The sequence below is a fragment of the Aquarana catesbeiana genome, linkage group LG07 (assembly GCF_042186555.1).
Source record: "Aquarana catesbeiana isolate 2022-GZ linkage group LG07, ASM4218655v1, whole genome shotgun sequence".
NCBI lineage: Eukaryota > Metazoa > Chordata > Amphibia > Anura > Ranidae > Aquarana > Aquarana catesbeiana.
Window position 1 is genome coordinate 342,052,175 of NC_133330.1, and position 144,179 is coordinate 342,196,353.

General features: G+C 46.9%; 4 protein-coding genes across 4 annotated transcripts in view; 1 reads left to right on the forward strand and 3 right to left on the reverse strand.

Moving 5' to 3' along the window:
- Positions 1-10,872: 10,872 nt before the first annotated feature.
- Positions 10,873-47,614, reverse strand: LOC141103886 (vitamin D3 hydroxylase-associated protein-like). Its single transcript, XM_073593946.1, is given in 17 exon segments — positions 10,873-11,251; positions 14,164-14,309; positions 15,190-15,298; positions 15,768-15,807; positions 16,114-16,157; positions 24,791-24,890; positions 25,262-25,359; positions 25,459-25,584; positions 26,083-26,097; positions 26,100-26,209; positions 29,031-29,071; positions 29,644-29,850; positions 35,994-36,127; positions 36,334-36,477; positions 38,627-38,740; positions 40,223-40,518; positions 47,480-47,614. Coding segments are annotated over 16 exon segments (1,788 nt in total). The 5' UTR covers positions 40,457-40,518; positions 47,480-47,614; the 3' UTR covers positions 10,873-11,125.
- Positions 34,256-35,912, forward strand: LOC141103885 (uncharacterized). Its single transcript, XM_073593945.1, has one exon. The coding sequence runs from the start codon at positions 34,477-34,479 to the stop codon at positions 35,842-35,844; it is 1,368 nt and encodes a 455-aa protein (XP_073450046.1). The 5' UTR covers positions 34,256-34,476; the 3' UTR covers positions 35,845-35,912.
- On the reverse strand, positions 47,389-96,487 carry LOC141103884 (vitamin D3 hydroxylase-associated protein-like). Its single transcript, XM_073593944.1, has 15 exons — positions 96,242-96,487; positions 90,063-90,176; positions 88,033-88,176; positions 80,234-80,367; positions 79,926-80,132; positions 79,803-79,843; positions 66,393-66,517; positions 66,094-66,219; positions 65,793-65,887; positions 63,066-63,165; positions 62,482-62,525; positions 62,062-62,101; positions 61,844-61,952; positions 59,950-60,095; positions 47,389-47,639 (listed from the first exon to the last, which is right to left on the reverse strand). Exons 1-15 carry the CDS (start codon positions 96,446-96,448, stop codon positions 47,514-47,516), a joined length of 1,758 nt encoding a protein of 585 aa, XP_073450045.1. The 5' UTR covers positions 96,449-96,487; the 3' UTR covers positions 47,389-47,513.
- Positions 96,488-119,278: 22,791 nt separating this feature from the next.
- LOC141103887 (vitamin D3 hydroxylase-associated protein-like) overlaps positions 119,279-144,179 on the reverse strand; it is a 63,683-nt gene continuing 38,782 nt past the window's right edge. The window contains 5 exon segments of the mRNA XM_073593947.1: positions 119,279-119,518; positions 120,747-120,892; positions 126,661-126,769; positions 126,845-126,887; positions 142,511-142,554. Of these exon segments, the coding sequence (XP_073450048.1) occupies positions 119,393-119,518; positions 120,747-120,892; positions 126,661-126,769; positions 126,845-126,887; positions 142,511-142,554 (468 nt within the window). The 3' untranslated portion in view covers positions 119,279-119,392.

The window sequence follows — 144,179 nt, forward strand, 5'->3', positions numbered from 1 at the left end:
CAGAGAAATGTATGATGTCATATGACATCCCAAGTCCCCAATGAAGAGGACCTGTCAGTTATATGACATCCCAAATCCCCACCAAAGAGGACCTGTCAGTCATATGACATCCCAAATCCCCACCAAAGAGGACCTGTCAGTCATATGACATCCCAAATCCCCACCAAAGAGGACCTGTCAGTCATATGACATCCCAAATCCCCACCAAAGAGGACCTGTCAGTCATATGACATCACAAATCCTGACTGAAGATGACCTGTCAGTCATATGACATCACAAATCCCCACTAAAGAGGACCTGTCAGTCATATGACATCACAAATCCTGACCGAAGAGGACCTGTCAGTCATATGACATCACAAATCCCCACCGAAGAGGACCTGTCAGTCATATGACATCCCAAATCCCCACCAAAGAGGACCTGTCAGTCATATGACATCACAAATCCCCACTAAAGAGGACCTGTCAGTCATATGACATCACAAATCCTGACCGAAGAGGACCTGTCAGTCATATGACATCACAAATCCCCACCGAAGAGGACCTGTCAGTCATATGACATCCCAAATCCCCACTAAAGAGGACCTGTCAGTCATATGACATCACAAATCCTGACCGAAGAGGACCTGTCAGTCACATGACATCACAAATCCTGACTGAAGAGGACCTGTCAGTCATATGACATCACAAATCCTGACTGAAGAGGACCTGTCAGTCATATGACATCACAAATCCCCACCGAAGAGAACCTGTCAGTCATATGACATCACAAATCCTGACCGAAGAGGACCTGTCAGTCATATGACATCACAAATCCTGACCGAAGAGGACCTGTCAGTCATATGACATCACAAATCCCCACCGAAGAGGACCTGTCAGTCATATGACATCACAAATCCTGACTGAAGAGGACCTCCTCAGTCATATGACATCACAAATACCCCACCGAAGAGGACCTGTCAGTCATATGACATCACAAAATCCCCACCGAAGAGGACCTGTCAGTCATATGACATCACAAATCCTGACATAAGAGGACCTGTCAGTCATATGACATCACAAAATCCCCACCGAAGAGGACCTGTCAGTCATATGACATCACAAATCCTGACCGAAGAGGACCTGTCAGTCATATGACATCACAAAGTCCCCACCGAAGAGGACCTGTCAGTCATATGACATCACAAATCCTGACTGAAGAGGACCTGTCAGTCATATGACATCACAAAATCCCCACCGAAGAGGACCTGTCAGTCATATGACATCACAAAATCCCCACCGAAGAGGACCTGTCAGTCATATGACATCACAAATCCTGACTGAAGAGGACCTGTCAGTCATATGACATCACAAAATCCCCACCGAAGAGGACCTGTCAGTCATATGACATCACAAAATCCCCACCGAAGAGGACCTGTCAGTCATATGACATCACAAATCCTGACTGAAGAGGACCTGTCAGTCATATGACATCCCAAATCCCCACTGAAGAGGACCTGTCAGTCATATGACATCACAAATCCCCACCGAAGAGGACCTGTCAGTCATATGACATCCCAAATCCCCACTGAAGAGGACCTGTCAGTCATATGACATCACAAATCCTGACCGAAGAGGACCTGTCAGTCATATGACATCCCAAATCCTGACTGAAGATGACCTGTCAGTCATATGACATCACAAATCCCCACCGAAGAGGACCTGTCAGTCATATGACATCACAAATCCTGACTGAAGATGACCTGTCAGTCATATGACATCACAAATCCCCACCGAAGAGGACCTGTCAGTCATATGACATCCCAAATCCTGACTGAAGATGACCTGTCAGTCATATGACATCACAAATCCCCACCGAAGAGGACCTGTCAGTCATATGACATCACAAATCCTGACCGAAGAGGACCTGTCAGTCATATGACATCCCAAATCCCCACCGAAGAGGACCTGTCAGTCATATGACATCACAAATCCTGACCGAAGAGGACCTGTCAGTCATATGACATCCCAAATCCTGACTGAAGATGACCTGTCAGTCATATGACATCACAAATCCCCACTGAAGAGGACCTGTCAGTCATATGACATCCCAAATCCCCACTGAAGAGGACCTGTCAGTCATATGACATCACAAATCCCCACCGAAGAGGACCTGTCAGTCATATGACATCACAAATCCTGACTGAAGAGGACCTGTCAGTCATATGACATCACAAAATCCCCACCGAAGAGGACCTGTCAGTCATATGACATCACAAAATCCCCACCGAAGAGGACCTGTCAGTCATATGACATCACAAATCCTGACTGAAGAGGACCTGTCAGTCATATGACATCACAAAATCCCCACCGAAGAGGACCTGTCAGTCATATGACATCACAAAATCCCCACCGAAGAGGACCTGTCAGTCATATGACATCACAAATCCTGACTGAAGAGGACCTGTCAGTCATATGACATCACAAAATCCCCACCGAAGAGGACCTGTCAGTCATATGACATCACAAAATCCCCACCGAAGAGGACCTGTCAGTCATATGACATCACAAATCCTGACTGAAGAGGACCTGTCAGTCATATGACATCCCAAATCCCCACTGAAGAGGACCTGTCAGTCATATGACATCACAAATCCCCACCGAAGAGGACCTGTCAGTCATATGACATCCCAAATCCCCACTGAAGAGGACCTGTCAGTCATATGACATCACAAATCCTGACCGAAGAGGACCTGTCAGTCATATGACATCCCAAATCCTGACTGAAGATGACCTGTCAGTCATATGACATCACAAATCCCCACCGAAGAGGACCTGTCAGTCATATGACATCACAAATCCTGACTGAAGATGACCTGTCAGTCATATGACATCACAAATCCCCACCGAAGAGGACCTGTCAGTCATATGACATCCCAAATCCTGACTGAAGATGACCTGTCAGTCATATGACATCACAAATCCCCACCGAAGAGGACCTGTCAGTCATATGACATCACAAATCCTGACCGAAGAGGACCTGTCAGTCATATGACATCCCAAATCCTGACTGAAGATGACCTGTCAGTCATATGACATCACAAATCCCCACTGAAGAGGACCTGTCAGTCATATGACATCCCAAATCCCAACTGAAGAGGACCTGTCAGTCATATGACATCACAAATCCCCACCGAAGAGGACCTGTCAGTCATATGACATCACAAATCCTGACTGAAGAGGACCTGTCAGTCATATGACATCACAAAATCCCCACCGAAGAGGACCTGTCAGTCATATGACATCCCAAATCCCCACTGAAGAGGACCTGTCAGTCATATGACATCACAAAATCCCCACCGAAGAGGACCTGTCAGTCATATGACATCACAAATCCTGACTGAAGAGGACCTGTCAGTCATATGACATCACAAATCCTGACCGAAGAGGACCTGTCAGTCATATGACATCCCAAATCCTGACTGAAGATGACCTCTCAGTCATATGACATCACAAATCCCCACTGAAGAGGACCTGTCAGTCATATGACATCCCAAATCCCCACTGAAGAGGACCTGTCAGTCATATGACATCACAAAATCCCCACCGAAGAGGACCTGTCAGTCATATGACATCACAAATCCTGACTGAAGAGGACCTGTCAGTCATATGACATCACAAATCCTGACCGAAGAGGACCTGTCAGTCATATGACATCACAAATCCTGACCGAAGAGGACCTGTCAGTTATATGACATGACAAATCCCCACCGAAGAGGACCTGTCAGTCATATGACATCACAAATCCTGACTGAAGAGGACCTGTCAGTCATATGACATCACAAAATCCCCACCGAAGAGGACCTGTCAGTCATATGACATCACAAAATCCCCACCGAAGAGGACCTGTCAGTCATATGACATCACAAATCCTGACTGAAGAGGACCTGTCAGTCATATGACATCACAAAATCCCCACCGAAGAGGACCTGTCAGTCATATGACATCACAAAATCCCCACCGAAGAGGACCTGTCAGTCATATGACATCACAAATCCTGACTGAAGAGGACCTGTCAGTCATATGACATCACAAAATCCCCACCGAAGAGGACCTGTCAGTCATATGACATCACAAAATCCCCACCGAAGAGGACCTGTCAGTCATATGACATCACAAATCCCCACTGAAGAGGACCTGTCAGTCATATGACATCACAAACTCCCACCAAAGAGGACCTGTCAGTCATATGACATCACAAAATCCCCACCGAAGAGGATCTGTCAGTCATATGACATCACAAATCCCCACCGAAGAGGACCTGTCAGTCATATGACATCACAAATCCCCACCGAAGAGGATCTGTCAGTCATATGACATCACAAATCCTGACCGAAGAGGACCTGTCAGTCATATGACATCTCAAATCCCCACCGAAGAGGACCTGTCAGTCATATGACATCACAAATCCCCACCGAAGAGGACCTGTCAGTCATATGACATCTCAAATCCCCACCGAAGAGGACCTGTCAGTCATATGACATCACAAATCCTGACCGAAGAGGACCTGTCAGTCATATGACATCACAAATCCCCACCGAAGAGGACCTGTCAGTCATATGACATCCCAAATCCCCACTGAAGAGGACCTGTCAGTCATATGACATCACAAAATCCCCACCGAAGAGGACCTGTCAGTCATATGACATCACAAAATCCCCACCGAAGAGGACCTGTCAGTCATATGACATCACAAATCCTGACCGAAGAGGACCTGTCAGTCATATGACATCACAAAGTCCCCACCGAAGAGGACCTGTCAGTCATATGACATCACAAATCCCCACTGAAGAGGACCTGTCAGTCATATGACATCACAAATCCTGACTGAAGAGGACCTGTCAGTCATATGACATCACAAAATCCCCACCGAAGAGGACCTGTCAGTCATATGACATCACAAAATCCCCACCGAAGAGGACCTGTCAGTCATATGACATCACAAATCCTGACTGAAGAGGACCTGTCAGTCATATGACATCACAAAATCCCCACCGAAGAGGACCTGTCAGTCATATGACATCACAAAATCCCCACCGAAGAGGACCTGTCAGTCATATGACATCACAAAGTCCCCACCGAAGAGGACCTGTCAGTCATATGACATCACAAATCCCCACTGAAGAGGACCTGTCAGTCATATGACATCCCAAATCCCCACTGAAGAGGACCTGTCAGTCATATGACATCACAAATCCCCACCTGTCAGTCATATGACATCCCAAATCCCCACTGAAGAGGACCTGTCAGTCATATGACATCACAAATCCCCACCGAAGAGGACCTGTCAGTCATATGACATCACAAAATCCCCACTGAAGAGGACCTGTCAGTCATATGACATCCCAAATCCCCACCGAAGAGGACCTGTCAGTCATATGACATCACAAATCCCCACCGAAGAGGACCTGTCAGTCATATGACATCACAAAATCCCCACCGAAGAGGACCTGTCAGTCATATGACATCACAAATCCCCACCGAAGAGGATCTGTCAGTCATATGACATCACAAAATCCCCACCGAAGAGGACCTGTCAGTCATATGACATCCCAAATCCTGACCGAAGAGGACCTGTCAGTCATATGACATCACAAATCCTGACCGAAGATGATCTGTCAGTCATATGACATCACAAATCCCCACCGAAGAGGACCTGTCAGTCATATGACATCACAAATCCCCACCGAAGAGGACCTGTCAGTCATATGACATCACAAATCCTGACTGAAGATGACCTGTCAGTCATATGACATCACAAATTCTGACTGAAGAGGACCTGTCAGTCATATGACATCACAAATCCTGACTGAAGAGGACCTGTCAGTCATATGACATCACAAATCCCCACCGAAGAGGACCTGTCAGTCATATGACATCACAAATCCTGACTGAAGAGGACCTGTCAGTCATATGACATCACAAATCCCCACCGAAGAGGACCTGTCAGTCATATGACATCACAAATCCCCACTGAAGAGGACCTGTCAGTCATATGACATCACAAATCCCCACCGAAGAGGACCTGTCAGTCATATGACATCACAAAATCCCCACCGAAGAGGACCTGTCAGTCATATGACATCACAAAATCACTTAAAGTGTATAGCGGCTGCAATTTTGCACTTGATGGATTATTATTAGGGTGGCGCCGATTGTGTCACACATCTGTCAGTGACACGTCTGTATGAAGAATTCCCATATGATGATGTCACAATAGACATTTTGTATCAGAGAAGCGCCACCTTCAGGGCTCATTTAGACGTGCCCCTTAAAGCGGAGTTCCATCCAAAAATGGAACTTCCGCTTTAAGGGAGGTGACCCCCTGACATGCCACATTTAACATGTCATTTTTCTTTGGGGGGGGGATACCCTCTTTTTAGAGGGTCCCAGCTCCCATTTCCTCCCGGCGCACCGGGAGATCACCTCTCACCCCCCCAGCCCCCCCCTCGGCAATAATCTGGGTCATGTCACAGGTCCCAGATGATTGCGCGGCCAGTCACGGCGCGCGGCGCAGCTCGCGCGTGCGCAGTGCGTGCCTGGCTGTGAAGCCACAGCCGGGCGCCCACAGTGACAATGCCGGCGCCGCAGAGAGGAGGGGGAGAGGAGCGGGGCTTCGTTCCACCCGCATCGCTGGACCCCGGGACAGGTAAGTGTCCGATTATTAAAAGTCCGCAGCTGCAGCATTTGTAGCTGCTGACTTTTATTTATTTATTTTTTAAGCTTTAATGCGTTTGGGGTGCGGCAAAGCCCGGCAAACTACACAATTTTGACACAACAACGTGAACAGCACCGGGGCGCTGCAACACACGCAACTTTGACAGGCGTTCGTGGAGCTTCACAAAATCCCCACCGAAGAGGACCTGTCAGTCATATGACATCCCAAATCCCCACTGAAGAGGACCTGTCAGTCATATGACATCACAAATCCCCACCGAAGAGGACCTGTCAGTCATATGACATCCCAAATCCCCACTGAAGAGGACCTGTCAGTCATATGACATCACAAATCCCCACCGAAGAGGACCTGTCAGTCATATGACATCACAAAATCCCCACTGAAGAGGACCTGTCAGTCATATGACATCCCAAATCCCCACCGAAGAGGACCTGTCAGTCATATGACATCACAAATCCCCACCGAAGAGGACCTGTCAGTCATATGACATCACAAATCCCCACCGAAGAGGACCTGTCAGTCATATGACATCACAAAATCCCCACCGAAGAGGACCTGTCAGTCATATGACATCACAAATCCCCACCGAAGAGGATCTGTCAGTCATATGACATCACAAAATCCCCACCGAAGAGGACCTGTCAGTCTTATGACATCACAAATCCTGACCGAAGAGGACCTGTCAGTCATATGACATCACAAATCCTGACCGAAGAGGATCTGTCAGTCATATGACATCACAAATCCCCACCGAAGAGGACCTGTCAGTCATATGACATCACAAATCCCCACCGAAGAGGACCTGTCAGTCATATGACATCACAAATCCTGACTGAAGATGACCTGTCAGTCATATGACATCACAAATTCTGACTGAAGAGGACCTGTCAGTCATATGACATCACAAATCCTGACTGAAGAGGACCTGTCAGTCATATGACATCACAAATTCTGACTGAAGAGGACCTGTCAGTCATATGACATCACAAATCCTGACTGAAGATGACCTGTCAGTCATATGACATCACAAAATCCCCACCGAAGAGGACCTGTCAGTCATATGACATCACAAATCCTGACTGAAGAGGACCTGTCAGTCATATGACATCACAAATCCCAACCGAAGAGGACCTGTCAGTCATATGACATCACAAATCCTGACTGAAGAGGACCTGTCAGTCATATGACATCACAAATCCTGACTGAAGAGGACCTGTCAGTCATATGACATCACAAATCCCAACCGAAGAGGACCTGTCAGTCATATGACATCACAAATCCTGACTGAAGAGGACCTGTCAGTCATATGACATCACAAATCCTGACTGAAGAGGACCTGACAGTGACATTTGAGGCTCTGAGCCGGTGATGTTGCGCAGGCACGGCGGTGAGCGAGCGGACGCCCTCAATACATGTAACAAGCGAATTGTGTTCTTAGATCTAGTGAGTGTTCTCTTTTTAGTGGAGTTTTAAATAAAAGTTTTATTGCAGAGAGCACTATATTGGTTTTGTGTTTTGTGATGACATGATACGAGTCCCTGGAATTGGAGGAACGGCGGAATAATCTCGGAGATCAGCCCCCCTATCTGTGAGGGACACATTGGGGGGGGGATGGAGATCGAGAAAGAGAGAAACTGAACAGCCGAGTCCTGAGAGGAAGAAAAAAAAAAGACGTTTGTGGAGTGAAAATAAAGATTTGATTTGAGTCTTCCTGACCCTTCCTGGAGGGGAGGAGATTAGAGATCTGATGGTGATGTCCACAAACAATGAGAATCATGGAGAAGCACGGAGATAGGATAATAAGACTTCGATCGAGATTGATTTATGGGACATTTGTTATGATTTTTTTATGATTTGGATATTTATTGCATGTATACATAGCACTAAGTATATCACTGAATTATCATTGTAGTAGTGCTGCACTGTGTGTATCGTTTGGTACATTAAAAAAAAAATATATATATTATAAAAAAAAATATATATATATATATATATATATATATATATATATATTTTTTTTTTTTTTTTTTAAAGTGTAGTGATTTCACTTAAAGTGTATAGCGGCTGCAATTTTGCACTTGATGGATTATTATTAGGGTGGCGCCGATTGTGTCACACATCTGTCAGTGACACGTCTGTATGAAGAATTCCCATATGATGATGTCACAATAGACATTTTGTATCAGAGAAGCGCCACCTTCAGGGCTCATTTAGACGTGCCCCTTAAAGCGGAGTTCCATCCAAAAATGGAACTTCCGCTTTAAGGGAGGTGACCCCCTGACATGCCACATTTAACATGTCATTTTTCTTTGGGGGGGGGGATACCCTCTTTTTAGAGGGTCCCAGCTCCCATTTCCTCCCGGCGCACCGGGAGATCACCTCTCACCCCCCCAGCCCCCCCCTCGGCAATAATCTGGGTCATGTCACAGGTCCCAGATGATTGCGCGGCCAGTCACGGCGCGCGGCGCAGCTCGCGCGTGCGCAGTGCGTGCCTGGCTGTGAAGCCACAGCCGGGCGCCCACAGTGACAATGCCGGCGCCGCAGAGAGGAGGGGGAGAGGAGCGGGGCTTCGTTGCACCCGCATCGCTGGACCCCGGGACAGGTAAGTGTCCGATTATTAAAAGTCCGCAGCTGCAGCATTTGTAGCTGCTGACTTTTATTTATTTATTTTTTAAGCTTTAATGCGTTTGGGGTGCGGCAAAGCCTGGCAAACCACACAATTTTGACACAACAACGTGAACAGCACCGGGGCGCTGCAACGCACGCAACTTTGACAGGCGTTCGTGGAGCTTCACAGTGATGGGATGTGGGAAACGCACAGGAATCGCTTACATTTCCCGCATCGCATCGCCTAGCAAACGCACTGTAATTTATGTCATCTGCTGCGGGTGCCAAACAGAAGTTAACGACGCCCCAAAAGCAAGGTCGCAGAACGCAGTGCATTTGCTGGAATCGGATCACACTGGGTATGGACGGGACGCCCATGCGATCGGATTCCAGTGCAGCAAAAAATTTAAAAAAAAATAGACGCCTGCACCGCTTTTCATGCGGATGCGGTGCGATTTGAGCCGTACAAAACGATGGGCTATCGCACCACACGGAATCGCATGTGATTCGCACGGGTTAGGTTCACACTGACGCGATGCGGGAAACACAGCAAATCCTGTGTGTTTCCTGCACAGCAATAGGGCCCCAGAGGGGGAATCCAGGGGCCCCAGGAAACTAATAGCTTCAATCGCACTGCACATACATCGTATATGATGTGCGCAGGAATGCAGTGCGATTCCTGCGCAAATCCCCTGTGATTCTGTGCGGTGCGATTCCTTTTGCGAATCACATGCAATGTGACGCATCACATCAGTGTGAGCCTAGTTTCACACTAATGCGATGCGGAAAAGGCAGCGAACCTTGCACATTTCCCGCATCGCATTGCAATCGCACGACATCCACGTGATCTGCCGTGGGTGCCGATGTTAGGCTAACGACATCCATGCGATGCGATTCAGGTGTGGGAAAAAAAAAAGGGTCCTGCACCATTTTGGTGCAGATGCGAAGCGATATGAGCCAAAACAAATCACACCGCACAGACATCGCATGTGAATGCGGTGCGATTCCTGTGCGAATCACATGCGATGTGACGCATCACCTCACCCAGCCTCAGAAACGCTTATGAAAAACGCCCACTTTTGGGCGTAATTCTCTCCTAGATATGAACCCCATGACCTTTCCTGGGGCCCCTGGGTTCCCCCCTCTGGGGGGCCCTATCGCTGCGACTTTTGTCTGTAGCCTGGTGATGTAATGCGGCTTCACTTGGCCTCAGCCGCATTACCAAGGTGCGGAAATCTGGGGCTCGGCCTGGAAATGTAAATTCTGCGATTATCGGTGGGAATTGGCTCGGTGAAGGTCAGAGGTGCGGAACGGCACCTGATTGTCTGATACGGCCGAGCCGAGGGACACCATCTGGAGGATCATCAACTCCAATCATCTCCGGGAGAATAAAAGCCGTTAAGAATCTCATCTGCGCTGAGATATACAATCCAATCAGATGGCGGAACCGCCAGATGACCGACTAATATCCCCGAACGTTCCCGGCGCAGGACATCAGAGGAGACGGAGAAATACAAAAACCGCCATTCACACCACAGGAGGCCCTGATTGCAATGACTCAATCCCTTTATTTCCAACACCAATCAGAAGGCAGCGCTCAGGCGGGATGGATGGAGTGCAGCCGCCATCACCGGGAATTATGGGGGGGGGGGAGACAGAAGATTTTGGGGTAATTATTGCATGGAGGAGACATCGATCGCATACAAAGCTACCAAAACAGGGGGCAGAACATGAAATGCCAGCTAGACGCGGCCTACAGATTTATATATTCTTCTCCTGTATTCATAGACAGGTCCTCTTCTCATTTCTTCATCTGCCGCACGTGGAGGGTCTGGACTTCCTTCATGAGACGCAGGCAGAGCTCATCCTGGTACGGCAGGGCCACACACTGTACAGACAGCGGCAAACCCACCCCATCCGCCACCGCCTGCAGAGACACAGAATGAGAGGAGAAGATACATTGAGGAAGGAGTAGAGCGGTACGTGGCGGCTTCACTAGAAACAGGCAATCCCTTACTGACACTGAGCACCTCCCACTGACAACAGTGCTGGGGCAATCTTCCCACATGCCACTGCTGCGCTCTACATCACACGCTCCTGACCCCCGCTCTCTGTGCATTGTACACTCCTGACCCCCACTCTCTGTGCATTGCACACTCCTGACCCCCACTCTCTGTGCATTGCACACTCCTGACCCCCGCTCTCTGTGTATTGTACACTCCTGACCCCCACTCTCTGTGCATTGCACACTCCTGACCCCCGCACTCTGCGCATTGCACACTCCTGACCCCCGCACTCTCTGCATTGCAAACTCCTGACCCCAGCACTCTTTGCATTGCACACTCCTGACCTCCGCACTCTGCGCATTGCACACTCCTGACCCCTGCACTCTGCACATGACACATTCCTGACCCCTGCACATTACTTGCACCTGACCCCTGCACTATGTACATTACATACTCCTAACCCCTGCACTCTATACATTACTTGCACCTGACCCCTGCACTATGTATATTACATATTCCTGACTCCTGCACCCTTTACATTACACGTTCCTGACCCCTAAACTGTACATCACTTACTCCCAACCTTTGCAATCTGTAGTTTACATACTCCTGACCCCTGCACTCTATACCGTACATTCTGTGCATTGCACACCCCTGACCCCTGCACTCTGTACATTACTTACATCTGACCCCTGCACTTTGTACATTACATACTCCTGACCCCTGCACTCTATACCGTACTTGCACCTGACCCCTGCACTCTGTACAGTACACACTCCTGACCCCCGCATTCTGTACATTACACACTCCTGACCCCCGCATTCTGTACATTACACACTCCTGACCCCTGCACTCTTTTTTGCATTACTTACATCTGACCCCTGCACTTTGTACATTACAGACTCCTGACCCCTGCACTCTATACATTACTTACTCCTGACCCCTGCACTCTGTACATTACAAACTCCTGACTCCTGCACTCTGTACATTACACACGGCTGACCCCTGTACTCTGTACATTACACACGCACACACCTTACCCCAGCAATCTATGTTTTACCTACTCTTGACTCCTTCACTCTGTACATTACACACTGCTGACTTCTGCACTCTGTACATTACACACTCCTGACCTCTGCACTCTGTACATCACTTACTCCTGTCCCCTGCAATCTGTACATTACACACTCCTGACCCCTACAGTCTGTACATTACTCCCTCCCCCTCTTGAACCATACGAGGCCACATGCCTTCAACATAAGGGGGCACCCCCTGGCAAAGCACCTTGTCCCAGTGTTAATGAGGACATGAGCCTCATCCCCACAGCCCTGACCCGGCGATTGTTGGTGGTCTGAGGGCAGGGGGCTTATTAAAGCCCACTTTAACTAAGAATGCCCCCAGACAGAAATTGTACTATGTAACCCTGTCTCATTACATTGAGGGAAGGCGACGTGTGCCCCCATAAGCAGAACCCTACAACCACCAAGACAAGTTTGGGACACGAGGTCCTTGTCCTCATCAAAATAAGGGTCCCCCCTGGCAAGCCCCCCCCCCCTTTATGTTAAGAGCATGTGGATCTGGTATGGTTCAGGAGGGCGGGGGACATGCACATCTCCTCGCCTTTCCTGACCTGCCAGACTGCTGCTTGGCTCTGGGCTAAAGTCTTTATTGTCTCATCCAGTTGCCACGTAGCCCCCCAACTATTTCATGTCTCTGTTCTGTGTGCAGAAAACATTGGTGATGGAAGAGTTTCAGAGGTTTATGTGTGTCTGTGAGACTCTTGGTGTGGCACAGAACCTATAGGACTGTGTGCCATGTATAGGGAGTTGGGTCACAATTATTCATCCATGAACCTTTACACATGTCCATTGCAACTGTTCTCCCTATTTTGTCCCAGGAGTCACCTGTAGGGATGTGCTGCCCTCTACTGTCTGCATTTGTTAATGCCAGTAAATATAGTACGTGTGCACGATGTTGGGTAAAAAAACCATGGGATGTTGGGTAAAAAAACAGAGAGAGAAAGTGTCAGTCACCTGTCCTGTCCAGGGCAGTTACTGCTGTTGTATTTTAATCCGGACCAGAATAAGAGACTACTATGCAAGTATTCCTATGTTCTAACAGTTTAACTGCAGCTGCTCAAAGCTTCTTGAGTGTATATCTGAATCCTTGTGATAGATGTATCTGTCCTATTGTTATTATCCCACATGCACAGTGCCAGGTAGGTAGGTCTGTGCTCCTGTATGTGTGTAGTGGTCACTGTCCAATAGGTGAACCTGTTTCATGCAATATGGTTTTTATAAAGATCCTGTTATTCTAGGTAACACTGTCCCTTCTGGTCTGGGATTCTATAGCTAGTTTTAGCTCAGGGCTCAATAACCAGCATAGGCTAGAGACAGGTTAGGCATCTGATGGCCACTTCTGGTAGTTAGAGGTCCAGTTGCATGACAGATTAGAAACTACTAGGAGTGGGACTAAGACACAGAAGAGATAGGCTGACACTAAGTTCCAGTTACTGTTGGTTAGAAGCTCCTTTCCAGGCTGGTTGGACAATGGATGGAGGCCCTGTTCTGGAAGAAGGCCCTGTCCTAGTTGGGGGGGTGGAGGTCCTGTCCTGGGTGGGAACCCTGTCCTGGGGGGAGGCACTGTCCTGGGTGGAGGCTCTGTCCTGGGTAGGGAGTGGAGGCCCTGTCCGGGGTGGAAGCTCTGCCAACTTTATTGTCAATTCCACTCGTCCACCTTTCTTCTGGTTCTCTTATTTACCTACAGGTTTAGTGCAATATCCTGTTTGGGAAGGGCCATTTCTCCCCCCCCCCCCCAAAAGAGGGCTACACACCTTTTTGAAGCATTTGTCCCAGTGGTCATTATTGTATCCGGTGTAATGTCTCAGTGCCTTCTCATCTTCTTTGGTGACAAAACCCACAGGTACCACGCCGGCCGGGAACTGGAGCATATTGTACAGCATAGTGTAGCTGATAGCAGCTGAAAGAGACGACATTATAGGTGGAGTCATGTGGAGTTGTGAGCACTTCCATGTCCCTATACCTGTCTCCAGTACACTCATGTGGAGTCATTCGACTTTCTCTACCTCTTTCTACCGGTCTCCGCCACATTGGCTGACAGTAGAGGACACGGGGGTGGGCATGCATGATCTGACCAGCCACAGTACCTTTAAACACAAAGGATAGACCCTTCATGTTCAGAATTATCAGTGGAGACATTACAGCTACCTTTCACCAAAGCCAAGACCCTCCATCCCTGTCCCCTGTGTTGCTCTGCTTAGAAGAACATCCAAGTTTTCCCTCATTTAGTGGGTGATTTTTCGGGGGTGACCCATAAAAACCACCAAAACCACCTCACTTCCACCATTCTTATTGACTTCGATGTATTTTACCCAAAATGGAGCCATTTCCCAGACTTATGCACTTATCCCAGGGAAACCAAAACCAATCAGCCCGGTTCTTCTGACCTGTTCAGCCAATATTCCTGGCCCTCAGCCTCAGTGTCTGCAGATCACCAATACACATTACATTGCTGGATTAGAGACAACCACCTGAGGACTATGGGAGTCTGAAAGGATCCAGAGGAGAGGGAAGGTCACCATACATCAGAGTTCCCATCACCCCCTTTATAGGGTCCATTATCATTCCAACATACCTGCTGAAATCTGACCCTACACTCTCAATCTATGTAATATGAGGACCAACCCCAATGATTGGCTCAGTTTGTATCCGATCAGGCAGACACTCTTTCTCTCTATAATTGGTGGTAGATGTGAAGAAGATTGTAATGTGTTTGATGAGATTTAATAAACTCCTAACATCCCGTCCTCCCATCCAGACAGTCATGACACAGAACCTACCTAGAAGTTTCCCTGGGTATCCAATGTTGAAGGCCGGGCTTAACATGGGACAAATGATGGCGTCCAGATTCAGCTTCTTCCATTCCCTGATGAACTCCGCCTGATATTCCTGGAGGAAACAACGCAGCGCATCACCACAGAAGCTGGGGCTTGCCACAGGAGCTTACATTCAAGACAACAGCTGACATTTACTGCAGGAACTGACACTCTACACAAGGGCTGAAGTGGTCAGTGACATGGACGGGGGCGATGTGTCGGTGATGATATCTCTGCATGTATGACAAATCATATACTGGATGGTGATCAAAATCTTAATTTGCCGTAAACAGTTCAATTGATCTATTAAAGTCTGAGAGCCAAACATGTGAAGTCCCCAGTAACCAGTCGGATCCCACATCCATTCCTCCAGAAAAATGATTTGTTGCCATGGGAAAAACAGACATATTTCTGCATGCTGCACCTTTATCATGTAATGTCAGAGAATCGGAGGATGAGGTGAAGAAAGTGGAGAAATTACAGAATTAGAACAGATCTCATGTGTGACCGCATCTCTGCCCTCCAGACTCCGGGAACCTTACCTGCAGGGCTACATGGTCCATCCAGTGTTCCTGTATAGATCTGCATTGAGGAAGCACAGATTAGTCATTGCAGACACTCAGAAATCTTCAGATTGTCCTCCATCTTCCCCTCTGCCATTTTTAGCCCCCAGTAACCCATCCTCCCCATAATGTGCCTGAGAAAAGGGACCCCTGAACTGAATGGGCCCCTAGAAAGTCACACCCAAGGGGTGCCTAGAGATGTTTATCTTTTTCCTATACTTGCATAAAATGCCATAAGCGGAAATCAGAACTGTCCTGAGGTCTACAAACTCCTCCCACATCACATCTGACCAAAAATAAAGGCGTACGAAGGTGGGAGGCTTACCTGGGTCCGGCAAGAGAGTGGATGATTTTAGAGATCCTGGGAGCCTGCAAAATATTTCCAATAAAAGATCTGACAAATGATCATCATCATCAGAAGCAAACTATGCGGAGTAAACCCAGCTATTAGAGGGCCCAAAGGGCCCCAAGTGTGATGCTGGGGAAAGGACACAGTATGGGATTGCTGGTAGTGTTTGATATGAGGAGACTCCTCATCCTCATCACCGGCATCGATCCCAAGTCTAGAATTGCAGATTGGTGGCAACCAATTACAAGGAGCAACAGCTTCACTTCATATCTTATCTTACTGAATTTTTGAATCTGATCATCCTTTCAATTCATTAATGCAATCCACCATCACCTCCATCCAATCTATCCAATCCAACGCACCATCACCTCAATCGAATCTACCCACTCCAAATCACCATCACCTCCTTCCAATCCACCCAATCCATTTCACCATCACCTCCATCCAATCTACCCAATCCAAATCACAATCACCTCCATCCAATCTACCCAATCCAAGGCACCATCACCTCCATCCAATCTACCCAATCCAACGCACCATCACCTCCATTCAATCTACCCAATCCAATGCACCATCACCTCCATCCAATCTACCCAATCCAAATCACCATCACCTCCATCCAATCTACCCAATCCAATGCACCATCACCTCCATCCAATCTACCCACTCCAAATCACCATCACTTTCATCCAATCCACTTCACCATCACCTCCATCCAATCTACCCAATCCAAATCACCATCACCTCCATCCAATCCACCCAATCCACTTCACCATCACCTCCATCCAATCTACCCAATCCACTTCACAGTAATCTCCATCCAATCTATCCAATCCACTTCACCATCACCTCCATCCAATCTACCCAATCCAAATAACAATCACCTCCATCCAATCTACCCAATCCAATGCACCATCACCTTCATCCAATCTACCCACTCCAAATCACCACCACCTCTATCCAATCCACCCAATCCACCTCACCATCACCTCCATCCAATCTACCCAATCTAAATCACCATCACCTCCATCCAATCCAAATCACCATCACCTCCATCCAATCTACCCAATCCACTTCACCATCACCTCCATCCAATCTACCCAATCAATTTCACCATCATCTCCATCCAATCCACTTCACCATCACCTCCATCCAATCTACCCAATCCAAATCACCATCACCTCCATCCAATCCACCCAATCCACTTCACCATCACCTCCATCCAATCTACCCAATCCAAATCACCATCACTTTCATCCAATCCACTTCACCATCACCTCCATCCAATCTACCCAATCCAAATCACCATCACCTCCATCCAATCCACCCAATCCACTTCACCATCACCTCCATCCAATCTACCCAATCCAAATCACCATCACCTCCATCCAATCTACCCAATCCACTTAACCATCACCTCCATTCAATCTACCCAATCTAAATCACCATCACCTCCATCCAATCCAAATCACCATCACTTCCATCCAATCTACCCAATCCACTTCACAGTAATCTCCATCCAATCTATCCAATCCACTTCACCATCACCTCCATCCAATCTACCCAATCCAAATAACAATCACCTCCATCCAATCTACCCAATCCAATGCACCATCACCTTCATCCAATCTACCCACTCCAAATCACCACCACCTCTATCCAATCCACCCAATCCACCTCACCATCACCTCCATCCAATCTACCCAATCTAAATCACCATCACCTCCATCCAATCCAAATCACCATCACCTCCATCCAATCTACCCAATCCACTTCACCATCACCTCCATCCAATCTACCCAATCAATTTCACCATCATCTCCATCCAATCTAGCCAATCCAATTCACCATCACCTCCATGAAATCTAACTCACCGTCACCTCTATTCAATCTACCCAATCCAATTCAACATCACCTTTATCCAATCTACCAAATCCAATTCACCATCGCCTCCATTGAATCTACCCAATCCAATGCACCATCACCTCCATCCAATCTACCCAATCCAATTTACCATCATCTCCATCCAATATACCCAATCCAACTCATCATTGCCTCAATCCAATATACCAAATCCAATTCACCATGACCTCAATCCAATCTACCCAATTCAATTCACCATGACCTCAATCCATCTACCCAATCCAATTCACCATCACCTTCATCCAATCCACCCAATCCATCATCACTTCCATCTAATCTACCCAATCCACCATCACCTCCATCCAATCTACCCAATCCAATTTACCATCATCTCCATCCAATATACCAAATCCAACTCACCATCGCCTCAATCCAATCTACCCAATCCAAATCACCATCACCTCCATTAAATCTACCTAATCCACTTCACAGTAATCTCCATCCAATCTACCCAATCCAACTCACCATCACCTCTATCCAATCCACCTCACCATCACCTCCATCCAATCCAATTCACCATCACCTCTATCCAATCCACCTCACCATCAGCTCCATCCAATCCAATTCACCTACACCTCCATCCAATCCAATTCACCATCACTTCCATCCAATCCTCTCAATCCAATTCACAATCCCCTCCATTCAATCTACCCAATCCAAATTCACCATCACCTCCATCCAATCCACCATCACCTACATCCAATCCATCTATTCCAACTCACCATCACCTCAATTTAATCTACCCAATCCAAATCACCATCACCTCCATCAAATCTACCCAATCCATTTCACCATCATCTCCATTCTATCTACCCAATCCAACTCACCATCACCTACATCCAGTCTAGCCAATCAAATTCACCATCACCTCCATCCAATCCACCCAATCCAATTCACATTCACCTCCATCCAATCTACCCAATACAATCCACCACACCTCCATCCAATTCACCTAATCCAATCCAGAATCACCTCCATCCAATCTAATTCACCATCACCTCCATCCAAGCTACCCAATCCACCATCACCTCCATCCAATCTACCCAATCCAAATTTACTATCACCTCCATCCTATCCACCCAATACAATCCACCATCACCTCCATCCAATCTACCCAATCCAATTCACCATGACCTCAATCCAATCTACCCAATCCAATTCACCATGACTTCAATCCAATCTACCCAATCCAATTCACCATCACCTTCATCCAATCGACCCAATCCATCATCACCTCCATCCAATCTACATAATCAAATATCACCTCCATCAAATCTACTCAATCTAATTCACCATTATCTCCATCCAATTGAATTCACCATCAACTCCATCCAATCCACTTCACCATCACCTCCATCCAATCTACCCAATCCAATTCACCATCATCTCTACCCAATCTACCCAATCCAACTCACCATCATCTCCATCCAATCCACCATCTCCTTCCTCAAATGTACTGCCCCCGTCATCCAGTTAACTGACCCCTCTATCCAGGTTCCTTCATCTAGTCCACCATTCTGTCTTGCTAACTTACTGTCCCCTACGGCAATCCTTACATGCAACGTACTCCAGTTATGCAAGGGGAGTGGCCATTTTATTGAACAAATCCCTTCCATATAAGGTAGTGCATCTACAAACTGATCAAGATGGCCGATTCATAATTCTATTACTGGAGATCAGGGCGGTGGTCTATGCTTTAGTGAATATATATGTGCCTCCACCCTTTGACCACCGGGTCCTCTACAAGGTATATGAGCTTTTAGCCACGTTACAATTTTCCAGAATATATATAGCTGGAGATTTTAATTCTATCTTGGATCCGTCCCTGGATTCGTCCAATCCAAATAGGGCGTATTCACCAGACCTGCTTCATTGGGCACAAGCTTTTAATTACACTGAGATTTGGAGATGGAAGCACCAAACCGCTAGGGCTTACTCCTTTCACTCTACTACTCATAAATCTGGTTCCAGGATCGATTTGGTCTTTGGCAACACCTGTGCCCTGGCGGCGGTGAGAGGGGTCTCGTACTTGCCGGCGGGCCTCTCTGATCATGCACCTCTGGAGGTCACTTTGGAGTTGTCGAACACCAGGAGTCATGACTGTTGGCGTTTAGCACCCAAATGGGTGCAGAATTCGAGGGTGGGGGAGGTGGTCTCTCCCAAACTACAACAATACTGGGAGATTAATGAGGATTCAGCCTCGGAGCAGATAGTCTGGGATGCTTTTAAGGCCAACACCAGAGGAGAATACATTTCAGCTATTAAAGCGGTCCGTTCTGAGATGTCAGGTCGGGTCCAGGCACTTGAGGAGGGAGAGGCTAGAGCGGCGGAGGCTTTTTCTGGCTCCCCGACCCTAGATCACTTTACCCGGTTAGCCGAGGCAAAAAGAGCATTGTCTTTACATCTTGTCTCAGCCACACATCTAGATTTAAATTCCTTAGCAGGGAAGATCTTTGAATCCGGAGATAAAAATAGCAAACTCCTGGCGAATTTAGTTGCGGACTCTAAAATGCAGACGGTGGTGTCAGAAATCTGTGGTTCAGATGGTCAGGTTATCTCTACCCCCGAACTAATTATAGATGAATTCAGATCCTTCTACGAAAATTTATATAAGGCGGTCCCTGGATGGCCTGAAGATCGACGTAGGGAATTTTTGCAGTCCCTACGCCTACCCATTCTTTCGCAGGAGGATTTAGAATTTTTAGACAGAGAGTTTACCATTGAGGAGATAGAGGAGGCGATCTGCTCATTTCCTAGTGGTAAAACACCAGGGCCCGATGGCCTACCTGGTGAATGGTACAGAATGTACGCCTCACTACTTGCACCAAAACTGTTAAAAGTCTTCTCTGAAAGTAAAAAACAGATGTCCTTACCCCCTTCAATGTATCAGGCACACATAGTCCTCATCCCTAAGCCCGGCAAAGACACATCCCTCTGTGCTTCTTATAGGCCAATATCCCTGCTAAACTATGACCTCAAGATTTTGACAAAAATGCTAGCGACCAGACTGAGGACGATTCTTCCTTCCCTAATTAATTTAGACCAGACTGGTTTCATGCCAGGGAAGTCAACAGATATAAATTTACGTAGGGTGTTCACCCATCTCCATCTGCCTCCCACTGAGTCCTCTACAAGAGTAATGGTGACACTGGACATTGAAAAGGCCTTCGATTCAGTGGCATGGCCTTTCATGTCCATGGTATTGGAAGTTATGGGTTTTGGAGAGGTATTCCGCAGATGGATTGATATTTTATATAAAGATCCAATGGCGCAGATTAAGCTTGGTGGTGCTCTGTCGGCGCCCTTTTCTGTTGGAAGGGGCACGAGGCAAGGTTGTCCACTGTCGCCGGCCCTTTTTGCCTTGGTGATGGAGCCACTTGCCTCGGCCCTCAGACAGGCAGATGGGGTTAGGGGCATACAGGTGAGATCCATTCATGAGAAAGTGGCCTTGTATGCGGATGATCTTATCCTTTTCTTGAGTGACCCTGCCCAATCCCTTCGGGAGACTTTGATCATTCTCTCTAACTTCACTAGCTGTTCGGGGCTCAAAGTAAACTGGGATAAATCCCAAATTTTGCCGATAGATGGGGCCGCAAAAGATATTGCGGATCCAAATTTACCTTTATTATGGACAGACAAAATTAAATATCTAGGTATTCATATCTCTACATCTACCTCTGACTATTATACCCTTAACTTAGAACCACTGGTGCAGAGGATGAGAAAGAGACTGAGGGCGTGGGCGAATCTTCCCCTCTCTTTAATCGGGAGGATCAATTTATTTAAGATGAAGCTTCTGCCTGCCTTTCTTTATGCTCTAAGACACGCACCTGTCTGGATCCCAAAAAAGATATTTCGCTTAATAAATACCGTTCTATTATCCTTTCTCTGGGGATCCGGTCAGCCGAGATTTAAGCTGACGGTGCTGCAGAGACCTTGGGGAGAGGGGGGTTTGGCTTGCCCTGACCTTCACTCTTATTTTGTGGCGGCTATGCTATCACACGCCCATAACTGGCTGATCTCTGACGAGTCCAATGCAGCAGTGGTTCTGGAAGCAGCATGTTTGAGGCGCTAAGGAATCTACTTTACCGGGGCTCTAGAGCTCCCTTCCCTCTTACATCAGCAATGAGAGCGGTAATACGGGCGTGGACAGTGGCAAATTTAATACGCCCCATCCCCTCTGGACACATTTCCCCTTATTGCCCCCTTTGGTTCAATCCGCAATTACCAGAATTCAGGTCCATTCCCGACCCTGGGGTATGGGCATGCAAGGGCATTAAATACATAAATTAAATTTGTCTTGAAGGCAAAATACAGACTTTTGATAGGTTGAAAGAACAATATAATTTATCTAACTCCCACCTGTTTAGATTTCTGCAGCTTAGGCACGCTTTCAACACTCAGTTTGCAGGGGCCTCCGTGGCCTTTTACACCTCGAATCTAGAGACTCTGCTCAGAGATGAAGCTCTATCTAAACCCTTATCTTCCATATATAGGGCATTACTCCCTAACGTACACACGGGACTAGAAAACCTTAAGGCAGAGTGGGAGGTAGATTTCCCGGCATTAGATACAGAAGATTGGGAAGAAATGTGGGAATACCCCTTCTCACAGCTAGTATCAGCCAGAGATAAATTGGTCCAATTTAAAATAATACATAAGGTGTATTACACGCCCAAGCGCTTACACAGAATCTATCCATCTATCTCTGCCTCTTGTTGGAGGTGTGACTCAGTCTCAGCGGACTTTATCCATATTTTTTGGAATTGTCCTCAGATTGCAATTTTTTGGGTCGAGGTAACCAAATTTATTTTGACTGTCACCACTGTTCCTGTGCCATTGTCTGTAGAGGTATGTCTGCTGGGACTCGTCGGGCCACTGGCCCCACGCCGGGCAATCAGAACCCTGCTAGGACTATTACTTTACTATGCCCGTAAATCTATAGTACTCAGATGGAAGGCCTCGTCTGCACCCTCAATAAATTTCTGGAAGAGGTTGGTGAATGCGGCCCTACCACTGTACAAAGCTACTTACTTGTCACGTGGTTGTGAAAAAAAATTCCACAAAATATGGGATATTTGGACGGAATCCCTGTCTACTAATGCGGACTCGATTGATGATTAGTTCGCTCCATTAAGTAACTGGGTATAGCTCAAATGGCGTTCCTGATCTCATAATAGTCCCTGGTCTTTTCAGTCGAAAGGCATGGGAAGGGGGGGGAATATGATTATGAACATGATTATAGTACTACCTTGCACATCTCATTCCATTAATGAACAAATGGGTACTGCAGAGTACACATGGAATTGGAGGACTGATTTGAATAGCCTGCAAAAGTGGTTTGAGCGTACAATGGTTTAGTTAGGAACATATAGAAGGTTTCTATGTGTTTTTTTTTTTTTTTTTCTTTTCTTCTTTCTCTTGTTTTGTTTTTCTATGTTTTTTTGTTGACCGAGCCTGGGTATGCCCAATAGGCTCTGTTCTGTTTTGTACCTACACTGAAAATATAATAAAAATAATAAAAAAAAAAAAAAAAACTTACTGTCCCCTCTCTCCAGGTCAGTGTCCCCTTCTCCTGGTCCACCATTTTCCTAATCCAGTCCACCATCCCTTCCAGTTTACTGCCCCTCTGCCCAGGTCAGTGCCCCCCTCCACCATAGTCCACCATTTTCTTCAAGTTCTCTATTCCTTCCTTTCAGTTTATTGTCCCCTCCATCTGGTCCAACCATTCCCTTAAGCCCTGCCACCACCCCTTCTTTCCAAGTTACCGTCCCTTCTATCTGGTCTTCCAACACTTCATCCCATCCACCATCCTTTCTTTCTAGGTTACCATCCCTTCCTTCCAGCTTACTGTCCAGGTCAGTGCCTTCTCTGCCTGGTCTGCCATCCTTTTCTTCCATTTTAGTGTCCCCTTTGTTTGGTCCACTAATGTCTTTACCCAGGCCACAATTTTTTCCTACCAGTTTTCTGTTATCTTTGTCCAGGCCAGAGTACTCTGGGTCTTGTCCACCAATCCTTTTATCCAACCTACCATCCCTTCCTTCCAGTTTACTGTCCTCTCCGTCCAGCTCAGTGCCCCCTCCACCTGGTTTATCATTCGCTTTGTCCATTTCACTATCTATTCCTTTTAATTTACTGTCCCTTCTATCTGGCCCACCCTTCCCTTCATCTCATCCACCATCCCTTTCTTCCAGTTTACTTTCTCTTTTATCTGGTCTTCCAACTCTGCATCTCTAAGAAGGATGTGCTATCTGCATCACCAGAGGAAGTAGACGCTCTATAATCTCCTGATATCCGGTGTGTTGTATCGCCCCATCTTGCTCTCTGAAGATCCGTGTTCCAATACGATTACTAGAGGAGGGACTTCACCATGGAATTTTGATGCCCACATTGGCCTCTGTAGCCCTGTACCCCCATATGTCACCAATGACTCTCAGCCTTCTCTGCTTTTGCTGTAATTTCCTATCACTATTTAAAAATAATCTTTCTGAACATTTTATCCAATTTATTATCAACTTTCATCACTTTTTACATTTTGGGAAGGTGTTAAAAGTGGATAATACTGTCTAGGTTGGGGTATTTGGTATTAATGATGTTAAGCAAAAGAAAAGTATGTGAGGCAAAGAATGAATGAGTGAATGAATCAATCAATTTATCAATCAGTGATAAGAGTTTAGCAGCTAAGCAGAAAGCCAAAGGCTCTTCCAATGTGTACACTGCCTCTGCTCACTGAGTGCTGGAGGAGGAAGGAATAGGTTTTTGTCAGCAAGGCCGGGAAGTTGAACTGGGAGGCGCTTTCAGCCAAGTGGATGTCCACTATGTTCTCCTTACTGGAAATAAACAGAATAGACAAAACATCAGTCCTGTGCGGGGATTTCCATGCAAACTGGTAAAGTGGTCAACTTTTGGAAGGGGTTCTTTTACTGATGTTTAAAATAATGAGCATGAATTAGAACAAATGCTAAATCCTAATAATTCACAGAAAATATCCCAAATTCTCCTGCCCGTTTGTTACAATTTGCACCAATTAAATTCACCATCTTGGCATTAATGCAAATTTTGGCAATGATCAATCTGTGCGTTGGGGCGTCAGTAGATTCACCTAATTATAAACTAAGTCCAGCTCACTTTAAAACTCAGTTACAATATATGAAGCTGGACCAGGCAAAGTTCTCCCACACTAGAGGTATCTTCAACTTACAACTTGTCTGCCAGCGTTTTCCCTCCATCGCCAAAGATTGTCGTTTTCAGAAACATCTGAAAGGCATAATCTACTCGTGGTGGTTTGAATGGGATGAGCTGAATGGATAAATAATGTCACTGTCAGGAGTCTGCTTTTTGGGGGAGTATATGGGTGTTTACTCCTTATCCCAGGAGACAGTAGAGATTTCCCCTTACCTGGTGTCCGGCCTCTCCTAGAAGTTGCTTGGTCTCAAGCAGTACACGCCTCATCCCAGGACTAGGAAGGAAGAAGCCATCCTCCTCATAGTATCCGATTCGAAGAGGTTTATGGCTAGAGTAGAGCTGGAAAAGGCCGGGAGATGACATTTCACTGGCAGAGCAGGCATAGGTCATCCAGCCATCGTACAAAACATCAGAATGTTTTTCTATATCTGTAACCACCTTAAAGTGCATGTAGGGCCCAAACTTCCTTTATTTTAGTTTTGGAAAGAGTAGGGAAGGATTAAAACCCACATAAAGTCCAAATAGAGGCTGTACTCCTCACAGTACTTTACCTTGTAATAATGGGTTCTCAAAGTGAATGCCATGGATGATGGTGTGCCAGAATCAGATACAGCGATGCAAAGTCACCAGCACTCCAGATGAATGTGTTTCTTGTGTTGTGTAAGGATAGTGTCACATAAGGCACAAGAAACCAACATCTCAAGGCCTTGCAAAGTCCCCTTATCAAGGCAACACCGTCACTATGGAACAGAATGGACAGGGAAATGTTGCCAAGGATGGGAATGATCAGGGAAGAGGTTCCAGTAGATAGATAGCAGCATAGTTGGGTCGCCTTACCTCCTCATTGAAGTAGAGATGGGGGGAACATTGGGGTCGAGATTGAACATCTCATCACACAGCAGAGCTTTCATTACCAGAACCAGACCGTCCACATCTTGTGCCATTGGACCAATGCAAAGAGGCACTGAAATAAAAGTATTAGTGTATATACAGTCTGGAGGAAAGAAGGGAAAAGGACGGACAGGACTGAAACCTTTAAATACATGAAAGGGGAGAATAAGGGTAAGGAGGGCAAGAATGGATTTCCAGCAGTGGTGGCCGCTCCATTACAGCGGCCTATCCATGCGTCCCGCCCCCTAATCTACATGCGGGGCGCCAGATGCATGGATTCCAAATGGGGTTTATTTAATTTATTTTTTAAACACGTGATTAGAGTCAGAGGCTCTAATTGGCTTCAAAAAAGGGCAGGCTCAGGGCTCAGAGCACTGCGCCCTGATCTCACATATTGTCCCCCCCGGGCCAACCAGGAAGCGGGTCCTGAGACCTGTTTCCCGATTGGCCAAAAGGAGAAGCAATCCCACTGAAAAAGAAAAATGAGGGACCATAGCGGTCCCCCCGATAGCAAACAGAGGGAGAAGCTACAACGTGATGAGGTCAATTGCAAATAACTTTATTGAAAATTGCATAAGATTAAAAACAGGAGATCCCACGCATGTGGTACAAGACCATACAGGTGGGATCCATTCTTCCGAAATATCTACTGATAATGTTAAACAAAAATAAGAATAACGGACTGAGAAAAAACAATGTTGAATAATTAAAAATAGACGCTAGTAGAGCAACCCTCCTCCTGGTCCCCGAGCTGAAGCTGCTGAATATGCTAGCAAATCTGATACTGGACGACATGAAGCAATGTCCACTTTGGTTTGCAAAACAGCTGTGCAATGTCCCAAAACATAACTAGAGATATGAATGTCCTAACCAGGGCTTAAATGATCTCATATATGTATATAATAATACTCGAATGGGATATCGTGTTGCTGTTTGTCTAGGAGAGTGGATATATCACAATGATAGTCCTACCAATGCGGACATGAAGCCGATATATTTACATACAATTTGTGATGAGCATAATGATCTCCTGGATGATTAAATATATAGTGTGTCTGATCTGATGAGGTACATTGAATGCTGGAGACAGATGGATGCTGGTAATTTTGGTACCATAACTGTATAAGGTGAGGCGCTAGTCAGCCACAAAGTCTATTTGGAATGGATTAGTTTGAAGACATTGACATGGTGCATGTCTTCAAACTAATCCATTCCATATAGATTTTGTGGCTGATTAGCGCCTCACCTTATACAGTATACCTTATTCAATAAAGTTATTTGCAATTGACCTCTTGTAGCTTCTCCCTCTGTTTGCTATCGGGGGGACCGCTATGGTCCCTCATTTTTCTTTTTCTTGTTAGCCTTTTGCGACTTGGGAGGCAGCCCGTCTTATTGACGAATCATGCTGGTCTATTGCTTGTTATATTGGACACGAGTAGATTCATATAAGTGGTCCTTTTTATTATTGTAAGCAATCCCATTGGCCTAGGAGGAGAAGGAGGGAGGAGACACACGGCCGGCGTGATTCAGTCGGCGCTCACCGAGAATCACCCCTAGTGATGACCCCAACCTGTTCCGGACTCTGCCTATGCTGATGATCTAGGGCCTTCCTGTCCACCTAGTGATGACCCCAATCTGTTCTTTACTCTGCCTATGCTGATGACCTAGGGCCTTCCTGCCCATCTAGTGATGATGCCTTTGGCCTGTTCCAGAGTCTGTCTATGCTGATGACCTGGTAACCTCCTGCCTACCCAATGATGACCTTGGCCAGTTCCAGACTCTGCCAATGCCCTGGTACCTCCCTGCCCAACTAGTGATGACCTCAGGCTGTTCCAGACTCTGTTATTGAACGGGTACCTTCCTGTCCACCTAGTGATGACCCCAACCTGTTCCAGACTCTGCCTAAGCTGATGACATGGTACCTACCTTCCCACCTGGAAACATATAAAAGTGATGGCAGAAAAGAGAGAAAATTATCCATTGAGTCTGTCCATTTTTTTTTTGTTGTTTTAGTTTTTTAAACGTATACATCTTTTAGGTTTTTTTTTGTGATGACCTCAGCCTGTTCCAGATTCTGCCTCTGCCCACCTGGAGACGACCTTAGTCTACTTCACTACCCTGCTACTGACTTATTCTTTGTGGTCTTCTCCTGTTGATCTGCCATTGACCCTGACTCCCACTACAGTCCTGCTGTTGTTTCAGAGTTCCACTTTAGCCTCTACATGTGAACTCCATGAGTTGCCCTCTAGTGTCACAGAGGCTCCAGACAATGGCTCAACATCTACCATCATTGTCTTTGTCACTGGCTGGTTCTTCTCTGCTGATATCTGGGCCTCAAGTCTTTACTGACATTTTCTTTCAGTACTCATACCCCTCCTGAACGGCAGCTTCCCCTGTCTCACCTCCAGGGGGGGAGGAGCAAGAGAGGTCACCCCCATCTTCTACCAGATCCACAACCATACTTCCTTCACATACATGGAGAGGAAGCTTTACATCAAACTGATCTAGATTTTAACTCTTGAAAAGTTTCTTAAGACACAAATGATTTTCCAGAGCACATAAAATGACCACTATCTGTACTAAAGCTGATCTCACAGATTCTGACGCTGAGAAGGTCACATGTCATTTAATGGATGATGGTCATGTGACCCTCACAAACTTCTCCAAGGCGGAGATAATTGTGTGACACCTCAGAGGAGGTCCTAATGTGAAGACACCGAGATCCTCTATTGGCAGGTATTGTCTGTTCTATTTGTGGTGGCATCAGCCAAGTAAACTGTTTTCTATCTTTTCTGGTCTTCAGTCATTTAGAAATGGTCACAACACATTTCTAAATTACTGAAGATAATTGGATCCTATTCACATTATAGATACTTCAATAATCTCCATTTTACCTGCAGTCATACCATCGATACAGGGCCGGACCCCACTCATGCTGCAGAATGAAGAGAAATTTGTGTTATTTTCCTAATTCTAATCCCGTGAAAGGCAGTTACATACTTTACATTGTCCTGTGGTACAGGAGAATTTCCTTCTGTGTTGTCAGAACAACCAGTTGTCTTACTGTTCTTCTGTGAAAATCACTACCCATATTTTGTTGTATGATAGTGTCAAGCTCATGCCACTCCCCCACGGTTCCAACCTGCTCCACCCACTTCCCACCCTCAGAGAACACTCAAACTAGGATTTCAGGACTAGAATATCATCCAGAATGAGCTGAAGACCTGCAGCAAACTACACCCAATCCCACATCTATCTCCCGCTGCATCTCTGGTCTAATCAGCATTGTCCATAGAGACTCCCAGGAGATTTTTACACTTAAAATAGAGACTTTTCTATAATTTATCTAAATTTTGACCTCCTCCACTCTGTTATAGTAGTACAGAACAATATATCATTATAAAAGAACATTTAGACATTCTGCCTTATTAGTCAGATAAAACTTTCTGCAATTCTAAATCATCTTTAAAACTCTCAGGGGGTGCACCGTGTGCATGTGGTGCTCACCTCAGCCGTAGAGATGTTGGCTTAAATCCGGCAATCCCACAAAAACTGGACGGGAGACGAATGCTGCCAGTGAGGTCAGTTCCGAAGCCCAGAACCGACCCTCCACCTCCAATCAAAGCCCCTTCCCCACCTGAGGAACCAGAAGCCCCCTTGGCTGTGTTATGGGGGTTCTTTGTGTGTCCGTAGATTGTGTTGCTGGTTTCAAAGCTGTGAAGAGTGGAGGACAATATAATGGCATGCTTGTAACTTATCTGAGACTCTGAAAATAGATTTTCGCATAAAGTTTCTTAAGAGGCAAAGAAATAAATAAAAGGGTGAAATATATATCTCCTTATCTCATCCCACACATTACCAGTGGGTGACACCCCCCATGTCCTGTTGCAGCATCATCTCTTCACTTCCAGGTGGCACAGGAAGCTGAACCAGGAAGAGGTAAGGTAGAGTCATCCTCAACAATCTGGAATGATAACACAAGAACTATTCTTTCACTCATGGTTAGTGTTTGGCTGAAGCCATTTATTATCAATCAACTGTGTTTACTCTTTTTAAATCATAATGGCAAAAGAAACTACCCAAATGACTGATGAAAAGTTTACATACCCCAGTTCTTAATACCGTGTATTGCCCCCTTTAACATCAATGACAGCTTGAAAACTTTTGTGGTGTTTGTGGATGAGGCTCTTTATCTTCTCAGATGGTAAAGCTGCCCATTCCTCTTGGCATTTACTGTAAATTCTTGGGCTGTCTTGGATGAACGTCACGTTTGAGATCTCCCCAGAGTGGCTCAATGATATTGAGGTCAGGAGACTGAGATGGCCACTCCAGAGCCTTCACTTTATTCTGCTGTAGCCAATGACAGGTTGACTTGGCCTTGTGTTTTGGATCATTGTCATGTTGGAATGTCCAAGTACGTCCCATGCGCAGCTTCCTGGCTGATGAATGCAAATGTTCCTCCAGTATTTTTTTGAAAACATACTGCATTCATCTTGCCATCAATTTGGACCAAATTTCCTGTGCCTTTGTAGCTCACACATCCCCAAAACATCAGCGATCCACCTCCGTGTTTCACAATAGGAATGGTGGACCTTTCATCATAGGCCTTGTTGACTCCTCTCCAAATGTAGAGTTTATGGTTGTGGCCAAAAAGCTAAATTTTGGTCTCATCACTCCAAATGACTTTGTGCCAGAAGGTTTGAGGCTTGTCTCTGTGCTGTTTGGCATATTGTAAGTAAGATACTTTGTGGCATTTGCGTAGTAATGGCTTTCTTCTGGGGACTCGACCATGCAGCCCATCTTTCTTCAAGTGCCTCCTTATTGTGCATCTTGCAAAAGCCACACCACATGTTTTCATTGAGTCCTGTATTTCACCTGAAGTTATTTGTGGGTTTTTCTTTGCATCCCGAACAATTTTCCTGGCACTTGTGGCTGAAATTTTAGTTGGTCTACCTGACCGTGGTTTGGTTTCAACAGAACCCCTCATTTTCCACTTCTTGATTAGAGAGTTTAAACACTGCTAATTGGCATTCTCAATTCCTTGGATATCTTTTTATATCCCTTTCCTGTTTTATACAGTTCAACTACCTTTTCCCGCAGATCCTTTGACAATTATTTTGCTTTCCTTATGAATCAGAATTCAGAAACATCAGTGCAGCACTGGATGAAAGATGCAAGGGTCTGTCAGGAGTCCAGAAACTCAGTGACCTTTTATACACGCATACTAATTACAAGCAAACAGATCACAGGTGAGGATTGTTACCTTTAATAGCTATTCAAACCCCTTTGTGTCAACTTGTGTGCATGTTATCAGGCCAAAATCACCAGGATAAGTAAACTTTTGATCAGGGTCATTTGGGTAGTTTCTGTTGCCATTATGATTTAAAAAGAGTAAACACAGTTGATTAATAAATGGCTTCAGCCAAACACTAATTACGAGTGAAAGAAATGTTTGTGTTATTCATATTCTCTGAAAAAAGGCCAAGAAATCATAAATTCTGCCAGGGTATGTAAACTTATGAGCACAACTGTGTGTGTGTATATATATATATATATATATATATATATATATATATATATATATATATATATATATTATATATATATATATATATATATTATATATATATATATATATATATATATATATATATATATATATATATATATATATATATATATATATATATTATATATATATATATATATATAAATATAATATAGTCTCATACTGTTGTGGACTCTTTGCTAGGTCATTTGGGATGTGCTGTATTTCATTGTTCTATTGTGTCTGTCTGCCTTGGGAGAAAAGTATTATGGGATGTGTATGTGTGTTTGCTGTGAGAGGAGGGGGAATTCCTCCAACAGCTCTCCCTGCTAATTGGACAGTCTACCCCCCCCTGAATGCAAAGGGGGGGATTGTCCTGAGTGTTACCTGTGTACCTGTGTTTCAATAAACAGTTCATGTTCAACAGCCAAAACAAGTACTGCCTAGTTTTTGGTTGTTAGCGGTTGGAATATCTGATATCTCTATTCAGACTGGTGGAAGTGGTATATGACGAAAGCACTCAAGCTGAGTGTGGGATGATTTTGTTAGATTGGTGGCAAGCAGTGGAACGCTTCCTGCAGTCTAGGACATCCAAACCTCCACCAGGATCCAAGGTCCGTATAGCAGGAGAGAAGAGGTACAGATACCAGCCACCAGGGAAGAGGAATTCAGAAGGAGGTTGTGAGAGATGCAGATACAGCACAGAGGACCGGTATCAGAGCAGGTCCTGCTGGGATGGTATGATTCTATCCGTTGTGAACTCTGGAAAGAAGCGCTAGCCCATGAGCAGCGACACCAGGGAAAAATTCTCCCCTCCATCCAGGAAAGGTACTGGTCGCATTATGTATTGTGGGTGCTGTTTTTGGGGGAAAAAAAAAGGAAGGAGGAACAGACAGCTGAGTTAAGCAGGCTGGTCTGGGCAGAGATGCGGCTGGATGAGAGCTACAGAGCCCTCCGGTAGCATGTATCCCAAGCATGCCCTTGGATAGTGGATGACAGCCCAACAGAGAGCTTTGGCTACGGCGGCCTGGGACTGTTGTATGTAAAGCTGACAGGGGACCATAACTTTGTTAGCATTTTGGAGTGGCGGTTGGACGAAATCATGGATTTCAGAAAAGATACTGAACGTCTCGGAATTGCACTGGGCACTGGAAGATATAGGAGTTTCTGGCCGTTCAGGAATGGGAGCTGGAGATCACCTACAGCCGGCTGCTAGTCTCTGCTCGGCGCCAGGGCTGGGTTCCCTTTGCCTGGGACTATCCAGAAGTACCAGCCGACAGTCCTGAAATCTCAGCTGAAGTGTCAGCAATGGATTTAATTGACTTTTCATCAGAAGATGTTATCTATGAGGAGTCACCTGCCAAAATGTTGGCACTGGGCCCAAGCGCCACTGGGCCCAAGCGCCACCGGCCCATGCCCTGGACTTTTAGCAATTCCAGAGACTTGGAATTTAATAGACATTTCTGTAGAGGAGGAACCACCTAGCGAACCCCCAGAAGAAGTGCTGGCAGCAGGACAGAGTACTGCAGACCCCTGCTCCACACCCATGGCAGTTTCGGGGGCTCGAGGTGAGGAGGTGGTGTTTCGTCTTCCCCAGTGGATTGCAGAGATGCAGGGAGGGGAAGCAGCCATTCCCCCTCCCCAACAAGGATTCATGCACCTGGGAGACAGTACCAGAGAAAGGACGTCCCAGCAGCAGACCGTGCCTCAGAATGATGACACCAACCCAGCTGAAGCCCTGGCAACCGGACAGAGGGCCCAAGACCTCTGCCCCACACATGCGGCAGTTCTGGAGGCCAAGGGAGAGGAGGTTGTCATCTTCCCTCCCCAATAGTTAGCCAGGGCAGATGATGTGAGCCCTGAAGCGCTAACAGGACAGAACACTACTGGCCTCTGCACACAACAACCCAATCCGCAAGAGCTCCAGGGAAAGAATGCAATTGGCTCCTCACAACTGCAGCTTGATCTGTTGTCAGTTGATGGGACTGCGGTCCCCATCTGTATACCCCAGGGATGCTGGGCAGTCGGCCCGGATTCCCAACAGCATGGTGGAGTGAACCCAGCCACCCTGTCTTCTCTTCAGCTGTTGAAAGGACTCCAGGGAGAAGGGCCAGCAGTGAGTATGTTCTACGAGAGAGGCAGAGGTTGGCTGGGTGAGGAATGCTCTGTTTGGAACAATTTGTTTAGGGTATTGTGTGGGTACAGGCATTGGGGGACTGGAACTATGGACTAACTTAGGAGTCAACCCGTCTGGGGTCTCCTCCTGTGTTAGTCTGTTGCCAAAAGGGGAGAGATGTGACAGGAGTCACTTTGGGCGGGGGGAGAGAGATATAGATATATATAGCTATATCTAGTCTTATACTGTTGTGGAATTTTTTGGGGTGTGGCTGTATTCCATTGTTCTATTGTGCCTGTCTGCCTTGGGAGAAAGGTATTATGGGATGTGTATTTGCTGTGAGGAGGGGGGAGGATTCCTCTAACAGCTCTCCCTGCTGATTGGACAGTCTATCCTGCCCTGAATGCAATGAAAAGGAGGGATTGTCCTGAGTGTTACCTGCGTACCTGTGTTTCAATAAACAGTTAATGTTCAGCAGCCAAAACGAGTACTGTCTAGTTCTTGGTTGTTAGAGGTTGGAATATCTGATATCTATATTCAGACTGGTGGAAGTGGTATATAACGAAAGCACTCAAGCAGAGTGTGGGATGATTTTGTTACAGTGAGGAAGAGGTGGAGAATGGGGTGAAGGAAGAGGTGGAGGGTGAGGTGAAGGAAGAGGTGGAAGGTGAGGTAAATGGAAGAGGTGGAGGGTGAGGTGAAGGAAGAGGTGGAGGGTGAGGTGAAGGAAGAGGTGGAGGGTGAGGTGAAGGAAGAGGTGGTGGTTGAGGTGAAGGAAGAGGTGGTGGTTGAGGTGAAGGAAGAGGTGGTGGTTGAGGTAAAGGAAGAGGTGGTGGTTGAGGTGAAGGAAGAGGTGCTGGGTGAGGTAAGAGAAGAGATGAAGGAAGAGGTAAAGGAAGAAATGAAGGAAGAGGTGGTGGATGGGGTGAAGGAAGAGATGAAGGATGGGGTGAAGGAAGAGGTGGAGGGTCAGGTGAAGGAAGAGGTGGAGGGTGAGATGAAGGAAGAGGTGGAGGGTGAGGTGAAGGAAGAGGTGGAGGGTGAGGTGAAGGAAGAGGTGGAGGGTGAGGTGAAGGAAGAGGTGGAGGGTGAGGTGAAGGAAGAGGTGGAGGGTGAGGTGAAGGAAGAGGTGGATGGTGAGGTGAAGGAAGAGGTGGTGGTTGAGGTGAAGGAAGAGGTGGTGGTTGAGGTGAAGGAAGAGGTGGTGGTTGAGGTGAAGGAAGAGATGAAGGATGGGGTGAAGATAGAGGTGGAGGGTGAGGTAAGAGAAGGGATGATGGAAGAGGTGGTGGGTAAGGTGAAGGAAGAGGTAAAGGAAGAAGTGAAGGAAGAGGTGGTGGATGGGGTGAAGGAAGAGATGAAGGATGGGGTGAAGGAAGAGATGAAGGATGGGGTGAAGGAAGAGATGAAGGATGGGGTGAAGGAAGAGGTGGAGGGTGAGGTGAAGGAAGAGATGGAGGGTGAGGTGAAGGAAGAGGTGGAGGGTGAGGTGAAGGAAGAGGTGGAGGGTGAGGTGAAGGAAGAGGTGGAGGGTGAGGTGAAGGAAGAGGTGGTGGTTGAGGTGAAGGAAGAGGTGGTGGGTGAGGTGAAGGAAGAGGTGGTGGTTGAGGTGAAGGAAGAGGTGGTGGTTGAGGTGAAGGAAGAGGTGGTGGTTGAGGTGAAGGAAGAGATGAAGGATGGGGTGAAGATAGAGGTGGAGGGTGAGGTAAGAGAAGAGATGAAGGAAGAGGTGGAGGGTAAGGTGAAGGAAGAGGTAAAGGAAGAAGTAAAGGAAGAGGTGGTGGATGGGGTGAAGGAAGAGATGAAGGATGGGGTGAAGGAAGAAGTGGAGGGTGAGGTGAAGGAAGAGGTGAAGGGTGGGGTGAAGGGAGAGGTGGAGGGTGGGGTGAAGGGAAAAGTGGAGGGTGGGGTGAAGGGAGAGATGAAGGATGGGGTAAAGGAAGAGATGAAGGATGGGGTAAAGGAAGAGATGAAGGATGGGGTAAAGAATGGGGTGAAGGAAGAGGTGGAGGTGGATAGGGGTAAAGGAAGAGGTGGAGGATAGGGGTGAACGAAGAGGTGGAGAGTGAGGTGAAGGAAAAGGCGGAGAGTGGGGTGAAGGAAGAGGTGGAGAGTGGGGTGAAGGAAGAGGTGGAGGATAGGGTGAAGGAAGAGATGAAGGATGAGGTGTTAGGAAGAGGTGGAGCCCCTTACCAAATCAGGCTCTGGGGCACATTGGTCTTGGCAAACACAATAGCTCCTTGTTTCTTCAAGACTTTGACGATGACGCTGTCCTCCTCCTCCAGAACATCCAGATACTGAGCCAGGCCACATGTGTAGGGGTGACCCTGAAAATCCCACAGAGGACTCCTAGGATATTTAACAATAGTGGATCGAGCTATCAAGCTATTATTGGACAGTTGGATAAATGGTTCTGAGTATTGGAAGTATCTGGTCTATGAACCAACGACTCCATTTCATCTATAGATCCAGTGATCATTGTGATAATTGGTTCTACAGAGGAAAGATCTGAAATATGTTAAAAAAAAATGACCTGATAGCCAACATGCTCCTTTATGGACACTGGGACCCCATACAGAGGACCTTTCACTCCATTCTCTTGTAGTTTCTTCAGTTGAGCTTCACAGTCGGACAGGAAAACAGTCACACAGTTCAAACTCTTGTGAACTTCAAGAGCCTGCATAGAATTGTACTCCCATTATTCTTCTAGAAAATGTTTAGTGTATATGTGCTGGAATGTCAAAATATATTTACATTATTTCATGTTATATTATGCTTGTGCTATCAGATCCTCCATCTTACTGAGAAACTGTATGTACCCCTACCCATTCACATGGGTGGGACCGGGATCTGGGGGCCCCTCCTCGTTAAAGGGGGCTTCCAGATTCCGATAAGCCCCCCCACCCACAGACCCCCACAACCACCGGGCAAGGGTTGTGGGGATGAGGCCCTTGTCCCCATCAACATGGGGACAAGGTGCTTTGGGGGGGGGGACCTCAAAGCACCCTCCCTATGTTGAGGGCATGTGGCCTGGTACGGTTCAGGAGGGGGGGGGGCGCTCTCTCACCCCCTCTTTCCATGCCATTTTTTTTATTTTGGCATGGGGTTCCCCTTAAAATCAGGTCTGGTATGGATTTTGGGGGGACCCCCCACCATTTTTCTTTTTTTGGCTCAGGGTTCCCCTTAACCACTTCAATACACTGTGTTATATAAACTACACTGCCTGCACTGAGTGAATATAGAGTCTACACTGAATATATAGGCTACACTGAATGCAGAGTATAATGTATATTTAACTGCTTTAAGAACTATGTCAACCAAGTCTTGGCTGTTTATCCAGGACTTGGCTGACTAATGCCCTTTTAAGTCTCTTCTCTTAAATAAGTAAACCTGAGAGAGCTAAAGCACAGTTTGAACTGTGTCTGTGTGTCATTTATTGTGCTATTTAACACTAACCTTATGGCTAGGTGTGCCAATAGGGGCTGGGATGATTCTTGGGGTTGAAGGGCAAAGTAACGGACTGAACAAACACAAGCGGCTCCAACGGGGGTAGTGCTACACGAATATCCATTAGCCTGAATGTATTTTGGCCAGGAAATTGCATGTGAGAGGGGCCAACCCGTCCTTAAGTACCACCTAATATCTCTATTTTTATGTGGAACATCTCTGAAATTATGTGAGATCTAACGTTAAAACCACTTGATCTTACCGGATTTAACCAATATCTATTAGCCTGCAAGATTTTTGGCCAGAAAATGTGATAAGGGGGGGCGCCCCCCCTCCCGCATTAATCGCTTAATAAGTCTCTAATGTTTGATCCAACGTTAAAACCACTTGATCTTACCGGATCTAACGAATAGCTTCCAAAATAGCGAATTGTTTGGTCAATTTTTTGATAAGGGGGGCTGATGATGGGTTAGCCGCCCCCCCCAAGCAAATAACTGTTAATATTGCTGTGTGAGATCCAATGCAAGCAACGGTTGATCTAACCTGATCTAACAAAGATCTAAAAAACTGCATAAGATTTTTTCATAAATTTTGATATGGGGGGCTAACCCGGCAGAGGTAGACAAGTGTGTCTTGCCTACAGTCAAGCATGGTGGTGGGAGTGTCATGGTCTGGGGCTGCATGAGTGTTGCCGGCAGTGGGGGGCTACAGATCATTGAGGGGACCATGAATGCCAACATGTACTGTGACATACTGAAGCAGAGCACGATCCCCTCCCTTCAGAGATTGGGCCGCAGGGCAGTATTCCAACATGATAACCACCCCAAACACACCTCCAAGATGACCACTGCCTTGCTAAAGAAGCTGAGGGTAAAGGTGATGGACTGGCCAAGCATAATATTACCGTTCTATTGTTTTCTCTGTTCTCCCAACAGTGAAGAAAAAGAAAAGAACACCCCAATGTGGGAGAGAATACAGATAACAGAAAACGATAGTGCTACAACCAAAATAACCACAAGATGGCAGTATAATAGCCAATTATATAAACATTCACATAACTATGCATAGCATTAGATTTTCCACAACTAGTGAAACATCACAGTTATACAAGCTGTACACTCACTACTTTGCATTGTAGGAAGGTGTCATTTCTTCAGTGTTGTCACATGAAAAGATAGAAATTAATATTTACAAAAATGTGACTGAGGGGTGTACTTACTTTTGTGAGATACTGTACACTATCAGTGACAATATGGAATAATAAAATATAGCAATATAAAATATCGATTTATAAACATATCAAACTATAAAATAAAACCGGGGGAGTTCAATGTAACCATATCTATGGGTTCTGATTGTCCAGTTAATGACTGCATTACCTTCTTGACATAGACATAGAGTGCCGTCTCCGGAGACAGAGTGCCATCTTTCAGCTCTTCAGCCAACTCCACCAATGTCAGATCCAGAATCCTTCTGTGATCCAGGCCGGGGTTCTGCAGGAAGACATGGGGACCAGTAAGGACTGGGACCAGCCACAAAAGATCTCCATAGACACGACCCTAACTTACTGCTCTACCTTTAGGATCCAGGTCTGGGTCTACCAGGAACCGGGCCACAAGTCTGGAGTATTTTAACCTAAAGATCTCCTTAGACATGGCACGATCTCCCTAGACATATGAGCCCCAGATGGTGACCCAACACAAATAACCACCAGGGAAGGCAATTGTCCATGGAGATTCCATGCAGAATAAATATAGCCAGGGCCACTGATAAAGTAGTACAGCCCTCCTGCATTAGGTCAGATCCTCACCAGTTTAACAGGGGCTCTACTGCCTTATCGTTGAAACCGATCCCTCTGTGGCTTCCCCTACAGCATAGCCAGCTTCTCCTCCTCTCCCTCCTGCTGACATTTAGCCGCAGTGGGGGAAACACAGGAGGACCTGCGGCTGTGTTCCTACAAATTAGGACCTGCGGCAGTGTTCCTACAAATTAGGACCTGCGGCAGTGTTCCTACAAATTAGGACCTGCGGCAGTGTTCCTACAAATTAGGACCTGCGGCAGTAATTGTACAAATAAGGACCGACAGCTGTGTTTATACAAACTAACGAGCAGGGCCCTCCGATTCCTCCTGTATTGAATTGTATTGTAACTGTACTGTGTGTCTGACCTAAGAGCCGGTTCACACTGCTGCGATGCGGGAACCCTGCAAATCCAAAATTCTCCGCAATGCATGTCTCTCGGCGGCAGTTCACGCTGCTCTATGCAAACTCATGGGAGTGTCAGTTAAAAGTTAATGACACCCCCAAATCTGTTGGAGTTTGGTCTGAATGCGATGCAAAATCAGCCATACTACCATATAAATTAGGACCTGCGGCTGTGTGCTTACAAATTAGGACCTGCGGCTGTGTGCTAAAAAATTAGGACCTGCGGCTGTGTGCTTACAAAAAATTAGGACCTGCGGCTGTGTGCTTACAAAAAATTAGGACCTGCGGCTGTGTGCTTACAAAAAATTAGGACCTGCGGCTGTGTGCTTACAAAAAATTAGGACCTGCGGCTGTGTGCTTACAAATAATTAGGACCTGCGGCTGTGTGCTTACAAATTAGGACCTGCGGCTGTGTGCTTACAAATAATTAGGACCTGCGGCTGTGCGCTTACAAAAAATTAGGACCTGGGGCTGTGGTCATATAAAAAAAAATAGGACCTGCGGATGTGGTCATGAAAATTTTCGGGGGAGGGGGGGGCTGTCAGGTAGACTGTCATGAGTTCTAGCAGCAGTCTTTATTACAGTTGAAGGTTCTCGGGTTTGTCTTGTATGCACAGCAGGTTTAATATCAATGACTAAAGTCAGTTAACAGTGGCTGAGCATTAAATGTGCAGCAATGTGGTGATGATAAATCCTCACTTAGTAAATATGATCTGAGTGGAGGCGTCCTCCTTTCTATAGAACAGGAAATACATATTTAGTGCAGAGTACCTGCTGGAGAAATCTGCGCAGAGCCTCCTGCATGAGGCGCACACTGTCCTCCCTCCTCTCCCTCTCCTCCTCCATCCTCCTGAGGATATGAATTCTCTTCCTCCATCTCAGGCCGTACACCGACGCAGCAAAGAGGCATCCCAGGGTGGCTAAGAGCTTGCACTCTAATGAGCGTTCGGAGAGAACGTGGGCCAGCGTATCTTTCATGGTGGCAATCTGTTGTATAGAAGACATCGGCTCTTATATCACCCGGGCCGGTCCCACGTGTAATATCTTCCTGGTATTCTATGCTGATCCTGGGAACAAATCACAGAAGGCATTACCCTGTCTGCAAGTATTAAAGAGTGAGGTGAGATCTCTGCTATGAGTTAAAATGACCCCTGTACATTATGTTGTATGTTCCACACTCCTGACCCCTGCATTGTGTACATTATGCTGTATGTTATACACTCCCGACCCCTGCGCCCTGTACATTATGTTGTATGTTACACACTCCTGACCCTCTGCATCCTGTACAGTATGTTGTAGGTTACACATAGGAATAGACAAGTTAATACACATATGCAATAAATAGAGGGAATACCACCCTCGGATAATATTTATGCCAATAGCAGTTATTTTAAATACAATCAACCAATCATAGTCATTAACTCTTTATCTAAGCAAACTCATCATGTCACATTATACCATCTCACATTATATTATGTCACCCAGACAGACATAACTCGAGACTATCCCATGACAACTAGAATCCCCCGTGTCTAGTTTCGTTTTCAACACAAGACACTTCTTACACAACAATATTTATTTAATAAGCAAAATGATAACTTTTAAAGGTGCAGTTCGTATATAAGATTGCAAAGCGCAAGGGGGGCTTTTTACATGACTCTTTTCCCACGCTGGTTACATTCTCAATGGTGTGGGGTCTTCAGCACCCATGCCCCAAGTGCTGCTAGGGCTCCTCCCAGCCTGGCTTATAACAGGGCACTGACTGACCCCTGACATCAGTAAGGGACGCTCTAGCTAAAAGGGGCCTAGCACCTGATGACCCTAAGTACAGTACTGTAACCAGACACTATCCTGGTACAGAGCCACCTAGTGGGAAAGTGGCTAACTGTCAGAAACCATGAAATCAGACCGAGACAGAAGTACAGTTAAATCACACCTGTTTAATAATAAAAGTAAAAAGAAGAAACGTAGTCAAAACATAGCCAAAGTTCAGTAACCGGAACAGATAGTCAGCCAGGCCAGAAGTCAGGGATCAATGTAGTGGAACAGCAAGCAGGATCTGGAGCCAGAAGGGGTGTCAGCAAAGCCAGTCTTTAAACAGGAACACAGGAGAATGTCTCTGTGATGTTGACCAAGGCAAAGGCAGAGATCCTCTAGACTGGACGGCTTAAGTAGGCAGGACTGACGAGCAGGATATTATCAACAGGTGAGTAACTGTGGAAAGATAGGAGCTGGCAATTAGCTGACAGCTGAGCGTCCAGCTCTGAGAAGGAAGGACTGAGCCCAGACCTGACACTAACTGCACCTGCCTACATATGGACTCAACTGAACGGTCCCTACGTTTGTATTGCCAGATTTTCCTTTCTCATTCAGAAGTGAAATTTTCTATCATTAGAAGAACTTTGATGGTATATTGAAGGGTATCACCTTAATCTTTATTAATTGTAAGGTTGGATGGTTTAATAATCCTTGTTGTTTTCTGTTTTGTCTCCCCAATGTTGACCAATATTCGATATTTAAGCATAGGTGGATCCCATCTCTTCTCTGTCATCCTGTAATATAGGGTTTGCTTGTCACTATGGTTGCTTCACCACAGAATCACATCCCAGAATAGGTACATAAACCTGAGCAGCGGCCGGGGAAGGGGGGGGGGGGGAACCTCCATCTTTCCATGCACCCCATGCTGCCTGTATCTGTGGGGATCTATTGCTGTGGCCGGGCCACCAGGACGTCCCCCTCTGTCCACCTTGACCTTGAAGCCTCTTCCCTGTGCAGCTCTCCTCATCCCTCATACGTTTGCTGTCTGTTGCATGGACTCCTACACCTCCCAGGATCCCGTGTTCCCCCTCTGGAAGTGAACTGCTGGACCCTGTGTCTGCTGATCACCAGTGTGGACCCCTCTGCTGAGCCAACACAACCAGCAGGTCAGAATAGTGGGATGCCTACATATTGAGTCATTTGACCAATTTGATGCACCATATTGATGCCCCTGTTGTGTGTTCCTTGCTGTGGCCTGGATGTCTATCCTACAGCTCTCAACTTGCCCCTTTCCCTGGTGTTACCATGCTGGTGTTCTGCCCCACTTCTGCGTGACGAATAAACACCCCACATGTTGGGTCTCATGCTCTCTCTGGGCTCCTGGTACCTCACAGGGGGCAGAAGACACATGGCCTGGAGGAGCAGGAAGTGTGGATCCAGGTCATCGAACGTCCACATGGCACTCTCCGATGAGAGTCAGATATCCACACATCAGATGTAGTGAGGAGGGAGTGACTCCATTTATAATGTCGCAATAGGCCTACAAGCAGAATACGCAACCAGAATACAGGGTGACGCCTGTTCTGTGCCAAGCAGCTCCTCTCTGACACTGACACAGCCTTGGGTAACACACACCAAGCAAATTCCAGGTTATATTGGTTTTCTCAGCTTGAGAAAAGAAATGAGCACAACCTCTGCCGGTAACAATAATGTCAAATCTGGCCGTTTCAGGCTGAAGAAGCAGATGGGAACCATATTACCGAGATCCAGACATATAGATGGCTGAGATGACAAGCAAATGTTTACTGAGTACCCAACGCAAAGATTGAATTGTACAGGTTTTTGTGTGTGTTAACCCTTTACAGACATGTTAGCCACCACCATGTGTTTTAACAGAAACACACACCACCCACTATTGCAAGATTGACCTTTAGGAAATGTCGGTATCGCTCGCTGCCACATCCAGACAGGAATCTAACAGAGGGTCGGGACCCGGATCTGACCGCAGGACCTCGAATGTGTCTGGCAGTAGCTCTTGTTGCTGAGCCACCTGAGTTGCTGGACAGCTCTCTGTTTGATCCCTTGGATAACCTAACTTTCTATCTTGTTCCTGCTGAACCTTGAACTCTTTGCTCCTCCCATGAACTTCCTGATTTAAGGTATGTCTCTGCACTTCCTAGTCTCTCCAGCCAGAATTTTGCTCCCTGTGCTCCTGCTGCTGTCCGCATCTTCTCTACCACTGGTTACTGACCTTTGGTTTCTTCCTCAACTACGCTCCCACTTGATCCTAACCTGCAACCTTTCATTACAAACCATTCATTATTATCGGCTACACTTTTGCTTTATCCCTACCTGCTATATCTGCTACTGGACCCCGGCTTGCTCACCTCCTAGTGGGGCGATTCTGAGGACCACAACCTGGTACTAACACACAGCAAAACCCATCCCCACTATCAGGAGCTCTGGTGATCACCAGTTAATGCTTAGACTCCGCACCAATACACATCCTGAGTCTCTTTTTTACCAGAGCCAAGCTTTATACATGATCCATAATTCCTGCTGTGATGGAGTGACCTTCAGAAAATAGTGTTTAAATTAATGTATAGGAAAATGCCAATCAGTTAGACACCAAACTCACCCATACTACAAGGTCCAGAAGGCAGATGGGAGACATTCAATCTACTAAGTGAGACATTCATAATATCTATATCAGGCATCACTAAATGTCAGACTCCCAGACTGCCCCGGTCCTGCCATTTAGGAGCCAGTTCTCCCCCTCTGCAGTCGCCACTGCTGACATCCCCACAGGCTGCTATCAGAAGGCAAGACAGTTCTGGACAAGGGCGGGATCTGCCAAGCTAACTTTTCACGTTGAGCAGCAGGTGATTGGTTGCTAGGACAGAGGGCGGTCCTAGCAACCAATCTCAAGCTGATTAACAGGAAAAGTTGTGCAGCTCCAGTGCTCAATTCAGAACTGTCCTACCTCCTGATGTCAGCTCTAGACCTGCTGTGTCTCCGCCCTCAGCCCTGTGTAAGGTAGGACACAGACATTACATGTGATGGAGTACACAGGAGATACAAGGAGGACACAGACATTATATGTGATGGAGTACACAGGAGATACGAGGAGGACACAGACGTCACATGTGATGGAGTACACAGGAGATACGAGGAGGACACAGACATTATATGTGATTGGAGTACACAGGAGATACAAGGAGGACACAGACATTATATGTGATGGGAGTACACAGGAGATACAAGGAGGACACAGACATTATATGTGATGGGAGTACACAGGAGATACGAGGAGGACACAGACATTATATGTGATGGGAGTACACAGGAGATACAAGGAGGACACAGACATTATATGTGATGGGTGTACACAGGAGATACGAGGAGGACCCAGACGGCACATGTGATGGAGTACACAGGAGATACGAGGAGGACACATACGTCACATGTGATGGAGTACACAGGAGATACGAGGAGGACACAGACATTACATGTGATGGAGTACACAGGAGATACAAGGAGGACACAGACATCACATGTGATGGAGTACACAGGAGATACGAGGAGGACACAGACATTATATGTGATGGAGTACACAGGAGATACGAGGAGGACACAGACATCACATGTGATGGAGTACACAGGAGATACGAGGAGGACACAGATATCACATGTGATGGGAGTACACAGGAGATACGAGGAGGACACAGACATTACATGTGATGGAGTACACAGGAGATACGAGGAGGACCCAGACGTCACATGTGATGGAGTACACAGGAGATACGAGGAGGACACAGACATTATATGTGATGGAGTACACAGAAGATGCGAGGAGGACACAGACATTATATGTGATGGAGTACACAGGAGATACGAGGAGGACACGGACATTATATGTGATGGAGTACACAGGAGATACGAGGAGGACACAGACATCACATGTGATGGGAGTACACAGGAGATACGAGGAGGACACAGACGTCACATGTGATGGAGTACACAGGAGATACGAGGACACAGACATTATATGTGATGGAGTACACAGGAGATACGAGGAGGACACAGACGTCACATATGATGGAGTACACAGGAGATACAAGGAGGACACAGACATTATATGTGATTGGAGTACACAGGAGATACGAGGAGGACACAGACATTATATGTGATGGAGTACACAGGAGATACGAGGACACAGACATTATATGTGATGGGAGTACACAGGAGATACGAGGAGGACACAGACATCACACATGATGGGTGTAAACAGGATATACAAGGAGGACACAGACATTATATGTGATGGGAGTACACAGGAGATACGAGGAGGACACAGACATCCCATGTGATGGAGTACACAGGAGATACGAGGAGGACACAGACATTATATGTGATGGAGTACACAGGAGATACGAGGAGGACACAGACGTCACGTGATGGGTGTACTTAGGAGATGCGAGGAGGACACAGACATTATATGTAATGGAGTACACAGGAGATACGAGGAGGACTCAGACGTCAGATGTGATGGAGTACACAGGAGATGCGAGGAGGACACAGACGTCACATGTGATGGGAGTACACCGGAGATACGAGGAGGACACAGACGTCACATGTGATGGGTGTACACAGGAGATACGAGGAGGACACGGACATTATATGTGATGGAGTACACAGGAGATACGAGGAGGACACAGACGTCACATATGATGGAGTACACAGGAGATACGAGGAGGACACAGACATTATATGTGATGGAGTACACAGGAGATACGAGGACACAGACATTATATGTGATGGAGTACACAGGAGATACAAGGAGGACACAGACATTATATGTGATGGAGTACACAGGAGATACGAGGACACAGACATTATATGTGATGGGAGTACACAGGAGATACGAGGAGGACACAGACATTACATGTGATGGAGTACACAGGAGATACGAGGAGGACACAGACGTCACGTGATGGGTGTACTTAGGAGATGCGAGGAGGACACAGACATTATATGTAATGGAGTACACAGGAGATACGAGGAGGACTCAGACGTCACATGTGATGGGAGTACACCGGAGATACGAGGAGGACACAGACGTCACATGTGATGGGTGTACACAGGAGATACGAGGAGGACACGGACATTATATGTGATGGAGTACACAGGAGATACGAGGAGGACACAGACATTATATGTGATGGAGTACACAGGAGATACGAGGAGGACACAGACATTATATGTGATGGAGTACACAGGAGATACGAGGAGGACACAGACGTCACATGTGATGGAGTACACAGGAGATACAAGGAGGACATAGACATTATATGTGATGGAGTACACAGGAGATACGAGGAGGACACGGACATTACATGTGATGGAGTACACAGGAGATACGAGGAGGACACAGACATTATATGTGATGGAGTACACAGGAGATACAAGGAGGACACAGACGTCACATGTGATGGAGTACACAGGAGATACGAGGAGGACACAGACGTCACATGTGATGGAGTACACAGGAGATACGAGGAGGACACAGACATTATATGTGATGGAGTACACAGGAGATACGAGGAGGACACAGACATTATATGTGATGGAGTACACAGGAGATACGAGGAGGACACAGACATTATATGTGATGGAGTATTCAGGAGATGCGAGGAGGACACAGACGTCACATGTGATGGAGTACACAGGAGATGCGAGGAGGACACAGACGTCACATGTGATGGAGTACACAGGAGATACGAGGAGGACACAGATGTCACATGTAATGGAGTACACAGGAGATACGAGGAGGACACAGACATTACATGTGATGGAGTACACAGGAGATACAAGGAGGACACGGACATTATATGTGATTGGAGTACACAGGAGATACGAGGAGGACACAGACATTATATGTGATGGAGTACACAGGAGATACGAGGAGGACACAGACGTCACATGTGATGGAGTACACAGGAGATACGAGGAGGACACAGACATTATATGTGATGGAGTACACAGGAGATACGAGGAGGACACAGACATTATATGTGATGGGTGTACTTAGGAGATGCGAGGAGGACACAGTGAAATTTCTGGAGCATCAGTGGATTTGCACATTCGCTCATCGGATAATGACTTTATTGCACACGAAGAACAATTTATAAATGTTTATTGAAAAATAATCAGAAAACATTTTCTTTACTCTGGAGCTAAAGTCAGATATCCAACAAAAAGTAAAGTAACCTTTCCCCAGCCCCCGACCTATCAGGTCCTCTTCTCATTTCTTCATCTGCCGCCTGTGGAGGGTCTGGACTTCCTTCATGAAACGCAGGCAGAGCTCATCCTGGTACGGCAGAGCCACACACTGTACAGACAGCGGCAAACCCACCCCATCCGCCACCGCCTGCAGAGACACAGAATGGATGACAGGCGGTGAGTGATCAGCAGAGGGACGAAGAGAGTCACCAATGGAGAAGGAAAATGGGCAGCAGGAGGAGGAGGACATACAGGAAAAATACTACAAAAACCTTACACAGCGCATCTCTGCAATACATGCACTATTCCCCATATTTTATCCCTCCAAACATTGCAGGTACAGAAACATAGCTGATGAGCTGGCAGGAAATTCAGTGAGCTCCAAACTCCCTGTGCTCTCTGCCTCGGCTGCCCTAAAATTTCCAAGCACTGGTGTCAGCCCTTCCCAGTTCTCCCCTGCTTGACTGCTAGACTATAGAACACCTTCCCCTCCTCATCACTATAATTCTTTACAACTCCTCCTATCTTCTAATCTCCATAATCCCTCCCACTCTCTTCATCTCCCTAACTCTTCCTCTTTTATCATCTCCCTAATCCCTCCCTCTCTAACTTCTCCCCTCCTCCAATCTCCATAGCCCCTCCCCTTTATCTTCTCCCCTCTCTTTAATCTCCATAATACCTTTCCCTCTATCTTCTCCCCTCCCCTAAACTATATTATCACTCCTCCTCTTTTCTCCATAATCCCACCCCCTATCTTCTCCCCTCCCCTAATCTCCATAATCCTTCCCCCTCCATCTCCTCCCCTCTCATAATTTCCATAATCCCACCCTGTCTATGTTCTTTCCTCCCCTAATTCCTTTCCCCCTGTTTTCTCCCCTCCCCTAATCTCCATTATACCTCCCCTCTATCTCCTCCCTTCTCATAATTTCCATAATCCCACCCCCTCTATGTTCTCCCCTCCTCTAATCTCCATAATCCCTTACCCTCTATTTCCTCCCCTCTCATAATTTCCATAATCCCACCCCCTCTATGTTCTCCCCTCCCCTAATCTCCATAATCCCTCACCCTATAGTAGACGTAGAACCACAAAGCACTAGACGGAGGGCCGGCATGGCAGGGGTTAAAGGGGCTGTTGCAGGATAGGCATGGTAGTTGGCTGATTGGGGCATGGTCTGGGCTGGGTGGAGCTTTGGGGGAAGTGGTTAGGGGACCAGACGGGGGTGCTCTTCAGTCGGTAGCAGCAAGCATGGAACAACCTCCCGCCCTGCATTTGGTGGGTATTTCGGGTTGGGGAATTGGGTGTTCTGTGGAGCCAGATATGGTGATTGGCGGGGTGCAAGGTACTTTTAGGTTCATGCGGGTATGGTGTAGGGACCTGTCTGAGGTACGGCTCCCAGTTGGTGGATGTATCCGTGCGAGTTGTCTCTGAGTCGGTGGTTTTGCGGCTGGAGGCCTTAGAAGTGACTAGCAGGTACGGTATTGGTTTTTATGCCTATTGGGACCTTGTGGGAACTTGTGGCTCTTTTCTTTAATAAACTGTCTGTTCTGTTTTTTATGGTATTGTTCTGTTAATTATTTGTTATTTATATTTTGGTTAATAAAAAGGCTGCTATGGCCAATTTAACTCAAATTTTGTTGTGGTGTGGTTATTATACTGGAAAAGTGGGGTTCTGGTATAGCAGTTAACAAGCCATATTTAATACCATAGTCATGTTGCATTAACAAACTACTTACAATTGTAGGAAAACAATAAAGGACATACAGAGTGTCACACACACATACACTATCTAGCCTTTCTTAGCCAATGTACATTGCCAATAGTATGTACAGTGCCTTTCAAAAGTATTCACCCTCTTGGCTTTTTACCTATTTTGTTACATTACAGCCTTTAGTTCAATGTTTTTTTAATCTGAATTCTATGTGATGGATCAGAACACAATAGTCTAAGTTGGTGAAGTAAAATTAGAAAAATATATACATAAAACTATTTTTTAGAAATAAAAAACTGATAATTGGCATGTGCGTGTGTATTCACCCCCTTTGTTATGAAGCCCATAAAAGCTCTGGTGCCACCAATTACCTTCAGAAGTCACATAATTAGTGAAATGATGTCCACCTGTGTGCAATCTAAGTGTCACATGACCTGTCATTACATAGACACACCTTTTTGAAAGGCCCCAGAGGCGGCAACACCTAAGCAAGAGGCACCACTAACCAAACACTGCCATGAAGACCAAGGAACTCCCCAAACAAGTAAGGGACAATGTTGTTGAGAAGTACAAGTCAGGGTTAGGTTATAAAAAATATATCCAAATCTTTGATGATCCCTAGGAGCCCCATCAAATCTATCATAACCAAATGGAAAGAACACGGCACAACAGCAAACCTGCCAAGAGACGGCCGCCCACCAAAACTCACAGACCGGGCAAGGAGGGCATTAATCAGAGAGGCAGCACAGAGACCTAAGGTAACCCTGGAGGAGCTGCAGAGTTCCACAGCAGAGACTGGAGTATCTCTACATAGGACCACAATAAGCCGTACGCTCCATAGAGTTGGGTTTTATGGCAGAGTGGCCAGAAGAAAGCCATTACTTTCAGCAAAAAAACAAAATGGTACGTTTTGAGTTTGTGAAAAGGCAGGTGGGAGACTCCCAAAATGTATGGAGGAAGGTGCTCTGGTCTGATGAGAATAAAATTGAACTTTTTGGCCATCAAAGAAAACGCTATGTCTGGCGCAAACCCAACACATCACATCACCCAAAGAACACCATCCCCACTGTGAAACATGGTGGTGGCAGCATCATGCTGTGGGGATGTTTTTCAGCAGTCCAGACTGGGAAACTGGTCAGAGTTGAAGGAAAGATGGATGGTGCTAAATACAGGGATATTCTTGAGCAAAACCTGTACCACTCTGTGTGTGATTTGAGACTAGGATGGAGGTTCACCTTCCAGCAGGACAATGACCCCAAACACACTGCTAAAGCAACACTTGTGTGGTTTAAGGGGAAACACGTAAATGTGTTGGAATGGCCTAGTCAAAGCCCAGACCTCAATCCAATAGAAAATCTGTGGTCAGACTTAAAGATTGCTGTTCACAAGCACAAACCATCCAACTTGAAGAAGCTGGAGCAGTTTTGCAAGGAGGAATGGGCAAAAATCCCAGTGGTAAGATGTGGCAAGTCATAGAGACTTATCCAAAGCGACTTGGAGCTGTGATAGCCACAAAAGTTGGATCTACAAAGTATTGACTTTAGGGGGGTGAATAGTTATGCACATTGACTTTTTCTGTTATTTTGTCCTATTTGTTGTTTGCTTCACAATTTAAAAAAAAACATCTTCAAAATTGTGGACATGTTCTGTAAATTAAATTATGCAAATCCTCAAACAATCCATGTTAATTCCAGGATGTGAGGCAACAAAACATAAAGAATGCCAAGGGGAGTGAATACTTTTGCAAGGTACTGTATGCAGTAAGGGGACAGTAAATATCACTCTGTCTTATTCTTTTATAGCTGGTCTACAATTCCCTCCTTGAACAGGACTTCAGACAATAAGTGTTGGAAGCCAAGTGGTATTTTGAGCTGGTTCTTGTAGTGTAGATTTAGTGTCATCCCCGGAGGAGTCCCTCTATGCTGCTGGCTTTTAGAGTTTGTTAGCCATCCCCACATGGAGGTAACCCTTTCTACTTCCATCATCTTCTTACATCAGTTTCTTTGATGGAAACATTTCCTAAAGTCAAACCTTAGATGGCACTATATTATCATACAGCATACATATATCAAAAACTCCCTAATGTTTATCTTTATTGGCCTAGCCTGAGGAAATGTTTGACAGAAACTCCTCTGAAACAACAACAATGTTCCAATGCCATTTGTAGGAGAGATCTTCCCATTTACTCCTAAAAAGCAGCAGATTTATTTTCCGGAGGTCTTAAAAAAAATCTCAATCTGGTTTTATATATACATACTGAGGCATAACTCCTCCCTCTCCTCCTCTGCCTAATCCCTCCCCTATTTTAATCTCCATAACTCTTCCCCCTTCTCATCTCTATAACCCCACCCCCTCTACTTCTCTCCATAACCCCCCCCTTACTCCTCTCCATAACTCCTCCCCTCTTCTCATCTCTATAACCTTATCATCTCTCCATAACTCCTCTCCTCTTCTACCTCACTCCTCCCCTCTGCTCATCTCCATAACCCCTCCCCAACTCCTCCCTTCTTCTCAACACTATAACCCCATCCCCCTCTCCTCCTCGACAGAACCCCTCCCGTCTTCTCCCTTACTCCTCCCCCTTCTCATCTCTATAATCCCACCCCCTCTACTCCTTTCCATAACTCCTCCCCTCATCTCCATAATCCCTCCCCTCTTTTCCCTAACTCCTCTCTTCCGCTCATCACTATAAGACCATCCCACTCTCCTCATCTCCATAACCCCAACCCCCTCTACTCTACCCCACAACCCCTCCCCTCTTCTCCCCAACTCCTCCCCTCTGCTCATCTCCATAACCCCATCCCCCTCTCCTCCTTTCCATAATCCCTCCCCTCTTCTGTCTAACCCCTCTTCTCTATAACCCCACCCCTCTCTTCCTCCCTATAACCTCTCCCCTCTTCTCCCTCGCTCCTCCCCTCTGCTCATTTCCATAACTCCTCCCATTTTCTCCCTAACTCCTCCCCTCTTCTTATCTCCATAGCCCCATCCCCCTCTCCTCCTCCCCATAACCCCCCTCTTCTCCCCTCTTTTTATCTCCATAACTCCTCCCCTTCTCATCTCTATAACCCTATCTCCTCTCCATACCTCCTCCCCCCTTCTACCTCACTCCTACCCTCTGCTCATCTCCATAACCCCTTCCTTCTTTTCCCTAACTCCTCCCTTCTTCTCATCACTATAAGCCCATCCCCCTCCCCTCCTCTCCATAACCCCTCCCCTCTTCTTTTTCACTCCTCCCCTCTGCTCATCTCCATAACCCCTCCCCTCTTCTCGCTAACCCCTCCCCTCTTCTGACATAAGAACAGGAAGTTAGGAGTAGAAGCTGTTTGAATTTGGAACAGGTACATTTTTAAAGTGTAGCTCCAGCCAAAAAATCTATTTTAAGCTTTTTGGAAAACCTAGGGAAGGGTTATCACCCCTGTGACATTTGTTTTGCTGTCTGTGCTCCTCTTCAGAAGATTTCATCTCACTTTTTGTCCCAATGACAAATGTTTTTTGACAATTTGGGGTTTTTAGTGAAACAAGGATTGGTGATAAAGCATCAGTGGAAAGGAGAAACGTTTTTCCCATATTAGCTCTTACAGGAGAGAATTTCCCTTCCTAGGGGTAGATTTCATCTCACTTCCTGTTGTCTCCTTCCGTTTGCAAGTAGGAGTCGTTTGTAAGTTGGATGTTGGAAAGTAGGGGCCTGCCCTATATACTCTGCAGAAATTGGGGCCTTAGGTGTTGTTGTGGCCACAACATTGTAAGCCTTCACAGGGCCCTGCTGTGAAATATTAGATTAAGAATTGTAATTACATGCCCCTGTTGAACAGGGGCAGAAAAATTGGGCCTTTGGTGGTGGTGCTGGTGCCACAACACTGTAAGTCCTCACGGTTACTCTTGGTGGGCGTTGAATTGGGCCCTGCTGTGAAATTTTAGATCAAGAATTGTAATTACATGTCCCTGTTGAACAGGGGCAGAAAAATTGGGCCTTAGGCACTGGTGCTGGTGCCACATCACTGCAACCCCTCACAGATACTCTAGTTGAGTGCAGCAATGAACCCTCCTGCAAAATATTGCATCAAAAATTGTAATTACACGCCCCTGTTAAACAGGGGCTGAACAATTGGGCCTTAGCCACTGGTGGCGTCGCCCAGAACCAAAAATATTCTTACAAGCTATCAGCATGATCATTGAGGAGGAAGAGGATAGTCACTCAGCATAACAGGATAGTCAGCATCAGCATAGGCAGTCTTGAAGGGATCTGACATTTCAAAAAAAAATATTCGGTTACATCAGCATCAGGTGCTTGGAATCTGGTGGTGATCCAAGACTGATTCATTTTTATGAAGGTCAGTCGATCGAGCGAATCGGTGGACAGGCACACCCTGTGATTGGTTACAAAGCCTCCAGCAGCACTGAATGTGCGTTCCGAAAGAACGCTGGATGCAGGACAGGCCAGTAGCTCAATTGCATACTGTGCAAGCTCTGGCCAGTGATCCATCCTCAAGACCCAGTAACCCAGAGGATTTTCGGTGGGAAAGGTGTCCAAGTCAGATCTTGCCCCTAGGTATTCCTGCACCATGTAAAACAGACGCTGGAGATGGTTGCTGGAACCGATCATACCTTGGGGCTGCAGACTAAAAAATTGTCTGAACGTATCTGTCAGATGGCCACCTTCTCCACCGCTCCTTCTTTGACTGACCGAAGCCTCAGCAACACGTTGTCCAGGAACAGGAGTTTGTAACCTCCCAGTCTCTTAGAACGCGTTGCACAGACCTTTCTGCAAGGCCTCCCGAAGATGTTTCATCCTCTGCTCCCTCTGCGATGGCAAGATAAGGTCCGCAACCTTAACCGTGTAACGTGGATCAAGGAGGATTGCCAGCCAGTAACGATCCCTCTCCTTGATACCACGAATACGAGGATCCTTTCACAGGCTTTGCAGGATCAGGGAGGCCATGCAGCGTAGGTTTGCTGAGGCATTCGGTCCGGAGTCCTCTGGGTCACTAAGGACGACATGATCCGCAACCACCTCCTCCCAGCCACGTACAAGTCCATGTGTTTCTTGGGACTGTAAATGATCCCTTGAAGACTGCTGCTGATGCTGAGTGCCAGGCTCCACCTCCATGCTGACACAATCCTCCTCCTCCCTCTCCTCTTCCTGTGTGATCAGCGGGCACGCAGAAACACTGTCTGGATAAAGGGGGCCTTGAGAGGTAAGGAAGTCCTCCTCTTCCTGCCTCTGTTCTGCCTCAAGTGCCCTATCCATTATTCCACGCTGCGTGTGCTCCAACAGGTGGACAAGGGGGACAGTGTCACTGATGCATGCATCCTCGTGGCCTCCTCAAATGGTGACAGGACAGTGCATGCATCCCTGATCATAGCCCACTGGCGTGAGGAAAAAACCAAGCTCCCCTGACCCTTTCCTGGTGCCATAGTCGCATAGGTACTCATTGATGGCCCTCTGCTGCATGTGCAGCCGCTGCAGCATGGCCAACGTTGAGTTCCACCTGGTGGGCATGTCACAGATTAGGCGGTTCTTGGGCAGGTTAAATTCCTTTTGGAGGCCTCCTCAAATGGTGACAGGACAGTGCATGCATCCCTGATCATGGCCCACTGGCGTGGGGAAAAAAAAACAAGCTCCCCTGACCCTGTCCTGGTGCCATAGTCGCACAGGTACTCAGTGATGGCCCTCTGCTGCGTGTGCAGCCGCTGCAGCATGGCCAACGTTGAGTTCCACCTGGTGGGCATGTCACAGATTAGGCGGTTCTTGGGCAGGTTAAATTCCTTTTGGAGGTCAGCCAGCCGAGCACTGGCATTATATGACCAGCGGAAATGCACACAGACTTTCCTGACCTGCCTCAAGACATCCTGTAAGCTCGGGTACCTGCCCAAGAACCAATGCACCACCAAGTTAAGGACGTGAGCCAAACAGGGCACATGGGTCAGTTGTCCCTGTCAGAGGGTGGAGAGGAAGTTGGTGCCATTGTCGCAAACCACCATTCCTGGCTGAAGCTGGTGTGGCGTCAACCACCTCTGAGCCTGCCCCTGCAGAGCTGACAGAATTTATGCCTGGTGTGGCTCCTGTCCCCCAAGCACACCAGCTCAAGCACCGCATGGCATCTTTTGGCCTGCGTACTTGCGTAGCCCCTTGAACGCCTACGGAGCACCGCTGGTTCGGAGGACAAAGCACAGGAAGAGGCCATGGAGGAAGAAGAAGAGGAGGGGGTGGAGGAGAGAGGTGTGTCAGAATCACCAGTAGTAGCATTTTGGAGGCGTGGTGGCTGAACAACCTCTAATACTACTGCACCTTGTCCTGCATCCTTCCCAGCTGCCAGAAGAGTCACCCAATGCGCCGTGAAAGATAGGTAACGTCCCTGTCCATGCCTGCTGGACCATGAGTCAGCGGTAATGTGCACCTTACTACTGACCGCCCTGTCCAGCGAGGCCAAGACATTGCCTTCCACATGCCGGTAGAGAGCCGGAATTGCTTTCCATGAGAAAAAGTGGTGTTGGGGAACCTGCCACTGAGGAACCGCACATTCCACAAACTCACGGAAGGGGGCAGAGTCTACCAACTGAAAAGGCAGCAGTTGAAGTGCTAGCAATTTAGCCAAGCTAGCATTTAACTGCTGGGCATGTGGATGGCTGGGAGCAAACTTCTTTCGGCGGTGCAGCAGCTGGGGCAGGGAAATTTGCCTGGTACAATCTGACGTTGGTGTACTGATAGCAGATTGCCCGCAAGTACTTGGCTGTGGCACACCTAATTCTACACCTTCATTCCTCTCAGTGCAGGTCTCAGAGAGGACTGAAGGTATAGTGGGGTTGGAGATCCCAGCTGATGAGGAGCAAGGAGAGGTCCTCTTTGTTCTTTGGTGTGGGTCTTTTAGGTACGCTTGCCAACGAACTGCATGGCAGGTCAACATATGTCTGGTCAAGCATGTGGTGCCCAAGCAGGTGATGTTTTGGCCACGCGAGATACGCTTGAGACATAAGGCCCGTACACACGATCGGACTTTTTGACAACAAACATGCAAATTAGCTGTTTTGAAACAACATCCGACCGTGTGTACGCTCCATCGGACAAACTTTTTCTGTTTCCATCGGACTTTTGTTGACTGTGCGAATGCACAAACTTTCCGGCAACAAAAGTCCGATGGAGCAAAGTCCAATCGTGTGTACACAAACGCATCGGGCTTTTGTACAAACTACAGTACGCAGCCGCGAGAATGTTTCTACGACAGGGTACTGTACATCTCACGCTGGCTGCAATAGGAAAAACACATTTTCCTACTGCGGCGGGCGCGAGAGGGAATTCCCCTCTCGTGAAATACCAGGCCCTTCGGTCTGTTATGGATTTTAAGGGGAACCCCCTATGCCGAAAAAACGGCATGGGGTCCCCCCAAAATCCATACCAGACCCTTATCCGAGCACGCAGCCCGGCCGGTCAGGAAAGGGGGTGGGGACGAGCGAGCGCCCCCCCCTCCTGAGCCGTACCAGGCCGCATGCCCTCAACATGGGGGGTGGGTGCTTTGGGGGAGGGGAGCACCCTACGGCCCCCCCACCCCAAAGCACCTTGTCGACATGTTGATGAGGACACGGGCCTCTTCCCGACAACCCTGGCCGTTGGTCGTCGGAGTCTGCGGGCGAGGGGCTTATCGGAATCCGGGAGATCCCGGCCCCCCACCCTTTGTGAATGAGTATGGGGTACATCGTACCCCTACCCATTCACCTAGGGAAAAAAGTGTCAATAAAAAAACACAGTACACAGGTTTTTAAAGTAATTTATTAGGCAGCTCCGGGGGTCTTCTTCCGACTTCGGGGGTCTTCTTCCGACTTCGGGGGTCTCTCTCCGGCGTCACCTCCCGGTGTCCGGATTTTCTGCCGGCTCCTCCGCTATCTTCTGCCGGTCTTTTGCTAGCAGTGGCCCAGACTTCTGGATCGTCTTCATACCTCTTCTCTTCTTCCGATGTTGACACAACGCTCTCTCCAGCTGGAATGCTCTCTGAGCGCTCCGCAATGGGCTTATATAGGCGGTGACCCCGCCCCCCTTATGAGGTCACAGTCCCGGGGCATGCTGGGACTGTGATCTCATAAGGGGGCATGGTCATGTCATCCAATGACCACGGGCTCGTCCCCACCCCCTTTCCTGACCGGCCGGGCTGCGTGCTCGGATAAGGGTCTGGTATGGATCTTGGGGGACCCCCACGCCATTTTTTCAGCGTAGGGGGTTCCCCTTAAAATCCATACCAGATCTAAGGGCCTGGTATGCCCCTGGAGGGGAACCCATGACGGTTTTTTATTTAAAATTTGGCGTGGAGTTCCCCTCTCAAGATTCATACCAAACACAGTGCCTGGCATTGGCAGGGATCCAAGTCGGATCCCCGCACCAGTGTGAACCCGGCTCGCAAGGTGTCAATCTCGCCGATAAAAGTGGCGAGATTGACACAATATCAGACAACAATACAGAAGTTGACCAAAGGGTGATGGTAAAGAGCTGAAAAACCATGTGATTTGGCGAAAGTTGACTGGAAAAGTCCTGCCATCTGTATGCAATACAAACTTATGGCCAACACCCTTTGTACAAAAATCCAAGGGAAAGTTTGTACAAAGTCCTATCGTGTGTATGGGGCTATATGTTGCAAATAGCAGCGGTGGGATCTGATGCACTTGTCTCAAAAAAGGCCCACACCAAAGAACTTTTGGAATAATGCGCAGAGACAGCAGCGCCCTGCACATGCGGAGCTCTGCGGTTTGATGCAGTCGGTGAGCTGCTCTTAAGCTGTCCCCTGGAGGGCATCCTGCCTCGTTAGTGATGTGCCTCCTCCTCCCCCTCTCTCCTATCAGGCACCCACATGGAGTCAGTGACCTCATCATCTCCTCCCTCCTCATCACTGGAGCAAACCTGGCAGTATCCTGCAGCAGGGGGAACATGACTGCCAGATTGCTGTCCTTCTTGGGCACGCCCTCTGTCTGGGCTCACGTTACTGCCTTCCTCTAGCTGAGTACCATCATCGGAGCCTTCAAAACGCTGGGCATCCTCCTGGAGCATGTACCCAACACTGTGGTCAAACAGTTCGGGGTACTCCTCAGGAGGACATGGTGGCCATTGAGCCGAGGGAAGAGGCCGTTTTGGCAGCTGCTTTGCCAGACAATGTACCCTGAGCCTGGGTGAGGGAGGATGAGGATGAGGACGGCTTGGTCATCCACTCGACCAAGTCTTTAGCATGTTGCGGCTCAACATGGCCAGCTGCCGAAAAAAAGGACAAGCGTGTCCCACGGCCACGTGCTGATGAGGATGCACTGGGTCCACGACCAGCACTGTTGCCTCTAGACACAGAGCCTGCTTGCCCTCTTTTATTGGCTTGTGACTGTCTGCCTCTCCTTGTTGGCCTTCCAGACATACTAATGGCCTGCAGTAAGATGTAGCTGCACAAAACTGGGATGTATATATATATATACTGATACTGCAGCTAGCAGAATGCCTGCCTGTGCTATTAATAGGATCAGAAGAAGAACACCAGCACTTGTCTTCAGGTAGCTATAGGTGCAACTGTGCAGGGTACACAGTACACTAACTGTAAATACTTTAAGAGCCTGCCTGTGCTATTAAAAGGATCAGAAGAAGCACACAAGCACTTGTCTTCAGTTAGCTATAGGTGCAACTGTGCAGGGTACACAGTACACTAACTGTAAATACTTCAATAGCCTGCCTGTGCTATTAATAGAATCAGAAGAAGCACACAAGCACTTGTCTTTAGGTAGCTATAGGTGCAACTGTGCAGGGTACACAGTACACTAACTGTAAATACTTCAAGAGCCTGCCTGTGCTATTAATAGGATCAGAAGAAGCACACAAACACTTGTCTTCAGGTAGCTATACTGTAGGTGCAACTGTGCAGGGTACACAGTACACTAACTGTAAATACTGTAAAAACACCTGCCTGCCTGTCAGTACATTAGGAAGAGAATAACAGGAACAGATCTAGCTAAACTGAATACAGTGTGTGTATATATATATATATATATATATATATATATATATATATATATATATATATATATATATACACACAACACCTGGGATGCATATATATATATACACAATACACTGTAAGTGCAGCTGACTCGCCTGCCTACTCTAATGACACTGTGTCTCTCTCTGTCTATCTATCTCTCTCTGCCGCCGCAACACACTACACAAGGCCGCCACGCAGGCGGCCTTATATAGTGTGGGGCATGTACTAAACCCCCTGAGCCATAATTGGCCCAAGCCATCCTGGCTTGGGCCAATTACGGCTCTCTGTACACACGGCACTGTGATTGGCCATGCATGCGGGTCATAGTGCATGCTTGGCCAATCATCAACCAGCAATGCACTGCGATGCCGCAGTGAATTATGGGTCGTGATGCGCCACTCGAATTTGGCGCGAACGGCCCATATCGTTCGCAATTCGACGAACAGTCGAACAGGCGATGGTCGAGTCGAACATGGGTTCGGCTCGAACTCGAAGCTCATCCCTAGTCCTGACATACACTTTCACTGGAAGACGACAACAATTCCCATCATTCCCAGGATACACAAAAGATTTCACATACAGGAGGAGGAGAGGCCACAGCCTGGAGATATGGGGGGTCAGCAGTCACACTGGGGTACAGCGTCCCTATGCCCCCCCCGCACTGTATTCCTCCATAATATACAATATAATATATACGGACTACAGGAATGTACAGGAGTTCCTCCCGCCTTGTATTATCAGATCAACTTACTTTTCTGAAGAGTTTGTCCCAGACATCGTTATCGTATCCCGTGTAATGTCTCAGGGCCTCCTCGTCTTCTGCCGTGACGGAACCCACCGGAACCACCCCAGCCGGGAACTGGAGTATATTGAACAGCATGGTGTATGAGCAGCTCACTGAGAACATAGGAGGAGATTATTACCATACACATACCTCCCAACTCTCCCTGATTTTCAGGGACTGTCCCTGATTTGGAACAATGTCCCTTTTTCCTCCTCATTTGTCCCTCAGTTTGGTCTGATCTATATAGTTATATTAAAAATGCACTTTTTTTCTTTCAAAAAGTGTTTCCCAGTGCTAAACATTTCATCCGATTTCTAAATTGTTGCATTTATAAGCTTCAAAGCCATGTATAAAGGAATAGTAGTGGTAAAAAAAAAAAAGCACTTGTGGGTGTAACTAATCTTTAAAAAAAAAAACTCCTTTAATGGGGCGTGGCAGGGGGTGTGTCCTAATCAAGAGGTTTTTTTCAGGGGGAACTTGGTGGAACTCAGTTCCACCACCTTTGGCTCAGACCCTTGGGGGGGGGGGCTGCTCACCAAAATCACTTGTAAACACAGAAGTCCAGTTTCTGTGTTTACAAGTGACAGCTCTGCACTCTGTGTGTGACCCCCCTGAACTCTGCACTCTGTATGTAATGCAATCCTGGTATTTAATGCCCCTTTAAGACCCTCCTACTGTTCGAGAAATTGAAACTGATCACACCCACTATTTGATGTGATTTGGAGGGTGTGTTTGGGTGGAGGGGTTTTGGGGTGTCGTGGCTGAGTTCCAGCACCTATTGTTTGAGAAAAAAAGCCCTAGTCCTAATCCTACATACTTTTGCTAATAGGTGTCCCTCATTCCCATCTCAAAAAGTTGGAAGGTTTGCATACATATTACATACAGGACCAGATATCATACCTCTGCCCACTGGGAGGCGCTGTATGGTGGGGGAGGGGAACAATAATAGTTATCATTATTCAAGAGAATAATCCCACCAACCTCCAGAATAAGAACAATCATAATTCACCATCACAACACAATATGACACATCATGACACAATAACAATACAAAACACCACAACCTGACACAATACAATACAACACATGACACAATACAACACAACATGAGACAATACAACAAAACAAAACATGACACAATACAACACAACATGACGCAATACAACACAACACAAAATGACACAATACAATACAACATGACACAATACAACACAACACTACAACACAACACTACATGACACAATACAACACAAAATGACACAATACAACACAATACAACACAACACAGCACAATACAACACGACACAATATAATACAAGACAACATGACACAATACAAAACAACACAACACATTATGACACAATACAACACAACACAGTACAACATGGCACGATACAACACAAAATTACACAATACAACACAATAACAACGTAACATAATACAATACAACACAACATGACACAATACAACACAACACAACACAAAATGACACAATACAACATAGCACAATACAACACGACACAATGTAATACAACACAACATGACACAATACAAAACAACACAATACAACACAACACATTATGACACATTACAACACAACACAATACAACACAACACAGTACAACACAATACAACACAACGTTACACAATAGAACACAATACAATACAACACAACAAGGCACAATACAACACGACTTAACATGACACAATACAATACAATACAACACAACAAGGCACAATACAACACGACTTAACATGACACAATACAATACAACACGAAACATGGCTTTGCACTGGTACACTCGGCCACAATGCCATGTTAAGTCACTATGCTGTGACATCATACAATAGAAATTTTTACCTAACAGCTTTCCTGGATAACCGCTATTGAAGGCCGGGCCTAACATCGGGGCGAGGAGAACATCCAGATCCAACTTCCTCCATTCACTGATAAACTCGGCCTGATATTCCTGAAGAGGACAAGACAACATATCATCACAACATCTGATCAATGACAGGAGGGCCAACACTTGGCACAAGAGCTGACACTCAGTATGAAAACAAATGACGTTATATTACCTCCACTGCTGTCTGATGCATCCAATGTTCCTGTACAGACCTGAGAAAGGACAAATCTATAAATCACCAACACAGGAGACCATAATAGTGTGTGACTGTGGGGGAGGGGACATTAGAGTGTAAGCTCCTCTGGTACAGAGACTGATGTGACTGGCTCAGTGATCTCTGTACAGCACTGCGGTATATGTCAGAGCTATATAAATGTATAATGATAATAATAATAGTGTGTGACTGTGGGGGAGGGGACATTAGAGTGTAAGCTCCTCTGGTACAAAGACTGATGTGACTGTGGGGGAGGGGACATTAGAGTGTAAGCTCCTCTGCTACAGAGACTAATGTGACTTGCTCAGTGATCTCTGTACAGCACTGCGGTATATGTTAGAGACATTCAGTACAAAGGAGATGGTTTTGGCGGCTCACCTGGCACCAGCAGCAGCAAGTACCACCCTGGAGATTCGCGGAAACTGGAAAATGAATGGAAGATTGTTGAGTGGAATCTGTAATGTGGCTGAAGAAGAAGTGACACGTTTGGAAAACGTTTTGATATTTTTAGCTAATCATTGTAATGACTGACTATGCCGACCCTTCTACCTTCTCCTGTATTTTTTACTTCTATCTGTAGGACTTGTCACAGCCCCATGTATGAATGGTTCCTCCAATTACAGTTCCCACATTTCCCCAGACGTGTGCCAGGGCAGGTAAGACTCTCACTGGCTGCGGCTCTTCGGAGAAATGTGGATGAAGCTATATGGTACCAGGAGCCGAGCTTAGACATGAAGTCTTCTCTGCCATGGCAGCCGGGGGTAGAAGGAGAGAACAAAGTATTGCAGATTGGGGGTCACCCTGTACTTGGTTTAGCAGAAGTTTAGTGTCCTGAATAAGTAAAATTGCCAGCGCGAGGGCCAAAATAATCTATCCTAAAAGTACTGAAGGAACCACCAACAGAAAAACATACACAGCGTGCCCGCTGCAGATCTGATGTCTGTAAGTGTATGGATGCTTACTATTGGATGAAGAATGAATGACAGGCTCTTCTTCACTGCTTTAGGAATCTTGCATAGAAGAAACATGACCCGTAGATGTGGGTCCAAAATGTCGTCTTTACTGGCGGGAGGAAAAAATGGACAAAAAGTGAGTTTGTGACCTACCACAGAAACTAACCAATTTAACGTGAGTTTACCAGACCCAGTGAGAGACAGCCTACCCACCCCTATACCCAGAACACTGCAAAATATCAAACCTACCCACCACAGCATCCAACACAATAACCAACCTACCCACCACAATCCTCAACACAACATCCTACCCACCAAAACATCCAACCTACCCACCACAATACCAACCACAATCCCCGACACAACATCCAACTCACCCACCAAAATATCCAACCTACCCACCACAATACCCACTGCAATCCCCAACACAACATCCAACCCACCCACCCACCACAAAGCATCCGACCTACCCACCTCAATACCCAACACAACATCTGGCCTACCTGCCACAAAACCAAACACAACATCCAACCTACCCACCACAAAACATCCAACCTACCCACCTCAATATTCAACACAACATCTAAGCTACCCACAACATCCCACCCACCACAGCATCCAACCTACCCACCACAAAACCCAACCTACACACCGCAAAACCCAAAACAACATCCAATCCATACAACACAACATCCAACCCACTCACCACAATACCGAACCCAACATCCAACCTACCCACCAGAATACCTAACACCCAACCTACCCACCATAAAACCCAACACAACATCCAACCTTCCAACCACAAAACCCAACACAACATCCAACCCACCCACCACAAAACCCAACACAACATCCAACCTACCCACCACAAAACCCAACACAACATCCAACCTACCCACCACAATACCCAACACAACATCCAACCTACCCATAATAATACTTGTGACGGGAGTCACTTTGGGCAGGGGGGGCAAAGAACCCAAAATATCTTGGAGAGGTTGGGAAATCCTTGTTTCAGCTCCCCATGTACCTCCTATGTCTAAGTTACCCTGTGTCCATTAGGGGCATAGGGTGACTGAGAAAAATGATGGACAGCTGTTTAATGGACAATGAGAAGGTGGTTACTTAAATGTAACAGTAATATTTATCCACAATATCCTACAGGATATATATAAAGACTATTCCTGGTTTCTTTGATTCTTAACTCAACATGGTAATTGAAAGAGCTGATCACAGGCCTTTAGAACTGTGTAGGAGCCGGACAGTCTTCTCCAACTATAGAGGGGGGAGATCACTGTTTGTATCATTAATTGTAATTAGCTTCTGCTATTGTGTAAAGGTGTCTTGCGTTTATATTTATGATAAATTTAATTGTGTTCATGAGCTTAAAGAGGACAAGTCTGTCGTGAAAGGTCATGCCTCTGAGTCACCTAGGCTGTCTAAATGATTAGTTAATTAGCTCATGTTAATTAGGTTTCTGGTTACAGTTTGTATTGTCATTCTGGTGTATATATATGTGTGAGATCTCAAAATAAACAGTTCATGTCCAGCTTTGTAACTGAGCTAGTCTCATCTGGTTCTTACAATATTCGGCTATAAAATCTGTTATCTATATTGAGACTGTGAGGAAGCGGTATATGACAAAAGCACTCAAGACGAGTGTGGGACGTTTCGTTATAATACCCAACACAACAGCCAACCTACCCAACATCCAACATAGCCATCACAAAACTCAACACAACATCCAACCTATCCACCACAATACCTAACACCAAGCCTACCCACAATAAAACCCAATACTACATCCAAACTACCCACCACAAAACCCAACACAACATCCAACCTACCCAACATCCAACCTACCCACCACAAAACCCAACACAACATCCAACCCAGCCACCACAAAACCCGACCCAACATCTAACCCACCCACCACGACACTCAACCCAACATACAAACCCATCCACCACAACATCCAATACAACATCCAACCCACCCACCACAAAACCCAACACAACATCCAACCCAGCCACCATAAAACTCGACCCAACATCCAACCCATCCACCACGACACTCAACCCAACATCCAACCCACCCATCACAACAAAATCCAACACAACATCCAACCCACCCACCACAAAACCCAACACAACATCCAACCTACCCACCACAATACCCAACACAACATCCAACCTATCCAACATCCAACCTAGCCACCACAAAACCCAACACAACATCCAACCCACCCACCACAAAACCCAACACAACATCCAACCCAGCCACCCAGCCACCACAAAACCCAACATCCAACCCACAAACCAGGACCCTCAACCCAACATCCAACCCACCCACCACAACATCCAAACCACCCACCACAACATCCAACACAACATCCAACCCACCCACCACAATACAAGTCATACACTAGAATGGCAGGATTCGGTGTATTCAAGTGGTCGGTGTATGAGCACAATGCAGGACCAATTTAGGAACAGCAGAAACCATCCATCAGCTTAACTGCAATCCCAGCAGTGAGTTAATACAGAGAAGACATATAAAGATCTATAGAAATGTTGCACAACCTCGCAGTAGCCAATAACAATACAAATTCTATCAAATGTCCCTTTACAACACAACTCCACAACCTCCCATTCCTTCCAGCACAGTCAGATTAGCAGCAGAGGACTTCTGATTGGTTGCTATGAGTTATGGCACCATATAATACTTAGAACCTACAATTTATCTGCCAGCGTTCTGCCTCCATCTCCGAGCAAAACCTTCATATACAAGTCCAACATATCGTGCACTCGTGGCACTCTGAAGGGGATCAGCTGAGGAGACAATACAAGTATTATGTTGGTATCTTTGCATCGCTGTGTCTTTATGTTGTGTGGACTCTGTATAACATCAGCTCAGCGCTCAATGTGTTACTTTTACCTCCCACTGATACCCCTCACAAGAATATAACATATGAACCACCATATGGTGGTGGCTTCTACCATACATGACCCCACAAACCCAAAGTCTGACCACTCACCGTGTGTCCGGCCTCCTCTAGAAGCTTCTTTGTCTCCAGCAGAATGCGCCTCATACTGGGGTTTGGCTGAAAGAATCCATCTTCCTCATAATATCCGATACGGAGAGGCTTATTACTGGAAAACTTCTACAAAAGGCAAAGTGTGGTCAATGTACTGGTCAGAGAATACAGAGAAAAGTCAATCCTCGGCACCATCACCCTCCTAATCCATGGACAGATATAAGACCCATTGTCACTCTCTGCTGATTAGTCAAAAAAGCTAATGCAATACAACCCACCTGTAGATTAGGCCTCCTTACCTCCTCATTGAAGTAGATAGGGGGTACATTGGGGTCGAGTCGGAACAACTCATCACACAGCAGAGCTCTCAAAGCCAGAACCACACTGTCCACATCTTGTGCCATTGGACCAATGCACGTAGACACTGAAATGTGGAAAACCCAGTTAATGTGATTCCCCACAACACCCCAAATGTGCCCTAAACACACACCTAAAATGTGCCCTAATAACACCGAAAATACACCCCAAATGTGCTCTAATCACACATCCCAAATACACTTCAAATGTGCTCTAATCACACACCCCAAATACACCCCAAATGTGCCCTAAACACACACTCCAAATACACCCCAAATGTGCCCTAATCACACATCCCAAATACACTTCAAATGTGCTCTAATCACACACCCCAAATACAGCCCAAATGTGCTCTAAACACACACTACAAATACACCCCAAATGTGCCCTCATCACACACCCCAAATACACCCCAAATGATGCCCCAAACACTGACATGGACATTCATTGTACTGTTCATTTAAGCACAAGAGAATCCATTTTGTTCTCACTGTTGAAATGTGTTCTGTAACCTTCACCTAACACACAGACACTTCTCCTACTAAACGCTCTCTACTCCCCCCTCCCTTTTCAAGGTTTAACTTTTGCAATTGTTCTATTCGCTAGTTTTTAATAATATATTTCTATTTGTTAGCTTTTAATAACATATTGCTATTTGTTACTTTTTAATAACATCTCACACCACCCCTTTCTTATCTATGTATAAAATAACATGTAATAATACATTTTTCACTGAACGGACATTTTAAACACAGTGATTGAGTCCTGTGAATCTGTTCCTGCAGCTGCAGTATTAACTTTGTTTTAGAGTCCCAATCAGAAATCAGTCATATCAGTCTTGGCGAGCCAGCCAGGAGTTTGGCAGAGTCTCCAGAAGGAACCGCGCTTCGATCGGGATCATCGGGAAACGCAGACCTCAAATGCCGGCTAGGTAAGCTGCCCTTAAGCTTGCTATATTTCTGCCTTTTCCTATGTATCCTAACTGTCGGTTCTCAAGGAAACCAGACCACTCTCGGACCTTTCTGGTTGGGTAACGTGTGTGTGTGTGTGAATGTGTTTGTGTCCCCCTTCACGGGTTGGACTGTGTGTGGATAGGGAAAATCCTCTGCAGTTCCCTGCGTTGACTCCTTGTGGGCGACCTGGGTCAGAGGCGCAAGGTAGGGTCAGATAAAACTCACAGAGAAGAGAAGAGACGAGGAGGGTCTCTTAATGAGTGTTTTGTCTATTGTCATAAACCCCTTCTATCCACGTAGATAAGTGGAGACTATTCTTGTAAATCTGCAGATTTGCTGTACTATTTGTTTTAGAGGCAAGAGGGTATAGGCACAAGTAGAGAAGAGAGAAGACTGGCCAGTCATTATGGGCATTAAATTAATTAAGGGAATGAAGGGAGAGAGGCCTTCAGAAAATGCCCAGCGCAAGATGAGCGCTAGAGAATATATGAACCGAAGGTACGGTTCTGCCTATACTGAGCCCCTAGATAAATGGGTAGAATGGACAAAGGGAACAGCTAAACCTTTAAAATCTGAAGGGACTTTTGATTTAAAAGTATGGCAAACTTTTCTGCACGATTATGGCCCACTACTGTGCAGTGAAGGAACGTGGAGAATAGCTTGCACATGGGAGACAGAAGCTAAAGTAGCAAATCAAACTGGCTTGACAGAGATATTTAATAAAAGTACTGCCCAAATTTACTACGTTTGGCCAGAAGACTCTGTAGAGGAGGACCCCCCACCTTATGTGGCTGTCAGTTTGGCTTTAAGGGGTCCAGGCACAAAAGCAAAAGAATTAGATTACATGGAACACACAAAAGATGAGCTATGCAATATAGTAGAGAGCAGAGGTTTAACAGCCCCATATCAACCTACAAAGAGGGATTTGGCTCGTATCCTAGAAACTGATGATTGGCATAAATCAAAAGGCACATATGCAAACCTAGATCTCTCTGAACTTAAGGCTTTGGCCAGAGAAAGAGAGATAGAGTCTGAACTTCCAGAGCAAACCATAATTTCCAAATTGTGGCAGCAAGATGAAGAGAGAAGGAAGGGAGATGCCAGCCCTTCTGCCCCTGGCATAGAGAAATCTGTTGCAGTTTATCCTGTCAGAACCCAATTAGTTTTTGAAGGTGATGCTGTTGACAGTAAGTCTCAAATTAAATGGCATGTACCTTTTAGTCCCCAAGATATGAGAGCCATATTAGAGGGATTGGGAGATCCTAGAAAGAATCCAATAGGGTTTGCAAACAAACTTAGTGCTGCACAGGAAGCGTATGAGGCTTCTGCTACTGACATTCATCAGCTTCTTATTAAAGCAGTGGGAAGCAACATGTCTGGCTATATACTTAAAGAATGTGGTGTAGACGTCAAAAATCTAGGTAAGATGGTTAGTGGACGGGAGGTTTGTGAGAAATTGAAGGAAAAATTGCCCCAAATATATGGACAAACCAGACATGCTGAATTTATGAATGCTAAGCAAGGGAAAGAGGAAGCAGCAGGGGCTTATTGGAGGCGGTTAAGTGAGATGGCTGAGGAAGCAGGCATTAAAATAGAGGAAGAGAAGGCGGGAGAGACTGCAAGTCCATCTACACAACTGGTGAAACAAAGGTTTCTTGATGGTTTAATACCCCAGTTGAAAGAAAAGTTGTTCACAGCAAGGCCTGAGGCAGGCAATATGTCTATTCGAGACGTCCTGCCTATCCTGTTGTCCATAGAAAACAGGATTAACCAAAAAGACAGCAAACCCAAGGTAATGTACATGGGGAAGCAGAGAGGAAAAGGAAGAGGAAGAGGCAAAGGCAATTTCAGAAATCATGGCAATCGGGGACCAATTATATGCTACAATTGTGATGGGGAAGGACACATAGCCAAATTCTGCCATCTTCCTGACCGTAGACGAGAAAAGAGCTTAGAGGCACCTCATGTTGATCCCAGTTCTCTGCCAAAAGCAGTGGATCAGACATAGGAAAATGGCATGCCAGTATCAATCATGTTAAATAGGGGAGACAATGGTCCCGAGGCCAGAGTAAAAGTATTTTTACAAGAACTCCCCTATCCTGGAGGAGAAACAGAATTAACCTGTTTAATTGATACTGGTGCAAGCCGAAGTGTTTTTAATCTAGAGGACTTACCTCCAGGATTATTATCTACAAATGTTATCTCTGGTGTTGGCCTAACCGGGACCTCTACTGATTTGGTTGAGTCCAAGCCACTTAAACTCAGGCTAGGACAGCAAACAGAAATTGTCACTAAAGTGTTAGTTTCAGACACAGTTCCTACCAATCTTTTGGGAGCTGACATTTTGAACCAAATTTTAGCAAACATAGACTACACTCCTACAGGAGTCCAAGTGGTCAGTAGTCTATCAGGAGAAGTTTTAAATTCTGCCTGTGGAGTATTTTTAATCCAAGACTCCACTCTGCCATTTCCACCAGAATTGAAAGTGATTCCCACTGAATTATGGGCCACCAGCAAATATGATGTAGGTCTGCTGGATTGCACCCCAGTCATGATAAAAATTAAACCAGGAGCCCATCTCCCACAGATTAAACAGTACCCACTGAGTATTGCTCAGACTGAGGGGATAAAGGATCAAATCACTCAACTGAAAGCAGCAGGGGTTGTTGTACCAATTAAGTCCCAGGTCAATACACCCCTGTTCCCAATTGCAAAGAAGCCAGACAAGAAGGGTGGGCAGGTGACATATCGCATGGTGCATGATTTGAGAGCCATTAACAATATAATAGAGGCAGATACCCCGATCGTGCCCAACCCCCGCACTTTACTAAGTGGAATACCTGCCTCCAGCACCTGCTTTACAGTGATTGATCTTGCAAATGCTTTCTTTTCGGTGCCCCTGCACCCAGATTGCTGGCACCTTTTTTCATTTACCCATGATGCCCAAAAGTTAGCATGGACAAGATTGCCCCAAGGCTGTGTGAGTAGCCCCTCTGAATATAATACTGCGTTAAAGCAAGTATTGGACCAATGGTCCCCCTCACACCCAAACACAGTTTTGCTTCAGTACATAGACGATTTGCTTATTTGTTCTGATACAAAGGACATTTGTAGCAGAGAAACAGTAAGCCTTCTCCTGTTTCTCTATAACAGTAACAACAAAGTTAGCAAAGATAAGCTACAATACTGCCAAGAGAAAGTGATCTTCCTGGGTCACTGCATTTCACATGGAATCCGTCACCTAACCCCAGATCGAGTTAAAACTCTACAAAACTTTGAGAAGCCAAGAAATGCCCGGCAACTACGTGCCTTCCTGGGGTTAGTGGGATATTGTAGGGACTGGATTCCAAATGCATCAGAACTTATGGCTCCTCTATATGAGGCTACCACTAGAAACCCTTTCAAACTCACATGGGACAATGAATTGCAGATGAAGGAGCTTATTAAAATTTTGTCTGAAGCTCCCGCCATTGGACTTCCTGACTATACTAAGACTTTCTCGTTGTTCTGTCATGAAGTCAATGGATTTGCTGCAGGTGTACTCACCCAGCTACATGGAGACAAACAGAGGCCTGTGATGTATGTATCAGCCTCATTAGACCCTGTCATCAAAGGCTCCCCCAGTTGTATGCGAGCCATAGCAGCCTGCATTTTGCTGCTAGACAAAGTAACGGAGCTTGTACTAGATTCTGCTCTGATCCTGTATGTGCCACATGCAGTACAGGAAATCATGAATCAAGTAAATACTAGACATGTGTCTGCCAGTAGATTTGACAAGTACCAGTCTGCTCTTTTTGCTCCATCGAATTTAACAATCAAACGATGTGTTACTTTAAATTCGGCTACTCTTCTTCCTATAATTGATGAGGAAGATGCAACAAATGGTACTGATGTAGAACCTGAGAGTTTTTCTCATGATTGTATGGCTCTTAAAGGGCCTCTGTCACACCAGCAAAAGATGAGCCCTTATCAGATTGTGACACACACTTATTTGTAGATGGTTCCAGATTTTACACTGACGATGGTCAGTCACACACAGGGTTTGCTGTAACCACTACAGACACCATTTTACATCAGGAAGCATTGAAACCCCAGATGTCAGCACAGGAAGCGGAGTTGTATGCTGTAGTCAAAGCATGTCATCTCCTAGAGAATCAAAGGGGAAATGTTTACACTGACAGCAGATATGCATTTGGAATAGCCCACGATTTTGGGCCTATCTGGAAAGCACGGCACTTTCTGACTAGTGCAGGGAAGCCAGTGAGACATGCAAAACTCATAGAGCGGCTATTTGAGGCCTTTCAGAAACCAGCAGAAGTTGCCATCTTGAAGGTAAAAGGGCATGCAAGGGGAAGTGACATGACAGCCAGAGGAAATGCTTTAGCGGACCAAGCGGCAAAGGATGCTGCCCTTATGGCATTTGGAGTCACACCCACTATAGGGGTCGCCCAGGTAGCGGGGACAGATTCCCCTCATCAAGAGCAGTGGGATGTAGAAACTCTAATTCAGTTGCAGAACCAGGCCCCTGATGAAGAGAAGGATAAGTGGATCAAATGTAATGCTACCCAAAATCAGCAGGGCCTGTGGAGCGCTGACAACAGGTGGTGTCTACCCAGGAGTTTGTACCCAGTTTTAGCACAGCTGGCACATGGCGTCAGTCATCTTGCTAAGGGCGCGATGGTGGCACTTACTGACTGCTATTGGATAGCACCTGGATTTAGTGCATTTGCAGCCAGGTTTTGTGCTTCATGTCTCACTTGTGCTCTGTACAATGCAGGGAGGCCTGTTCATGTTCCCCAAAGGCATTCTCCAAAGCCAGATTTCCCTTTCCAAAGAATTCAAATAGACTACATTCAAATGCCCAGAATAGGCACCTATGAGTTTGCTTTAGTGTGTGTTGACATGTTTTCAGGTTGGCCCGAGAGCTGGCCAGTAGCCAAAGCAAATGCAAAAACAACAGCAAAGAAAATTTTGAATGAAATAGTTTGTAGATATGGAGTTCCTGAAACTATTGAGAGTGACAGAGGAACCCATTTTACTGGGGAAGTAATGAAAGAGGTAATGGAAGCACTTCACATACAGCAAGCTTTCCATACACCTTATCATCCACAAAGTAGTGGTAAAGTTGAGAGACTTAATGGAATTTTGAAAAACAGATGTGCAAAAATTAAAGCAGATACAGGAAAAGGATGGGTGGAAGCTTTGCCATTAGCCCTATATTCTGTAAGAACTACCCCTAAACAACCACATGGGCTGTCCCCCTATGAGATTTTATTTGGAGGGCCACCCAAAACAGGGCTATATTTTCCCCAACAGTTGCAGGCTTCTCACTCTAATCTGTTAGAATATGTTCAGATTTTGCAAAGAACATTGAATAAAATACATGAAGGTGTTTATAAATCTATCCCCGACCCAGATTCTGTTTCAGGTATTCACAGAATCCAACCAGGTGACTGGGTGGTGGTCAAGCGACACGTCAGAAAGCCACTAGAACCAAAATTTGACGGACCACATTTGGTGCTTTTGACAACCGGTTCTGCTGTCAAGTTGGAAGGAAAACCCACCTGGATTCACGCCAGTCACTGCAAGAAAATCCTGAAGTGATGATATCCTTTGAAAAAAAGATGATAATGTTTCTTTTCTTTTTGTTGTTTGTGAGAACTGAGACATGGAAAAATAACCCTTTCATCCAAATGTTAAAATTGTATGCAACCCATAGCAACGCTAGTAACTGCTGGGTGTGTTCTCACTTACATCCCCAAACAGGAACAATACCCATGATAGCAATGCCTCTCAATTTCACTGATCTAAACAGGACCAGAATAAATGGCTCATACATAGTCTCCACAGCCAATGAGCACAGATCAGTAACTTTGATGGTTTCGAAACAGATAAACACTCCACAGATTTGTTTAAACATCACATGCCCGTTTAACACTAAATGTACACGGTTGGGCAATTCAGATTGCAGCGGAGCAAAAATTACAGTTTATGGAGGAGACTATGGTCAATATTATTATATCCCAGATCCAGAACTAAATAGAACCCTTTATAGTACAAATTGCTTACAGTTTCCAATATGTGAAAATATCGGTTTCCTGAGATTCCATGTTATTGCTTCCAGTTTTTTAGGAGCAGGCATACCGTCCATACGTAGAGGGTTATATTATATATGTGGAAATAAAGCTTACGCTTGGCTTCCTACTAATGTCACAGGTACATGTTATATTGGGAAGTTAGTACCTGCTTTGGCTGTTCGCAAAGATACAGTGCGACCAGATCAAAGTCCAGAATACCCTTTAGTGTTCAAAAGAGAGCTGTTCACTGAAGGTGACATGACATGGTCATGGTTCCCTTCCTGGACAGGATGGGGAATTGAAGCAATGAAAAGACTAAATAATTACACTAGAATTGTAGATGAGATTATTAACCTTACTACCACTGATATAGGTTTATTAAATGAAGAAATGGCTCAGCTTAAAAAAAGTAGTATTAGAGCACAGATTAACGCTAAATTATCTCACTGCAGCTCAAGGTGGGATGTGTAAGATATTTCACACTGACTGTTGTATATACATTTCTGATAATGAGGACATTATTAAAGGGCATCTTGCTAAGATAAGAGAACTACAGAATAAGGCCAGAGATATTGCTAAAGATGGATGGAACCCCTTTCAGGGTTTAGGAGGTTTTGGTGATTTTTTATATGGCATAGCAACATGGTTACAGAAACTAGGAGCTTACATTGTGATGTTTCTATTTCTCATGTTTGTTATTTACTTCCTCATCAGGCTATGCCTCTGTGTGACTACCCGCTGTACCAACAAATGTACCACCAGCCCTGATGAACCCATTATTGTGAGAAAGCTAGGAGAGAGCTGAACAGGACGCCGTCTCTCTGCGCCAATGTAACAGGAGTTACCAGCAATCGGCTGAACGTAACGCGGAGAAGAATGGTGTCAAATAAACAAAAGGGGGGAAATGACATGGACATTCATTGTACTGTTCATTTAAGCACAAGAGAATCCATTTTGTTCTCACTGTTGAAATGTGTTCTGTAACCTTCACCTAACACACAGACACTTCTCCTACTAAACGCTCTCTACTCCCCCCTCCCTTTTCAAGGTTTAACTTTTGCAATTGTTCTATTCGCTAGTTTTTAATAATATATTTCTATTTGTTAGCTTTTAATAACATATTGCTATTTGTTACTTTTTAATAACATCTCACACCACCCCTTTCTTATCTATGTATAAAATAACATGTAATAATAAATTTTTCACTGAACGGACATTTTAAACACAGTGATTGAGTCCTGTGAATCTGTTCCTGCAGCTGCAGTATTAACTTTGTTTTAGAGTCCCAATCAGAAATCAGTCATATCAACACACACTCCAAATACACCCCAGATGTGCCCTCATCACACACCCCAAATACACCCCAAATATGCCCCAAACACACACTCCAAATACACCCCAAATGTGCCCTCATCACACACCCCAAATGTGCCCTAAACACACACTCCAAATACACCCCAAATGTGCCCTAATCACACATCCCAAATACACTTCAAATGTGCTCTAATCACACACCCCAAATACAGCCCAAATGTGCTCTAAACACACACTACAAATACACCCCAAATGTGCCCTCATCACACACCCCAAATACACCCCAAATGTGCCCTAAACACACACTCCAAATACACCCCAGATGATCCCCCAAACACACATTTCAAATACACCCCAAATGTGCCCTCATCACACACCCCAAATGTGCCCTAAACACACACTCCAAATACACCCCAAATGTACCCTAATCACACACTCCAAATGTAAGTTAAAAAGCTGACCTAAAATCACACAAGACAACCAATCCTTCCACCAGAGCTCATCCAAAGCAGCCAACATGAGTCTCGCCTCTTACACCCCATTTGGTTCACTCAAACAGTCATCTACCACATTCAGCATAGAACAACTTCCAGCAGCTTTAAGCTGCACTACTATACATGTAGCCAATATAGGATATATGAGAGTCACATTCAACCACTGCTGAGAAGTTCCAATTACTACTACTGCTTTCCAGGATGAACTTCAGAGCTGACATTTCAGTAATCCACTTTAGCTGAATAGTCCAGCAATCTAAAATAGACATGGCTGGTTTCAGGTTATTATAAAAATATCGTAAAGGATCAGAGTCACACTGATCCACCAGAGGATGGGGGTCCTCTGATGGACCTCTTCGATGGACCTCAATCCATCACTTCCAGGACTCCTTGTTCTTCTTTACACTGAAAATAGTTTTTAATGACATTTGCTGTATGTTTCAGGTGGTTGTTCTGCTGCAGAATAAATTTGGGGCCAATCACACACCTCCCTGATGGTATGGAATGATTGAGAAGTATCTGCCTGGATTTCTTAGCTTTGAGGGCACCATTGATTGGGCAATGTTGAGGAGCATAGACACAGTGGTCAGGTAACGTTGAGGAGCATAGACGCAGTGGTTGGGTAATGTTGAAGAGCTTAAACACAGCGGTCAGGTAACGTTGAGGAGAGTAGATGCAGTGGTCGGCCAGCATATGAAAGACACATCATGCTTCCTTCCCATCTACATCAGAAGATATCTAGCAATACCATCAGCACAGAACTGGCGGAAACCAGTGGGACCCAGGCAGTGGTGTATTTAGGTTTTGTGCTGCCCTAGGCCTGACTGAGCTTGCGCACCCCCTAATTTAAATATGCCCCACCCCTTCCTGTCAAGGCCACACCCCTTTCTTTTAAAGATCCGCCCTGTCATCTTCATTGGAGGAGGACAGAGGGACGCCGCGGGAAGAGGACAGAGAGGAATGCGGCATCTTTTCATTTGGGGGGTAAGGGGATATGTGCTAGTTGCTTTGGGAGGGGAGGATCAGACCCCCTCACTAGCACATATCCTCTCCCCTCCCAAAGCACCCAGCACATATCCCCTTACCCCCCCTCCCCTCATCCATGTGTGCATCTGTTATCTGCCCCCCTTCCCGGTTACTGTGTCCCCCTCCACTGTAAACTATACACAGACCTCAGACCGGCAGCGCGGCTCTTGCACTGAAGTCGTGTCCCTCCTCTGTGGCTCCTTCTCCTCCTGGCTGTGTACACTAGAACATTGGAGCCGAGAAGGAGGAGGAGCCGAGGAGTGTGTGTGGCTGACAGTGGGGAGAGAGGTGGCGGCTGCTACGGAAAGCCGATCGCCGCTTGTGGGACCCCAGGTGGCAGATGTCCTGGGTGCCCACGCTAGCGCACTCTGGCTGCCAGTTACCGAAGCTCAGTGCCAGAACTTGTTGTGGGCTCCGGGACAGTGGCGTCACTAGGTTTGGTGTCACCTGGAGCTGTAAAAATTGTGTCCCCCCCCCTTAATTTTTGGACTGGAGGCCCAGCGTTGGAGCTCATTGTGGCGGTCAACAAGGCCTAGAGGATATCAGGTTAGGCACTTCCTAATGGCTCAGTCCCTGGGAACAGTAATGGATAATGGCCAACAGGCTCTCTTATCAGACCCAATGAAACCGCAACAGTGATCCCTCCAGCTGGACGTTCGCTCACTCTGGGTTGCCCAGGCGGACTCTGGTCAGTAGTGTAGCAGGTCTGTACCCTGGCAGTGGCTTTCTCTTTCTCCCCCTCTGGTGGTGCGTGCACAGCGTGGCTCTCTCTTTGGTGGTGCGGGAACAGTGTGGCTGGCTCTCTGGTGGTGCAGGTACAGCGTGGCTCTCTGGTGGTGCGGGTACAGCGTGGCTCTCTGGTGGTGCGGGTACAGCGTGGCTCTCTGGTGGTGCAGGTACAGCGTGGCTCTCTGGTGGTGCGGGTACAGCGTGGCCCTCTGGTGGTGCGGGTACAACGTGGCCCTCTGGTGGTGCGGGTACAGCGTGGCTCTCTGGTGGTGCGGGTACAACGTGGCTCTCTGGTGGTGCGGGTACAGCGTGGCTCTCTGGTGGTGCGGGTACAGCGTGGCTCTCTGGTGGTGCGGGTACAGCGTGGCTCTCTGGTGGTGCGGGTACAGCGTGGCTCTCTGGTGGTGCAGGTACAACGTGGCTCTCTGGTGGTGCGGGTACAGCGTGGCTCTCTGGTGGTGCGGGTACAGCGTGGCTCTCTGGTGGTGCGGGTACAGCGTGGCTCTCTGGTGGTGCGGGTACAGCGTGGCTTTCTGGTGGTGCGGGTACAGCGTGGCTCTTTTTCTCCTCTAACACCCCCTCAGCAGAGTGCATGCATGCTGGGGGCTGTAGCATGTCTGTGGACACACAGGGCCGCCATTCTTCAGGGACTATTTTCCCATGATGCCCCCAGAGTCTTCTGATTGGCCCTCTGCTGTGGCCAATCATGGGGAGGAAAACAGTGGTCAGGAAGCTGGGCGGCACGGCGAAACCAATTAGAGCCGCTCTCTCTCTCTTCTCCCTTCAGCTGACAGAAAGGGGAGGGGGGGCGAGCGGGGGAGATACACAGACAGCCCCCTGCATCTCTCCTCTCCCTGTCACAGCGCTGCTGATCCATTTGCCAGAGAACTCCCCCGCTCGCCCCACCTCCCTTTTCTGTCAGCTGAAGGGAGAAGAGAGAGAGAGAGGCTCTAATTGGTTTTGCCGTGCCGCCGCCCAGCTTCCTGCCCGCTGTTTTCCTCCCCATGATTGGCCACAGCAGAGGGCCAATCAGAGACAGATTTACAGCTTTACGGAGGGGCGGCTTGACAGTTCTTACTTTAACTACTTTCTAGCCCCCTCCGCACCCGCACTGCTAAGCTGTACTCCCCAGATGGTGGCCCTGCTGTGTGGGAAGAGGGCGCCGCTGTCATTTTGGGGGGGGGGGCGGCTTTTTGCCGCCCCCCCCCCGCACAGTGCCGCCCTAGGCCTGGGCCTTGTTGGCCTAGGCCAAGACACAGCACTGGACCCAGGTACCCCCATCTACTATCCGGAGAAGTCTGGAGGACACTAGTGGGACCCAGGAACCCCCATCTACTATCCGGAGAAGTCTGGAGGACACCAGTGGGACCCAGGTACCCTCATCTACTGTCTGGAGAAGTCTAGAGGAAACCAGGGGGACCCAGGTATATCCATCTACTGCCCGGAAAAGTCTGGAGGAAACCAGTGGGACCCAGGTACCCCCATCTACTGTGTGGAGAAGTCTGGAGGAAACCAGTGGGACACAGCTACACCCAAATACTGTTCGGAGAAGTCTGGAGGAAACCAGTGGGACCCAGGTACACCCATCTACTGTCGGGAGAAGTCTGGAGGAAACCAGTGGGACCCAGGTACAGCCAGCTACTGTACAGAGAAGTCTGGGGGAAGCCAGTGGGACCCAGGTACCCCCACCTACTGTCCAGAGAAGTCCGGAGAAACCAGTGGGACCTAGGTAACCCCATCTACTGTCCAGGGAAGTCTGGAGGAAGCCAGTGGGACCCAGGTACACCCATCTACTTTACAGGAAAGTCTGGCCAGAGATGGTCTTCATGGAAGATTTGTTTCCAAAAAGCCTCAAACGTGGAAGCAAGACTAAGCCACTCAACTATGCAGGAAAACATAGGAACTGGGTGGCATAAAAATGGCAGCAGATGCTCTGGACTTATGAGTCACAATGTGAAATATTTGGCTGTAGCATGAGGCAGTATGTTGGGGGAAGGGCTGAAGAGCATGGTGGAGGTTCCTTACAAGTTTGAGGGCTGCATTTCTGCTAAGGGAGTTGTAAATTTGTTCAGGATCAATGGTGTCCTCAATGCTGAGAAATCCAGACAGATACTTCCCCATCACGCCATGCCATCAGGGAGGTGTGTGATTGGACCCAAATTTATTCTACAGCAGGACAACCCCCCTAAACATCCAACCAATGTTATTAAGAACTATCTTCAGTGTAAAGAAGAAAAAGGAGTCCTAGAAGTGATGGTTTGGCTTCCACAGAGCCCTGAACTCACCATCATGGAGTCTGTCTGGGATGTAGGATTGGAGGCAGCCAACATCCACAGAAGATCTGTGCTTAGTTCTACAAGATGTACATAGAACAACCTACCTGCTGAGTTCCTTCAATAACTGTGTGCATGTCTACCTAGAAGAAGGCAAAGGGGCAGTCACCCCAAATATTGATTGGATTTGGAGTTCTCTTCTTTTACTTTCCATTTTCTTCATTGATAAATATAAAATATTAACACTTTTATGTCTGGAAGACTTATTTACAGCACCACACCTGCCTAGGACGTTTGCACAGTACTGTAGCTTCACTGACACACACTGAGGTTTGGGAAGGAGCAGAGTCATGTGACATGAGGCTGCAGACACGCCACACACATACACAAGCAGTCCTGGACCATTCAGATTGCAGTAGTTTCATTGTATTATGGAAATCTTTAGCAGTTCACAGACTGGTTGCATTTCACTTGAGGCAGACCTACCTGTTGTCATTCCATCCACACATGGGCGGACACCACTAATACTAGAAAAGAAGGTGGGGTTTAGATTCCATTCCATGTTCCAATAGGGCGATATGATTAATGACATTATTATCATTGGCTCACCTGAGTCTGGCTGGTGACGGCTTAAACCCGACAATTCCACAGAAGCTGGATGGCAAACGGATGCTGCCACCAATATCTGTTCCAATTCCTAGGATGGAGCCCCCACCTCCAATAAGGGCCCCCTCCCCTCCTGTGGAGCCTGCACAGGCTTTGGCTTTGTTGTGGGGGTTCCGGGTCAACCCATAGATGGGGTTACTGGTTTCAATGCTGGCAAACAATGAAAAAGATAAATTATTTGTAAACCAATGGATGGTGAGATGTGATTGGTGTCTATGGGTTCCTGAGCTCTGCCATTGGCTGGTCCTCACCAGATCAGGGTCTGCGGCACGTTGGTCTTGGCAAACACAACGGCTCCTTGTTTCTTCAAGACTTTAACCATGACGCTGTCCTCCTCCTCCAGAACATCCAGATACTGAGCCAGGCCACATGTGGAGGGGTGACCCTGAAAGTCCCGCAGAGAAATGTTAGGACCCCCGATCCCAGGTGAAAATCCCACAGTGGACTCATAGGACCCCCCGATCCCAGGTGAAAATCCCACAGTGGACTCATAGGACCCCCGATCCCAGGTGAAAATACCACAGTGGACTCATAGGACCCCCGATCCCAGGTGAAAATACCACAGTGGACTCATAGGACCCCCCGATCCCAGGTGAAAATCCCACAGTGGACTCATAGGACCCCCGATCCCAGGTGAAAATACCACAGTGGACTCATAGGACCCCCGATCCCAGGTGAAAATACCACAGTGGACTCATAGGACCCCCCGATCCCAGGTGAAAATCCCACAGTGGACTCATAGGACCCCCGATCCCAGGTGAAAATACCACAGTGGACTCAGGATCCCCAATCCCAGATACAACTTAAATCTTCTTCAGCCTATAAAGCAGTAAATGTATAAATACCGAAAACATAACCCCGCAATAGACTACATCTGATACTAGAGGAAGGGAAAGAGGAAAAAAGAAAACAATTCCTTTTTTGTAACACAAAATGAATCCCCAACCCCCCCTATATATATATATATATATATATATATATATATATATATATATATATATATATATATATATATATATATATATATTGCGGCATTGGGACCCTGTGCTACCTGGAATATTGCTGGTTTACACCAGACTTTGGAGAGAAAGGCATGCTGATTGCACACCTGTGTGCTGGGCTATTTAGTTGTGACCTGGCTGAGGCTCAGGGCCCCACCCGACAGACAGGAAGTCTGTGCATGGGAGTCAGGTGGACTCCCATTCCTTTGCAGGAGTCAAAGGCTGCATGGGTGCAGCCAGAGAATGCATGTCTGCAGGAGGCAGATGTACTTTGTGACAGAGCAGCAAGGCGCTGATCAGGAGTAATCTAGGAGAGAGCTCAACTCAAGGAAACTCTTTTGTTCTAATGAGCAGACCTAAGGCCTAGGCTACAGGCCTTAAGCAGCCGTGTGGCAATAACGTAAGCCAGGAAGCTGTAAAACAGAGTGTCACCGGAGGTACAGTGTGGGTACCAAACAGGGACACAGTTACAGGGTCAGGAGGACTGAGGTCAACGCCTGAACAGCAGTGCTGACCAGAGAGCCAGGTGGCTCAGTATTTTCCATTTATTTCATTATTGCTTTGAGGAAGAAACCCCTGCGTGGGAATCCTGGATGGACTGTTTTTCTTTTACTTCAATAAACATGGGCCAAAAAAGCCCTTAAACTGCATATCTGGCGTAGACTCAGCTCACTGGTAAGCTCTACACTGAAGTTAAACAACCCCCAAACCTCACAATATATATATATATATATATATATATATATATATATATATACATACATACATACATACATACATACATACACATATATAATTTTTTTTTTTCCTTATACAATTAAAGACAGTCATAAACTGGCATTCAAAACAGCGATACTATTATTGTCTAATTGTCTAAACAATATGACTTTCACACCAGCCAGTAATAGTATACAGTACTATACTACAGTATCTCACAAAAGTAAGTACACCCCTCAGTCACATTTGTGTAAATCTTTTCTTCTATCTTTTCATGTGACAACATTGAAGAAATGACACTTGTCTACAATGTAAAGTAGTGAGTGTACAGCTTGTATAACAGTGTAAATTTGCTGTCCCCTCAAAATAACTCAACACTATTAATGTATAAACTGCTGGCAACAAAAGTCAGTACACCCCTAAGTGAAAATGTCCAAATTGGGCCCAAAATATCAATATTTTGTGTGGCCACCATTATTTTCCAGCACTGCCTTAACCCTCTTGGGCATGGAGGTCACCAGAGCTTCACAGGTTGTCACTGGAGTCCTCTTCCCCTCCTCCATGACGACATCACGGAGCAGGTGGATGTTAGAGACCTTGTGCTCCTCAACCCTACGTTTGAGGATGTCCCACAGATGGTCAATGGGGTTTAGGTCTGGAGACATAATGTTAATTCTAAATAGGTGGTGCTGCGCTAATCCCAAGTGAATATTATTATTATTATTCAGGATTTATATAGCGCCAACAGTTTACGCAGCGCTTTACAATATAAAAGGGAGACAATACAGTTATAATACAATACAATAGGATTAAGAGGGCCCTGCTCAGAAGAGCTTACAATCTAATAGGGTGAAGCAGGTGGTACAAAAGGTTGTAACTGTGGGGAATGAGCTGATGGAAGTTGTAGGAGATTAGTTGGAGACGTGATAGGCTTTCCTGAAGAGATGAGTTTTCAGGGATTGCCTGAAGGTAGCAAGAGTAGGGGATAGCCGGATAGATGGAGGTAGCGAGTTTCAGAGGATGGGAGAGGCTCTGGAGAAATCCTGGAGACGAGCATGGGAGGAGGAGATGAGAGAGCTTGAAAGCAGGAGGTCTTGAGAAGAGCGGAGAGGTCGATTTGGGTGATATTTGGAGACAAGATTAGTGATGTAGCTCGGGGCAGAGTTGTGAATGGCTTTGTATGTTGTAGTTAGAATTTTGAATTTAGTTCGCTGGGTGATTGGGAGCCAGTGTAGGGATTGGAGGAGAGGGTTGGCAGACACTGAATGGAGACCAGTGTAGGGATTGGAGAAGAGGGTTGGTGGACACTGAATGGAGACCAGTGTAGGGATTGGAGGAGAGGGATGGCAGACACTGAATGGAGACCAGTGTAGGGATTGGAGGAGAGGGTTGGCAGACACTGAATGGAGACCAGTGTAGGGATTGGAGGAGAGGGTTGGCAGACACTGAGCGGTTGGTAAGGTGGATAAGTCTGGCAGCAGCATTCATGATAGACTGAAGAGGGGAGGAGCCTATGGAGAGGTGGCCAATGAGAAGGGAGTTGCAATAGTCAAGGCGAGAGATAACGAGGGAGTGAATGAGGAGTTTGGTGGTTTCATTTGTTAAAAAAGGGCGAATTTTAGAGATGTTATGGAGGTGAATTCTACAAACTTTTGACAGCGATTGGATTTGAGGCTAAAATGACAAGTCAGAGTCTAGGATTACACCGAGTACCTGGCGTGAGGGGAGGGACTGATGGTTGCATTGTTGATTTTGATGGAAAAGTCATGGAGGGGGGCGGGGGAGAATATTAATAGCTCAGTTTTAGAGAGATTTAGTTGAAGGAAGTGGTGTGACATCCATGCTGATATGTCAGTTAGTAATGTGAGAGGAGACTGAAGGAGTGAGGTGAGGAGTAGACAGATAGATTTGGGTGTCATCAGCGTATAAGTGGTATTGGAAGCCGTGGGCAGTTATTAAGTGACCGAGGGAGGAGGTGTAGATAGAGAAGAGAAGGGGTCCAAGAACCGAGCCTTGGGGGACCCCCACTGAAAGGGGCAATGGAGAGGAGCAGACAGCGTTGTAGGTGACACTGAAGGAGCGCTGTGATAAATAGGCAGAGAACCAGAATAGAGCAGAATCTCGGAGGACAAGGGAATGTAGTTTATTGAGAAGGAGCGGGTGGTCAACAGTATCAAAGGCCGCAGAGAGGTCAAGTAGTAGGAGTATGGAGTACTGGCTGTTGGTTTTATGCTACTTAATATGCTACAAGCCCTGAGGTATATAGATGAGTAAAATCAATTCGCTAAAAATACATCTAATAACACCATAATAGATCCAATAATGAGAGTAAATAGCAATGGCCCAAATAAGATTTAAAAAAAAAAAATTATATTATCATAAATGTGAAATGTGTACATACCACTATAAAATAAAACATATCACCGTAACACTTTAGCTCACTGACAGTAATAAATAAATAATGATGATAAGTAGCAATGGCCAAAAAGAAATTAAAAAATAGTATCATAAATGTGAAATGTGTACATACAACTATAAGATAAGCATATCACCATAACACTGTGGCTCACTGACAGTAAGTGAAAATAAAACACTCTTTATAAGGTGCAGATAAAAGTAAAAGCCTGTGATTAGCAATATGTGCAGACGTAGCTCATAAAGTGACAATGTGCAGTATTGTATCGGAATGGGTACACCATAGATCCCAAACAAATAAAGCAACATGCATCACATAAGTGACACTATGCAAAAAAATATGATCAGACAAAGTAATAAAAAAATATAATAAAAAATAATCTAGAATCACATACAAAAGTACTCAAAAAATAGTCCTTCTATTAATTCAAAGAACGTGACAGCAACGTCCTAGCATGCGATCGTTGCAATAGGGTGCTCAAAGTGGATCAACACAAGTGCATCTTCGTGTATACACACACAGGTGGGTAATGGCCCCTTACCTTGAGGTAATAGGGCAACAGCATATGACAAATAAGCCTTTAATGGTGTCCACCTAGGGGCTTCAGCGCATCCCTCATGGTCCTAAATCCGGAGTATGACTCCCTCAGACGTGGGGCAGGGGAGTATATAGATGACAAAGCACAAAAGATCCCAATAGTGTAATACCGTTTTTTGGTGTGAAAATAGCTTTTTATTAAAGATAATAGGGTACTCACAAAAAATGAATGAACAGCGTTTAAAATCCAACGAGCGGCGAGCTCGTGAGCCTCTAGCAGTAGTACAGCCTGTCCCGTCCCTTTGATCTTTTGTGCTTTGTCATCTATATACTCCCCTGCCCCACGTCTGAGGGAGTCATACTCCGGATTTAGGACCATGAGGGATGCGCTGAAGCCCCTAGGTGGACACCATTAAAGGCTTATTTGTCATATGCTGTTGCCCTATTACCTCAAGGTAAGGGGCCATTACCCACCTGTGTGTGTATACACGAAGATGCACTTGTGTTGATCCACTTTGAGCACCCTATTGCAACGATCGCATGCTAGGACGTTGCGGTCACGTTCTTTGAATTAATAGAAGGACTATTTTTTGAGCACTTTTGTATGTGATTCTAGATTATTTTTTATTATATTTTTTTATTACTTTGTCTGATCATATTTTTTTGCATAGTGTCACTTATGTGATGCATGTTGCTTTATTTGTTTGGGATCTATGGTGTACCCATTCCGATACAATACTGCACATTGTCACTTTATGAGCTACGTCTGCACATATTGCTAATCACAGGCTTTTACTTTTATCTGCACCTTATAAAGAGTGTTTTATTTTCACTTACTATCAGTGAGCCACAGTGTTATAGTGATATGCTTATCTTATAGTTGTATGTACACATTTCACATTTATGATACTATTTTTTAATTTCTTTTTGGCCATTGCTACTTATCATCATTTATTTATTATTGTCAGTGAGCTAAAGTGTTACAGTGATATGTTTTATTTTATAGTGGTATGTACACATTTCACATTTATGATAATATATATATATTTTTTTAAATCTCATTTGGGCCATTGCCATTTACCCTCATTATTGGATCTATTATGGTGTTATTAGATGTATTTTTAGCGAATTGATTTTACTCATCTATATACCTCAGGGCTTGTAGCATATTCACTTGGGATTAGCGCAGCACCACCTATTTAGATTTAACATTTCTAGGTCTGGTGTGTACCTGTTTCGGTGCTAGCTGCTTTTCCTATTCTAGCTAATTTTCATACCTGATAGCGCGGGAATAATCTTACTACTCTCAGGTCTGGAGACATGCTTGGCCAGTCCATCACCTTTACCCTCAGCTTCTTTAGCGAGGCAGTGGTGGTGTTGGAGGTGTGTTTGGGGTGGTTATCATGTTGGAATACTGCCCTGCGGTCCAGTCTCTGAAGGGGGGGGATCATGCTCTGCTTCAGTATGTCACAGTACATGTTGGCATTCATGGTTCCCTCAATGATCTGTAGCCTCCCACTGCCGGCAGCACTCATGCAGCCCCAGACCATGACACCCCCACCACCATGCTTGACTGTAGAGAAGACACACTTGTCTTTGTCCTCCTCACCTGGTTGCCCCCACACACGCTTGTCACCATCTGAACCAAATAAGTTTATCTTGGTCTCATCAGACCACAGGACATGGTTCCAGTAATCCATGTCCTTAGTTTACTTGTCTTCAGCAAACTGTTTGTGGGCTTTTTTGTGCATCTTCTTTAGAAGAGGCTTCCTTCTGGGATGACAGCCATGCAGACCAATTTGATGCAGTGTGTGGCGTATGGTCTGAGCACTGACAGGCTGACCCCCCACCTCTTCAACCTCTGCAGCAATGCTGGCAGCACTCATACGTCTATTTCCCAAAGACAACCTCTGGATATGACGCTGAGCACGTGACCTCAACTTCTTTGGTGGACCATGGCTAGGCCTGTTCTGAGGGGAACCTGTCCTGTTATACCGCTGTATGGTCTTGGCCACTGGGCTGCAGATCAGTTTCAGGGTCTTGGCAATCTTCTTATAGCCTAGGCCATCTTTATGTAGAGCAACAATTCTTTTTTTTCAGATCCTCAGAGAGTTCTTTGCCATGAGGTGCCATGTTGTACTTCCAGTGACCAGTATGAGAGAGTGAGAGCGATAACACCAAATTTAACACACCTGCTCCCCATTCACACCTGAGACCTTGTAACACTAACGAGTCACATGACACCGGGGAGGGAAAATGGCTAATTGGGCCCAATTTGGACATTTTCACTTAGGGGTGTACTCACTTTTGTTGCCAGCGGTTTAGACATTAATGGCTGTGTTGAGTTATTTTGAGGGGACAGCAAATTTACACTGTTATACAAGCTGTACACTCACTACTTTACATTGTAGCAAAGTGTCATTTCTTCAGTGTTGTCACATGAAAATATAGAAGAAAAGATTTACAAAAATGTGAGGGGTGTACTTACTTTTGTCAGATACTGTATATAGTTGAACAATAAGTAAAACCCTGAACTGTATAAACTGTATCTTAACTATACTAAGAACTCATTTTCCAGGCACATAATGTTGTTTATGTCTTTACTGAATCTAAATGTACTCTAATGCTCTAATGTTACAATGGAATGTTGTATGCTATTATTATGGTCATTCAATAAAAATTTATGGAAAAAAAAAAAAAAAAAAAGAAATCACACAGAGGAAGGTTAGGATCCCCGATTCCAAATGAACATCCCACAGAGGACGGTTAGGACCCCCCAATCCCAGGTGGAAATCCCACAAAGGACGGTTAGGACCCCCCATCCCAGGTGAAAATCCCACCAAGGACTGCTAGGACTCTCGATCCCAGGTGAAAATCTCACAGAAGACTGTTAGGACCCCTGACCCCAGGTGAACATCCCACAAAGGACTGTTTGGACCCCCCATTCCAGGTGGAAATCCCACAGCGTACTGTTAGGACCCCCGATTCCAGGTGAAAATCCCATAAAAAACTGTTAAGGACCCCTGATTCCAGGTGAAAATGCCACAAAGAACAGTTAGTACCCCCGACCCCAGGTGAAAATCCCACCGAGTACTGTTAGGGCCCCCCGATTCCAAGTTAAAATCCCATAGAGGACAGTTAAAACCACCCATCCAGGACAGCCTGGTCAGGTTAATAAAGAAATGGTCAATGTAAAAATTTTATAGACCCCTCACCATAAAAACCTGGCCCTGTGGCCCCATTGGTGCGTCTGTTCCTGGAAATCTTCCTATTAACACAAAGTCCTTCCCTGCAGAGCTAACACTCTAAACACAGGCAGGCTTTTGTATCACACTATAAGAAAATATTGTAGGAAAATATTGTATGCTGATATAATTACCTGGTAGCTGACATGCTCCTTTATGGACACCGGGACCCCGTACAGAGGGCCCCTCTCCTCTCTCTCCTGCAATTTCTTGATCTGAGTTTCACAGTCGGACATGAAGACAGTCACACAGTTCAGATCACTGTGTACTTCAAGAGCCTATTGGGGAATATGATAAACTTTATTGACCATGTCTAGTGTAGTGGTGTCTCTGCTTACCCACCTTACCCCAGCATTGGGTGTGGGGCCCCTTTTAATTCCTTTTCCTATAACCCCCAGGATTCCTAGACACACCCAGTGGATATAAATTCCACAGTTTCCTGCCGTGCTCAGAGACACCATGCTTGATGAGACAGCAGTCACTTGGCACTAAGAGGTCACCAGGTGTTAGGGGTCCTCCTTTATTGCTCCTAGAATGAGGGCCACCAGTGAGAGTGCAAGAGCCTGCAACTTCATATTAAGCCCAGTCACTGTGGGGGGCACTGCATTTCCTGGCCTCAGAATACTGCCTTTCCAGCCTGTCCGGAGATCCCCATGGGTAGAGTCTGTCCAGAGATCCCCATGGGTGGAGTCTGTCCAGAGATCCCCATGGGTGGAGCCTGTCTGCAGATTCCCATGGGTGGATCCTATCCTGGACCCCTGTGGTTGACCCCCTGGGCTACAAGCTACAGCTAGCATTCTTTTGAAAGAAATGTCCCCCGCCCCCTAGAGCCGCACATGACTGTCTTTGCACAAGACTGTACTGTGCTGTTTATTACTAAGGAGTTCCTCTTATACGCTGTTATTTTGTACTGTGCTGCCTGCTAGTGGCCCCTCTAGGCAGCCCTGTACTACAATGATGCCATTGCCTGTTATACTTTGTCTTAGGCTTGTTGCATAGCCCTGAAAGGAACTGCTTCCATCTACTGTCTGTATTTGTAAAAAGCTGGTAATTAGTTATCTTTAGTTGTTTATAGACAGGTACTTCCTGTCCCTGCTAGCTCGATCAGAAACCCCTATTGGAAGACTGTGATATCTTATAAAGGGGACTTTCCACAAAGGAGAGACAGAATTGGACATCCAGACCAGAAGCAGAGACTATTAGTCAAGTGTTCCTGCGTTATGTTCAGTTCAACTGTTGCAGCTTCTGTGTGTATCTGAAGTCTGGTAAAAGAATGGTCTCTGGTGTATTGTTATTATCTCATGTGCACAGTGCCAGATAGCCAGGTCTGTGCTACCTTATGAGTGTAGTGGTCACCATTCAGTATATTAGTAGGTGAACTTCTTTATTGTTATAGCCAGCTCCTGTTACTTCAGTGAACTGGTCTCTTCTGGTCTGGGATTCTCTAGCTCAGGGCTCAGTAACCAGCATAGGGTAGGGTCAGGTTAGGCATCTGATGGCCCATAGACAGCTAGGGTTACAAGGCAGATCAGAAGCAGTTAGGGACTGAGAAATAGTAGATAGGCTGACATTGAGTTCCGGAGTCATACCATTGACATTGTCTGTCAGAAGCTGCATTCTGGGCAGGTCGGTGCCGGATGGAGGATCTCTGAATCACCACTGATCCTGTATTCAGCTTTTCGGAAACTAAAATGGAGGCCACACCTATGATCTCCCCTAGGGGCCCAGCAACTAGACTAGCTGGAGGTATCTCTGCTAAATGACTGGATGCACCCAAGTAAATGTGCATGACTCCCCTGGGACAGTTGTCGGGTTCATTTGCGAATGTATGCACTACATGTACGCAACTGCCCCAGAAGTGTGCTCCACCCATTTACCATTTATTGGCGCCGACAATCTAGCATTCATACAGTAGACTTCAGGTTGCACATTACTGTTCAACTCATCATCTGGCTGATAATTCTACATGACACTATCGCCTACAACAGAGGCAACGCAGTAGTACTATACATCTGGGGGGGGATCATTATTGATCGATCTGTGATAGCTCCTCCCACCACAGATAAATTCTAAATTCCTCAAAAAGTTGTATTTCCTGGCTATTCTTTTCTCATCCGCCTGGATATGATATGGGCTCCTTATTCAAGCCAAACATGAAGTTCACCTTCTCCACATAGACATAGAGAGCCGTCTGAGGAGATAGAGAGCCGTCCTTCAGCTCCTCGACCAGTTCCCCCAACGTCAGATCCAGAATCCTCCTGTGGTCCACACTTGGGTTCTAGAAGAACACAAACATTTGATTTATTGATTTACAGTCATTGGGTAAAAAAAGGGTTAGTGTTGGTTGAACTAAATTGAACTTGTGTCTTTTTTTTCAACCAGATTAACTATGTAACTATGTAAGGATTACCGTTGGGGCCATAGCTTTTGAGAAAAACTGAAGCCTATAGCATGGTGCTGGAGCCGAGTCCGGTTTAGTGCCAGGCCCATGGATTGGTGGTTGAGCATTTATGGACCCAACATCTGATTCTGGGGAAGTTGGTAGGCAAATGGCCTGGTGCTCATACTGGTCTATAGCCTGTTTCTAGGGCTGGTTTTGAACTCATGGTGTGGAGGTGGTGTGGGGACCATAACATGGTTTGCTCATGGCCTGGTGCCATGGCCTTCGTCTACAGTTAGTGTTGAACCCATGCTTGGTCCTATGGCTCATTTCATACCCATGGTCAGGTGCTGGTATCAGACCCATTGCTTGGTGCTGGGGCAGTTGTTAAGACCATAACTTTAGTCTGGTATTGAGACCTTAACTTAGTTCTATGCTAATGGCTTGGTGCTGGGGGTTGGTTAAGTTTGCAGATTTGGACTGAGTTCATTTACATTTATCATCACTGTCTGAGGCTCTGGAACATGGACCCCTCTACCAGCTGACACCCCCTGGAACATGGGCCCCTCCACAGTCTCTCACCCCCTCGAACATGGACCCCTCCAAACATTGTCACCCCCTGGAACATAGGCCACTCCACAGACTGCTCCCCTACCCAGAACATGGGCCTCTCCACAGACTGTCATCCCCTGGAACATGGGCCTCTCCACAGACTGTCATCCCCTGGAACATGGGCCCCTCCACAGACTGTCACCCCTGGCACACGGGTCCCTCCACAGACTGTCACCCCTGGCACACGGGTCCCTCCACAGACTGTCACCCCTGGCACACGGGTCCCTCCACAGACTGTCACCCCTGGCACACGGGTCCTTCCACAGATTGTCACCCCCTTGAATGTGGGCCACGCCACAGAGGGCTCCCCCCCTCGGGATATGGGCCCCTCCACAGACTGTCCCCCTACCTGGAACATGGGCCCCTCCACAGACTGTCATCCCCTGGAACATGGGCCCCTCCACAGACTGTCATCCCCTGGAACATGGGCCCCTCCACAGACTGTCATCCCCTGGAACATGGGCCCCTCCACAGACTGTCATCCCCTGGAACATAAGCCCCTCCACAGACTACCCCCTTTGGAATATGGGCCCCTCCCCAGATTGTCCCCCTTATTAAGCTACTTTTGTGCTACATAAAGTAACCAGCTAGGTAGCAGTTTGTGTAGTTTGTATAGATACATTGTTATGTTTGCAGGCTTCATTAATTGATACATTGTTTTAATACATAATGTACAAGATGTAATTTTTAGCAAACCTTTTGTTTATTTAGAAGTTGTTCTCAAAAGACAATTTTTGTTGTTATGAATAGAATATGGATGGGTTAGAATCCTGTCTTGGCGACACAACAGGGAGTTCTGGTGACAACTATCAAAGATTGGAGAAGTCCAAACTTTAATAGTTGTCACCAGAAATAGTGTCCCCATTGGAGGATTTCCTCTATATTCCTGTTCTGGTGACACCTGTAATATTTTGAACCTCCCATCACTTTCTGTTTTGGTGACACCAGGACAAATGGGAGGTGGTGAATTGCCCCAGAAGGGACACAGCAATAAACACCTGACAGGGGTTCTAATTCTTCTCCACTCCATCCAACACTAAAAAAGTTTTGACTTTAGAGACACTTAATTCTTAAAGAGTTCCTATAAACTCTTCCCTGTCAGGACAGGAAGTGATGGGAAATCTCTCCGATGGGGACACAATTTGAGTCTTTGTCTTCTTGCCCCCCATTTCTTGTACAGGTGTCACAGGGACAAGTGAGGAAATGTCTACCCAATGGGGTCCCTCAGACATGAAGGAATGACAGAAAGGTCAACTATTCATTAACTCTGTGTGGAGTCTTTAGAAATGGATGATTTGGGAAGCTGCACTGAGCTGCACTGTGCACAGGATGACGTATCAGTCAGGATATTCCAGGAATTGTCATTGTTCTGGGGGGATCATAGCACGGTCTGCACCGGGGCCCTGTGTCACCTATGCTGCAATACTGGATTTTGGATAGAGGGAGGGCGGGGTCGGTTTACAGGCTGCAGAACATTAACTGACATCTGACCTGTCAGGAGACTGGGCTGCCAGCCAGAGGGGCCGCAACCAGGGAGAACTTGGACGGCCAATCACTATGTTGCTCAGTATTAATATCGCATACAGAAGATGAGTGGAGTACATAAGTGGAGAGGTGGGGTGGGGTGGGGCCCAACCAGGGAGAACCGGGACAGCCAATCTCTATAGTGCCCAGTATTAATATCGCATACAGAAGATGAGCGGAGTATATAATTGGAGAGGTGGGGTGGGGACGAACCAGGGAGAACCGGGACGCCCAATCTCTATAGTGCTCAGTATTAATATCGCATACAGAAGATGAGCGGAGTACATAACTGGAGAGGTGGGGTGGGGCCCCACCAGGGAGAACTTGGACGGCCAATCTCTATGGTGCTCAGTATTAATATCGCATACAGAAGATGAGCGGAGTACATAACTGGAGAGGTGGGGTGGGGCCCCACCAGGGAGAACTTGGACGGCCAATCTCTATGGTGCTCAGTATTAATATCGCATACAGAAGATGAGTGGAGTACATAAGTGGAGAGGTGGGGTGGGGTGGGGCCCAACCAGGGAGAACTTGGACAGCCAATCTCTATAGTGCCCAGTATTAATATCGCATACAGAAGATGAGCGGAGTATATAATTGGAGAGGTGGGGTGGGGACGAACCAGGGAGAACTTGGACAGCCAATCTCTATGGTGCTCAGTATTAATATTGCATACAGAAGATGAGCGGGGTACATAAGTGGAGGGGTGGGGTGGGGCCCCGCCAGGGAGAACTTGGACGGCCAATCTCTATAGTGCCCAGTATTAATATCGCATACAGAAGATGAGCAGAGTACATAAGTGGAGGGGTGGGGAAGGGCCCCACCAGGGAGAACTGGGACAGCCAATCTCTATAGTACTCAGTATTAATATCGCATACAGAAGATGAGCGGAGTACATACTGTAAGTGGAGGGGTGGGGGGGGGGGGGCCCAACCAGGGAGAACTGGGACAGCCAATCTCTATGGTGCTCAGTATTAATATTGCATACAGAAGATGAGCGGGGTACATAAGTGGAGGGGTGGGGTGGGGCCCAACCAGGATAGCCAATCTCTATAGTGCTCAGTATTCATATCGCATACAGGAAATGAGCGGAGTACATACTGTAAGTGGAGGGGGGGGCAACCAAGAAGAACTGGAACGGCCAATCTCTATAGTGCTCAGTATTATTATCACATACAGAAGACGAGCGGAGTACATAAGTGGAGGGGGGTCCTCAGCCAAGGTGAAATGAGAAGCAGAATAACCAGAAGGACTGATCCTCACCGAGAAGATTGGGAGTTGGAAGACAGTTCACACCTTATAGGAGACAACAATCTGGGTTCTCTAGATCGGTTTCCAATATGGAAAACAAGAATGTTAAAAAACCCAAAATGTCCATTCCCAAAACCGATCCCGAATATTCCCTGAAGGATAATTGTTCAGTGGGAGAACACCGGCTCCAGTCATTGTTCAGAAGCCAAGGACACAATACGGGGGATCAGCTATAGGAAAGTGGGAGCGGAGGATACATCTACCCAAACAATAGGAACATAGACTATGATGTATAAATGCGTCATCTACCCTGTATAGGAATCTGTATACTGGATGAACGGAGAAGATATCAGGACTAAAGCCCCATACACACTATCAGATTTTCTGCTGATTTTTTTTCTTCAGATTTACCAAAACCATATAATATGAGGTCAAACCTTAGGAGTTTCAATTTGTATGCAATCAGGCAGGCCCTCGCACTACATGGTTTTGTTAAATCTGAAGACAAAAATCAGCAGAAAATTTGATAGTGTGTATGGGGCTTAATAAGTGTCTTGTCCCTCTGAGGGTCACCATACACCTTACAATCTGACTATACAACCAACTTTTGATCTACCAAAACTATGTAATATGAGGACCTACTTAATCTATCCCAACAAGTTGTATCTGGGCCAGGAAGGCCCTTGAACTACACCGTTGTTGGGAGGTGTAACGCAGATTGTACAGATTGTAATGTGTATGGTTAGCTTGGGGTCTCCAGACATTTCCAGAACTGTCACAGAGAATTGTCTATTTTCAGATTATGGACATTGGGGGGTCATGAGATTAGGAGGGGGGTGATATGAACTGATTATTTCAGTACTAGAATGGCGGAAGGTCTTTGCTATGGCGGGACATTGATTTATTTTCAGGATATATGATTATTATTGTTTCTATTATTAGATGGTGGGCATGGAGGAAATGTACGATTGGTCGTTGTGGGTTCGCCTCATTCTAGGATTGGTCGTTGTGGGTTCCCCTCATTCTAGGATTGGTCGTTGTGGGTTCCCCTCATTCTAGGGTTGGTCGTTGTGGGTTCCCCTCATTCTAGGGTTGGCCGTTGTGGGTTCCCCTCATTCTAGGGTTTGCCGTTGTGGGTTCCCCTCATTCTAGGGTTTGCCGTTGTGGGTTCTCCTCATTCTAGGGTTGGTCGTTGTGGGTTCCCCTCATTCTAGGGTTGGTCGTTGTGGGTTCCCCTCATTCTAGGGTTTGCCGTTGTGGGTTCCCCTCCTTCTAGGGTTGGTCGTTGTGGGTTCCCCTCATTCTAGGTTTGGTCGTTGTGGGTTCCCCTCATTCGAGGGTTGGTCGTTGTGGGTTCCCCTCATTTGAGGGTTGGTCGTTGTGGGTTCCCCTCATTTGAATGTTGGTCATTGTAGGTTCCCCTCATTCTAGGGTTGGTCGTTGTGGCTTCCAATCATTCTCCATTGTGGACAGTGAAGGGTGAATGGGTGTGCTGCCAATACTTCAATGATTGGTGTACAGAGGGCGGTGTTGGGTGGAGACGCCTTAGTGACGGGTATTGGTTGTCTTCTACATTCCTGCCAGGACGGTTTTGTATCTGGGCCAGGAAGGCCCTTGAACTACACCGTTGTTGGAAGGTGTAACGGAGATTGTACAGATTGTAATGTGTATGGTTAACTTGGGTTCTCCAGACATTTCCAGAACTGTCACAGAGAACTGTCTATTTTCAGATTCTAGGGTTGGTCATTGGTCGTCCAGCTAATGGATCCCGGGGAGAGGGGAGATCTAATAGATTCCAGGGAGATGTGAGATCTGATGGATCCAAGGGTGAGTGGTGAGTTGACTGTTTAATACTTTGTTGGAGAGCCTAGAAGGCCAGTGAGCAGTATTCATGCCGCATGCAGAAGTTGGGCGTAGCACATACCTGGAGAGGTGTGGCGGTCCCGGGGGGGAAATGTTTGGGGGGGGGGGGATTGTGCAATGCACATCCCCTGGAGTGTCCCTGATATCCTTGTAGAATGGGGGCGTTTGCTGGGTGAGGGTTCCTTCACTGCCAAACCCGACCACAGGACCCCCCCCGTGACCAAGAGAACATCCAACATGTATCATTCCCAGCCTCCATGTGAAAATGCTAATCACCTGGCTTTACCTAACTTTAGTGCACAAAGTGTGTCACAGACCTGGAACAAGTATGCAGCAAATGAAGGTAAGTATTCCTGATCTGGATACTGCATAGCTCCCAACTGTCCCTGATTTCGAGGGACTGTCCAAAGATTTGGAACAAAGTCCCTCTGTCCCTCTTTCCTCCTCATTTGTCCCTCATTTTGGTCTGATCCATATAGTTGTATATAAAATGCACATTTTTTGCTCAAAAAGTGTTTCCCAGTGCTAAACCTTTCATCCAATTTCTAAATTGCTGCATTCGGAAATAGCTAAAGCCAATATAAGGGAATAGTAGTGGTAAAAAAAAAAAGCTTTGGATAAGCATGATGGAAAACAGACCCTGACTGGTCCATTTATAGTGGAGCTCATCTGCAGGTAGTGAGGTCACAGGAGAAATCCTAATGTTAGTGTACCTGGAGGTGAAATCTGCGCAGAGCCTCCTGCATGAGGCGCACACTGTCCTCCCTCCTCTCCCTCTCCTCCTCCATCCTCCTGAGGATACGGCGCCTCTTCCTCCATCTCAGGCCGTACACCGACGCAGCTAGGAGGCATCCCAGGGTTGCCAAGAGCTTGCACTCTAATGAGTGCTCTGTAAGCAGATGATCCAGAGTCTCTCTCATGGCGTCTGTGATGAGCAGGGGGAAGAGGACGCCTCTTATACCTCCCAACCTGGCCCCACTCCAGAGGATTTAAAGAGCCAATGTCAAAGATCAGGATAATGACATGACAGACAAGTTTTAAAATAACTTTATTCCTCAGACAGGCCACTCTGCGGGGTTCTACTACAAGGACACCAGTGGATTTATTCAGGTTTACACTTTTTAGAACTTTTTGTTTTTAGATCTTTTTTTATTATTTCCATATTATATCTAAAAATGCTACAATGTAAAGTAGTGAGTATAGTAAGTGTAGCTAAGTAAGTATAAGTGTAAGTAAGTAGAAGTATAGTAAGTGTAGCTTGTATAACAGTGTAAATTTGCTGTCCCCCCAAAATAACTCAACACACAGCCATTAATGTCTAAACCGCTGGCAACAAAAGTCAGTACACCCCTAAGTGAAAATCTCCAAATTGGGCCCCATTAGCCATTTTAAATTTAGTGTAATCGCTCTCACTCTCTCATACTGGTCACTGGAAGTTCAACATGGCACCTCATGGCAAAGAACTCTCTGAGGATCTGAAAAAAAGAATTGTTGCTCTACATAAAGATGGCCTAGGCTATAAGAAGATTGCCAAGACCCTGAAACTGAGCTGCAGCACGGTGGCCAAGACCATACAGCGGTATAACAGGACAGGTTCCACTCAGAACAGGCCTCACCATGGTCCACCAAAGAAGTTGAGGTCACGTGCTCAGCGTCATATCCAGAGGTTGTCTTTGGGAAATAGACGTATGAGTGCTGCCAGCATTGCTGCAGAGGTTGTAGGGGTGGGGGGTCAGCCTGTTAGTGCTCAGACCATACGCCGCACACTGCATCAAATTGGTCTGCATGGCTGTCGTCCCAGAAGGAAGCCTCTTCTAAAGATGATGCACAAGAAAGCCCACAAACAGTTTGCTGAAGACAAGCAGACTAAGGACATGGATTACTGGAACCATATCCTGTGGTCTGAGGAGACTAATGCTGCGTACACACGAGCGGAATGTCCGAGAGAAAAAGTCAGATGGAGTCATTCCATCGTATAATCCGCTTGTGTGTATGCCTCATCGGACCTTCTTTTCGAAAATTCTGACCTAGAAATAGAACATGTTCTAAATCTTTCCGTCGGATAAACCAATAAATGGGAAAAACAGTCGCGTGTACGCGGCATAAGATAAACGTATTTGGTTCAGATGGTGACAAGCGTGTGTGGCGGCAACCAGGTGAGGAGGACAAAGACAAGTGTGTCTTGTCTACAGTCAAGCATGGTGGTGGGAGTGTCATGGTCTGGGGCTGCATGAGTGCTGCCGGCACTGGGGAGCTACAGATCATTGAGGGAACCATGAATGCCAACATGTACTGTGAGATACTGAAGCAGAGCATGATCCCCTCCCTTCAGAGACTGGGCCGCAGGGCAGTATTCCAACATGATAACGACCCCAAACACACCTCCAAGACCACCACTGCCTTGCTATAGAAGCTGAGGGTAAAGGTGATGGACTGGCCAAGCATGTCTCCAGACCTAAACCCTATTGATCATCTGTGGGACATCCTCAAATGGAAGGTGGAGGAGCACAAGGTCTCTAACATCCACCAGCTCTGTGATGTCATCATGGAGGAGGGGAAGAGGACTCCAGTGACAACCTGTGAAGCTCTGGTGACCTCCATGCCCAAGACGGTTAAGGCAGTGCTGGAAAATAATGGAGGCCACACAAAATATTGACACTTTGGGCCCAATTTGGAGATTTTCACTTAGGGGTGTACTGACTTTTGTTGCCAGCGGTTTAGACATTAATGGCTGTGTGTTGAGTTATTTTGAGGGGACAGCAAATTTACACTGTTATACAAGCTGTACACTCACTACTTTACATTGTAGACAAGTGTCATTTCTTCAGTGTTGTCACATGAAAAGATAGAAGAAAAGATTTACAAAAATGTGAGGAGTGTACTTACTTTTGTGAGATACTGTAAATATGTGAAAAGTGTGGGGGGTATTTGTATGGCGCCCCCCGGAGTCAATACTTTGTAAAACCCTCTTTCGCTGCATTTACAGCTGCAAGTCTTTTTGGGGATGTCTCTACCAGCTTTGCACATCTAGAGAGGGACATTTCTGCCCATTCTTCTTTGTAAAATATCTCAAGCTCTGTCAGATTGGATGGAGAGCGTCTGTGAACAGTAATTTTCAAGTCTTGCCACAGATTCTCAATGTGATTTAGGTCTGGACTGTGACTGGGCCATTCTAACACATGGATATGCTTTGATCTAAACCATTCCATTGTAGCTCTGGCTGGATGTTTAGGGTGGTTGTCCTGCTGGAAGGTGAGCCTCCGCCCCAGTCTCAAGTCTTTTGCAGACTCTAATGCCGGGTACACACGATCGGAAATTCTGCCCGAAAAACTCAGGTGAGAGCTTTTTGTCGGAAAATGCGACCATGTGTATGCTCCATCGGTCTTTTGCTGGCAAAATTCCAGCCAGCAAAAGATTGAGAGCATGTTCTCTATTTTTCGGTCGGGAAAAGTTCCTATCCGAAAATGCGATCGTCTGTATGAAATTCGGACGCACAAAAAATCACGCATGCTCGGACATAATTCGACGCATGCTCGGAAGCTATGAAATTAATTTTCTCGGCTCGTCATAGTGTTGTACGTCACCGCGTTCTTCACGGTCGAAAGTTCAGAGAACTTTTGTGTGACCGTGTGTATACAAGGCAAGCTTGAGCGGAATTCCGTCTGAAAAACCATCCAAGTTTTTCGGACAAAAATTCCGACCACGTGTACGCAGCATTACAGGTTTTCTTCTAAGATTGTCCTGTATTTGGCTCCATCCATCTTCCCATCAACTCTGATCAGCTTCCCTGTCCCTGCTGAAGAAAAGCATCCCCACCACATGATGCTGCCACCACCATGTTTCACGGTGGGGATGGTGTGTTCAGGGTGATGTGCAGTGTTAGTTTTCCCCCACACATAGCGTTTTACTTTTAGGCCAAAAAGTTCAATTTTGGTCACATCTGACCAGATCACCTTCTTCCACATGTTTGCTGTGTCCCCCACATGACTTCTCACAAACTACAAACAGGACTTCTTATGACTTTCTTTCACCAATGTCTTTCTTCTTGTCACTCTTCCATAAAGGGCAGATTTGTGGAGAACACGACTAATAGTTGTCCTGTGGACAGATTCTCCCACCTGAGCTGTGGATCTCTGCAGCTCCTCCAGAGTTACCATGGACCTCTTGGCTCTTCTCTGATGAATGCTCTCCTTGCCCGGCCGGTCAGTTTAGGTGGACGGCCATGTCTTGGTAGGTTTGCAGTTGTGCCATACTCTTTCCATTTTCGGATGATGGATTGAACAGAGCTCCGTGAGATGTTCAAAGCTTGGGGGATTATTTTATAACCTAACCCTGCTTTATACTTCTCCACAACTTTATCCCTGACCTGTCTGGTGTGTTCCTTGGCCTTCATGATGCTGTTTGTTCACTAAGGTTCTCTAACAAACCTCTGAGGGCTTCACAGAACAGCTGTATTTATACTGAGATTACATTACACCCAGGTGGACTCTATTTACTAATTAGGTGACTTCTGAAGGCAATTGGTTCCACTAGATTTTAGTTAGGGGTATCAGAGTAAAGGGGGCTCTATACAAATGCCCCCCACACTTTTCACATATTTATTTATAAAAAATTTGGAAAACCATTTATCATATTCCTTTCGCTTCACAATTATGTGCCACTTTGTGTTGGTCTATCACATGAAATCCCAATAAAATACATTTAAGTTTTTGGTTGTAACCTGACAAAATGTGGAAAATTTTAAGGGGTATGAATATTTTTTCAAGGCACTGTATTATCAGCACAGCAGTTAGATGGCTTTATCATCTCCCCCTCTCCTACACCCCTGCCCCCCAACTCTGCCCACCCAGCTTCACTCTCTTCCCATTTCACCCTCTCCTCTCCCCACCAGCCTCACCCTTTTCTCACACAGCACCCCATATTGTACACACAGCACCCCCCATATTATACACACAGCACCCCATATTGTACACACAGCACCCCATATTGTACACACAGCACCTCATATTGTACACACAGCACTCCATATTGTACACACAGCACCCCATATTGTACACACAGCACCCCATATTGTACACACATCACCTCATATTGTACACACAGCACCCCCCATATTGTACACACATCACCCCATATTATACACACAGCACCCCATATTGCACACACAGCACCCCATATTGTACACACAGCACCCCATATTGTACACACATCACCTCATATTATACACACAGCACCCCATATTGTACACACAGCACCTCATATTGTACACACAGCACCCCATATTGTACACACAGCACCCCATATTGTACACACAGCACCCCATATTGTACACACAGCACCTCATATTGTACACACATCACCTCATATTATACACACAGCACCTCATATTGTACACACAGCACCCCATATTGTACACACAGCACCTCATATTGTACACACATCACCTCATATTATACACACAGCACCCCATATTGTACACACAGCACCCCATATTGTACACACAGCACCCCATATTGTACACACAGCACCTCATATTGTACACACAGCACCCCATATTGTACACACAGCACCTCATATTGTACACACAGCACCCCATATTGTACACACAGCACCTCATATTGTACACACAGCACCTCATATTGTACACACAGCACCCCATATTGTACACACAGCACCTCATATTGTACACACAGCACTCCATATTGTACACACAGCACCCCATATTGTACACACAGCACTCCATATTGTACACACAGCACCCCATATTGTACACACAGCACTCCATATTATACACACAGCCCCCCATATTGTACACACAGCCCCCCATATTGTACACACAGCACTCCATATTGTACACACAGCACCCCATATTGTACACACAGCACTCCATATTATACACACAGCCCCCCATATTGTACACACAGCACCTCATATTGTACACACAGCACCTCATATTGTACACACAGCACCCCATATTGTACACACAGCACCCCATATTGTACACACAGCACCTCATATTGTACACACAGCACCCCATATTGTACACACAGCACCCCATATTGTACACACATCACCCCATATTGTACACACAGCACCTCATATTGTACACACAGCACCTCATATTGTACACACAGCACTCCATATTGTACACACAGCCCCCCATATTGTACACACAGCCCCCCATATTGTACACACAGCACCCCATATTGTACACACAGCCCCCCATATTGTACACACAGCACTCCATATTGTACACACAGCCCCCCATATTGTACACACAGCACCCCATATTGTACACACATCACCCCATATTGTACACACAGCACCCCCCATATTATACACACAGCCCCTCATATTGTACACACAGCCCCCCATATTGTACACACAGCACCCCATATTGTACACACAGCACCCCATATTGTACACACAGCACCTCATATTGTACACACAGCACCCCATATTGTACACACAGCACCTCATATTGTACACACAGCCCCCCATATTGTACACACAGCACCCCATATTGTACACACAGCACCTCATATTGTACACACAGCACTCCATATTGTACACACAGCACCCCATATTGTACACACAGCCCCCCATATTGTACACACAGCCCCCATATTATACACACAGCCCCCCATATTGTACACACAGCCCCCCATATTGTACACACAGCCCCCATATTATACACACAGCCCCCCATATTGTACACACAGCCCCCCATATTGTACACACAGCCCCCATATTATACACACAGCCCCCCATATTGTACACACAGCACCCCATATTGTACACACAGCACCCCATATTGTACACACAGCCCCCCATATTGTACACACAGCCCCCCATATTGACAGAAAAACACAGAATTGTTGACATTTTTGCAGATTTATTAAAAAAGAAAAACTGAAATGTTACATAGTAGGTGAGGTTGAAGAAAGACACACGTCCATCAAGTCCAACCTATGTGTGTGATTATGTGTCAGTATTACATTGTATATCCCTGTATGTTGCGGTCATTCAGGTGATTATCTAATAGTTTCTTGAAGCTATCGATGCTCCCCGCTGAGACCACCGCCTGTGGAAGGGAATTCCACATCCTTGCCACTCTTACAGTAAAGAACCCTCTACGTAGTTTAAGGTTAAACCTCTTTTCTTCTAATTGTAATGAGTGGCCACGAGTCTTATTAAACTCTCTTCTGCGAAAAAGTTTTCTCCCTATTGTGGGGTCACCAGTACAGTATTTGTATATTGAAATCATATCCCCTCTCAAGCGTCTCTTCTCCAGAGAGAATAAGTTCAGTGCTCGCAACCTTTCCTCATAACTAAGATCCTCCAGACCCTTTATTAGCTTTGTTGCCCTTCTTTGTACTCGCTCCATTTCCAGTACATCCCTCCTGAGGACTGGTGCCCAGAACTGGAATATGCAAAGTATCCCAAACAGAAGGGGACAGAGGAAAGCCGGGCTAATGAAAGGGCAATACACAGATGATTATGTCAAAAAATAGAAATGTATTTATTGGCGTGTACACAAAATACAGGTAGAGGGGTAAAGACCCAATGGTGTACTGTTCCTGTTATAAAATTGCCGACCACCTGGATAGGTTGGTCTGTCGCAACCACAGAAAACAGGGGGAACAAGACAACATGTAACATAAACATTGAACACAAACAGCGTCCGGACGCAAATAAAATTGGTGTCAGCCTTGTCGTCCACCATGGGGATTATACAGAAATTGCTGGGTAAGGCCACAAGGCTGACATCAATCCCCGGGGTAGGTAGGTGATGCTCAAAAAGGGATGGAGGATCGGAGGAGGGAAACAAAAATGGAAACACAGTACATTACCACCCCCGGATGTAGATGGATGCCGTCATTTGCCTCCAAAGTTAGTGCCTTCCTGTGTCGGTGTCCTGCCGTAATTCGGTTTCAGATCCTCACAGCGGTATCTGATGGCGGAGCCCTTCGTACGGGGTACAGGTAGGCTGGTGTATATGAGGAAGCATGGATGAATCAGCCATCTGTATGAAGGGCCTCGTCTGTGTATCTCAGAGATCTCCCTGGATGCAGAGCGGTCATGTGACCAACCTCCTCCCACAAAGTAGCGAGCTCACAAGCGCCAATGGGGGATGGCGTTGAGGCGTGGCGTCCGGGCGGACATGACATAAACGCGTTTCACATTTGTGGGTGTGTAGCTTCATCTGGACGTAATCGGTGGTGTACGAGGGCTCCTTATGAATAGTGTTTGCTCCTCGGATACGCCCACCGGAGAAAATTGATTACTAAAAGGAGGAGCTACCCCTGAACTGTGTAATCACCAGATAGCTGTGATTTATTTTGACCTTTCTTATTTGAGACGTTGAGTCTTTTCAACTTTATGTGTTGTTCATATCCAAACATGCCACTAAGATGGGGTGGTTGGAGATCCTGGCAAGGTGTTTGATGACAATAGGGCGCCTAAAAATATAAAGCATCAATGGACAAGGTGATCCTCCATTGTGCATGAAAGGCTTTATCATTTCAATCAAAGGGGAAGAGAGGGAGGGGAAAGGCAGGGAAGCAGGTGGAAGGGGGGGAGACAAAGGGGGGGGGGGAGAAGGAAAGGGGGGGAAGGGAGGGGGGGGAATGACACAAGGACAAATACAGGACAGACCACAGGAGGATGAGTGTATAAGCAAACCGGAATTAACCCGAATACTCACACATTCACCTCAAAACATACAAAGACTGCGGAAAAGACCGCATAGACAAAAAATGGCATGGTGGACTACATCACCATGTCATTTGGTGAAGTCCCCAGGGGACACTAGTCTAGGTAGCCAGGAAAGGTTGTAGATTTAGTTCCGTGTTGAGGCCCATCGGCACAAGGGAACCCAACCGGAAGATCCACCATTTTTCCTTCTGCTGAAGTACCTGGTCAAAATCTCCTCTTCTAGAGGAGAGGTTGAGGACATAAATACCTTTGACTCGCATGCCAGACAGTTTGCCTTGATGGAACTGGGCAAAATTCCTAGCAACCGGTTTATCCGGATTTTTTTCCCCTATTTCTCTCATATGCTCACCAAGGCGAATTCTAAGCTGTCGTTTGGTTTTACCTATTTACATCTCATTGCATGGGCAGGTGATCATTTAAATTACCCTCATTCAGGGGCGGATCCAGAGTCTATTCTCGGGAGGGGCACTGGCAGAAAAAAAGGTGTTGCTTACAGGGCCAGATTAAGAGCAACATGGGCCTGGTGCTAAGGATTTTGGTGGGCCTTTTTATGGAAATAAATAAAATGAAAATACAAACAATTTTTTGTTAAATTTAAATTAAAGAGAGAGAGGGGTGTGAGACAGTGGTTGAGAGAGGAGGGGGGGGGGTGTGATAGCGAGATGGGGGGGGGGGTTGAAAGAGAGGGGATGAGAGGGAGGGGGAAAGAGAGAGAAAGGGGGTGAATAAGAGAGAGAGAGAGGGGACGAGAGAGAGGGGACGAGAGAGAGGGGACGAGAGAGAGGGGACGAGAGAGAGGGGACGAGAGAGAGGGGACGAGAGAGAGGGGACGAGAGAGAGGGGAATAGAAAGAGGGTGAAAGAGAGAGGGTGGTAAGGGGTGAAGGGGGTGAGAGAGAGAACAGGGCGAAAGAGAGGGGATGAGAGAAAGAGGGGGTGAGGGGGGTGAAAGAGAGAGGGGGGTGAGATTGAGTGGGTGAGTCTGTGGGAGGCACAGCATAGTACATAACACGGGGGGGGGGGGGGCAGTCAGTAATATTTCTCGGGGGGAGCAATTGCCCCGTTGCCCCCCCCCTGGATCCGCCCCTGCTGCCAGCTTCCCCCCATGTAATGTGCTCTCTTGTGCCCACCATGTCATGTGCTGTGCATTGCAGTGCCCACTATGTTGTGCTGTGCCTTGCAGTGCCCCCATGTAATGTGCTGTGCCCACCATGTAATGTCATGTGCATTGCAGTGCCCACATGTCATGTGCTGTGCATTGCATTGCCCTTCATGTGATGTGCAGTGCCCCCTATGTTGTGCTGTGCCTTGCAGTGCCCACCATGTAATGTGAAGTGCCCACCATGTCATGTGCTGTGCCTTGCAGTGTCTACCATGTAATGTGCAGTGCCCACCATGTCATGTGCTGTGCCATGCAGTGCCCACCATGTCATGTGCTGTGCCATGCAGTGCCCACCATGTCATGTGCTGTGCCATGCAGTGCCCACCATGTCATGTGCTGTGCCTTGCAGTGTCCACCATGTAATGTGCAGTGCCCACCATGTCATGTGATGTGCCATTCAGTGCCCACCATGTAATGTGCAGTGCCCACCATGTCATGTGCCATGCAGTGCCCGCCATGTCATGCACTGTGCCCGCCATGTAATGTGCAGTGCACACCATGTCATGTGATGTGCCCACCATGTCATGTGCAATGCCCACCATGTCATGGGCTGTGCCATTCAGTGTCCGCCATGTAATGTGCAGTGCCCACCATGTCATGTGCTGTGCCTTGCAATGCCCACTATGTAATTTGCAGTGTCCACCATGTCATGTGCTGTGCCATGCAGTGATCCCATCATGTAATGTGCAGTGCCCACCATGTAATGCGCTGTGCCATGCAGTGCCCACCATGTCATGTGCAGTTCCCACCATGTCATGTGCTGTGCCATGCAGTGATCCCATCATGTAATGTGCAGTGCCCACCATGTAATGCGCTGTGCCATGCAGTGCCCACCATGTCATGTGCAGTTCCCACCATGTCATGTGCTGTGCCCACCCTGCCATGTGTTGTGCCCAGCATGTAGTGTGTTGTGCCCACTATGTAATGTGCTGTGCTGTTCAGCAGTGCCCACCATGTCATGTGCAGTTCCTAACATGTAATGTGCAGTTGCATTGTCCACAATGAAATGTGCTATGCCATGCAGTGCCCACCATGTAATGTTTTGTGCCCACCATGTAATGTGCTGTGCCATTCAGTGCCCACCATGTAATGCGCTGTATCCACATGTAATGTACTGTGCTATTCCCCCCCCCCCCCCCCGTGTTATGTACTATGCTGTGCCTCCCACAGACTCACCCACTCAATCTCACCCCCCTCTCTCTTTCACCCCCCTCACCCCCTCTTTCTCTCATCCCCTCTCTTTCGCCCTGTTCTCTCTCTCACCCCCTTCACCCCTTACCACCCTCTCTCTTTCACCCTCTTTCTATTCCCCTCTCTCTCGTCCCCTCTCTCTCGTCCCCTCTCTCTCGTCCCCTCTCTCTCGTCCCCTCTCTCTCGTCCCCTCTCTCTCGTCCCCTCTCTCTCTCTCTTATTCACCCCCTTTCTCTCTCTTTCCCCTCCCTCTCATCCCCTCTCTTTCAACCCCCCCCCCCCCATCTCGCTATCACACCCCCCCCCTCCTCTCTCAACCACTGTCTCACACCCCTCTCTCCTCTTTAATTTAAATTTAACAAAAAATTGTTTGTATTTTCATTTTATTTATTTCCATAAAAAGGCCCACCAAAATCCTTAGCACCAGGCCCATGTTGCTCTTAATCTGGCCCTGTAAGCAACACCTTTTTTTCTGCCAGTGCCCCTCCCGAGAATAGACTCTGATCCGCCCCTGGCTGGCAGTCTGTCCCCTAGCACAATAATTACACAATACCTCCCTAACAAATGTACTGACCTTATCATAACAGTATGGGAGATGTCCTTCCTCCCGGGCTCCTGCTGGTTAGGAGAACATCAGCGCCCCTCCCCCAGACAGCTCCCAGACACAGAGGATCTGTGTCAGTGTAACAGATGCTGTGATAGGAGTCAGGCATTGGTAGGCATGCTGTTTGCAAAGTGCATACAATCCTCCCACCTGCTACAGCCAAGGAAGTTCCCTTCCTCACTCACTCACGCCACGCTGGAGCTGTCCTGGAGAAGATAGAGGGAGGAGGTGGGTGGAGCCAACATTCACACACTAGGCGTGGAGGAGGAAGAAGTTAAATCCTCCGCTCCACTCTGAAAGCTGGGACCTCCCTCTCCTCCTCCTTAGCTCTGACATGACATCACTGGTTGCTACACGCCAGGCGGGCAGGCGTTAGCAACCAGTGAGAGTCCAGGCCAGATCATGGCCGTTCAACAACACCGGCGCTGCTGCTGATTCTAAACATTGAGAGAGACACTCAGCAGTCAGTAATATTTCTCGGGGGGAGCAATTGCCCCGTTGCCCCCCCCTGGATCCGCCCCTGCCCTCATTGTGTCACAGTTGACAAGGTTCTTTATATGGAACTCAGTTTTGTTTTGAGAGTCACTAAAGACTGCTGTTCTGTGCACTGTAAGTTTTGACGGTCTCTTATAGGGGCCTGAGTTTTCCTTCTCGGAGGGAGTTAAGGATGTCCAAGATCTCCTTGTCCTTACTGTTTGGAGTGTCATGTTCTTCACCTGATACAGATTTATATGTGTATAGAGAGCAGAAAGACTTTACGGAGGTACAGAGAGACATCCTTAAACACGTGCTGACGTGCTGCATTTACCGTCTGCAGGACGGGTGTTCGTGTTTTAGCCGGCCGGCCGGCTCTATATGCTTTTGTGCATTCCAACACATTGTAAGTGTATTTTTTAATTTCTTTTAATAAAAACCCAACCAGGATTACGCTATGTTGCTCTTCCTTTTCTTTTGGGGCACTTCCTGTGAGATTAACTCCTAGGAGTAGAGTGTCCCCATAATCCAGGTTTTGTCTGTGCGTGGCGGATAGCGGGCTACTGTACGGTTTTAAGGAGTGGTATATTGGTGTCTCCATCCCAAGAAAGGCCCCAACCGGGTTAAGGTCGCAAGCTTTCCTATGCTTGCCGGTTGGTAAGCGCGCATTTTATTCATATCACATTGGTGCGGTGAAGGATTTACCCAATCTTACCAACATTTCTGCCTCAGACGGGGACCCCTGCCTTTGGTTCTTTACCTACCTCACCTTTTGGATTTTTGATCACGGAATAGAACTGTTATTGATTTATATGATTTATAAGATTTGATTATGAACTTTATTAATTATTACTTATCCTAATATTTACTCAATGTAATATATTTATATTTAATCACTCATACTTATATTGGCCTAATCTAAGCCTATAACATTCACAGCGCTGCTCCCTTTTTTGATCCTTAACTGCCTGCCGACCGCCGGCCGTCAATTGACGGCCAGGCGGCGCAGCTCTCGTTGCGGGAGGGCGTCATATGACGTCCTCGCTTTCTTAGGCCACCAGGGGGCGCGCGCCGCCGCCGGCGATCGCGCGCGCGCCGTGTCACTAGGCACCCGGTGCGCGTGCCCGGCGGGCCGCGATGTCCGCCGGGCACCCGCGATTACCGGTATCACAGCAGGACCGTGGATCTGTGTGTGTAAACACACAGATCCACGGTCCTGTCAGAGGAGAGGAGACCGATGGTATGTTCCCAGTACAGAGGAACACCATATCGGTCTCCTCCCCTAGTGAGTCCCCGCCCCCTACAGTTAGAATCACTCCCTAGCAACACAGTTAACCCCTCGATCACCACCTAGTGTTAACCCCTTCCCTGCCTGTCACATTTATACAGTAATCAATGCATTTTTATAGCACGGATCGCTGTATAAATGTGAATGGTCCCAAATATGTGTCAAAAGTGTCCGATGTGTCCGCCATAATGTCGCAGTCACGATAAAAATCGCAGATCGCCGCCATTACTAGTAAAAAAATTTTAAAAAATTAAAATGTTATAAAACTATCCCCTATTTTGTAGACGCTATAACTTTTGTGCAAACCAATCTATATACGCTTATTGCGATTTTTTTTTTACCAAAAGTATGTACAAGAATACATATCGGCCTAAACTGAGAAAAAATTTGTTTTAAAGAAAAAAAAATTGGATATTTATTATCGCAAAAGGTAATTATTGTGTTTTTTTTTAAAACTTGTCACTTTTCTTTTGTTTATAGCGCAAAAAATAAAAAACGCAGAGGTGATCAAATACCACTAAAAGAAAGCTCTATTTGTGGGGAAAAAATGATAACAATTTCATCTGGGTACAGTGTTGTATGACCGCGCAATTGTCATTCAAAGTGCGACAGCGCTGAAAGCTGAAAAATGGCTTGGGCAGGAAGGGGGCGAAAATGCCCAGTATTGAGGTGGTTAAACACGGTAAACTCGTCCATATGATTTGTGGGCGAGAATGACATCCCGCGCTGTAGGAGGTCTATGTGTCTCTGTTCGAGAGTAAAGTTAGATAGATTGATAATCTTCATGTCCGTGTCCGCTACTCTGTCTCCGGCTAGTCTCGTTGGTTCCGCTGGCTTCTGGTACTTGCCTCCCCCCTGTGTGGGTTCCGTTCCCTGTTTGTTTTCTTTGTCTTGGGGGCCTGTTGTCTGTGTGTGTGTGACCTCTCGTCTTGGTTGTTCTCCCAATCTTCGCCCACTGTCCCCTCCTTGGAGGATCACCTTGTCCATTGATGCTTTATATTTTTAGGCGCCCTATTGTCATCAAACACCTTGCCAGGATCTCCAACCACCCCATCTTAGTGGCATGTTTGGATATGAACAACACATAAAGTTGAAAAGACTCAACGTCTCAAATAAGAAAGGTCAAAATAAATCACAGCTATCTGGTGATTACACAGTTCAGGGGTAGCTCCTCCTTTTAGTAATCAATTTTCTCCGGTGGGCGTATCCAAGGAGCAAACGCTATTCATAAGGAGCCCTCGTACACCACCGATTATGTCCAGATGAAGCTACACACCCACAAATGTGAAACGCGTTGACGTCATGTCCGCCCAGACGCCACGCCTCGACGCCATCCCCCATTGGTGCTTGTGAGCTCGCTACTTTGTGGGAGGAGGTTGGTCACATGACCACTCGGCATCCAGGGAGATCTCTGAGATACACAGACGAGGCTCTTCATACAGATGGCTGATTCATCCATGCTTCCTCATATACACCAGCCTACCTGTACCCCGTACGAAGGGCTCCGCCATCAGATACCGCTGTGAGGATCTGAAACCGAATTACGGCAGGACACCGACACAGGAAGGCACTAACTTTGGAGGCAAATGTTGGCATCCATCTACATCCGGGGGTGGTAATGTACTGTGTTTCCATTTCTGATCAATCGAATTATGCCTTTTAGCAAGGTTTGTAGTTTAGGGTAGTTGGCGCTTTTGAAATTCAGTGTCTTTGTATTCCCATTATGTTTCCTATTTGTGTGATTTATACTGAAACTAATTGACCTGTGATCACTGTTACCTAAATTGCCCCGTATTTCCACATCCGTGATCAGGCCTGTATTGTTGGTAATCAGTAGATCTAGTAATGCTTTATTTCTAGTTGGTGCGTCTACCATCTGACCCATAAAATTGTCCTGCAAGACATTAAGGAACTGACGAGCCTTAAATGAATGCGTGGTTCCCTCCGCCCAGTCTATGTCTGGATAATTAAAATCCCCTATTATAACACTTCCCATCCTTGCTGCTAATCCAAATTGTGATAGGAGATCTGTCTCCACTTCCTCCCTCAGGTTAGGGGGCCTATAGCATACTCCCAGTATTATTTTCCCCTTAGCTTCTTCTCTTTGGAGCTCTACCCATAAGGATTCCACCTCCTCCCTATCTCCCTCAGTATTCCACATGGTCCTAAGCATTCAGACCCTTTGCTCAGTATTTAGTAGAAGCACCCTTTTGATCTAATACAGCCATGAGTCTTTTTGGGAAAGATGTAACAAGTTTTTCACACCTGGATTTGGGGATCCTCTGCCATTCCTCCTTGCAGATCCTCTCCAGTTCTGTCGGGTTGGATGGTAAACGTTGGTGGACGGCCATTTTTAGGTCTCTCCAGAGATGCTCAATTGGGTTTAAGTCAGGGCTCTGGCTGGGCCATTCAAGAACAGTCACGGAGTTGTTGTGAAGCCACTCCTTCGTTATTTTAGCTGTGTGCTTAGGGTCATTGTCTTGTTGGAAGGTAAACCTTCGGCCCAGTCTGAGGTCCTGAGCACTCTGGAGAAGGTTTTCGTCCAGGATATCCCTGTACTTGGCCACATTCATCTTTCCCTCGGTTGCAACCAATCATCCTGTCCCTGCAGCTGAAAAACACCCCCACAGCATGATGCTGCCACCACTATGCTTCACTGTTGGGACTGTATTGGACAGGTAATGAGAAGTGCCTGGTTTTCTCCACACATACCGCTTAGAATTAAGGCCAAAAAGTTCTATCTTGGTCTCATCAGACCAGAGAATCTTATTTCTCACCATCTTGGAGTCCTTCAGGTGTTTTTTTAGCAAACTCCATGCAGGCTTTCATGTGTCTTGCACTGAGGAGAGGCTTCCGTCGGGCCACTCTGCCATAAAGCCCCGACTGGTGGAGGGCTGCAGTGATGGTTGACTTTCTACAACTTTCTCTCATCTCCCGACTGCATCTCTGGAGCTCAGCCACAGTGATCTTTGGGTTCTTCTTTACCTCTCTCACCAAGGCTCTTCTCCCCCGATACCTCAGTTTGGCCGAACGGCCAGCTCTAGGAAGGGTTCTGGTCGTCCCAAACGTCTTCCATTTCAGGATTATGGAGGCCACTGTGCTCTTAGGAACCTTAAGTGCAGCAGAATTTTTTTGTAACCTTGGCCAGATCTGTGCCTTGCCACAATTCTGTCTCTGAGCTCTTCAGGCAGTTCCTTTGACCTCATGATTCTCATTTGCTCTGACATGCACTGTGAGCTGTAAGGTCTTATATAGACAGGCAGTGGTGTCTCCAGCTTTCATATTTAGGGGGGGCACATGGGGGGACAGGGACAAAAATAGGGGGGGCAATATAAAATGCAAATATATATAGATATAGATATATAGATTATATATATATATATATATATATATATATATATATATATATATAGATATATATAGATATATCTATCTATATATATTTTATCTATCCTGGGGCCCTTTACTATGATCCCACAACGGCCCTTTCACATGTTCTGCAGTGAGCTCCCTTCCTACTGTATTGGGCCCCCCCCCCCCCCAGGGTGACAGAGAACAAGAGATATATGTCACCAGCATACCAAGAAAATATAAGGATCCAAAGCAGTGGGAGAACTATCAGGGTTGCAAAGGTTGTCTTGCCCCCGGGCCCTGGTGTTCTGTCACTGTGGGGTTCCCCAGCCTCCTCTTGCTGTCCTGCCCCTGCTATTGACAGCGCTGGTCTGGCATTTGTTGGAATTTACAGGCTCATTCTCCTGTCCTAAGGACGGGAGAAATCAGTCTGTTTTTTCAGTAACTGAGAGTCCTGGTGGAGTCCTTCCTGCAACTCGCTCTTCTCCCTGCCAATGAGGATGCAGGGGAAGGAGCAGATCGGGCGGCCGTGGTTGTGTGAGCGCTTGCATTATGCAGTGTCAGCGAGCAGAGGGAGGGGGGAGGAATCACCCGCAGGAGCTGACTGGGGACGTTCTCCCTCTCAATAGAGACTGTGTTACCCCAGCGGTGGCCCGAGTAAGATGCGGTATGAATACAAACAAAAAGAAGTTGCCTTTTTGTAAAAAAAAAAAAAAAAAAATGTTTTTTTTTGGGGGTTGGGGCACATGGTGGGGCCCAGCATAATGTTGGGGGGGTCAGGGCCCCCTCTGGCCCCCCCCCTAGGGTCGCCATTGTAGACAGGTGTATGGCTTTCCTAATCAAGTCCAATCAGTATAATCAAACACAGCTGGACTCAAGTGAAGGTGTAGAACCATCTCAAGGATGATCAGAAGAAATGGACAGCACCTGAGTTATATATATGAGTGTCACAGCAAAGGGTCTGAATACTTAGAACCATGTGATAGTTCAGTTTTTCTTTTTTAATAAATCTGCAAAAATGTCAACAATTCTGTGTTTTTCTGTCAATATGGGGGTGCTGTGTGTACAATATGGGGTGCTGTGTGTACAATATGGAGTGCTGTGTGTACAATATGGAGTGCTGTGTGTACAATATGGGGTGCTGTGTGTACAATATGGGGTGCTGTGTGTACAATATGGAGTGCTGTGTGTACAATATGGGGTGCTGTGTGTACAATATGGGGTGCTGTGTACAATATGGAGTGATGTGTGTACAATATGAGGTGCTGTGTGTACAATATGAGGGGCTGTGTGTACAATATGGGGGGCTGTGTGTACAATATGGGGTGCTGTGTGTACAATATGGGGTGCTGTGTGTACAATATGGGGTGCTGTGTGTACAATATGGGGGGCTGTGTGTACAATATGGGGTGCTGTGTGTACAATATGGAGTGCTGTGTGTACAATATGGGGTGCTGTGTGTACAATATGAGGTGCTGTGTGTACAATATGAGGTGCTGTGTGTACAATATGGGGGGCTGTGTGTACAATATGGGGGGCTGTGTGTACAATATGGGGTGCTGTGTGTACAATATGGGGTGCTGTGTGTACAATATGGGGTGCTGTGTGTACAATATGGGGGGCTGTGTGTACATTAATGAGGAAAAAAATGAACTTAAATGATTTTAGCAAATGGCTGCAATATAATAAAGAGTGAAACATTCAAGGGGGTCTGAATACTTTCCGTCCCCACTGTATATATTTTTTTCTCCATTAGGTGAACTGCAGATTTCATAAGCCCCTAGGAGCCCCATACAGAACATGCACAGGGCTGGACTTCCCAACCAATGTATCTGAAGACTGTTGGCCCTAGGCATCTGGGGGGGGGGTCCATACGGAACATGCACAGGCCTAGGCTTCCCCACCATAACTGATGTATCTGTAGATTTCATTGGCCCTTGGCCCCTAGGTGCCCAGGGCCGGATTAACATAGGGGCTGGTGGAGCTGCAGCTCCAGGCCCCTCCCTCAATATAGGCCCATGACAGTGGCTTATCGATATCTGTGTGCCTGAAGGAAGAAGAGCCCTCTGTGTACACATGGAGGAGACAAGTGTCAGTGCAGCCCAGTCCTGTCTCTGTAGATGCCTGACCCCTATCACAGGATCTGTCCCACTCACACAGATCCTCCTCCTCTGTGTCTGGGGGAGGGGCGCTGATGTTCTCCTAACCAGCAGGAGCCCGGGAGGAAGGACATCTCACATGCTGTTATGATAAGGTCAGTACATTTGTTAGGGGGATGTTGTGTAATTATTGTGCTAGGGGACAGACTGCTGCTCCCCCCATACTGAAGTCAAGCCATCAGACAGTTGCAAATCAGTGGTCTTGCTATCAGAGATTTTGTGTGTTTAAAATCCAACCAAAAAATACTCGTCTGATAGCAAGACCACTGATTTGCAACTGTCTGATGGCTTGACTTCAGTTCCCCCATGTAATGTGCTCTCTTGTGCCCATCATGTAATGTGCTGTCCCATGCAGTGCCCCCTATGTCATGTGCTGTACATTGCAGTGCTCACTATGTAATGTGCAGTGCCCACCATGTGCATTGCATTGCCCTTCATGTAATGTGCAGTGCCCCCTATGTCGTACTGTGCCATTCAGTGCCCCCCATGTAATGTGCAGTGCCCACCATGTCATGTGCTGTGCCTTGCAATGCCCGCTATGTAATTTGCAGTGTCCACCATGTCATGTGCTGTGCCATGCAGTGATCCCACCATGTAATGTGCAGTGCCCACCATGTAATGCGCTGTGCCATGCAGTGATCCCACCATGTAATGTGCAGTGCCCACCATGTAATGCGCTGTGCCATGCAGTGCCCACCATGTCATGTGCAGTTCCCACCATGTCATGTGCTGTGCCCACCCTGCCATGTGTTGTACCCAGCATGCAGTGTGTTGTGCCCACTGTGTAATGTACTGTGCTGTTCAGCAGTGCCCACCATGTCATGTGCAGTTCCTAACATGTAATGTGCAGTTGCATTGCCCACCATGAAATCTGCTATGCCATGCAGTGCCCACCATGTAATGTGCTGTCCCATGCAGTGCCCCCCATGTAATGTGCTGTGTCCAGTATGTCATATTCTGTACATGGCAGTGCCCTCCATGTAATTTGAAGTGCCCACCATGTCATGTGATGTGCCATGCAGTGCCCACCATGTCATGCACTGTGCCCGCCATGTAATGTGCAGTGCCCACCATGTCATGTGATGTGCCATCCAGTGCCCACCATGTCATGTGCAATGCCCACCATGTCATGGGCTGTGCCATTCAGTGCCCCCCCATGTAATGTGCAGTGCCCACCATGTCATGTGCTGTGCCTTGCAATGCCCGCTATGTAATTTGCAGTGTCCACCATGTCATGTGCTGTGCCATGCAGTGATCCCACCATGTAATGTGCAGTGCCCACCATGTAATGCGCTGTGCCATGCAGTGCCCACCATGTCATGTGCAGTTCCCACCATGCCATGTGCTGTGCCCACCCTGCCATGTGTTGTACCCAGCATGCAGTGTGTTGTGCCCACTGTGTAATGAACTGTGCTGTTCAGCAGTGCCCACCATGTCATGTGCATTTCCTAACATGTAATGTGCAGTTGCATTGCCCACCATGAAATCTGCTATGCCATGCAGTGCCCACCATGTAATGTGTTGTGCCCACCATGTAATGTGCTGTCCCATGCAGTGCCCCCCATGTAATGTGCTGTGTCCAGTATGTCATATGCTGTACATTGCAGTGCCCTCCATGTAATGTGCAGTGCCCACCATGTCATGTGCTGTACATTGCAGTGCCCACCATGTCATGTGCTGTGCATTGCCCTTCATGTGATGTGCAGTGCCCCCTATGTCGTGCTGTGCCTTGCAGTGCCCACCATGTAATTTGAAGTGCCCACCATGTCATGTGATGTGCCATGCAGTGCCCACCATGTCATGCACTGTGCCCGCCATGTAATGTGCAGTGCCCACCATGTCATGTGATGTGCCATCCAGTGCCCACCATGTCATGTGATGTGCCATCCAGTGCCCACCATGTCATGGGCTGTGCCATTCAGTGCTCCCATGTAATCTGCAGTGCCCACCATGTCATGTGCTGTGCTTTGCAATGCCCGCTATGTAATTTGCAGTGTCCACCATGTCATGTGCTGTGCCATGCAGTGATCCCACCATGTAATGTGCAGTGCCCACCATGTAATGCGCTGTGCTATGCAGTGCCCACCATGTCATGTGCAGTTCCCACCATGTCATGTGCTGTGCCCACCCTGCCATGTGTTGTGCCCAGCATGTAGTGTGTTGTGTCCACTGTGTAATGTACTGTGCTGTTCAGCAGTGCCCACCATGTCATGTGCAGTTCCTAACATGTAATGTGCAGTTGCATTGCCCACCATGAAATCTGCTATGCCATGCAGTGCCCACCATGTAATGTGCTGTGCCCACCATGTAATGCGCTGTGCCCACCACGTCATGTGCTGTGCCATGCAGTGCCCACCATGTAATGCGCTGTACCCACCATGTAATGTACTGTGCCATGCAGTGCCCACCATGTAATGCGCTGTACCCACCATGTAATGTGCTGTGCCATGCAGTGCCCACCATGTCATGTGCAGTGCCCACCATGTAAATTGCTGTGCAGTGTCCACCATGTCATGTGCTGTGTTGTGCCCACTATGTCATGTGCTGTGTTATGCCCACTATGTCATGTGCTGTGTTATGCCCACCATGTCATGTGCTGCACCATGCAGTGCCTACCATCTAATGTGCTGTACTCACCATGTAATGTGCTGTACATTGTCCACCATGGCATGTGCCGTGCAGTACCCACAATGGAATGGGTTGTGTGGGGCTCACCATGTCATGTGCTGTGTCCACCATTTAATGGGCTGTGCTCACAATGTAATGTGCTGTGTCGTGCAGTGCCCAATGGAATGTGGTGTGCAGGGCTCACCATGTCATGTGTGGTGTCCACCATTTAATGTGCTGTGCTCCCAATGTAATGTGCTGTGCTGTGTCGTGCAGTGCCCACCATGTCATGTGGTGTCATACAGTACCCACCTTGTCATGTGCTGTGCAGTGCCCACCATGCCATGTGCAGTGCCCACCATATAATATGCTGTGTGCCCACCATATAATGTGCTGTTCAGTGCCCACTTGTAATGTGCAGTGCCCACCATGTAATGTGCTCAGCTGTGCCCGCGATGTCATGTGCTGTGCCCATCATATAAGGTCCTGTGCCCACCGTGTGCATGTGCTGTGTTGTGCCCACCATGCAATGTTCTGTGTTGTGCAGTACCAACCATGTCATGTGCTGTGCCCACCATATAATGAACTGTGCCTACCTTGTAATGTGCTGTATTAGGCAGTGCCAACTGTGTAATGTGCTGTGCCCACCATGTAATGTACTGTGCTTTGCTTACCATTAAATGTGCTGTATCCATGTATCCACCATGTAATGTGTTGTGCCAACCATGTAATGTACTGTGCTATTCCCCCCCCCCCTGTGTTATGTACTATGCTGTGCCTTCCACAGACTCACCCCCTCACTCCCACCCCCCTCTCTTTCACCCCCTCACCCCCTCTCTCTCTCATCCCCTCTCTTTCACCCTGTTCTCTCTCTCACCCCCTTCACCCCTTACCACCCTCTCTCTCTTTCACCCTCTCTCTATTCCCCTTTTTCTCACCCCCTCTCTCGTCCCTTCTCTCTCTCTCACCCCCTCTCTCTTGTCCCCTCTCTCACCCCCTCTCTCTCATTCACCCCCTTTCTCTCTCTTTCCCCCTCCCTCTCATCCCCTCTCTTTCAACCCCCCATCTCGCTATCACCCCCCCCCCCCCCCCTCTCTCTCTCTCTTAACCACTCTCTCACACCCCAATCTCTCTCTTTAATTTAAATTTAACAAAAATTGTTTGCGTTTTCATTTTATTTATTTCCATAAAAAGGCCCACCAAAATCCTTAGCACCAGGCCCATGTTGCTCTTAATCTGGCCCTGTAGGTGCCCCATACAGAACATGCACAGGGTTGGGTTCCCCCACCATAACTAATGTATTTGAAGATTTCATTGGATCCTGGGAGCCCCATATAGAACATGCACAGGACTTGACCAATGTATCTGAAGATTTAATTTACCCTTGGCCCCTAGGATCTTTACAGTGCTGGACTCCCCCACCATAACCAATGTACATTTCAGGGAGAATTCGGCACTCCACCAATAGTTCCATCACATTCCATGATGCAAAGAAACAATCCAGAAACTTCCAAATGTTTTTTTTATTTCTAACATGGAAATCTCTTTCCAGGTTGGACATTTCTTCCTCCATGAATGATTGTTCCAGAAAGCAAAGTAGAGATCTACCGGGACAAAACCAATCGAACCCCGGGGACTGGGGGTGGCCAGATAGAAAGCAATGAGACCTCCTGACTCGGCTTCACCAAACACCGGAGGGTCATCAGGAGGACAGATGTCCAAAATCTTCATGTGGGGGGAGGATGGAAGCCAATGGACCACAATGACGAGGGACGCCAGGGGAGGGGGGATCAGTGATTGGTGAGGGGTGGAGGATCAGTAACTGGTTTGGGAGGGGGGGGATAATTGGTGATTGGTACGGGAGGGGGAGGGCATCAGTGACTGTTGTTGTTGGTGGGGGAGAGGGAGGATCTGTGGAAGGATCGGTGGTTGGTTTGGAAGGTAATCAGTAATTATTTTGGTTAGTGAGGGGGATAAATGATTATTCTGGGAGGGGGGGGGTCAGTGAGTGCTGTGGTTGGCTGGCAGGGAATTCAATAACTGTTGAGGTTGGGGGGGGGGGGGGGGCAGTGTTTGTTGTGGTTCATGGGGATGGGGGGTCATTGATTTTTATGGGGGAGGGGGATCAGTGATTGTTGTGAGGGGAGGGGGGATCAGTGATTGATGTAGGGGGGAGGGGGGGATCAGTGATTGATGTGGGGGGAGGGGGGTTTAGTGATTGTTGTGGTTCGAGGGGCAGGGGGCTCAGTGATTATTGTGGTTGGCTGGGGGAGGGGCGGGTTAGTGAAGTTTTTGTTCACTGTGGGCGTCATCACTTGTTCGCATTCTCCCGGGTAACACTTTCCACTTCCTTCATCAGGCGGAGGCACTGCTCTTCCTGCCACTGTAGTGCCACACACTGCACCGCCACCGGGAGGCCGACACCCCCCTCCATCCCCTGGAAGACAAAGATGGACAACATTCAGAATGACATCACATAGGCCTGAGATTATGTACGATGACATCACATAGGCCTGAGATTCTGTACAATGACATCACATAGGCCTGAAATTCTGAAAACGGAGCTGTCAGTTGGTGGGGTGAGATTCAGTTGGTGAGGTGAAGCCATCAGTCAGTGAGGTGGAGTCATCAATCAGTGGGGTGGAGTCATCAGTTGTTGGGATGGAGTCATCAGTGGGGGGGGAGTCATCAGTTGTTGGAATGGAGTCATCAGTGGGGGGGAGTCTTCTATCAGTGGGGAGGAGTCATCAGTTGTTGGGATGGAGTCATCAGTGGGGGGGTCATTAATCAGTGGGGGGAGTCATCAGTCGTTGGCATGGAGCCATCAGTGGGGGGAGTCATCTATCAGTGGGGAGGAGTCATAAGTCGTTGGGATGGAGTCATCAGTGGGGGGCAGTCATTAATCAGTGGGGGGTTGTCATCAGTCGTTGGGATGGAGTCATCAGTGGGGGGGAGTCATCAGTCAATGGGATGGAGTCATCAATAAATGGGGTGGAGTCCTCAGTCATTGGGGTGGAGTCATCAGTGGGGTGCAGTCATCAGTCGTAGGGATGGAGTCATCAATCAGTGGGGTGGAGCTCTCAGTCGTTGAGGTGGAGTCATTAGTCATAGGGATGGAGCTCTCAGTCGTTGAGGTGGAGTCCTCAGTCGTTGGGGGGAATCATCAATCAGTGGGGGGGAGTCATCAGTCGTTGGGATGGAGTCATCAGTGGGGAGGGAGTCATCAGTTGTTGGGATGGAGTCATCAGTGGGGGGGCAGTCATCAGTGGGGTGGAGTCATCAGTCGTTGGGATGCAGTCATCAGTGGGGTGGAGTCATCAGTCGTTGGGATGGAGTCATCAATCAGTGGGATGGAGTCATCAATCAGTTGTTTAGATGTAGTCATCAGTGGGGTGGAGTCATCAGTCATTTAGATGGAGTCATCAATCAGTGGGGGGGGTCATCAGCCATTGGGATGGAGTCAGTCGTTGGGATGGAGTCATCAGTGAGGGGGGGAGTCATCAATCAGTGGGGTGGAGTCATCAGTCACTGGAATGGAGTCATCAGTCGTTGGGATGGAGTCATCAATCAGTGGGGTGGGGTTGCGGAGTCAGTGGTATGTGACCTCCCCCCTCACATTGGGTGATGGTTAAGGGGTTGTGCGGCAGATCTCGGGACGCACTGACCTGGATGACCTCTTTGTCCCAGAGGTCGTTGTAATATCCTTTATAATGTTTCAGCTCCTCCTCGTCCTCTGCACTGACCGTGGTGACGGGAAGAACTCCGGCTGGGAAATTCAGGATATTGAAGAGCATGGTGAAGCTGAATCCGGCTGGAAAACAGCAAAAACAAAACCAGGTGAGTGTGCGCCACGGTGTAGGAGCGCAATACAAACCAGATCCGTCCAACATCCTGCTGGAAATCACAATGTGACCACAGACCTCCAGGTATACCACCCAGAATGCAGCACGGCCATCACACAGAGCCAGGGATAGTAAGACCCCCACCCAGCTCTGCACACCTAGATGACCATATTGGACAGGACCTGGACACTTCACACCCATCTCAAGACAATCTCCCCCATCATCGCCAACATGGGCCATAGCGCACACATAGCCCAGAAGCCACCCACCCGCATTTCACCCAGGGAGTGAAATATGCATCTGAGAACCTTATTACCTACCAGATTTGTAATTCTGTTCAGACCATCTTGTGATCAGACACCTCCAGCCAAACAGCACAGCCAGGTAGGTGACACCGCTATTACTTATTACCTCTCGGCCTCAACATCTGCCACTGAGAGGAAGACCAGCACAGGCAGGCAAGACAGGAACCTGCACAGCTGCTCCAGGAAATAGTGGCGTCACCTTCTGGCTATGCAGTGTGGAAGGTGTGTGGATCACTAGACTGGCAGAACAGAATTGTTGTCAGGTGAGAAATGTACATTTAGAGTGACCAGGCTGGACTTCCCCTTTACTAGATCATTCCTGACCATAGCACTGGCCAGAAAAAAAAATGCAGGAATGGAAGGAGCGCCAGACGCCAGACTAGAGGATCCCCAAGAGACCAAATTAATTTCTTCATTTATGCTATAACATAAATACCAGGCAACGCGTTTCAGGGGGCAGGAACCACGCCCCTTCATAGGGCTTCAGTAAAGATAAAAGCCTGGAATTGGCTGAGAATGGAGTGTTCCTGTAGGGATCTGTGTAGGGAGCCAATTGCTGATCAGGAGAGGTAGGTTGGCCATACATGGATTAAGGTTCAGCAGGAATTGGCCAAATTTCCACTTATCTATGGCTGTTCCCGTTCGTGAGAAGTCAATTTAATCAATGGACTTTTCATGAATGGGCTTGTTGGAAAATTTCTGCTCAATCGGCACTGCAGCCAATGTATTCTGAAGGTGGGGGGTCCCCATCCACATCAATCAAGGAAGCTTATGCCGGGATGATCACAAATGTGGAGATTTCAGACAGCGTGTCTTGATTAGACATGTGCAGAACGAAAAAATTTGTTTTGTTTCGATTCATTATTTACATATATTTGTTTAGTTAAATTAATTTAATCCATTTAATTCATTTTCGGAATTCATTTTGTTTATTGGTATTCAAATCGATTCAAATTCAAATCTTTTTTTCGAATTCGACTCGTTTTCCAATTTCCAAAGAGAATAAAATAGAATAGAAATTAAAGGAATAGAATAGAAAAAATATAACAGAAAAGAATAGAAAATAATAGAGTAAAACAGAACAAAATAGGATAGAAAATAAAAGGATAGAATAGAATAGAAATGAATGGAATAAAAAAAAGAATAGAATTAAATCGGTTAGAACCATCTTCTGAAATTTGAATAGAAAAGAATAGAATTAAAAAAACAATAGAATAGAAATAATATAACCATTTTCCAAAATTCAAATAGAATCAATTCGAATTTGAATAGAATAGAATAGAAAAAAACAACAGAATAAAATAGAATGAATATAACCATCTTCTTATTCTAATCTATTCTTTTCTATTCTAATTGATTCTATTTAAATTTTGGGAAATTGTTATATTCTACTGGGAAATGGAGACTCAATTAGTTGTCAATCAAGACAGTTGTGTGAAAACAAATGACTGGGCCCGGGGCAGCTGCCCCTTTTGCCCTTTGTTAAAGATGGTCCTGGAGATATCATTCATGCTGGAATTTTTTAACCTTTATGTAAGTTCAGCTATATATTTTTAAAATAAAACTTTTTTATTGGGAGGGGGGGATATATGATCTTTGAACACATGGAGCTCATCCCTGCAAGTGTATCAAGACGCGCTGTTGGAATTCTCCACACTCATCATCCTGGCATAAGCTTCCTTGATCTCTGTTAGGCCGGGTTCACACCTATGCGAATTGCTGGATGTGGGTTCCCTGCATCCAATTCACATTGTGATTGTGACCGGCTCTCTATGGAGCTCCAGAGCGAATTGCACAGCACGGGGGGTCCTGTGCGTCTTTTGGTCTGATTCAGGTTACGATTTCAGCCCAAAATTCGGACCTGAAAACGGTGAACGGGAACGCACCGGACCCCCCTGCTGTGAGCCGCATCCGGGAATAGTGTGGACCTGGCCTAAGGGGGATCCATCAAATCTGGTAAGAGGTCACACTCTTTTCTTGTGGGTGGAAGACTTTGCTGTCTTTCTTGAACACTGGTAGCCACGGAGTTGAATACCATTTCCACTTGTCACACCTTTTATTAAAGTGATTGTAAAGGTAAATTTTTATTTTTTTTTTAAATAACAAACATATCATACTTACCTCCACTGTGCAGCTCGTTTTGCACAGTGTGGCCCCGAACCTCGTCTTCTGGGGTCCCTCGGTGGCTCTTGCGGCTCCTCCCCGCATCTGATAACCCCCTCGGAGAAGCACTTCCCCGAGGGGGGGTTACCTTGCGGGCGCACTCCCGAGTTCAGCATTCGGCGTCCATAGAGGCCGAATGCGGTACTTGGCCCCGCCCCCCGGCGCTCCCGTCATTAGATTTGATTGACAGCAGCGGGAGCCAATGGCTGTGCTGCTATCAATGTATCCAATCAACAGCCGAGAACCCCGGGAAGAGAGAGAGCGCGTCCCCGTGGATCAAGTTCGAGGGGCCAGGTAAGTAAAACGGGGGGGCTGGGGGCCGGTCACTGACAGGTGTTTTTTCACCTTAATGCATAGGATGCATTAAGGTGAAAAAACACGAACCTTTGCAACCCCTTTAAGTGTATGGATTCTCTTACGGACTTGAACTTTTTCAATTGAAAGGGGTTGTAAATAACAAACATGACGTAATTATTTCCACTGTGCAGTAAGTTTTGCACAGAGTGGCCCCGAACCTCCTCTCCTGGGGTCCCACGGTGGCGCTAGTGGCCCCTCCCCGCATGAAGTGTCCACGTTGGAGAAGTGCTCTCCTTGGTGGACACCCGTGTGGGCGTGCTCCCGAGTCCCGCATCTGTGTCCATTCACACAGGATGCAGGACTTGCCCCCCCCCCCCCGGCGCCACGTCATTGGATTTGATTAACAGCAGCGGGAGCCAACGGCTGCGCTGCTATCAATCTATCCAATCGGGACATGAGACACCAGCTACAGATGGCGTGCTGCTTCCCGGACAGAGGATGACAGCGCCCAGGTAAGTAAAACGGGGGCTCGGGGGTTCGGGGGGGGGGGGGCTGCAGCGCTAAAAAAAGGTTTTTCACCTTAATGCATAGGATGCCAACCCCTTTAAAAGTGGGTGTTAACCCACTTTTGTTACATGCTGCCACCCTCTCTGCAGCATTATAATAATTGTCCCTGTGCCTGTGTTCTGTAAGAAAAAAAACCCCACACGATCGTACCTGTATGAGCTCCGCTCCCGGCGATCAGCTGATTTCTCTCCTGCCTTGTCTCTCCGACTCACAGCTGCAGTGGGCGGGGCCGAGCCCTCCAGCTGACATCAGCTGGGGAGGAGGTGGGAGAGAGGAGAGACAGAGCTCTGAGTCCGCCGACAATCGGCTAAGCGCCGGGAGCGGAGCTCATACAGGTACAATCGTGCAGTTTTTTTTTTTACAGAACACAGGCACAGGGACAATTATTATAAAGGTGCAGAGAGGATGCAGGAGTATGTAATATGTGAAATGAGAGCAGCAGGGGGGGGGGGGTTGCCGGGGGCGGGCACTGGTAGAACAGAGACAGACAGAGAGGGGAGAAGGATACAGGAGACAGATAGCAGGCTGCGGATGACGGAATCACACAAACAGACCACAATGTCAGGGCTCAGCAGCCATGATTATCGTGGTCAGTTTGCAGAGGGGAGGGCATAGCTATAGCTAGGCCGGGGGATCCAAATGACACAGCACAAGCACTGTGCTGTATAACATGCTTTAAAGGAACAGGACCTTTTTTTGGGGGAATAACAAACGCTTTAACGTAATTTTTTTTACACACTGGAATTTTTTGTGCACTTTTTTTGCACATTGACACTTTGAATAATGCATTTGTTATGAAATCTGTTATTTGCATCACTAAGTTGCTATCACATTGTCTACACACGCACATACTCTATGTTTGAACACTTAGGTAGATATTTTGTTTATGCAATTTATTTTGTTCATTATCACATCAGTTAACTATTTAACCCTTCAATACCGGCAGCATTTTACGCCCTTCCTGCCCAGGCCAGTTTTCAGCGATGTCACACTTTGAATGACAATTGCGCGGTCATGCTATACTGTAACCATGTGAAATTGTTATCAATTTCTTCCCACAAATAGACCTTTCTTTTGGTGGTATTTGATCACCTCTTGGGTTTATTTTTTGCTAAACAAACTAAAAAAAGACCCAAATTTGGGAGAAAAATAAAAGTTTTTCTTTGTTTCTGTTATAAAATTTTGTTTTCTCCTTCACTGACGGGCACTGATGAGGAGGCACTAATATGTACAATTGATGGGCACTGATAGGCGGCACTGATATGCAGCAATGACAGGCGGCACTAATGGGCACTGATAGGCGGCACGGATGGGTACTAATAGGTGACACTGATAGGTGGCACTAATATGTAGAAATGATGGGCACTGATATGCAGCACTGATGGGCACCGATAGGCTACACTGATTTGCAGCACTGATGGGCACTGATAGGCGGCACTGATAGGTGGCACTAATGAGGAAGCACTAAAATGTAGAATTGATGGGCACTGATCAGCACCGATAGGCTACACTAATATGCAGCACTGATAGACAGCACTGATGGGCACTAATAGATGGCACTGATAGGCAGCAATGATGAGGAGGTACTGAGAGGTGTTACTGATGGGCACTTTGATGGGCACTGATTGGCTCTTTGGGCACTGATTGGCGATTTGGGTGGGCACTGACTGGCAGCCGATGGGCACTGATTGGCATTGTGGTGGGCACCTCTGATGGGGCTGCGCTGATAATGTACTGATTATTTGCCCCCCCGACAGGAGAGCCCCGCCAATGGGCTCTTCCTATCAGCACGAACCGAGAAAAGCCGATTACCGGCACTTCCTGGTTCACCACGCTGTGATTGGTCGCAGCTGATCACGTGGTAAAGCGCCTCCATCAGAGGCTTCGTCAGTGGCTCTTTACCTTGATCGGTGATGTGGTGTGTCAGAGTGACACACCACCGATCGCCGCGCGCCCCGGCGGTTTATCCTGCAGGACATCATATGACGCCCAGTCAGGATAACTGAACCACTTCCCGGCCGTCATTTCGCTATAGGCCGGGTGGGAAGTGGTTAAAGGAACAGCGCACCATTATCCATTACTATTAATTTATCCTTTACAAGATTTGAGTAGCAGCAGTTCCATACCGGACTAGCGCAGAGATATTTTTACCTATTTTCCCCATCCACATGGAACGTTTGGATGGGGGGATCGGCTGGCTGAGCGATGTACGCCATGCCATATATGGGCAGCAGGATCTGTGTGTGCAGTCAGGATAAGAAGAATATCACTGACCAGACTGGGCGAGGGTAATCACAAAAGAACGGACACCCATTGTGTTGTCACCTTGAAAATTTGAACAGCTGGCAGGACAGCACTGTGATGTCACAGAGGAAGGAGCTATTACAGAGGAGTCTGGGAGTTACCAAAGAGTTTCCCGGGGTGTCCGATATTGAAGGCCGGACTGAGCGCAGGACACAGCAGAGCGTCCAGACCGAGCTTCCTCCATTCACAGACGAACTCGCTGCGGTATTCCTGGAATCAGAGACGATGGTCAGTCACCCGTCCAACCAGCACCATCTATGCAATTTACCAACAGAGTCACCTGACCTACCTGAATAGCGTGTAATGTTTCCAGAGACCCTTCACTGAGCTGGGGGAGGGGAAAAGAGGAGAGATTAGAGGACAACCAGGTCACAGACTGGTATACAGTGCATCCGGAAAGTATTCACAGAGCTTCACTTTTTCTACATTTTGTTATGTTACAGCATTATTCCAAAATGGATTAAATTCATTATTTTCCTCAAAAATATACAAACAATATCCTATAATGACAACGTGAAAGAAGTTTGTTTGAAATCTTTGCAAATTTATTAAAAAAAAAAAAAAATCCCATGTACATAAGTATCACAGGCTCCTCCCATGTACATAAGTATCACAGGCTCCTCCCATGTACATAAGTATCACAGACTCCTCCCATGTACATAAGTATCACAGGCTCCTCCCATGTACATAAGCAGGGCCAGATTAAGAGCAACATGGGCCTGGTGCTAAGGATTTTGGTGGGCCTTTTTATGAAAATAAATAAAATGAAAACGCAAACAATTTTTTGTTGAATTAAATTAAAGAGAGAGAGGGGTGTGAGAGAGTGGTAGAGAGAGAGAGGGGGGGGGGGGGGGGTGATAGCGAGATAGGGGGCTGAAAGAGAGGGGATGAGAGGGAGGGGGAAAGAGAGAGAAAGGCATTGAATGAGAGAGATGGGGATGAGAGAAAGGGGGTGAGAAAAAGGGGAATAGAGAGAGGGTGAAAGAGAGAGAGGGTGGTAGGAAAGAGGGGGTTGAAGGGGGCAAGAGAGAGAGAATGGGGGATGAAGGGGGTGAGAGAGAGAACAGGGTGAAGGAGAGGGGATGGAGAGAGAGGGGGGTGAAAGAGGGAGAGGGGGGGGGTGAGAGTGAGGGGGTGAGTCTCTGGGGGGCACAGCATAGTACATTACACGGGGGGGGGATAGCACAGTACATTACATGGTTGGCACTACACATTACATGGTGGATACATGGATACAGCACATTTAATGGTGGGCGAAGCACATTACATGGCGGGCACAGCACATTACACTGTTGGCACTGCCCAATACAGCACATTAAAAGGTAGGCACAGTACATTATATGGTGGGCACAGCACATGACATGGTTGGTACTGCACAACACAGCACATTGCATGGTGGACACAGCACATGCACACGGTGGGCACAGGACCTTATATGGTGGGCACAGCACATGACATGGCGGGCATAGCTGAGCACATTACATGGTGGGCACTGCACATTACAAGTGGGCACTGCACAGCACATTATATGGTGGGCACAGCATATTATATGGTGGGTACTGCACATGGCATGGTGGGCACTGCACAGCACATGGCAAGGTGGGCACTGCATGACACCACATGATATGGTGGGCACTGCATGACACAGCACAGCACATTAATTGGTGTACACCGCACATGACATGGTGAGCCCTGCATAGTGCATTCCATTGTGGGTACTGCACGGCACATGCCATGGTGGACAATGTACAGCACCTTACATGCTGGGTACAGCACATTACATGGTAAGCACTGCATGGCGCAGCATATGACATGGTGGGCACAACACAGCACGACAGGTTGGGCACTGCACAGTAATTTACATGGTGGGCACTGCACATGACACGGTTGGCACTGCATGGCACAGCACATTACATGGTGGGTAGAGCGCATTACATGGTGGGCACTGCATGGCACAGCACATTTCATGGTGGGCAATGCAACTGCACATTACATGTTAGGAACTGCACATGACATGGTGGGCACTGCTGAACAGCCCAGCACATTGCACAGTGGGCACAACACACGGCAGGGTGGGCACAGCACATGACATGGTGGGAACTACACATGACATGGTGGGCACTGCATGGCACATCACATTACATGGTGGGCACTGTACATTACTTGGTGGGATCACTGCATGGCACAGCACATTACATGGTGGGCACTGCAATGTACAGCACATGACATGGTGGGCACTGCACATTACATAGTGAGCACTGCAATGCACAGCAAATTACATACTGGGCACAGCACATTACATGGGGGGCACTGCAATGCACAGCACATGACATAGTTGGCACAGCACATTACAAGGGGGGCACTGCAATGCACAGCACATGACATAGTGGGCACAGCACATTACATGGGGGCACTGCAATGCACAGCACATGACATAGTGGGCACAGCACATTACATGGGGGGCACTGTAATGCACATGACATGGTGGGCACAGGCACAGCACATACATGGGGGGCACTGCAATGCACATGGCATGACATGACATGGTGGGCTCAGCACATTACATGGGGGGCACTGCAATGCACATGACATGACATGGTGGGCACAGCACATTACATGGGGGCACTGCAATGCACATGACATGGTGGGCACAGCACATTACATGGGGGGCACTGCAATGCACATGACATGACATGGTGGGAACAGCACATTACATGGGGGCACTGCAATGCACATGACATGACATGGTGGGAACAGCACAATACATGGGGGCACTGCAATGCACATGACATGACATAGTTGGCACAGCACATTACATGGGGGCACTGCAATGCACATGACATAGTTGGCACAGCACATTACATGGGAGGCACTGCAACGCACAGCACATGACATAGTTGGCACAGCACATTACATGGGGGGGGCACTGCAAAGCACAGCACATGACATAGTGTGCACAGCACATTACATGGGGCCACTGCAATGCACATGACATGACATAGTGGGCACAGTACATTACATGGGGGGCACTGCAATGCACATGACATGGTGGGCACAGCACATTACATGGGGGGCACTGCAATGCACATGACATGACATGGTGGGCACAGCACATTACATGGGGGCACTGCAATGCACATGACAGTGGGCACAGCACATTACATGGGGGCACTGCAATGCACATGACATGACATGGTGGGCACCGCACATTACATGGGGGCACTGCAATGCACATGACATGGTGGGCACAGCACATTACATGGGGGGCACTGCAATGCACATGACATGACATGGTGGGCACAGCACATTACATGGGGGCACTGCAATGCACATGACAGTGGGTACAGCACATTACATGGGGGCACTGCAATGCACATGACATGACATGGTGGGCACCGCACATTACATGGGGGCACTGCAATGCACATGACATGGTGGGCACAGCACATTACATGGGGGGCACTGCAATGCACATGACATGACATGGTGGGCACAGCACATTACATGGGGGCACTGCAATGCACATGACATGACATGGTGGGCACAGCACATTACATGAGGGGCACTGCAATGCACATGACATAGTGGGCACAGCACATTACATGGGGGCACTGCAATGCACATGACATGGTGGGAACAGCACATTACATGGGGGGCACTGCAATGCACATGACATGGTGGGCACAGCACATTACATGGGGGCACTGCAATGCACATGACATGACATGGTGGGCACAGCACATTACATGGGGGGCACTGCAATGCACATGACATGACATGGTGGGCACAGCACATTACATGGGGGCACTGCAATGCACATGACATGACATGGTGGGCACAGCACATTACATGAGGGGCACTGCAATGCACATGACATAGTGGGCACAGCACATTACATGGGGGCACTGCAATGCACATGACATGGTGGGAACAGCACATTACATGGGGGGCACTGCAATGCACATGACATGGTGGGCACAGCACATTACATGGGGGCACTGCAATGCACATGACATGACATGGTGGGCACAGCACATTACATGGGGGCACTGCAATGCACATGACATGACATGGTGGGCACAGCACATTACATGGGGGCACTGCAATGCACATGACATGACATGGTGGGCACAGCACATTACATGGGGGGCACTGAAATGCACATGACATGACATGGTGGGCACAGCACATTACATGGGGGGGAAGCAGCAGTCTTTCCCCTAGCACAATAAAACCCCTCCCTAACAAATGTACTAACCTTATCTCAACAACAGCATGTAAGATTTCCTTCCTCCCGGGCTCCTGCTGGTTAGAACATCAGCGCCCCTCCCCCAGACAGCTCCCAGGCACTGAGGAGGATCTGTGTGAGTGGAACAGATCCTGACAGGAGTCAGGCATCGACAGAGACAGGACTCGGCTGCACTAACACTTGGCTCCTCTTCCTTCAGGCACACAGATATTGATAAGCCACTGGCATGGGCCTATATTGAGGGAGGGGCCTGGAGCTGCAGCTCCACCAGCCCCTATGTTAATCCGGCCCTGTACATAAGTATCACAGACTCCTCCCATGTACAGAAGTATCACAGGCTCCTCCCATGTACATAAGTATCACAGACTCCTCCCATGTACAGAAGTATCACAGGCTCCTCCCATGTACATAAGTATCACAGGCTCCTCACATGTACATAAGTATCACAGGCTCCTCCCATGTACAGAAGTATCACAGGCTCCTCCCATGTACAGAAGTATCACAGGCTCCTCCCATGTACATAAGTATCACAGGCTCCTCCCATGTACACAAGTATCACAGGCTCCTCCCATGTACACAAGTATCACAGGCTCCTCCCATGTACATAAGTATCACAGGCTCCTCCCATGTACATAAGTATCACAGGCTCCTCCCATGTACATAAGTATCACAGGCTCCTCCCATGTACATAAGTATCACAGGCTCCTCCCATGTACATAAGTATCACAGCCTTTGCTCAATACTTTGGTGAAGCTCCTTTTGCACCAATTACAGCCTCAAGTCTTGTTGAATATGATGCTACAAGCTTGGCACAACTATTTTTGGGCAGTTTCTCCCATTTTTCTTTGCAGGACCTCTCAAGCTCCATCAGGTTGGATGGGGAGTGTCGGTGCACAGCCATGTTCAGATCTCTCCAGAGATGTTCAATCGGGTTCAAGTCTGGGCTCTGGTAGCCACTCCTTTGTTATCTTGGCTGTGTGCTTAGGGTCGTTGTCCTCTTGGAAGATGAACCTTCACCCCAGTCTGAGGTCCAGAGCGCTCTGGAGCAGGCTTTCATCAAGGATGTCTCAGTACATTGCTGCATTCATCTTCCCCTCAATCCTGACTAGTCTGCCAGTTCCTGCTGCTGAAAACATCCCCACAGCATGATGCTGCCACCACCATGCTTCACTGTAGGGATGGTATTGGCCAGGAGATAAGCGGTGCCTGGTTTCCTCCAGACATGACGCTTGCCATTTATGCCAAAGAGTTCAATCTTTGTTTCATCAGACCAGAGAATTTTGTTTCTCATGGTCTGAGAGTCCTTCAGGTGCCTTTTGGCGAACTCCAGGTGGGCTGTCATGTGCCTTTTACTGAGGAGCGGCTTCCATATGGCCACTCTACCATACAGGCCTGATTGGTGGAGTGCTGCAGAGATGGTTGTTCTTCTGGAAGGTTCTCCTCTCTCCACAGAGAAACACTGGAGCTCTGTCAGAGTGACCATCAGGTTCTTGGTCACCTCCCTGACTAAGACCCTTCTCCCCCGATCGCTCAGTTTGGCCGGGCGGCCTGCTCTCATTTATGGATGATGGAGGCCACTGTGCTCATTGGGACCTTCAATGCTGCATTAATGTTTCTGTACCCTTCCCCAGATCTGTGCCTCCATACAATCCTGTCTCGGAGGTCTACAGACAATTCCTTGGACTTCATGGCTTGGTTTGTGCTCTGACATGCACTGTTAACTGTGGGTGTTTACCACAGGTGGACTCCAATCAAGTTGTATAAACATCTCAAGGATTATCAGTGGTAGGGGTGCGCCGAACACCCCCCCCCCGGTTTGGTTTGCACCAGAACATGTGAACAGGCAAAAAGTTTGAGCGAACCCCATTAACCACTTGACGACTGCCTCACGCAGATTTACGTCGGCAAGGTGGCACGGACAGGCAAAATCACGTACATATACGTGATTTGCCTTCCGCGGGTGTGGGGTCCGATCGGACCCCCCCCCCCGGTGCCCGAGGCGGTCGTCTTTTGTCCCCTGGCGATCGGAGGTGAGGGGGAGGCCATCCGTTCGTGGCCCCCCCCTCGCGATCGCCGCCTGCCAATGAGAACATTCCTTTGCTGCTGTATGCTAAACAGCAGCAAAGGAAATGATGTCATCTCTCCTCGGCTCGGTAATTTCCATTCCGGCCCGAGGAGAGAAGACTGCAATGTGAGTGCACAACACACACACACACACACACAGTAGAACATGCCAGGCACACAATACACCCCGATCCCCCCCCCCCCGATCGCCCCCCGATCCCCCCCCCAATCACCCCCCCCCCCCCCCCCCCCTGTCACAAACTGACACCAGCAGTTTTTTTTTTTTTTTTTCTGATTACTGTATTGGTGTCAGTTTGTGACAGTTACAGTGTTGGGACAGTTAGTATTACCCCCCTTTAGGTCTAGGATACCCCCCTAACCCCCCCTAATAAAGTTTTAACCCCTTGATCACCCCCTGTCACCAGTGTCGCTAAGCGATCATTTTTCTGATCGCTGTATTAGTGTCGCTGGTGACGCTAGTTAGGGAGGTAAATATTTAGGTTCGCCGTCAGCGTTTTATAGTGACAGGGACCCCCATATACTACCTAATAAATGTTTTAACCCCTTGATGGCCCCCTAGTTAACCCTTTCACCACTGATCACCGTATAACTGTTACGGGTGACGCTGGTTAGTTCGTTTATTTTTTATAGTGTCAGGGAACCCGCCGTTTATTACCGAATAAAGGTTTAGCCCCCCGGTCGCCCGGCGGTGATATGCGTCGCCCCAGGCAGCGTCAGATTAGCGCCAGTACCGCTAACACCCACACACGCAGCATACGCCTCCCTTAGTGGTATAGTATCTGTACGGATCAATATCTGATCTGATCAGATCTATACTAGCGTCCCCAGCAGTTTAGGGTTCCCAAAAACACAGTGTTAGCGGGATCAGCACAGATACCTGCTAGCACCTGCGTTTTGCCCCTCCGCCCGGCCCAGCCCAGCCCACCCAAGTGCAGTATCGATCGATCACTGTCACTTACAAAACACTAAACGCATAACTGCAGCGTTCGCAGAGTCAGGCCTGATCCCTGCGATCACTAACAGTTTTTTTGGTAGTATTTTGGTGAACTGGCAAGCACCAGCCCCAAGCAGCGTCAGATTAGCGCCAGTACCGCTAACACCCACGCACGCACCGTACACCTCCCTTAGTGTTATAGTATCTGAACGGATCAATATCTGATCCGATCAGATCTATACTGGCGTTCCCAGCAGTTTAGGGTTCCCAAAAACGCAGTGTTAGCGGGATCAGCCCAGATACCTGCTAGCACCTGCATTTTGCCCCTCCGCCCGGCCCAGCCCACCCAAGTGCAGTATCGATCGATCACTGTCACTTACAAAACACTTAACGCATAACTGCAGCGTTCGCAGAGTCAGGCCTGATCCCTGCGATCGCTAACAGTTTTTTTGGAAGCTTTTTATTGAACTGGCAAGCATCAGCGGCCTAGTACACCCCGGTCGTAGTCAAACCAGCACTGCAGTAACACTTGGTGACGTGGCGAGTCCCATAAGTGCAGTTCAAGCTGGTGAGGTGGCAAGCACAAGTAGTGTCCCGCTGCCACCAAAAAGACAAACACAGGCCCGTCGTGCCCATAATGCCCTTCCTGCTGCATTCGCCAATCCTAATTGGGAACCCACCACTTCTGCAGCGCCCGTACTTCCCCCATTCACATCCCCAACCAAATGCAGTCGGCTGCATGAGAGGCATTTTCTTTATGTCCTCCCGAGTACCCCTACCCAACGAACCCCCCCAAAAAAGATGTCGTGTCTGCAGGAAGCGCGGATATAGGCGTGACACCCACTATTATTGTCCCTCCTGTCCTGACAATCCTGGTCTTTGCATTGGTGAATGTTTTGAACGCTACCATTCACTAGTTGAGTATTAGCGTAGGGTACAGCATTGCACAGACTAGGCACACTTTCACAGGGTCTCCCAAGATGCCATCACCTTTTGAGAGACCCGAACCTGGAACCGGTTACAGTTATAAAAGTTAGTTACAAAAAAAGTGTAAAAAAAAAAAAAAAAATATATAAAATTAAAAAAAATAGTTGTCGTTTTATTGTTCTCTCTCTCTATTCTCTCTCTCTATTGTTCTGCTCTTTTTTACTGTATTCTATTCTGCAATGTTTTATTGTTATTATGTTTTATCATGTTTGCTTTTCAGGTATGCAATTTTTTATACTTTACCGTTTACTGTGCTTTATTGTTAACCATTTTTTTGTCTTCAGGTACACCATTCACGACTTTGAGTGGTTATACCGGAATGATGCCTGCAGGTTTAGGTATCATCTTGGTATCATTCTTTTCAGCCAGCGGTCGGCTTTCATGTAAAAGCAATCCTAGTGGCTAATTAGCCTCTAGACTGCTTTTACAAGCCGTGGGAGAGAATGCCCCCCCCCCCCCACCGTCTTCCGTGTTTTTCTCTGGCTCTCCTGTCTCAACAGGGAACCTGAGAATGCAGCCGGTGATTCAGCCAGCTGACCATAGAGCTGATCAGAGACCAGAGTGGCTCCAAACATCTCTATGGCCTAAGAAACCGGAAGCTACGAGCATTTTATGACTTAGATTTCGCCGGATGTAAATAGCGCCATTGGGAAATTGGGGAAGCATTTTATCACACCGATCTTGGTGTCATCAGATGCTTTGAGGGCAGAGGAGAGAACTAGGGTGTAATAGACCCCAATTTTTTCAAAAAAGAGTACCTGTCACTACCTATTGCTATCATAGTGGATATTTACATTCCCCGAGATAACAATAAAAATGATTAAAAAAAAAAAAAATGAAAGGAACAGTTTAAAAATAAGATAAAAAAGCAAAAAAATAATAAAGAAAAAAAAAAAAAAAAAAAAAAAGCACCCCTTAAACAGCAATTGCACCATGCATGTGAGGTATCGCCGCGAAGGTCAGATCGAGGGCAGTAATTTTAGCAGTAGACCTCCTCTGTAAATCTAAAGTGGTAACCTGTAAAGGCTTTTAAAGGCTTTTAAAAATGCATTTATTTTGTTGCCACTGCACGTTTGTGCGCAATTTTAAAGCATGTCATGTTTGGTATCCATGTACTCAGCCTAAGATCATCTTTTTTATTTCATCAAACATTTGGGCAATATAGTGTGTTTTAGTGCATTAAAATTTAAAAAAGTGTGTTTTTTCCCCAAAAAATGCGTTTGAAAAATCGCTGCGCAAATACTGTGTGAAAAAAAAAAAATGAAACACCCACCATTTTAATCTGTAGGGTATTTGCTTTAAAAAAATATATAATGTTTGGGGGTTCAAAGTAATTTTTTTGCAAAAAAAAATAACTTTTTCATGTAAACAATGAGTGTCAGAAAGGGCTTTGTCTTCAAGTGGTTAGAAGAGTGGGTGATGTGTGACATAAGCTTCTAAATGTTGTGCATAAAATGCCAGGACAGTTCAAACCCCCCCAAATGACACCATTTTGGAAAGTAGACACCCCAAGCTATTTGCTGAGAGGCATGTCGAGTCCATGGAATATTTTATATTGCGACACAAGTTGCGGGAAAGAGACAAATTTTTTTTTTTTTTTTGCACAAAGTTGTCACTAAATGATATATTGCTCAAACATGCCATGGAAATATGTGAAATTACACCCCAAAATACATTCTGCTGCTTCTCCTGAGTACGGGGATACCACATGTGTGAGACTTTTTGGGAGCCTAGCCGCGTACGGGACCCCGAAAACCAAGCACCGCCTTCAGGCTTTCTAAGGGCGTGAATTTTTGATTTCACTCCTCACTGCCTATCACAGTTTCGGAGGCCATGGAAAGCCCAGGTGGCACAAACCCCCCCAAATGACCCCATTTTGGAAAGTAGACACCCCAAGCTATTTGCTGAGCGGTATAGTGAGTATTTTGCAGACCTCACTTTTTGTCACAAAGTTTTGAAAATTGAAAAAAGAAAAAAAAAAAAAGTTTTTTCTTGTCTTTCTTCATTTTCAAAAACAAATGAGAGCTGCAAAATACTCACCATGCCTCTCAGCAAATAGCTTGGGGTGTCTACTTTCCAAAATGGGGTCATTTGGGGGGGTTTGTGCCCCCTGGGCATTCCATGGCCTCCGAAACTGTGATAGGCAGTGAAGAGTGAAATCAAAAATTTACACCCTTAGAAATCCTGAAGGCAGTGATTGGTTTTCGGGGCCCCGTACGCGGCTAGGCTCCCAAAAAGTCCCACACATGTGGTATCCCCGTACTCAGGAGAAGCAGCTAAATGTATTTTGGGGTGCAATTCCACATATGCCCATGGCCTGTGTGAGCAATATATCATTTAGTGACAACTTTTTGTAAATATTTTTTTTTTTTTTTGTCATTATTCAATCACTTGGGACAAAAAAAATAAATATTCAATGGGTTCAACATGCCTCTCAGCAATTTCCTTGGGGTGTCTACTTTCCAAAATGGGGTCATTTGGGGGGGTTTTGTACTTCCCTGCCATTTTAGCACCTCAAGAAATGACATAGGCAGTCATAAACTAATAGCTGTGTAAATTACAGAAAATGTACCCTAGTTTGTAGATGCTATAACTTTTGCGCAAACCAATAAATATATGCTTATTGACATTTTTTTTACCAAAGACATGTGGCCGAATACATTTTGGCCTAAATGTATGACTAAAATTTAGTTTATTGGATTTTTTTTATAACAAAAAGTAGAAAATATCATTTTTTTTCAAAATTTTCGGTCTTTTTCCCGTTTATAGCGCAAAAAATAAAAACTGCAGAGGTGATCAAATACCATCAAAAGAAAGCTCTATTTGTGGGAAGAAAAGGACGCAAATTTCGTTTGGGTACAGCATTGCATGACCGCGCAATTAGCAGTTAAAGCGACGCAGTGCCGAATTGTAAAAAGTGCTCTGGTCCTTAGGCAGCATAATGGTCCGGGGCTCAAGTGGTTAAAGTCTATGGGACAAGAACATGAAAAATCAAAAGTGCTAATTTTAAAGGCTTATATGCAAGTTATTGCCATAAAAAGTGTATGTGGACCCGGGACCGTTTTTTTAGGAGCAGTGATTTTAATGATGCTTAAAGTGAAACAATAAAAATGAAAAATTCCTTTAAATATCTTTCCGGGGGGGGCCTTTGTGTATATAGTCTACACTGAATGCACTGTGCGTATGTGTATATATATATATATATATATATATATATATATATATATATATATATTTTTTTTAATACATTGCCTGCACTGTATATATATTCCACACTGACTGCACTGTATATGTATATACTAAACTGCCTGCACGCCACTAACCTGCCTCTAGCTTACATTCTCTCAATCATAACACAATATGCAGCCCCCATGTAAGCAACCTTATATAGTGTGGGGCCTGGACTTAGCCCCCTAAGCCATGACTGGCCAAAGGCACCCTGCCTTTGGCCAATCATGGCTCTCACAGCAGATCGCGCTGTGATTGGCCATAGCATGCAGGTCAGGTGCATGCTTTGGCCAATCAACAGCTGTCAATGCACTGCGATCTCGCAGTGCATTATGGGGCACTCGAATTTGCTGTGTCTGTCCCATATGTTTTGGTTTGTTTGCAGAAAAACGAACACCCGACATTCAAGTCGAACTTAATCAGTGGAAACAGGAGGCACCTGGGCTCAATTTTGAGTGTCAAGGCAAAGGCTGTGATACTTATGTACAGAGATGGGTTTGCTTTAAGAGCATATTTAATAAGGGCATGATAAAATGGAACAAAGGTTGGGACTTTTAGATGAAGCATGCGATTTGGAAGCAAAGAGGAGCAGCGGAGATCATATAATGTGAACTTATTGGCTATTGAACTAGTGCGTTAAATGTGGCGCAGTCGTACACATTCCATAGACCAGAATCCATCATGATTGGTAAATATATGTATTGAAATATTGCACATTAAAAACATCATTCCTACAGCACATACATCAAGATGGTTAAATTCATGTATAGATATATTGCACATAATGAGAATTAATACAATTATTGGAGTAAAAACATTACAGAGTATATTAACACTGCATGGTAGAATGTAACTGTAGTATCAACGCATTTCGTGGCTGTCTTGCCACTCATCAGGAGCTGATGTATGATGAATATCTGTAGGGCGAAAAATGGTGTGCCAAAAAATTGGTTGAGTTTACAATTTAGATAAAAGAAGGAAAGGAAAGGAATGTGTTAAGAACACGCCCATACTTACGGGCCAAGTGGTGACAAAGGGCAAATTTACATTATATGATCTCCACTGCTCCTCTTTGCTTCCAAATCGCATGCTTCCTCTAAAAGTCCCAACCTTTTTTTCCATTTTATCGTGCCGATAGGGATGGAGGCTATTTTGATGTAATTGTCCTAGGCCTCACTCAAAGTCCCAACCCTTTCCCCATTTTATTTAATAAGGGCATTAGCCAATGCATCCCATTGGGTAATAAATTTAAAAGAGCGAACAAAAGTCCTGGATGGCTTAACACCAATGTAAAAATGCATATAAAAGCAAAGTAGAAGGCCTTCAAAAATGCAAGGTTGAGGGATCATCATCAGCATTCATACTTTATAAAGAATGCAACAAGAAATGTAAGGGTGCAATTAGGATGGCTAAGATAGAACATGAAAGACACATAGCGGAGGAGAGCAAAAAAAATCCCAAGAAATTCTTTAAGTATGTAAACAGTAAAAAAGGGAGGACAGACCATATTGGCCCCATAAAGAATGAGGAAGGACATCTGGTTACAAAGGACGGGGAGATGGCGAAAATATTGAATTTATTCTTCTCCTCAGTCTTCACGAGAGAATCGGGGGGCTTCAGTAACCAAAACTGCAGTGTTTATCCTCATGACACAACACAGGAAGCACCTCCATGGTTAACAGAGGACAGAATTAAAATTAGACTTGAGAAACTTAACATTAATAAATCACCGGGACCAGATGGCTTGCACCCAAGGGTACTTAGGGAACTCAGTCAAGTAACTAGTCAAGTAATTGCATTGTTCCTAATTTTTACTGACAGTCTACTGACTGGAATGGTACCAGCTGATTGGAGAAAAGTCAATGTAGCACCAATATTTGAAAAGGGCCCAAAATACATCCCTGGGAATTACAGACCAGTTAGCCTAACATCAATAGTATGTAAACTCTTGGAGGGGATGATAAGGGACTATATACAAGATTTTAGTAATGAGAACGGTATCATTAGCAGTAATCAGCATGGATTCATGAAGAATCGTTCTTGCCAAACCAATCTATTAACCTTCTATGAGGAGGTGAGTTGCCATCTAGATAAAGGAAGGCCCGTAGACGTGGTGCATCTGGATTTTGCAAAAGCATTTGACACAGTTCCCCATAAACGTTTACTGTACAAAATAAGGTCCGTTGGCATGGACCATAGGGTGAGTACATGGATTGAAAACTGGCTACAAGGGCGTGTTCAGAGGGTGGTGATAAATGGGGAGTACTCGGAATGGTCAGGGGTGGGTAGTGGGGTCCCCCAGGGTTCTGTGCTGGGACCAATCCTATTTAATTTGTTCATAAACGACCTGGAGGATGGGATAAACAGTTCAATCTCTGTATTTATGGACGATACTAAGCTAAGCAGGGCAATAACTTCTCCGCAGGATGTGGAAACCTTGCAAGAAGATTAATGGGGTGGGCAACTACATGGCAAATGAGGTTTAATGTAGAAAAATGTAAAATAATGCATTTGGGTGGCAAAAATATGAATGCAATCTATAAACTGGGGGGGAGAACCTCTGGGGGGATCTAGGATGGAAAAGGACCTGGGGGTCCTAGTAGATGATAGGCTCAGCAATGGCAGGCAATGCCAACAAAACAAACAGAATATTGGCATTAAAAAGGGGATCAACTCCAGAGATAAAACGATAATTCTCCCGCTCTACAAGACTCTGGTCCGGCCGCACCTGGAGTATGCTGTCCAGTTCTGGGCACCAGTCCTCAGGAAGGATGTACTGGAAATGGAGCGAGTACAAAGAAGGACAACAAAGCTAATAAAGGGTCTGGAGGATCTTAGTTATGAGGAAAGGTTGCGAGCGTTGAACTTATTCTCTCTGGAGAAGAGACGCTTGAGAGGGGATATGATTTCAATATACAAATACCGTACTGGTGACCCCACAATAGGGATAAAACGTTTTCACGGAAGGGAGTTTAACAAGACTCGTGGCCATTTATTAAAATAAGAAGAAAAGAGGTTTAACCTTAAACTACGTAGAGGGTTCTTTACTGTAAGAGCGGCAAGGATGTGGAATTCCCTTCCACAGGCGGTGGTCTCAAACTATTAGATAAGCACCTGAATGACCGCAACATACAGGGATATGTAATGTAAAACTGACACATAATCACACACAGAGGTTGGACTTGATGGACTTGTGTCTTTTTTCAAACTCACCTACTATGTAACTATGTAACATTGGAGGAGTCTGTGATACTTATGTAAATGGAATTTTTTCATTTTTTATTTTTAATAAATTCCCAAAGATTTCACACAAACTTCTTTCACGTTGTCATTATGGGGGATTGTTTGTAGAATTTTGAGGATAAGGCTGTAGCATAACAACATGGGGAAAAAGGCGAAGCGCTGTGAATATTTTCCGGATGCACTGTATCCATACACTGGGCACAGACTGGTATATAAATACATTGGGCACAGACTGGCATAAACTGGGCACAGACTGGTATAACCATACATATTCCACAGGCTGCAATAGCCATACACTGGGCACAGACTGGCATACACTGGGCACAGACTGGTATATCCATACACTGCATACAGACTGATATACACTGGGCACAGACTGATATATCTATATACTGGCACAGACTGGTATACACTGGGCACAGACTGGTACATCCATACACTGGGCACAGACTGGTATATGCATACACTAGGCACAGACTGGCATACACTGGGCACAGACTGGTATATCCATACACTGCATACAGACTGATATACACTGGGCACAGACTGATATATCTATATACTGGGCACAGACTGGTATGCACTGGGTACAGACTGGTACATCCATACACTGGGTACAGACTGGTACATCCATACACTGGGCACAGACTGGTACATCCATACACTGGGCACAGACTGGTACATCCATACACTGGGCACAGACTGGTAAATCCATACACTGGGCACAGACTGGTATATCCATACATTGGGCACAGACTGGTAAATCCATACACTGGGCACAGACTGGTACATCCATACACTGGGCACAGACTGGTATATCCATACATTGGGCACAGACTGGTAAATCCATACACTGGGCACAGACTGGTACATCCATACACTGGGCACAGACTGGCATACAATAGACACAGACTGGTATACAATGGACGCAGACTGATATATCCATACACTGGGCACAGACTGGTATATCCATACACTGGGCACAGACTGGTACATCCATACACTGGGCACAGACTGGTACATCCATTTACTGGGCACAGACTGGCATACAATAGACACAGACTGGTATACAATGGACACAGACTGATATATCCATACACTCTTGCTGGCGGTGTGTGGAAATGATTTATAGCAGTTAATGGAAAACAAGTCAGCTGGTGGTCAGTAGATTGGCGGTTAGAAAAGCTTGCTTAGCATTATGGGTAAGAAGTCACACCTCACCTACCCCACTCCGCTGTGCGCCTCCAGGTGGTTGGCAATTCGCGGGTACTATGAGGAGATATTGATGATGAGGAGTCTGTAGGTGGCGCTATAATGACCTCTCCTATCCCTCATCTGTAACACCACTGCCATTCCACCCCCCCCCCCATCTGTGACAACGCTGCCATTCCATCCCCCCTCCCATCTGTGACACCACTGCCAATCCATCCCCCTCCCATCTGTGACAACGCAGCCATTCCACCCCCCCCCCCCATCTGTGACACCGCAGCCATTCCATTCCCCCCCATCTGTGACACCGCAGCCATTCCACCCCTCTCCCATCTGTGACAACGCAGCCATTCTATCCCCCCCCATCTGTGACAACGCTGCCATTCCATCCCGCCTCCCATCTGTAACACCGCTGCCATTCCATCCCCCCTCCCATCTGTGACAACGCTGCCATTCCACCCCCCCCCATCTGTGACACCGCAGCCATTCCATTCCCCCCCATCTGTGACACCGCAGCCATTCCACCCCTCTCCCATCTGTGACAACGCAGCCATTCTATCCCCCCCCATCTGTGACAACGCTGCCATTCCATCCCGCCTCCCATCTGTAACACCGCTGCCATTCCATCCCCCCTCCCATCTGTGACAACGCTGCCATTCCACCCCCCCCCCATCTGTGACACCGCAGCCATTCCATTACCCCCCCATCTGTGACAACACTGCCATTCCATCCCCCCTCCCATCTGTGACACCGCAGCCATTCCATCCCCCCTCCCGTCTGTGACACCGCAGCCATTCCATCCCCTCTCCCGTCTGTGACACCACTGCCATTCCATCCCCCCTCCCATCTGTGACACCACAGCCATTCCATCCCCCCTCCCATCTGTGACACCGCAGCCATTCCATCCCCTCTCCCGTCTGTGACACCGCAGCCATTCCATTCCCCCTCCCGTCTGTGACACCGCAGCCATTCCATCCCCCCTCCCGTCTGTGACACTGCAGCCATTCCATCCCCCCTCCCGTCTGTGACACCGCAGCCATTCCATCCCCCCTCCCGTCTGTGACACCGCAGCCATTCCATCCCCCCTCCCGTCTGTGACACCGCAGCCATTCCATCCCCCCTCCCGTCTGTGACACTGCAGCCATTCCATCCCCCCTCTCGTCTGTGACACCGCAGCCATTCCATCCCCCCTCCCGTCTGTGACAACGCTGCCATTCCATCCCCCCTTCCGTCTGTGACACCGCAGCCATTCCATCCCCCCTCCCGTCTGTGACACTGCAGCCATTCCATCCCCTCTCCCGTCTGTGACACCGCAGCCATTCCATCCCCCCTCCCGTCTGTGACACCGCAGCCATTCCATCCCCCCTCCCGTCTGTGACAACGCTGCCATTTCATCCCCCCTTCCGTCTGTGACACCGCAGCCATTCCATCCCCCCTCCCGTCTGTGACACCGCAGCCATTCCATCCCCCCTCCCGTCTGTGACACCGCAGCCATTCCATCCCCCCTTCCATCTGTGACACCGCAGCCATTCCATCCCCCCTCCTATCTGTGACAGCGCTGCCATTCCATCCCCCCTTCTATCTGTGACAACGCTACCATTCAATCCCCCCTCCCGTCTGTGACAGCGCTGCCATTCCATCCCCCCTCCCATCCGCCCATCTGGGACACCACTATCATTCCATCC

Excerpts from the sequence above, each read along its gene's own strand:
- LOC141103885 (XM_073593945.1), top strand. The coding sequence starts at position 34,477 with ATGGAAGAGGTGGAGGGTGAGGTGAAGGAAGAGGTGGAGGGTGAGGTG.
- LOC141103884 (XM_073593944.1), bottom strand. The coding sequence starts at position 96,448 with ATGAGAGAGACTCTGGATCATCTGCTTACAGAGCACTCATTAGAGTGC. Across the intron at positions 62,526-63,065 it reads CATTCATTCTTCATCCAATA|TTTCCGCGAATCTCCAGGGT; the intron begins GTAAGCATCCAT and ends TTCATTTTCCAG. Across the intron at positions 47,640-59,949 it reads GGGACAAACTCTTCAGAAAA|GCGGTGGCGGATGGGGTGGG; the intron begins GTAAGTTGATCT and ends GTGTCTCTGCAG.